At 38.3% G+C, this 144,179-nt stretch overlaps 2 protein-coding genes and 1 long non-coding RNA gene across 3 annotated transcripts; 1 reads left to right on the plus strand and 2 right to left on the minus strand.

Annotated features, from left to right (window-relative positions):
- Nucleotides 1-1,858: 1,858 nt before the first annotated feature.
- LOC120526833 lies at nucleotides 1,859-5,699 on the plus strand. Its single transcript, XR_005633184.1, has 3 exons — nucleotides 1,859-2,111; nucleotides 2,188-2,376; nucleotides 4,594-5,699. It is a non-coding gene; the product is annotated as an uncharacterized LOC120526833 (long non-coding RNA).
- Nucleotides 5,700-9,854: 4,155 nt separating this feature from the next.
- LOC120526620 (meiosis-specific nuclear structural protein 1-like) lies at nucleotides 9,855-11,366 on the minus strand. The gene has a single exon (XM_039749782.1). It carries the CDS (start codon nucleotides 11,364-11,366, stop codon nucleotides 9,855-9,857), a length of 1,512 nt encoding a protein of 503 aa, XP_039605716.1.
- Nucleotides 11,367-26,892: 15,526 nt separating this feature from the next.
- LOC120525670 (glutaminyl-peptide cyclotransferase) lies at nucleotides 26,893-96,898 on the minus strand. Its single transcript, XM_039748170.1, has 7 exons — nucleotides 96,640-96,898; nucleotides 62,694-62,840; nucleotides 55,770-56,051; nucleotides 47,721-47,888; nucleotides 47,353-47,452; nucleotides 46,140-46,256; nucleotides 26,893-31,633 (listed from the first exon to the last, which is right to left on the minus strand). Exons 1-7 carry the CDS (start codon nucleotides 96,790-96,792, stop codon nucleotides 31,488-31,490), a joined length of 1,113 nt encoding a protein of 370 aa, XP_039604104.1. The 5' UTR covers nucleotides 96,793-96,898; the 3' UTR covers nucleotides 26,893-31,487.
- Nucleotides 96,899-144,179: the final 47,281 nt, after the last annotated feature.

The following is a 144,179-nucleotide window of genomic DNA, read 5'->3' on the forward strand; positions in this document are numbered from 1 at the left end:
AGCAATGTAATATTAGAGTTACATCATTGATAAGAACAGCAATGGTTTGATGGTTTAGGAAGCCCTTCCCCCCTTTTAGGAACGGGTCTCTTTGTAATTTTACGACAGGGTTGGGGGAAGTGCCTCAAACAAGTTTGGCTAATATTTCTCTGCAGGACTCCCAGTCAACCCCCACATGAAAGCCAGACTGCCTAACTAGCAAGCACCATGGTAGGTGTGAAGGTGTTCTATTCCCCCATTGGTCTGAAGTATGGCTGTTTGGAACTGGCTTGTAACAGAAGCCATCAACCATGATGCCCTATTGGCTGTAGGGGCTGGACAGAAAAGCATGCTTATACTTTAACTGTAAGGAATACATAAGAACACATTAAATCTCTGCTAGTGTTGGATGTCACCTTTTGTAAAGATGTCTCCTAGATAAGATGAGAAAACAGAGAACGCTTCTAATGGATGACCATGTATAGTCACCACAATAGAAATATCCAAATATGTGTCAGTACTCTAATATGTGCTTGAAATGCTGTATTAGGAAGCAAATTAATGAAAATTTAAACTGTCAGTGGATGAAGCTGATGGTGGCTAGCTCTATAGGTATCACTTTTTTCTAACATAAAACACTTGCACATGTTCTTGTCCCTTTTACTGTAATTCACAAATACGGCACAATGTATGAGGTCACGTTTGTTCAAACAAGGATTTGACAACAGGTGGCACTTCTGCAATAGTTACCAACTATATGTCATACAGTTGTCCTGCTCTGTGAAAACTGCAGTGGGCCGGATTAAACTTTGTTATAATGGGCAGACCCCTCATAATTTAACATGGATGAATGGATTAGTGAGAGGCTCTAAATTGACCTCATGACTCAGGGTGGGTGTGAGAGCTCAAGTGCCCTGTAATGTAGCCAGCATCACATCCATGTTCATATGGCCCGTGTTGTTGGTATAAGCTTCAACTCAAGACAAGATAGCAAGAAATTTGACGGGTGTACCCAACATCCATTCTTATGTGTTATGTTCTAAACATTGCAACTCTCATTCTTGAAGTCATCCTTTAGGAAAATAGCTTAGGCTTTCATTACATATTTTTTCATGTCATCTGTCTATCCATTTTCTAACCTGTTTAATCCAATGAAATTTTGCTGATGATGTAATGTATAGAGTGTCCGAGAATAAGTGTGAAGAAAAGACCAAGAGATGATTTATGTAGGCAAAAGATGTGGTCAGGAGTACGAAGTAGTCAGAACCATAAAGATCCCAAAATAATTAGGCCATCAGAAACCAAAGGGTGAGTGTGATATCCCGTGTAGTGGGAAGTGGCCCCAGCCTACCCTCTGGACATCTGATAGTTTATGAACTGAACAGGATCAGTGGAGAGATGAGACACAAACATTGAAGGGTGAATGATGCAAGTTTATTTACAAGAGTGTTGTACACAATAAAATGCAGTAGTGTCAGGTGGGTTTTGAGACACAGTCCGTCAACACTGACACTTCTTCAGAAATAAATAAAAACAAACAAACAAAAAAGGAAAAAAAAAATAGTGTATTTACAAAAACAGTGCACTCCTACAAAAACTACGCACACACACACTCCAATAGTGAAAGTTGTCTTCTTTTATCCCTGGCTCAAGACGTTCCTCCAGCAGGAAAGAAAAATGCACAAAAACAAGTGTGCATATACAAAAAAAAAACAATTGCACCAAACCCAAAATCAAAAACTATCTCAGCCCCAAATAAGTATATATACCTCCACCAAAAACGATCACTAGGAGATATATAACTCTATATACAAAAGAATATATATAAAAGCCGCCAAAATTACAACTTCTCCTACAAATAGCTCAGCAGTACTTACTCCTACCTCGCTCTTAGGTCCACTGACGACCCCTGTTGGCCGGTGACTCTTTAAATATAACCGGCAAGATTGTCTAGCCAATCTGCCAACACGTCTACCACATGCACCTATCCCGGTAGGCAGTAGCGCGTACACGCCACGCCCCGAGCAACTATGTATTTAAAACCGAATACCTGTGGGTCGCGCGCGCGTATTAACCCTCCGGTACAGCCAACGGCTATGCTGAGCTCAAGCATACCTGTTGCCGACTCTTCAGTAAGTAAACCATTTTTTTTTTAACGTTATGCGATCCCCATCTCTGACTGAATCAAATGCCGGCTTTCTCATTTAGGCGCGCCGCAATTTAAACCGCCTGAACTGGGCAGGCTGCGAGGACACCGGAGTGTAAAAATGAACACGTGCGGTGGAGCCCGTACCGGCCATTATACCGGCTCCAAGTGTGTCCAACACACCCCGCCTCACAGCGCTCACCCGCTAGACGGCCCCGCGATTCTACGACAGCGCCCTCAACACACAAACGGTAAGTGATCTCCTTACAACCATATAAATGCCGCTGCTTCAACTTAAATTTGGTAATGCGCGACAGTGGGACATTCATCATTAGTAGAATTCAAAACAAATGTCAAGAGAATTAGGAAAACATATTCCTAGGCGCTGCTATGAAAATATACTAACTATGATAATACTTGAGAGACATACCCACCAAGGAACAGCAAGCATTGAGACTGTTGCCTAATTGTTAGCATCAAATCCAGTCATGTGACAGATGTGATCATGTGATGCTAAATAAAACATGATGTAAACAAAAGAAACAAGATGGTAATTATGTTAAACATTACAAAAACAAGCCAACATGAAAAACAAACCACAAAAACAGGGTCTTGTGTTTAGAGACTACTTATTACACACATGTTGAAAAAATGTATATTAAAGCTTTGAGCAAAAGTTGTAAAGATATGTCAATCCATGGACCAGCCCTTCTGACAATTAATTTACTTTGAAACCCTAACCCAAATACAAGGTTAAATTCGGGGTTAGGACCAAATGTCAGTTTTTTAGCAACAGTGAGTGCAAAGCAGGAATTAAACCAGTATGTGGTGTTGCCAGTTTGCCAAAAATACATGAATAAAAGATATTTATTTAAAATAGTACATTCTGATAAAAAAGTGGTTAATAATATGCTGACTATTGTTTCCAAGAGCAAAAGTGTGTGAAAAAAATGGGTGCCAGTTATTGTATCACAGCACTAGAGCTCAGTGCTTACTCCTGTGTGTTCACAGCATGCACTCCACAATGACATTTTCCCACTGCAGGAACTTTGCTTTCAGGTACCAATGAGTTCCTATATGATGTATCGTGGTCCCAGATGACTTTTTGTGTTGTGTTCCCACCACACAACAGAAACTGAAAACATAATGCAAAATATCTGACATGCACAGAAGAGTAATGCAATGCAAAGTGAGGTGCATTTGGGAGTTCACAAGAGGTGGTTATTGCTTCAGTACAGTGCATTGAGTGATGCACCAGGAAGGCTTCTATAAACAGTGATGCAGTGAGAAATGCTGTGTGATCAGGAGTTATTTTCAACCCATCTGGAGTTCCTGTTGTGGCGAAAAATTCATCATCAGAAGGCTTTTTACCTAAAAAATAAAGGTTATTAGGACTCGAGATAGACAGAGTTTTAAGGCTTTATTGCAATAAATCACCAACACGGACTCAACCCAATTTGGCTGAATGAGATTGAGCCCTGAACATTACAGCAATTGAAGTTTTTATAACAATTTCTTATTTTTACCTTGTTCGATTAGCTCATTCTGCACCTGGTTTTACTGTCCGTTATTCCTCTTGGTTTCTGTCCGGCTTATTTTGATTGGACTAAGACTGGGTGGATGGCTTCCTCTTACCATCTTTAGGCTTTTCTTATGTCATTTCCGATCTTTTCTGACCTCGCTATAATGAGCTCTTTTGCCCATCTTCTCTGACTCCCTTCTACTCCTGTCCGGCCGAACCTTGAGTTTCCATGGGAACCCTTATCATCTTCTTATCTCCTTATCACTAGCCCCCTTGTGGTATTTCTATTTTTCTATGCTGTTCCCATTTTCTCTAACTGGCCAAGGCTTCAATTCCATATATGGGTTTCTTCCCATCATTTTCTTTCTGAAGCCTTCCAAACTTTTTATAATAGTGACCTGAAACTTAAGCTTTTAATAAAAAAGTAGTATAGTATGTGCTTTCATTTAATCATTGCTTGCAATGCTTGATTTGTCTTAATTTCTACACTAGAGTTAATTTCTAATATATTCTTCTAGTATTTTTGCTAATGCCTGAATTTACTAAGATTTTCTCTTCATGCATTATGTCAGCGTGACCCTGCTTACAGCAAAAGCCTTTTGTTGCCTTTCTGCTGATTTCGTCAACCCAGCTGGTTTTCGATACGCTCCTTTCAGAGTCATCTTCTCTGTGTTATCGCTTCCTAGCCTTGAATCACAGGTGTTCTCAAACTCTTATCCTGTCCAAAGTTGGATTCGGTGTGTCAATTTTTCTGTTTTCTTACTCTGGAAATTTTACTGTAAGCCTAAAAAATAATGCAATATAACTGATTTTTTAGTTAACTATTTGCTAGACCTATCTTTTTTGCTTAATCTTAATATTTTAGAAGCTTTTAATTACTTTTTATGGCTGTATATGTTAATTTGCTATTATCTACGTTAATAAAAATTTTCCTGCTTTGATGCAGCACGTGGTGGAGCATACCAGGGAGCTGGCTATGAAGAGTGATGCAGAGCGAAGTGTGGCACTCCATCTTCAAAGTTAATTCTTCAATGTCCAAACTACTAACAGATTTATAAGATGGCACCAGTACCTGTGGTCAACCAGTTAGCACATTTCATAAGAAAGTTCCCGGAACAATGAAAAGTACATACTCTAAAAATGGTACCAGGAACTACCTAACAGGAACTACAAATGGCCTGAGTTCCTGTAGTGGGAATGCTACTAAAGTTCCCAAATTTGTCCCTGTTTCCTGAAAAAAACGTTCCTGCAGAGGAAAAGCACCAATAGTCAGCTGAACCTAGAGGGAAGTCCTTGTGGGCGTTTTATTTCTTTTTGTTACTTCTGTTATCTCCGAGTCCAGTCCAGAGAAGACATGCTATGTTCATTTGAAATGCTTATTTCTGTTGTGGTCCTGCAAGTTTGTACAAAATCCTTCAAGATGACACTTAAGGAATTCGTGGAACAATAGCCCATTTTGTAAGTTTTTAGAGTCCTTATTGTCGATGTGCAGAGTACAGTGAAATACTTACTTGTGCTGATCAACACGCAACATGTCATGATTAGTGAGTAGTACTCTTATCTCAAAACATTGTCTTCCATTCCTTTAAAATCTCATAACATACACTGTTTAAACACACACTGTATAATCAACTGGTAATAACGGAATCCTATTTCTACATTTCTTCTAAATTCTTTATTTTTCAACTTTCTTTTGTAACTCTGTTTAGCCATTCTTGTAAAACACTTTGAGCTACTTTCATGTTTGAAAATGTGCCATATAAATAAATAAGATTACTTGCCATGCACATGAGCATAGGGAGACAGTTATGGGGATTAAATATAGGGTTACACAGGTGATAGATAGGAGTACTGCAGCACTGCTAACCACTTACTTTCTGACCTTAGTGAGAGCTCATCCATGAGGCAGACAAGACATGAAATCACCAGCCCTCCTGATCACTGTGGGATAAAAGTGAGCCTAGATGGGAGATCAGTGTCATTGTCTGACCACCTCGATTGTCAATCTTTTCACCACCTTATTGCTATTAAACATGACTGAAACCCCAACACTTTGACGTGTCTTTTTTCATTTACTGTACATACTGATTCATTGAGCAAAGCACCCACGTGAAACAGCCTCTCTGTTTGTACCTCTGAGTTTGTCATTGACATTGCAGTTCAGGAAAAAAAAAATCCAAAGTCGACACAGCGAGTATCACAACAGCTGGGTGCATCACAAAGCTCATGGCAGCCTTTACTCAACTGGCCTCGCACTACAAGGTGTGACCAGTTGTGGTTCTACAACTACTCCTGTGTACAAATTACTCAGCTACAAAACAGCAATACATTTAGGCATCAAGTAACGATTTGCACAACTTGAAAAGAAAAGAAAATGACAGTTGAAGTGGATAATGAATAATCGCAGCCTGTTCCATACAGGGCTGCTAGATGAGAGGTTCTTGGGTCAAGTTTCGTCTAATTTAGGCTTGAAGGTTTGGTCACATCTGTGAGATGGGCTAACCTTTTGCCCTCCATGCTGCTTTACGGGGTCATAGATCAAGGAGTATAACATTTTTATGGTTAAATAAGGTTTCTCAGATGGCTCTTCCAGAACATTCTATTCCCCAGTATTTAAATTTTAAATAATTCAATAAACATGAACTGTTCAGAACTGACATAATAGCCTGGTTGCTGTATGTGCCGAGCTATACCTGTATTAGGACTCTTGCTTCCCTGCCATATCTCCAGACACATGCATTCTATATTAATCTGGAAATTCTAAATTGGACTTGTTAGTTTATGTGGTTTCATATGTCAATGTTTGGTTTGCAACCTTGGTGCTGCAGGGAAAGAATTCAGCTTCTGTGACCCAGAATAGGATTAAGTAAGAACAGATGTTTAACACTGCAAATCAAGTCAAGAGACAGCACACAAAAATTATGATCTTCACATTGTTTAAATAAAACAGCCAAACAGCTAGATGTGGGATTGAAAGCCAGGACTGAATATCCCAATGCTGAAAGGCCAATGTCACATTCTACTCATGGGGGTATGTCAGATTAGCCAACCAGAGTCACTGATCACATTGCTGGACCATGTCAGTTTAAACGCTTGGCTCGCAGGCTACCACTGTCCTGCTCGCAATTTTTTTATTTTTTAGCATGGTGCCTGATGGAGCCGAGGCTGTACGAAGGGTTAACAGCTGAAATGAGTTAACGGCACCGTCTGCCTTTTATTTTTTTCCATTCTGTTATGGTATGTAAAACATAAGATATTAGACAGACAGGCTATTCTTCTATTTGTGAGATCCAAAGCCCTTGTGCTGCCTGATGCAGCCAGTGCTGTATGAACGAGTTGAAAGCTGTTCCAAGTTCAGGCACATTCTCAACCCCTTTTTCCCCATTCTGTTTTAATCCAAAAAAAAAAAAAATAGAAATTAGTCAGATAAGCCCCTGTTCTGTATGCAAAGTTCATGCATTGAACATCTGGATAAGCATTCACTGGTTGTCAGCTCTAATGCACACATGGCCTGCCCCCATAGCTAAAAACAACATTAAACCTGTTTGATTTTACCCCTAGCCAGTCGCAGACTAGTTGGTCCCAGTCTTTAGACACATTGCATTAAGGCTGTAGCGGTCTCAAGGATGCTAAAATTCACACCATCCGAAGATATTTATTTTCTATGGGGACCCCTGGAACCCGGCATGTACACACAAAGATACTGATAAAGAGGCTCAAAGAACAGATCCAAAATAAAGATATAAAAGGATATTAAACCATATTTTAAGCAAATAATTAGGAATAAAAACAATATTAATGCGTACACAAAAGCCCTCCCCAGTTCCCCTGACGGTGATTATGAACACTACACAAATGAAGCACTAAGCACTAGACGATAACCAGCACTTATGACACAGTTCAATACAAAATGTATGAATGGCAGAGCGTATGAATTCAGATGCCAAGTGAAAGATTTGTCCTACTGTGTTTCAAGTGTTGTGTGAAGATAAGAAGTTGGGAGCACTCCCTGGACAAAATATGTTCACCAACTCCAATGAAAAAGCATGAACAAGCAGGCAATGAAAAGCACATAAACCCAGAATGAAACTACAGTATAATCTACGGGTGATTGTAGCTGTAATCTAATAGTGAGTGATGTGTAGAAACAAATATACACAGATGATCACGATTCCCTCTTTGTCTTTCTGGCTTGTTTTTAAATGGAGCACTTAAGTACAATTGAAGGCAATTAAAGTAGCGCTGCTACAAGGCGGCCAGCTTTACAGAAGCCCCCAACTCAATACAATTGTGTAAATTAAGGCTATGGCTTCAAATTACTGGAAAGGTTGTGTAATATGACATGGCCTCAAGGCGAATTGTACAGTCCTGGCTTATTAACTTTAACTGGCATAACATCTGCATTAGGTGCTGCTGCTTCACCTCTTATAGTGTCTGGGTTCAGTTCTTGGTCCCTGAATGCATGGTGTTTGCTCATCCTCTCCTCCTGAATGCTAATTATTTCTTTTGTTAGGTTTCTACTGACATTTCCAAGACTCTGTGTTAGGACAAAACTGTCCCATTGTGCCTACATTTACAAGTGTGTCATGGACTGAGTAACTAGCAACCCAAAGCTATCAGAACAGGCCTCCTCTTGTCTAGGAATGAAGAAATGAACAGAAAATTGGTAATGCAGGTAATTTAGGTGAAAAAAACTACAGAGGAAAGTTATGTTCCTGGCAGAAATAATCTTTAAGGGCTATTAATACAGTCATAAATGTCAAGCCGTACAATGTAGCTAGATAGATTCTAAGGCATTGAAAGGAAATGCAAGGAGGTGTGTAGTAGGAGTACTCCCTATTTATATGTACACCGAAACATCCACCAAATGCAGTTTCAAACATATTTAAATTGAGGGCCATAAGGGACTGGATCGTACAACAGCAGTACCAGAAACAAGCTAAATGGCACTTAAATTAACAGGCCTCTGCTTTGTAATTTAGATTTAAACTCTTCAAAATGAAAACTCCTGTTTTGTGTAGAGTGTCCACCACCTTTGTAATATAGTATTCTATTTTATACAAATAATTTATCTATAATAATGAGACTAAATATAATAATGGAGAGAATATCATTTAGAATTATTATTCAGAAAATCATATATAATAATCAGATCAAACATAAAAAATGAATATTATATAAAATAATAGAATATACAGATAATCACATATAATAATACAACAAATATAATAAGTGGACAGACTATCCTAAGAGAATATTATATTATATTACACAGATAATCAAGTATAAAAAATATCATATGGAATATTATTCATAGACGCAGAATATTTCTTTTACTTAACTGCTTAAAGAGGTATTGGAATTATTTAAATAATAAAATTAAAATAACGACATAAATTTTATTCAAATACTTATACAAATATTTGAATTATTCAAAATTTTAAATTACACTAACACTAAACACTATATACATGGACATAAACAAAGGGAATAGTATAAATATATATATATATATATATATATATATATATATATATATATATATATATATATATATTACTTATCTAATTATGCAAACATTGGATGTACTTGAAAATGAAAGAAAATGCTTAATATATTCTAGAATATCAAAAACATGCAAAAGGAGCATAAGTATATACTTAATAAAATGGGAATTGCTCAAAATTAAAAAAAAAATTCCAATGTCCTTTAAAAGGCAGTATAACTGGCACTATCTTAAAACACACTAATATTTCACATTCATGATCAATTAAGCAGTTTTAAAGATGTTGCTATTTAAAATATGTGGTGTGAAAGTAAAAACATTGGCACTAAATAATGACTTGCCTTACCAGAACATAAATGTTCCGCTCAGCACAGTTATCACATCACAACCAGTGCTGCTGCCACATTGAAGTAAAATTCAAGATGTCGTCACTCTTTCTTTATGAAAATGTGTGAAGCCCGAAATTCCAAATACAAGTTTTGCAGCGATTGTTTAAAACTGATGGTAATGATCTGGATTACAAACTGAAAAAAGAGAAGGATTTAATTCATAAAGTCTACATTTTATTACATAAACTTTTGCAATGGGAAATTACTTCCACACACCCTACATATTCCCTAAAACTAAGATGGTGTGTGTGTCTGCTCACACAACTGCAGAACTCATTTAAACATCTAAATCCTTTTTAATGCAAGTAAAGATTATTTGTTGTCTCCAGCCGCATGCAAAATCGTCTCCGGGTCTTTCTTCAGGAAATTCTTCTGAAAATCTTCATCGAAAAGCTCCAGATCTTCCTTTCCTTTGAATATACCGCTAGGAAGGAATCCCAGAAGTTTAGTGGCATGCTGTTTAAGGAGATTGTGTCTTTCTTCCTCAATGATTTGAAGGCGGTCAGCTTCCCACTTGAGTTCATTTTTATACTCCTCTTTTTCTCGCTCTTTGATTGTCAAGAGTCTCTGTCTTCGTTCTTCCAGAATATTCTCAATGATCCTGCGATGCTCTAACTGTTTCATTCGCCGCTTTTGGGCATTCATTTGCTCAATACGGTCCTCTTCTGCAAAATTAGCCATCCACTGCCGTCTGTATTCATCTTCTTCCTCTTTTTCAGCCTGCCTCCTCAATTTCTTAAAATCTATTTGATCACGGAATATCTGCTTCAGCTCGAGCCGCTTGCGAATTCTGTTCTCCATGTCTTGAATTTCTTTCTGCCTTTCAGCCTCATCTTTTTCATGATGGCACAAGTCCAGGATGAACTGCTCTTCTTCTTCACGTTGTTTCTGTTCTGCTTTAAGTTGTTGGGCAATCTGTTGCTGCAAAACTTGCTTTCTTTCGCTTCTTTCGTTCTGTTGGGCCTTTCTGGTCTCTTCTCTGTGTTGCTTTAACTTCATGAATTCTATTATTCGCTTGTTTTCCTCTTCCATTTTTTCAAGTTCTCTACGTCTCCACACTGCTTGTTGTTGAGCAAAATCATCAATATCCTGCCAGGCGGTCTTCATTTTTTCCAATTTTTTGCGCCTCTGCTCTTGATCTTCTGCATAGATCTTTCTAACAATTTCATCAACCATCATCTTCTCTTTCAAAAATTCCTCCAACTGATCTTGCCTCTTCTTCTCATCTTCTTCAAGCTGTACCTCTAGACCTTCCTGATACTTCATCATCTCTTCAAACTGCTTCTTTTCTAGCTGCTTCTTCGCCTTTTCTGTTTCTCTTTCAAACTCGCATTTCATTTTCTTGGCCATTTCAGCTTCATGCTTTAGTTGCTCACATTTTATGGCTTTGGCTTTTGCCATTTGTTCTGCTCTTTCTTTGAACACATAGGCACATTTCAGCTTTAGTTCCAGTTCACGGATCTCTTCACTGTTCTCCCTTGCTTGTTGTCTAATTTTTTCATCTTTTAGAATTTCATTTTCTATTCTTATGTGTTCTTTAGCCATCAGTTCATCTCTTTCAAGTTGTTTTCTTTTGATCTCTTTTTCGTTTTTTTCCATCTCAATGGCATTCTCTAAATTCCTCTCATAGTACTCGTTATTCAGTTTCCTCAGGTGTCGTCTGTTTTCAACACGATCTGCACAAACCATACTGGCTTCCAATATCTTGTCTTCCCTGAGGTAGTGTAAGAGGTTATCCCGATTAAACTGCTGGTTTCTCTCTCTCCGAGTCATATTTTCTTGTAGCCGGCTGGTCACATAATGCTGCTGTTGTAGTGCTGCCATTGTCCTTGGCGATCGAAAGGAAAGAAGATTCTTCCCTAGAGACTCCATTAGGCTGTCAGGATGCTGTCATCTATCAAGATCTGACTGACTGACTTGAATCAAAATGTGATGTGTGCTTATAGTAATTAGACAAAGTCTCACGATAATAGAAGTGGTGTTGTCATAATGTGTGAGCTTTGCTGCAGAGGCAGCCTTAAATGACGGGGTGGAGAAACAAACAGGTCCCAGGCTTGCTTCCGACAATGAAGTAAGGTCATTGATAGGTTTGTTGGTTTACAAGTTTATAGGATCATTATTGTCACATACAGAGTATGCTACAAGTGCTAATCACGTCACATTGTAATTTGATTTGTTAGCAATGTTCTTCTCAGTTTATTTACATACAGCACACTTCACATTAGGTGGGTTTGCAGTGCTTCTTCTCTTATTTATTCTAACAATATTCCCAGTTAACTGCAATCATTCAGAGCAAAGCAGGAACCAATCCAGAACCAACTATGGCCATTTGGTAGTTGCCAATTAATCTACAGGAATGCTCAAAATTAGAGAACAATTTAGGCACACTTGCTTTTTGTGAAATATTGTTAATCTTCACTATTCAAGATCTGAAGGAATATTAGCTGTGGGTATATCACTGTTCTACTAGCATGTTTTACAAAATAATCTAGGCACATTTATTTTGTGGAAAACACAGTGCTCAACATTCGAGAACAGTAAGCAGTGTAGCACAAAAGAAGATTACAATTACATTTTTTGGAGGGCTACAGCTTTCAATTATAAGTAGGAAGTATAGAGGCCCTTGCTTTGAATTACTTCAGCACATCTGTGCACGCAGGACATCACTAGTTTCTCACACTGAACTGGTTTGATCTTGGTCCACTCCTCTTCAAGCTTCTTCCACAGGTCGGTAATTGTAGTGAGTTTCTTAGCCATAATTATGTCACCAAGGATTTGTCTCAATTAGGTTTAGATCTGGACTCTGGGCTGGCCATTTCATAATTTCAATGTTGTTAGCGTCAAAGAACTCCTTTATCTGTTTTGCAGTGTGACAGTGGGTATTGTCTTGCATGAAAATTGCGGGCTGATTGTGAGATGCTCGCAGGGAAGAAACTGCAAGTTGACAAAGGAGGTTCTGATAAACATTTGCAGTCACCATGCCATGTAGCTGTATAGGAGGTCCTGCTGCAGTAAACATCTCCCAACCCATGATGCTTCTTCCTCCAAATTTAAGTGAAAAACACACTTTGGGTTCAGCCTTTCCCCAGGTTGACACCAAATGTAATGCTTCTCATTGGACCCAAAAAAATTAAAAAGTTGCTCTCACCACCAAAGTGGACTCTGGACTAGCTCTCCTCTGTCCACACAACATGCTTCTCGGCAAAAGTTAGTCTAGCCTTTTGATTCTTTCTGCTGATGACAGGCTTGATCAATGCAAACTGGGCTTTCATTCTGAATTGTCTTAAACGGCGAGGCATTGTATGTTGAGACAGATCCTTACCCTGTTCAGCACTGAACTGGCGAGCAACTTTAGCTGCAGTGTTGAACCGATTCCCCATTGAAAGGTAGGGGGCTTGAATGAATTAGTGTCACTGTAAAGCTGCAATATTCTAGAAATCACAGACTTGGAATGAGTGACTTCACCTGCAATGCCTGAAAATGTTATCCCTTTGGTGTTCATCTGGGCAACCTGCTGTCGCAGGGATTCAGTCACCTCAGATTGGTTCGCCATGTTGCAAAGTAATTAGGAGTGCTGTCAGATAAACAGGGCTTTGTCCGATAATTAAGGAAATTAGCTCCAATTGCCAGATCAACACCAATGTTCTCTGATTTTGATCAGAGTTCTTCAAATTTGTCATTTAATTTTTTATATTGTGCTTCAGAATACATTTAAATCATTATTTTTTTTAAAAAAACCTCCCTTCTATTCCAATTAGGATAACTTCAAACAGGTATAAGCAGTGATTTTGAAAATTTGAAAGTTGCATGTTGCTCACTAATTTTGATCACCACTGTACTGTACAGAAGTACTTGGAGAGAACTCACAGTAACAGCAGTCAGGCCAGATATTTAATGAGTCCTACAGTGCAATGAAGTAACAGTGCTAAGTGTTGTTTACCCTTGATATTTTCATTCACAAAGTAATGACACACTGTGAGGAAACGCCTTATAACGTGATATTTTAAACGCTCTTCGTTCCGTTTGTATGTAATTCTTTGTGGGCACCGTTCTTGTAATAAAATAAAAAGGCACTTGTTCACTTACCGGTTTGTTCCGCGGTGCACACTGGGAGCGGCCACATGTTGTTGTGCTTGGGGTTTACACGGAGGCTAGTGTTTTCATTCGAAGGGCCCTCGGGTGGAGATATGTGCCTGCTACCCGTCGTGCTTCAACCCGGTGATCTTCTGATGTGACCGTTACTGAATACTGTATTAAATAACTGGCCTATGACGGACACTGGTTGCGGGTGGATGGTGCAGACTTGTTGCGGGGTGATGTGTTGGGTCGGTTGATTTATGGGTACATGCGTCATGTGCAACCATCCTAGGTATCGTTTAGGCTAGGCGTGTGACCCTGGACAGATAGACTCGGGTCACGTGATAGTTGACCTGGGATAAAAGCTGGACTCTTAACCAGCTAACTGGTTCAGTTCAGTTATTCCGTAATTCCGATTGGCCAGGGCAAAGCAGCTTTCAGCCTCCGAGATTTTTTTTTTTTAGGATAGGGACAGAGGAAGCGAGTTAAGCCTTCTATTTAGTTAAGGGATGATTCTTCGGAGCTCGTTAAAAAGAGTTCGATTTTTTGAAGATTTTTATGGTGCATTGCCATGTGACGAATATAAGTTTATATGAACATATTCTTTTAGTTTGTTTTTTATCATTACTAATTATTGCACAATTTGTGTGCATTTATTGAGATTTGTTTTCAATTAAACTTTGTTTTGCAATAAATACACCTTTTTACTTCTTGTGTCTGCCTCCCTTATTGTCCTCCCACTAACTCTTGATCCCGATTCTTCATGTCCCGGAGTTCCTGCTAGAGCCTATGGTGGGGACATGGATGTTACTTTGTTATTATATATAAGAGTAAGAGCCTGGAGGCACTAAGGAGGGAAATACAACTAGCAAAAATATAAGGCTTCAGACCTGTGATTCATAAATGAAAATCAAGAAGCAATTCTGTCCCATAAGGTGGAGGTGTCATTTAACATGCTGATAGCTGCCACTCAGTGTGATGTCACAAGCATGCTATCAGTGGGGATTTTTCCCCAAGGGTACATCCAAAATCTCAAAAACGGGAAGGAAATGATTAATATTATTCTAACAGATGAAACAGCTTTGTTGGTGTTCTGGATAAGAACATGATGGGCATTGTGACATGGTAGCTGTACAGGTACGGTGGATTCAGAAACCAATCAGATATCTTTGCTTTCTGTACATTTTTTTTTGTTGTAGACTTAATTTCAAATGCCTTTCTTGCCCATCAATCTACACTCAATAACCTATAATGACAAAGTGAAAACACGTTTTCAAAAAGGTTTGCAGATCTGTTAAAAATCCAAAACTGAAATCTCTCATTTATAGAAGTATTCAGATGCTTTGCTGTGGTACTTCAAATTGTGGTCAGGTGCCTCCCATTTGCTTTAATTATTCTTGAAATGTGCCTAGCACTCGATTGGTGTCCACATGTGGAAAACTGAATTGATCGGAAAATATTTAGAAAGACACACACGTGTGTGCATAAGGTCCCACAGTTCACAGGACAAAAGCTAAGCCATGAAACCCAAGAAACCCTATGTAGACCTACACAATCAAGTGGTTGTGATGCATAGATCCATATAAATGCATTTCTTAAGCTTTGAGTGTTCCCAGATGCATAGTGGCCCCAATACTTATGAAATGGAAGAGGTTTGGAGTACTCTTATTTGAGTTGGTAGTCTGGTCAAACAGAGTATCAGAGAAAGAAGGGCCTTGGTCATGAGGTGAACAAGATCACAATGGTCACTCTAGCAGAGCTTCAGATATCCTCTGCTGAGATAGGAGAACAGTTTGGAAGGATGACCATCTCAGCAACACTCCATCATTCAGGCATTTATAGTATAGTGGCTTCCACTTCCATTTGGTGCTTCCCAAGTAAAGTAAGCATTCAAAGAGCATGAGGGAAAAGATTCTCTGGACTGATGAGACAAAAGTTGAACTCTTCAGATAGAACTCTAAGCATCATATCTGGTGAAGAACAGGAATTGTTCATCACCTGCTTAATGTATCGTCCCTATGGTTAAACATGGTGATGGCAGCACCATGCTATGGCAGTGCTTCTCAATGGCAGGGACAGGGAGATTGGTCAGAATTGAGGGAAGGATACAGAGAGGTCCTTGAAATAAACCTTCTCCACACCCTCAGACTGGGATGATGGTTCATTCAGCACCCCAATGACCCAAAGCATGAAGCCATGACAACATTGGAGTGGCTGAGCCAAAGGCCAGACTAAAACCCCATAGAACATCTATGGAGAGACCTGAAGAAGACAGTTTACAGGCACTACCATCTAATCTAATAGAGCTTAAGAAGATCTTCCAGGAAGAGTGGGCTGAACTGCCCAAATCCAGTTGTGCTAAACTTAGAGATACTTACCCCAGAAGAATCAAAGCTGTAATTGATGCCAAATGGACTGAAAGGTACTACAAAGTGCGGAATTAATGGTTGGAATACTTATATGTATATAATTTTAAATCTACCATACAATATAGTGTGCATAAAGTGAAGGTTTCTGAATACTTGGGCTGTACTAATGGATCTTCTGTTGTGTATTAAATGTTGAGATTAACATGAACATTTGATATATACTTTATTAATCCCCTAGAGATATTGTCTTTTTGCATGACCTTTGGATGTCACAATGGAGGTTCAGACATTGTACAGTATCCCTAGAACAATATTTAGACTAAGCGTCTTGCTCAAGGGCCCAAGAATTTGCTAAATGATCAGGGGCCTTGCACCTTTAACATGCTTAAATGTTTAATTCTCCTTCATTTTTTTCAATTAAAACAAAAATTTGGTGAAATGATATTTTTCAATCATATCCTCAGTGTTAAATCAGAAACCCCAAAACATTTGTTTTTTTCCAATACGTACACATAGCAGCATCTTTTGACTAGATACTATTTCTGACAATCAAGGTGAATAGGATAGACAAGTTTGTTGGGCTGAATTGTCTGTTCACAATTGTTCTAATCTTCAAAAGACTTGTAATTGAAAAATAAATACTCAAAAAATCTTAGAATGAATCACATATTTACAAACACAAATGCATTGGCCAAGTGATAACGTCCCATAATAACAGCAGCAGTAATGCAGCACTGATGCTGTAAATTGCATTTTAAACCACTCAAAATAATAAGCATTTCTGATACTTGTTCAACCTCCACTATAAATCTTTCTAGTTTTTGGTAGTGTACCTCAAATTAAACGGTCAAGCAGTGGTTCCCAGGTTCATCCTACAGGATCCTGTGGTTCTAGGTTTTTATTCCAATCAGTTTCTCAATTGGTGTTTCATTGTTACTTTTAATTTATCTCATAGTTTAGTAAGTTGACCTTTTGTATTCTCTTACTAACCACATTACCAGTTGAGGAAAGGTAATTGAAAAAATTAAAACATGTTTGATATCTCTGGAGGCTCTGATCGGGGAGCTCGAGAGACTGAGCAAGAAGCCTGAGTATCTGAGTTTGCGAGTATCCTGGATAAAAAACAAGATCCAGGCCTTTAATGACCTCTTGGGCACAGCCATCAGCAGTGTGTCTGTTTGTAGAGAGAGTGTCAACCTTGTCAAGAGGTTTACTTACCTTGGCAGTGACATTCATGTTTCTGGTGACTCTTCCTATGAAGTCAGTAGATTGATTGGGAGAGCATGGGGGGTCATGAGGTCGCTGGGAAGGGGTGTTTGGCGCTCTCGATATCTATACAAAAGGACGAAGGCCCAAGTCTTTAGAGTCCTGGTGCTTCCTGTTTTCTATATGGTTGTGAGACATGGATGTGTGATCTGAAACAAAGAACGGACTCTGGTACTGTATCTCTTTAGAGAATCCTTGGGTACTGCTGGTTTGACTTTGTGTCAAACAAGCAATTCCACATGGAGTCCCAAATGAGGCACAGTACCTGCAATGTGAGGGAACGTCAGTTATGGCACTGTGGCCTTGTGGCTTGATTCTCTTAGGGTGATCAGGCTTGCAGGATCCTCATTGTTACGTAGGTGGCCAAGGGGATGCCCATGTAACACCTGACTGTGACAGATAGATGGTCATTTCACGGGGGTGGGACTGAAACAAGTGTCTGCCTCAGGGGTTGCCAACCAGGATCCGAAACTGTTTTGTCATGTGGTGGGTGCGGCAATGCACTGTAATGGTGCATGCTCCCCAACTTGACCTGATCTGATATTTCTTGCCCTACATGTATCTTTAGCACCTTTCTTCTTCTCCTCCTGTGTCTGAACCTCTTTTGGCTGGTGCTCCCTCTTTCAAGTGTGCTCCCATAAAACTGGCTTCTCAAACTGTAATTATTTTTTATGTACCTTTTTTCTCCTCCTGTTCACTTTTATACTTCTTGTTTTGGAAGGTGATTCTCAGTGTACCTCCTGTCACTGACTAAGGCACAAAAGAGTTCCAAAAGAATGTCCAAACATGCCCACTAGAGGGCTGTATACCACCAAACCTCAACTAGAATAAGGGCAAGAACAGAATTTTTATAAATAAAAAAAATATTTTTTCATAAAAAGCCCTGTAGGTGTCAGGGAAAAAAAAGACAAACTCTAATGAATTATTAATCCGTTCAAATGAATTAGTAACTTGTTTGAATAAATTACATAATTCATTTGAACTGATTATTTTTATCCCCCCCAACTATCATTTCAGTAACTGTTTATTTTTTATGGTCTGCAGTTTAGTGAACCGGAACCAGAAGAGTACAGCCAGCCAATAGTTTCAGTCTGTTCCGCCCCGTTTAGTGCCATTATTGACTAGATTTTAAACTTACCTTTTCTTCTATTAGCATTTCCACCACTGGCTCCAAAATAGAATTTCTCTGAAAAATTCTATAAATCCATTCTTTTAATTTCTCCTGAATTTGAAACTCATTTCAGGACTCCTGAAAAGACCGCTGTGCCTCCTAGTTCTTCTTCCTGTTCACTGATTGTAACACACACCTTACAGTTCACTAACCTGTATGCCAGGAAAACTGTATGGGGCTCCATAATAAGAAATTGACTGCAAAATGGGAAAAACAATAATAATCTGCTCAAACAAATTAATACAGAACAATGCACAGTACTACATATATGAGTCAGGGGAAAAAAAATAAAAATCCATTCAAACAAGTTATGTAATTCGTTCAAATGAGTTTTGTAATACAAATTACACAATTCATTCAGATGGATTAATAATATGATCAACATATTTTATTTTATTTTTTTTTTGCTTGACTCAGTTGCCAATCTCAGTGAACAAAGTCTCAATACAGAATCCAAAGATGTAATCGAAAGGAACATAGCAGAAGGTCAAAAAATCCATAACTAACAAAACATACTGCAAAACACAACTTAACTCACCAGTACCAGGCACATTCAAAATGAAGAGCCAGGAACTGTGGGAGACCCGCTGGATTTATAGGGCAGAGGGCAGTTCCTGGCAGGTGGCCCCATCTTTTGGGAGGCCATCTACAAAACACATGGGACATAACACAGGCAGCTTACATACATGAACAAACTGAAAATGCACATAATACAATACAATACAATACAATTTATTTTTGTATAGCCCAAAATCACACAAGAAGTGCCGCAATGAGCTTTAACAGGCCCTGCCTCTTGACAGCCCCCCAGCCTTGACTCTCTAAGAAGACAAGGAAAACTCCCAAAAAAACCTTTGTAGGGAAAAAATGGAAGAAACCCTGGGGCAAGGCTATTCAAAGAGAGACCCCTTTCCAGGTAGGATGGGCGTGCAGTGGGTGTCAAAAAGAAGGGGGTCAAAACAATACAATACACAAAACAGAACAAATCCTTAATACAGTATAAAAATAAAAATTTTATAAGTACGGAGCAGAACTTAACAGTAAATGATATCACATAATATGATTTGGATTTGTAATCATAATCAACAAAAGCAGCATTAACATAAATAAAAGAATCAAAAACAGACATAAAACATGAATTTGAACCCCAGACTAAGACATGACACCTCCTGAGCTTGTACTCCTTCTTATGTGCCTTACACTTGCACTTCACCTTTCATTTCAGTCACCAAAGCCAAACTGAACAACCAGATTGCCAGACACACACACACACACACACACACATTAGTGTTTTATTATATAGTGGATTCTAAGAAATTCTGCCACATTTGAATTTTAACCAAAACTTGAAATGTTTACTTTTCAATTTTAATTTTGGTAACACTTTTTAGTTTAAGTACTGCAAAAATGCATCTACTATTATTACTATGTAATAAGACCTTAACATGCATTTCTTTTGGTCTTCATAACACTTATAAAATATCAGTAAGGTGTTCATTCATCTCGGCAATGTGACTAACAAAACTTCACTTTGGAGAGATCTCAGGGGGTTTAACTGAGATAAACTTGTTTTGATTATATATTTAGTATATGATCTGTGAATCCTGCATATTATAAGACATTTTACCATCACGTCAATGTGCTATACGGCAACAGAGATGAATAATCATCCACTGATGTTTTTATAAGTCTCATGAAGACCAAAAAAAGCTGTTTTTAATGTCTTGTTACATAAGCGTAAATAAGTAATAGATCAGTTTTTGTAGTGAAGTGTAAACTTAAGTTTTAATTCACCCTTTTCTATTGAGTTAGCTCCATTGACATCTAATGTTCAAAATGCTGAGTGCTAAATGGGAGCAATAACATCAGAATTCACTAGTCTGCTCATTTGCAAGAAATGTTCCTTGGTGAACACACATGTGAAAATGGCATTCAATGTTCAGTCAATTTGTGTCAAACTGACAGATTTTAGAAAATGTTCCCAGCTAACCACTTCCAATTTGCTTCATACTTTATGGAAATAATGCTGTTGTGCCTAATAACAGTGTCCAGATTGTAGGCTTGTACCTTCCTTAGTTTCTGAGATATGGAGGCTTAAAAAAGGGGATGTGGTCCTAATTTTACTGTAAAAACGAATGCTACTAAACAAAATGGCAGTGTTCCATAAGTCATAACTTTTAAACTGTTGATGCTGGCTGCATGCAGGTTTAGGTGATTGTTCCTTAGTATTAGATGTCTTTAACAGCTAAAACAATCAGTCCACAGTTGCTGTTTCCCATTTTATGGATTGCTGAAAATGTATGGCATCTCGCAACCTAACTTTGCCTTTATTCTGTCCTCAAGACCCAGAATCCCTGTCAACCGTTGTCCCCTTTTCCCTCTTGGAGAGTCATACCCCATCCTCTTGGAAAATCACCAGCTCAGGTCGTACTGCAGCAAGTGTTTGCTTTATCTGCCTATGGAAACACATTGGAAGACATTTAACAAATAGTATGTAAACCTTTCCCATTGAGCACTATTTTGAATCACGACTCTGTGCATCTGAAATTCAAACAACACAACCTATAGTTTAAAAACCTATGCTTCAGAACAACATTGGCCCTCTGTATCTACACACTAAACCATATTTAAACAGGTATTATTTCTGTTATAGGTTTACTTTAGCAACTAGGTACCTGAATTAAAACTTTCTGATTCCTATGGCATTAAAATGAAAAAAAAAATAAAAAAAAAATTCAGGCCTATGTTTCTAAGGTACTGTATATAGCTAGGCTGACCAGATTTCTATGGTTCCAAAATGGGACACAATTCAATAATCCAGAAAATGTGCTAGACGCAAATTAAAACAAGGGCAAGGAGTGGAGGTGGCTCCCATGGAGTTTCAGGCACCATTTAAAGATGCACCTGAAATCAAAGAGTGAGGGATAGATTCCCCTTTCACTTTTTGAATGACTAAAAACATGATGCATAAATTGGGGCACAATGCATAAAAATTGGAACTTCAAAAAAAAAAATTGGAACAGCCAGTCAGCCTAAATATTGCCCCATGTATGACAAAGTCTACCATAAAAAATTCTACCACTGGAAATAGCATAGGTTATTTAATAAATGCACAAAATGATACATTGGTACCCTAAACCAAATTATCGAGAACATCCAGTTCATCTGGTTTGATAAAGAGGAAGTGTCGTAAAGTGGAAAAACACTGCAGACAAGATGTTCTAGGTTATCCACCATTCCTGTATAAGAGGCCACCACTCATTTGTTCCACTCATGCCAAACCATCTACAGGTCAGCAGGATGTCATTGTGGATTTCAGTGGGATCATCCAAAAGCAATGGATCAACCTGATATAAAATCAGGTGTCTGCCTCATGTAAACTGTTCGTGGGAAATATGCTGTTTGTACCTATGACCAACATTGGTGGATGGGCAACATTCATGCAATATCAGAGGAGGAACAAGATGTACAAGGAATATGTATGCATTCTCATGGTCCCTCTGAGGCTTACAGTTAGCCCTTGAGAGAGGGCCCCCTTTGTGAATATCCTAAGGATCATTGATGCACCACTCACATCAATGGACAGGCAGTATGAACTTCCAAACAATGTGGAAGAGGACACTTGCTCAAAGTCTTAATGCAGACACAGTGTAATTTAATTGTAGAACTGTGTTTAGCCAAACAAAAACTATCTTCTTATATAATACACTAATGTGGCTGTCCATTTATCTGTCCTTAATTTTAAATCATCTGTAGCTCACAAACCGTTTGACCTATTGACCGGAAATTTGATACACATATACTACGTGACTTATACTGTACACTTTCAGGGTGATGGTTGACCTCCAAGGTTATTCCTCTTTTTATTCTATTGTAGAATCAACTCTCGGCGGCATTGTACAGGCGCCGTTTTCATTCCCTACCACCTTTGCTGTCACTTCCTCTACCTCTTCATATCTTAAATCATTCTTGAGGCAGATTAAAGACTTAAGTGCCAGCTTAAGTGAAAAATTAAAGAAAATATGCTAAGTAATTGCACCACAAACACTGACTTAATCAGTTTTAACGCAAAAAGATGCTGATGAAACAAGAGAAGAAGCGGACCGCTAGGGTGGAGAAAAGAAGAGCTGCTCAGGAAGCAGCAAGCGCATCAACCTCTGAGCAAACAAATACTACACAGAGAAAGAGGATGAAAACTATGAATGCTCAAGTCAAGTGTATTCACTGCACTTTTTTTGTGCAGTGTGCCGTTACTGGTTTAGACATAAAATACATACATGAATTTATTGATACAAGAAATAGCAACACATACAAATAAATCAAATATGTACAATACAGACACAAAAAAACCATTTGAAAACCAGACAACGGAAGAACCTTGGCTGAAATATAACACCTGGTTTCAGACTTTCATTTTGTGTTCACCTCCTAAATGATGTCTTGCCTTTTAATTGTGATCGTTCAGTTTTGACCCTTTACTTTCCCTGACAATGTTTTGGCTAATAAATAATCTCCTGGTCTTTTGGTTATTTATAATATTCCTTTTATAAATTTGTGTGCAAATATAAATGAGTGTATTATTGTGGATTTCTTTAAGACTTCCCAAGTCTGATACTAGGTTGGTTTATTCTCACACCTTAAAATATCATACATACAATTACACTTACAGATTGGGATCCTGTAGACAGAGTCTCAGATGAAAGCCTAATTGTCAGTCACCCCGCAATATTCTACTTAGAATTCCCTTAGCATTCATGGATAGATATCCTTAAACAGACAATGGCGAATATATCTCACAATATTCTATAAAAGTCTCTACTTAAGAACTTACTTATCAGCACAGACAAACATACAGGAGTCATAACAACACAATTAAAAGTGCATCTCTTTTGGTTATGCCACTTATCAACCAAACAATATGCCCTGCTTATACCACAGTTTGTCTTTTCTTTTGAGGAATGACCCCTTAGCCTTGATAAGCCCATAATGTGGCAACTCCCCATACAGTTGTCTTAATTTTCAATTTATTATTTCTGTCGCTCTAGATATAAAGACAATGTGCAGACATTTAATAGCAATGTGGTATTTATTAAAAAATAATACTAGTAGAAGAAAGTCAGTTAGTCATTGTCCAACCCGCTACATCCTAACACAGGGTAACGAGGGTCTGCTGGAGCCAATCCCAGTCAACACAGGGTGCAAAGCAGGAACAAATCCCAGTCAGGGCGCCAGCCCACTGCAGGGCATACACACACAAAGGACAATTTAGGATTGCCAGTGCATCTAACCTGCATATCTTTGGACCTTGGAAGGAAACCGGAGCACCCAGAGGAAACCCAAACAGGCACGTGGAGAACATGCAAACTCCACACAGGGAGGACCTGGGAAGCAAACCCAGGTCTCCTTACTGTGAGGCAGCAGCGCTACCACTGCGCCACCGTGCCGCCCCCAGTAGAAGAAAGTATAAAAGTAAATGTAGATAGTAAAGTCTGGATATACATAGTCTTAAGAAGAATGTCAAGGATTGGAAGCTGTCCTGGGAAGCTTTTGAGTAACGTTATTCATGTGAGGCTTTTGTTGATGGTCAGATGAAACGTACGTCTTTTGGTCTAATATTCTGACATTGCCTTTGCCCTCTCCTAACTACACTGTTTCTTCTTCTATTTAGTCCCATATTTATTTAAAATTCCACATGGGCTTCGGGGACATGTGATATTACACACACTTGATTGGCTGGCTGTTGATATGATGGATGTCCTCACTCAAACCCCTAGATCTGTTTATGCATGTCTGTTTCCCAAGCAATGAAATAATCAACAAAATTTTTGATCTTTTAAGAACTTCTTCCTTTCTCAAGTTGTAAACCAATTTGGCAATTCCTAGTCCTATAGTGTCTATCTGTTTGCAGGTTATAAAGTAAGCAATACAGCCGAGGAGGCGTTTCCTGGGCTTCTGCTTCATTCAGACAGATGTTTTAAAGTGATTGATTCTTTGATGTCCTTTTACAATTCAGGAAAAGAAAATGCTTTTTTTTTTTCCAAAAATTTTTATTTTGTTAAGCATCTTAGAATTGCCTCTCATGTGCTTTGTCATTGTCTGCACTACTCAAAAAATACAAGAAAAAATTAGGGTACATTCTCTTCAGTGTCTGAAAGTTAAAATAATGTCCTGCTGCCAATAAAATCATATAGGTCCAAAATCAGAAATAAATAAATATTCATAATGAATTATAAGATGACATTTATACATATTTACGCAGGATGCCAAGCAGTTCACTTTAATTGCACTACTTGTCTTCTAGTGTCTACTATATTTAAATACATTCTACACATTTCCAGGGATGTCCACCAATTACTTTTCAGACTAAGGCAGTTTCTGACATTTTATCCCAAATACTGTAGCATGTAAATAATTCCAAGACCCTGGCCTTTTAAAAGAAGATGCTTTGATGTTACTTTCCCATGCAAGTGTCCGGTATTTCAGTTCATCTTGTTGGTTTAAGCAAAAAATTAAATATAAGCATCTTTCATTTCAAATCCAGGACACTATGAGCATTACCATTTATTTTTACTATAAAACCATCTTGTTTTTATTACGGATGTCACCATTTTGTGCAAGGATGTGTATCTAGGTTTCTATGTAACAGGAACCTAAGGTTATGTTTTGTGACATTACTGAAGTGACAACACTTAAACCAGCTCCGCAGCACATTCACTGTTTGAGACTTATTGCTACTATTTACGCTATTTAAAGTGTTAGGTTTTAAATTTGTTGGCTATGAACTTTTGACTGTATCTTGACTTTGATTTTGGTTCATGTTTTGGGTTTGGGTGTTCATTAGGCTTACTTTCTTAGTTTTGACAATGTTTGTTTAATTATTTGAGGTTCACCTTCTGATCCATTTTCAGTTTTTTTCTCCAGGGTCTGCTGTTTTCCTTTTCTTAGAAAAATAAAGGCACTCTACCTGTCTTGTAACACTTCTTATTTATTTTAAACTTTTTTTATCAATCATTTTGTAAAATGGGAGGCACGATGGCGCAGTGGTAGTGCTGCTGCCTCGCAGTTGGGAGATCCGGGTTTGCTTCCTGGGTCTTACCTGCGTGGAATTTGCATGTTATCCCCATGTCTGCGTGGGTTTCCTCCGGGTGCTCCGGTTTCCTCCCACAGTCCAAAGACATGTAAATTGTCCCTAGTGTGTGTGTGCCCTGCGGTGGGCTGGCGCCCTGCCCAGGGTTTGTTCCTGTCTTGCACCCTGTGTTGGCTAGGATTGGCTCCAGCAGACTCCTGTGACCCTATAGTTGGGATATAGCGTCTTGGATAATGGATGGATGGATTTTGTAATATTCTTTTTGATCCCTTTGTTAATGCAATTATTTTTATTAATCACTTATTTCTATTTTTTGTTAATCATTTTGTAATTTTTATTGCTTTGTATTTCTGTTTTAGTTTTCCTATTACCCTCACATCTTCATATTAAGCCCTTGGGTGAGGACTCCTAATTATGTAGATGGGCTTAAGACATACCAGACTACAACAGGATTTGCCCAACCTCCTCAAAGCTTCAGTCGGCTACAGAAGTTCCCTCCTAGCACCTTAGGACTTCCACAGTCAATTACTAAGTTTATTCTCTTTGACAATGACTTTCCTTCTCTCATTTCTCTAAAAATTGTAGCTGAATTGGGCTAAGCTCATGCATGTTGTATCTTGGCGTTTTGTATTGCTTGACATTTTCCTCTCTACCACATTTTGTATCGTTGCCTTTGTCAATTTTGGCATTTTTTGGTATGTTCGCCTTTAGTATTGACTGGTCTTTTGTTTTTGCTATGCATTTTTGCATTTTTCATTTGGAAAGAGTTTAATAGATTTTTGTTAGAAATATTTTTTGATTAACCAATTAAATTAATTTGTTTTTTTTAAACTCATGCTCTTTCTTCAGCTTTAAATCCTAAATCAATACACCTGCTGCATTTTAGAAAGTGCCAGACTTCAGGGTAATTGCTTACTTTGTAATAATGAGCATAATTAAATATTCAGTTTTTTGTCCCAAAATGACTTGGCGTCATCTTTAAAAGTTTGTGGTCAGTTGGCTCCAACTCCATAAATGGAACATATGCAGACCCTGGAAATTCTCAGTGATGCCATAATGACAGTGCAATTACTCATTTCCATCAAACTGCATTGTCATGCAGATTAACAGTCTACAACCAAAACATCTCTGCTCTGTAGAGTTTTTTTCCAGCACTAGCTTTAGTTCTTCGGCTTTTTAAGCACACTTTTTATATTCAAAATATAATAATAAGTATGCGAAACCACAAAGTGCTAGTATGTACTTGTAAACTTTGAACAATAAAACAAAGTACAATGTAGGCAAAGTTGGAAGAAATGTGAGTCATGCTCAGTATGAAGTACTGCAGTGTAAAAAACAAATATAAGAAACAATAATCAGCACCACAATCACTGTAATGACTTAAGAGTGAAAAGGCAGAGATTTTATTTTAAATAGAGATCAAAAGATGAAAAGAGCAAAGGCTAAAGCCATGAATCTTTCCATATGTCATCACAGCCAAATTACTAAACAAAGACATAGTCAAAATACTGTTGCACACAATCTGAAACCAAGATGATATGACTATACAGACACTCTCGAAGAGGTTTCACTCCAATCTCGGATAATCAGGAAGTGCATGACCACCTCTATAGCCTATGCTGTGACATCACGGGTTGTGATTTCATGTTGTCCTGTACAGCAGCATGGCAATCATTGTCACTATCCGATCTGCACCCCCTGATTTGTGCCATTGTGTTTAAATGTGATTCTCTTTTACAACACAGCCCATTCTGTGTCTCTTATTTCATAACTTAAGTTATTGTCTTATTTGTAGCCCCTTTTTTCATACACAAGTACACTAACTTAACTTTTTTGGTAATATATCCAGCATTTTATTCTTTCTTAATTTGTAATTTGATTTGATTAGCTTGTTTGTGTAAGGATAAAAAGGAGCAATAATTTCCAAGTAAGCAAAATGAAAGTGGTCTAGCAATAGCCTTAAGAGAAATGTGCATTTTCGATAATAAAAATTGGTGGTAATAGTTAGGAGTGTATCATACTTAGTACAGCAGTGGAGACACAACATAAAATGAATAAATATTCAGCTAATACACCCCTCAAATGAAAATTCTGCGATTTGTGTATCCACAGCTGGGCCATGCCATAAAGTTTTTCTTTTTTTTGTTTTTTGTGATGAACTATTTATTAAATATTTCAAAAACATTAAATTAAAATTGCACAGAACGTTTAAAATGGAACCCATGCCTGAAAATGCCCCCTCCCCCACCAAAATACCCAATCAGCACCCCCATTCCAAGTCAGGAAGCACTGAACCAACAGCAGCATTAAGGATTAGCAAACATCCAGGATTTTAAAGACTGAACAGGGATAGAGCAGCCGTCAATAGTCTTCTCTGAAGCTTTGTTAATACAAGATACAGAATTCTATATGTGTAACAAACTGTAAAATATAGATGCTCAATTATCAACAGTGTTAAGAAAGTCGTTTAGTGGCAAGTCTCCCTAAACAGATAAGGTTCTGCTGGTAAGAAGTGAGACATAGATAGGACAGATCTAAAAGGATTAGAATTTCAGGCAATAATGAAATATGAACAGATTGGAAAGAAGACAAGGAACAGGAGAACAAATGTTAAAAGTGAAAAAAAAATAGGAGGGCAGAACCTGAACATGTGGAGAAAAGTGCACACTCAATATGCAAAAGTAACAGAGTGGTTCAGGTTTATGACCCATCAGTTAGCACTCTATGAACAAACTTTAACTTAATTTGTTGATAGTAAGGATTTTGGAAATTGCATTTAACATTATGAAATATACTTACCAAGGCAGGAGGAGCAAAGGCACGAGAAAGTTCTCTGAACTAAACTGAAATTAACGGGAGAAGATTATAAGATGAGTTATACAATACAGATTACAGGCCAGAAACTGGATGCTTACAGGGAGAAAGAGATTTTTTTTTTTTTAAGTGCATGGGGATAGGGTGCAAATCCACCTGGGGTGCCGATCATATAGTGAAGCTGTATGTTATCACGAATGTTTGCAACAGATTGAGCAGCACTGTAAAGTGTGAGTTGAAGTATACTTATTGTATGCATGTGTAAAAGTTCATTGCATGCGTGAAGCAAAGCAGCCAGGGGGCTCAGATCAGGTACTGACAAGTACCATACACAAGATAAGTGCAAAATTGCGGTGTCCATTAAAAATAAAATGGCATTGTGATGTTAAATATTTTATCAATTTTAACAATTGCCTTTAGCACAAAAAAAACTTTTAATATCAATACTTCATATTCTAAAACCTTCAAAAAGTCACAAAAAATTAAATATACCTGGCAGACATATCTTTCAGAGAGATGTGACAAAACATGTTAAATGTTAAAACATTTAGTGATTAGAGTAGGTGCACTTGTTCCAAACTGACAGAATTTAAAAGTATGTAATACAGAATTTGCTAAATAGGTGGAAGAGATCTGCATTGATCAGCAGAATCTGCAAATAGTTCACTGAATGTGTTGAATTGGTAGAACACAGGCTAATTTATATATAGGTCAGTTGAAATTGTGAGTATAAAGCTTGTCACAGGCTCAAGGAACCAAGAGCCCCTTGCATAGGTGGAAGAACTCTGATTCCTAAGAGAAATGCCTCTGACTCCTCCAGAGTTGGACATACAGTTGTCAAAAAAATCACTGAAGATCTTATCTTTGACTTTACTGTATGTACATATTACTTTATATATACTAAATTGTATATTAGGAGTGCACTTTAAAGCAAGTTAAACATATCCTTTCATTTGTACCCTATTACTCTTGGCTGTTAATATATCCACTGTGGTTGTTGGGAAGAATATGTACAGGTTCAAAGTTTAAGCTTTAATTCTAAAACATTCCCAATGGAGCATGTGCCCCATGCTGGATACAACCTCCCGACCTGTATCCTTCTCTTTCTATTATTTCTGATTAAACACCCTCTCAGCCACTGAAGCCAAATTTAAGCTCAATGGCCCACAGTAAGCAGTGGTCTTTAAACTCCTGCCAGATATTACTTTTGTGGTCAGCAATGCCCTTTGAATGTAACAGAGCTGTCCTACCAGTTCTCCGTCTGCCTTCTCCAAATACTTCTGTATCCCTGAGCACCAATTTCTAATCACAGAGATAGGCAGTCTTTGTAGTTTCTCCTCTAATGCAGAAAGAACCTAACCTGTCACCTAATAGTTTGTGAAAGGTCCGTCTTTCTGCCAGTCTCCAAGGGTCTCCTTCTCACTTTAATGCCCATATAGCAATTACTTCCCTATTTAGAGAACTGTGTTATTCAGTTACTTGTCAGTGTTTACCCACTTGCAGAACAACAATCTTTTTTTTTGAAATTTCTCTTTTCTTAACTTAAAAAATGTCAGAACATGCTGTATATTAAATGATAAGATACAATGCAATATTATATTAAAAGGAGCCTAAATACTTGTAAATGATTAGTTCTTCAAAAGGAAGCAATTCCATATTTACATAAAAGGCTTCTCCTGCTTTGTGAAAACTTTTCAAAACTACTAGAACAATAAAATCACGACAAAGTATTCAAAAATCCTTATTTCAACCATCAAAAGCTGAGGATAGATTGCTAAGTCATTATTTGAATCTGTTCTGTTGCATCATGGCCTGAAAATGATGTTATAATGAAATGCATATAGCAAATAATGATAAAAATTCTTCTACTAAGACTGCTTTTGGTTTTCTTTTTCCATTTTAAAAATGAGAAAAAGTTATTTTTTACACACAATACACAAATAAGTTAGTTAACTTACATCATAAACATCTCTAACATGCCTGAAACATTTGTCTTTTTATACTTAATTTAACAACAAACAATATCCATGGTTAATTGTGTTCAATGGTAGGTAACAAATTAAAGCACATGTTCTATTTCTTTAAATATAAATGAGTAAGATAAACCAAAAAAGGCAGACTGCGTTTCTACTCACAATACAAACTGGTTCCTCTTTCATGTATTTATATTGTGCAGAAACATCACATACTTACAGATGTCATCCAGGACTATTTCTTATATAAAGACAGATCAGCAGTGTTTCCTAGTAGCAATGGGTCAGGCTCTGTGTACTCCATCCCTGTCTATACATGACAGGATTTTATTCTTAGTTGTCCTCCATTAATAGTTTCCAAAAATAAACACAGTATATCAGCTACCATTGTACAGTACACATATTAACCTCATAGGTACACTGTCTCTTCTTTTCTCCCGAAACATTAACAGCAGTGATCTTCCACTATCTGAGTTTCAGTACAATATTTTAATCACTAATAAAAATTCTACAATTCTTATCATTTTATTGTACTTTAGCCTTAACATTACATTTAGACTATCTCACAAACCTGTATAAATCAATGATTTAACTGGAGATCACTATTTATTATTATTTTTTAGCTTATTCGTTTTAACTAGTGTTACTAAAGACAGTAACTCTGAACCTAAATTTAAAACAGATAAATTATTCTGGGGATACCATGACATATTTAAATCACTTGTCTTAATATATTTTTTAAACATGACACATATTACCATAAAATAGTTATTTGCACAAATAATGTGCTCTTCTATAACAAAAATGATACTTCTTCTACTGGTAAGCAAGTGTCAACCCATACAAATATGTTATTATTTTTCTTTATTATTTTAACTGTCATAAAAAAGTTCTGAATATTAATATATAATGATTGCTTATCCAAAGAAAAATAATCAATTTAGAATCAGGAAGTGAAAAAAAATATATACAGTATAGTGAAGAACAACACACGTTTCACTTTCAATAAGGCAAGAACGAAAACTATTGACACTAAAAAAATGCATGTTTGTATGTATATATACTGCATTTATATATATAAAAACATTTAGGTGAAATTTTAGTTAACTTCTGCCATTTAACCCAACAAAATAATTGTAATTAAAGTGCAGATTTGAAAATACATCAGAGTACTCTCCAAAATCAGCTTCAGGACTTTAGGTATTCAAGCACAAACACTTGCAAAATCTTATTCAGGTTTTCAATGGTGTCTCTGTCCAGATTCTGTTCATTGTCATTAAAAGTGTGCCAAACATCAGGGAATGGAGTTGGTATCAGATGTAGGATCCGCACACCTGTAAGTAAATGGCAGATAAGAATAAAAAAATGTTTGACATTACTAAACTTTTCAAAGCATTTTTAATTAAGTAAGAGCTTAGTGTGATGTAAGGATCAGTTGAAATTAGGCAGGACTTTTATGACAGTAAATAATTGTTGTAATGTGCTTTTTCAGAGGTGTAAACAAATACAAAACAAATGCAAAACTTTTATTTTCTTCCACACATCTTTCTTTTACTGGACGTCTCTGCACTTCCCTTTATGATTTCACAGCAAAAACTGCAATAGTCTCAGGTTGGTTGTCTACTAATTTCCTCACTTGCTCACAGGAAATCTTCCTTTTTTAACCTAATACTTTTTGGAGCTTCCAAGCAGTGAGAATCATCTAGCTTTAATATTGATAATTCTGGTCTGGCCCAATTTTTCCGAAAGCAATCCTTCTCCTAAATAGCCCTATAAGACCTTTATTGATGCATTAACTATATTTGCTCTTAGTTGTTCTTCTCCCTCTGTCCTCCTAGCCTCTTTCCAATTATCTTTCTTCTTCTATTTCTCTCTCTCTCACCATGGTTGGGGTAGGTGTTGTCAACTTTGTCCTTTTCATCTGTATGCTTGGGCAAATGGCATTCTATTGATATAGTGAGGTCAGGTTGGGGAGCATGCACTGGTACAGCATTTTGCTGCACCCACCACATGACAAAACAGCCCGGGATCCTGGTTGGCAACCCCCCAGGCAGGCACTCAGTCCAGTTCCACCCTGCGGAAATGAACCTCTATCTGCTGAAGCTAGGTGTTACGTGGGTGCCCCCATGGCCTGGTCCAGCCACTTGGGTCCTCAACAATGAGGTTCCTGCGAGCCAGATCACCCTTTGGGAATCGCACCACATGACTGTAGTGCCGTAACTGACGCTCCCTTCAAATGCAGGTAATGTGCCTGATTCGGGACTCGATGAGCAACCGCTTGTTCGATACAAAGTCAAACCAGCGGTACCCAAGGATTCTCTGAAGAGACATAGTACCAAAGGAGTCCAGTCTTCGTCTCAGGTCACTGGATAATGTACATGTCTCATAACCATATAGCAAGACTAGAAGCACTAGGACTCTAAAAACTTTGACCTTTGTCCTTTTGCATAGATATTGGTAGCACCACACACCGCTTTCTAGCGACCTCATGACCCCACATGCTCTCCCAATCCGTCTACTGACTTCAAAGGAAGAGTCACCAGAGACTTGAATATCACTGCTGAGGTAAGTAAACCTCTCGACAAGGTCAACAGTCTCTCTGCAGACAGACAGACAGACAGACTGCTGATGGCTGTGTCTAAGAGGTCATTTAAGGCCTGGATTTTGGTTTATATCTAGGACACTCGCAAGCCCAGACACTCAAGACTCCTTGCTCAATCTCTCGAAAGCCCCGATTACAGCATCCATTGACTCCGTCGAAGATTACAGCATTGTCAGCAAAGTCACGACCAGTGAATCTTTCCTCACCAACAGATGCCCCACAGCGGCTGAACCCCATGACCTTGCCCAACACCCAGTCCATGCAAGCACTGAACAGAGTACGAGCAAGAACACACTCCTGACAAACCCCAGAATTAACATCCATTCTACACAGCACTCACAGTACCAGTGTACAGGCTGGCCATGATATCCAGCAACCCTAAGGAAATCCCGCAAAATGCCACAAGACATTCCACAGGGTACCTCGATCAACATAAACACTTTCACAAAAGGTGCAATTTTAATATGACAGTTTCAGTGGTGCAGCGGTGAAGAACGGCTGACTTGTAGTCAAAAGGCCGTAGGATCGATCCTGGACGCCAGGCAAATTTAACATTTTGAGCAGTGAGCTGCTATTATCTATACTAATAAAAGGCAAAGCCCTCACTGACTGACTCACTCACTGACTCATCCCTAATTCTCCAACTTCCCATGTGGGTGGAAGGCTGAAATTTGGCAGGCTCATTCCTTACAGCTTCCTTACAAAAGTTTCATTTCGAAATTCTACACGTAATGGTAATAACTGGAAGCTATTTTTTTCCATTTACTGTAATGGAGTTGAGCTTGAAAGCCGTGGGGGGCGGAGTTTTGTGTGACATCATCACGCCTCCCACGTAATCACGTGAACTGACTGTCAACGCAGTACATACAAAACCAGGAAGAGCTCCAAAAAGCGCTGAAGAAAACATGCATTATATAATTGAGAAGGCAGCGAAACAATAAGAAGCGAGCGAGTGACATATACAACCATATTCATGAACGGTGTAAACCTAAAGTTTAAATTAAGTTCATAGACAGGCTGCCGCTGGCGTTTGTCATGCCCACGGGTAATGTGGGATACAAGTTTAATGAGAGGACGCAGGATATAAACGAGAGTTTTGATCACTTTATAACTAAGTTAAAATTGCAGGTGAAGGGCTGTGCTTATGCAAATTCTGAGAGACTGTGTTTGTGGGGATTGACAGTTAAGGCGGGTGGGGGAGTCACGTCATCATCTCCCCTCCCATTCACCTGATTTCGCTCTGAGGTGAGCTCCGCAGCTAACGCAGTGTTACGGAAGCGAGTTTGTGACGCTGCCACCAAATACTCACAGAAAAATCCACAAGTTAATACACACGCTGTCTCTACAGTTTCTCCACACTGAATCCTCCAGGCACTACTTACAAAAGGTTACATTGACAATCATGTTACGTTATTTTTAAAATGTTTCCTTTTCTTAGCACAAGCACAGCTGAGAAGCTTCGATGCATGTGCTCCATAACGCGTTAAAAAATCACGCATTTAATCACACTTTGCATTACAAACAAAGGGGAACTTCTGTCAATGCATGATTTCCTGGTACACCGATTACATTGATCAGCGCTTCCTGATTCATTTTACCCTCACACCCCCTTGGTTTGAGAAGAAGTATGAAAAACTATGAGGTTAACACAGAAAAACATCACCAATTGAAGCTTTATGAATAATCGATTCACCATCAATAATTGTTTTGGTAAAGCCATACTCAGTGTAATCCTCCTTCCATTTTATAATTTTTCCGCCACTACCCATGATTAAATGAACGGTAAAAAAGTAAGAGCGTTTAGGGTGACTTATTCAGGCAGGCAGGCGACAGCTCAATAGCTCGAATTTGGATATAAGTAGGTTATATTTAGTTGCCAGAAATATCTTTGATAGGAATGGAAGTTGAATTTAGTCTTTAAATTTCTATGGTAAAGAAAAAGTTATGCAATGATGACTAAATTTAACTATATAAAGTCAAAACTTGTATATATAAAGTCATTCCCGAATATATATAAAGTCAAAACTTGATTATATAAAGTCACTGTCGGAATATATAAAGTCAAAACTTAAATATATAAAGTCAGCGTCGGAATATATAAAGTCAGAGCTGGAATATATAAAGTCAAATCTTGAATATATAAAGTCAGCGTCGGAATATATAAAGTAAGCGCTGCAATATATAAAGTCAAAACTTCACTATATAAAGTCGGAATATACAAAGTCAGAGCTGGAATATCCATCCATTTCCCAACCCGCTGAATCTGACCACAGGGTCATGGGAGTCTGCTGGAGCCAATCCCAGCCAACACTGGGCGCAAGGCAGGAACCAATACTGGGCAGGGCACATGCATTACTTTCAAAACATTAACCGAATAGTGTTTTTTTAATTTATTTTTTTGAATATGTTTTTGTTAACTTAGTTCAGTTCAGAGTCGTTTCAATCAATAGATTTTGACTTTCACTTTATATATTCAGGAGTGAGTTTATATACTCCGATGCTGACTTTATATAATCAGGAATGACTTTATATATACCGACGCTGACTTTATAGATTCAAGTTTTGATTTTCTATATTCGGGAATGACTTTATATATTCCAGCGCTGACTTTATATATTCTGACGATGAGTTTATACATTCAAGTTTTGACTTTATATATTCCAGCGCTGACTTTATATATTCAAGTTTTGACTTTATATATTCGGGAATGACTTTATATATTCAAGTTTTGACTTTATATATTCTGACGCCGACTTTTATATATTCACAAAATCAATGTATTTGCCTGTTTGGCACCCCATAGTATATGTGTGTGTGTATATATTGTCACACATGTGCGATTAGGAGGCAGTCAAAGAGCCTAAAGGTGAGTGAAACATCGCGAGATAGAGGGTTGTCACGTGGTACTTACCTGAATCTCTTTTGCCCGACAGAAAACTGGAAGAAAAATAACTCCTCCACTTCCGGATTCCAAAATGGCCGCGACGACGTCACTTCCGGTCCACCATGATGACGTCACTTCCGGCTCCATCAATTCACATCACTTCCGTCCCATCCTGATGACGTTGTTTCCGGTTCCTGTTTTCAACGTCACTTACTGCCAACCATTTCCTGTCCCATAATCCTTCCCTCTATAAAGTCGCCATTTTGTCTCAGGAAAATTGTTCATTGTTTTATTTTTAAGACTTTGAATCGTGCTTTTCTTTGATTGTCTGGACGACAATATATGGGGACGGTCCCCAAAACTTTTTCTTTTTTGTGTAACATTCTTTTAAAGAAGAATCCTTATCACATTGGCGTAGTCGACAAGGATTGTTTTTCGTCGAGTTAAAAGATGTCGGAAGAACAGGACCTTAATACTATTCTGAGCACCATCATGACGGATCTACAAACCCTGAAGCTACAGATTGGTGAAACAAGGACCCAAGTAGCTGAAGCCAACGCCGTGCTGCTGCTGCTACTGCAAGTGCACGGACGGAGGTCGCCGCCACCACCTGTTGCTATAGCACACACTAACAGAGTCAGATGACATGAGACATACTTTTGATTTTCGAGCGTACCGCTAAGCGGAACGCATGGCCGAGGTCGGAATGGGCATACATACTGGCTTCCTACCTGAAGGGAACGGCACAGAGAGCCTATTACGATCTAACTGAGGAGCAGGCAGCTGATTACGATGCTCTAAAAAAGGAGGTCTTCAAACGCTACGGCGTATCTCCGGAACAGCAGGCGAGAGAATGGAGGGAGTGGCAGTTTGATCCCGACAGACCTATAAGAACCCAGGGCTTTGAAGCCTGGGGAAAAGTATGTCGCTGGCTACGGCCCGATATTAATAATTCACACAAAATGGCAGAACTTCTCGCTGTGAAACTTTTGTGCATGCCCTCCTGACCATATCGCCCAGCAAGTCGGAAGCATAATTTTGAGGACATGGATTCCTTGATCCAGATCACAGAGCGCCACTGGGCGGCTTGCAAATCAGGGAAATCAGAACGGTTCTCTCCGAACCCAACAGGCACGTGGGGCAACTCCTGAGCCCACCCGACAAGCTCCCGAGCCTGCTGTCCGTAAACGGGACAGAGGTGCTAGTCTTCCCCACTGTTTCAAGTGTGGGGAGATTGGACATCTGTCCCCAACTGTACCATCGAGCCTATGGATTGCTCATTAGTTAAGGGAGAAAGGTATTGTGCCACTGTGACTAATCCTTTATCTCTTCCATATACAGGTGCAGTTATTATAAATGGCAGGAAGGTAAGAGCAATGTTTGATTCCGGGAGTAACATTTCCATTGTTGCCACCTGTTTCGTTTTACCGCAACAGTGGACTAGGATAAAAACTAGTCTAAAATGTATTCATGGGGATATCAGGTATTATAAAACAGCCAGATGTGTAATATCAGTGAATCATCACCTAACGAGTATGGCCATGGCTGTATTACCGGATCCCCCTTTTCCAGTTATATTGGGTAGAGACTGGAATAATATTACCAGCGGTAATAACGTAACTGTACCTAGAAACATTTGGGCTTAGTAATGGAGAATACTGCTCCGACTGCCTCCACGCCATGTCCCACAGTAGCACGGACCCATACGGGTACCCAATGTGAAGAAATTGATGTCCCATCGACCTCTGCGGAACCAGTGCAGTTAACGAGAAGACGTGGAGACAGAAACCACGCCCCTTAAGGTCGCACAAGACCCTATACAAGATTTAACTGCTCAATTTCTATTAACACCATCGTCTTTTAAAAGGGAACAATGGAGCGATGATTCCTTAAAAAATATTAGGAATGCAGTAGTATCTACCGAGGGTTATACAACCCTGGATCCCATGCCACCGATGCCGTTCTTTGTATTAAAAAACGAATTATTATATAGAGTGGCAGATCACGAGGGAGAAGTGCGAGCGTTGTTGTTAATTCCACGCACTTTTCGGGGAAAGGTGTGTGAATTAGCACACGGTCACCTTCTAGGAGCCCACTTAGGCTCAGAAAAAACGTTAGAGAGAATAAAGCTCGATTCTATTGGCGGGAATTAACGAGGAGTTCCGGCGATTTTGCGCTTCCTGTCCTGAGTGTCAACTTCGCCAGATTCCTAGAAGGACGCGAGCTCCTCTCGTTCCCCTTCCCCTTATTGATATCCCTTTGAGCAGTCGGTATCGATCTCGTGGGACCATTGGAACCCTCGTTAAAAGGTTTTAAATATATTTTGGTGCTAGTAGATTATGCCACTCGTTTCCGGAAGCTGTTCCTTGCGCTCAGCTAATACAAAAACATCGCACGGGAATTAGTAGGGATATTCCCGTGTTGGGATCCCCAAAGAGGTTTTAACGGACCAAGGGACTCCTTTCACTTCGGAGACGTTCAGGAAGTAGCCAAATTACTCGAATAAAACATCTGAAAACGTCTGTCTATCATCCCCAAACTGACGGATTGGTAGAGCGTTTTAATCAAACTTTGAAACAGATGTTACGAAGGTAGTTAACGAGGATGGAAGAAACTGGGATCAGTTGCTTCCTCTCGCTTTGTTTGCTATCGGAAGTCCTCAGACCTCTACTGGTTTCTCTCCTTTGAATTATTATATGGAAGACAACCCAGAGGACTTTTGGATATGTTAAAAGAAGGATGGGAAGAGGAGGTCCTCCCAACTTCAAATATTCTTGAATATATCGCGCAATTACGCGATAGACTAGAGAAAATCAGACCTATTCTAAAAGAAAATTTGGAAAAGGCACAAGCAGCGCAGTCCTGTTATTATAACGAAACACCACCATTCGAGTTTGTCCCGGTGATCGTGTGATGGTACTCGTCCCAACTTCTCATTCAAAGTTGTTAGCACATTGGCAAGGCCCTTATGAAATTAAAGAAAGAAAAGGTCTCGTTGATTATTTGGTTAAACAACCTAATCGGCGACCTACTGAACGAGTATATCATATTAATTTGCTGAAACCATGGAAGGACAGGGAACCTGATCCCTCGTCCAATCAGCCTCGATCTTTTTTAATGTCATGTGCCCATCTTAATTTTGGCCCCGATTTGACATTCAAACAACGACAAGATCTCGAGACGGCTATCTTGTCTGTCCCTAAAGTTGTGGACGAGATACCAGGATGTACTGCGTTGATTGTTCATGATATTATTACTAACGCTGGAGTGATTGTCAGAGAGAGACCTTATAGGCTCCCGGAGGCAAAGAAAGGAAGTAGAGTTGGAAATTAGGCGAATGCTAGAATTAGGGGTTATTGAGGAAAGCCATAGCCCTTGGTCTAGTCCAATTGTCTTAGTTTCTAAACCTGATGGGTCGTGGAGGTTTTGTAATGACTTTCGCCGACTTAATCAGGTCTCTAAATTTGATGCATATCCCATGCCGCGGGTGGATGATTTACTTGATCGGTTGGGGAACGCTCAATTCCTAACTACTCTTGACATGACGAAAGGGTATTGGCAAATTCCCTTAGCGGACTCCGCCAAAGAAAAAAACGCTTTTAGTACGCCCAGTGGACATTGGCAGTACAGGGTCCTTCCTTTTGGCTTGCACGGGCACCAGCTACTTTCCAACGTCTGGTAGACACACTGCTAAGGCCCCACAATTCATATAGCTGCCTACCTAGATGATGTGTCATTTATTCCAGCACGTGGAAGGATCATGTCTGGCAGGTTAAAACAATACTCTCCATGCTAGCGAATGCTGGTCTTCGAATTAATCCGAAGAAATGTTTTTTTGGATTAAAGAAGCCAAATATTTGGGCTACCTAGTAGGAGGGGTGTTGTTAAACCACAATGTTCCAAAATTGATGCCATTCTTAATTGGCCCGTCCGATGAATAAGCGGCAGGTACAAGCATTTTGGGATTGGCAGGTTACTATCGCGTTTTGTACCTCATTTCTCAGAAATTGCTGCGCCTTATCTAATTTAACAAGGAAACGGGCACCTTTAAAAGTGGTATGGGATGTTTCGGTTGAGAAAGCATTCGGTGACTTAAAGTTGGCCCTTACTTCAGCACCTGTTTTAAGATCTCCTGATTTTTCTATTCCTTTCCTCCTCCAGACCGACGCATCGGCCACAGGCTTGGGTGCCGTGCTGAGCCAATGCGTTGATGGTGCTGAACACCCTGTTATGTACCTGAGCGGAAACTGCTGGACCGAGACCAAGTATGCTGCGGGAGCGAGAAGCCTTGGCGATTAAGTGGGCTGTTACGTCTTTGAGCCTTGGCGATTAAGTGGGCTGCTGCTTTACGTGGATGTCTTTGAGGTACTACTAGGTGGTTTTTGAATCTTCAACCTTATAGTTTCAATGTCATTTATCGTAAAGGTTCCTTGCAGGCCAACGCAGATGCTCTCTCTCATGTCCACGACCTCTCGGTGCAGGTCGCCCGACCCGAGCGGTCTGGGCTGAGGGGGGGGTCATGTCACACATGTGCGATTAGGAGGCAGTCAAAGAGCCTAAAGGTGAGTGAAACATCGCGAGATAGAGGGTTGTCACGTGGTACTTACCTGAATCTCTTTTGCCCGACAGAAAACTGGAAGAAAAATAACTCCTCCACTTCCGGATTCCAAAATGGCCGCGACGACGTCACTTCCGGTCCACCATGATGACGTCACTTCCGGCTCCATCAATTCACATCACTTCCGTCCCATCCTGATGACGTTGTTTCCGGTTCCTGTTTTCAACGTCACTTACTGCCAACCATTTCCTGTCCCATAATCCTTCCCTCTATAAAGTCGCCATTTTGTCTCAGGAAAATTGTTCATTGTTTTATTTTTAAGACTTTGAATCGTGCTTTTCTTTGATTGTCTGGACGACAATATATGGGGACGGTCCCCAAAACTTTTTCTTGTTTGTGTAACATTCTTTTAAAGAAGAATCCTTATCACAATATGTACACATGTATGTGTATATATATATATATATGCCAGCAACACTCATGACAATGACAAAACAATTACATTGTTGTTACGTCATGTCATGTTACGTTATTAAAATGTTTCCTTTTCTTTTTACTTCTCCGCTGCCAATATATATATATATATATATATATAGATAGATAGATATAAATAGATAATTTATATATATAGATATGACAACAACACTCATATCAATGACAAAACTATTACATTAACAATCATGTTACGTTATTTTTAAAATTTTTCCTTTTCTTTTTCATAACTTCTTTAACACACTACTTCTCGCTGCTGGTATTCTGCTAGTTGTTAATGTTATGCAATAAAAAATACATTTGATTTGTGTCTGTAACAGCCGGTGTAAATTTATAGTACTTGTAAAAGTTAGCGTTTTTTTTTCTTCATTTTTATTCTCTCAGTCACGATCACAATTCAACAACCACAAATCTGACGTTGTTAGTTTTTATTTGAAACTGGGAATAACTATAGATGTGAGTGGTGTTTTGAGACAATGGAACTGGAAATTCTCTGATCTGGAGGGATAAAGGCTAACACACAAATGCTGGTGAACAGGGCCGGCTCTATGCTCGGGCAAGAGGGGGAACGCCCCCTTAAACAAACGTCCTGCCTCCTTAAATCAAACTTTTAGAAGTTGAGAAAGAAAATAATAGATTACCCACAAACTGAATATGGAAAAGATTTACTACAGTAGCTGAAAAATCCACTGGAAAAGGCACAAATGAGACGATAAGTTTCACATCTTGTTCGCTCTCTCCCTCCATGCTCTTTTTGTGCGCAGGCTCACACAGCACTCGGCAATGATGCCCCACTCACCCTCCCCCCAGCTAAACATCCAATCACTGTTAGTATGCAAATGACCCGGTGTCAGGTTTCTCAGTAGGCAGGTCAGAGCAAAATGAGCTGCGCAACAGCGGGAGGCTTTGAGGAAGCAGAAAATCTCTGTCGTCAAAATCATAGCGACTCGTGAGATAATTAACGACAACTAAAAAATACATCTATATTGGTACAGTCAATGGGGGACTAGTCCATTGTTCTTCTCACAGTTTCAGTCTGGTAGAGAAGTGTTTCTTTCTCGATCCCACAAGCACTACTGTGAGCCTGTCTGCTGCATAGAACCAACTGGAGGACCTGTGTCTGTCAGACCTCCTGATGTAATCACAGCAGTTTTAGTAAAGCTTATTCACTTTCCACCCCAGCAGCTCACAAAAGGGAACATTAATGCTGTGAGATGCATCCTTTTTTTCAAGCTTTTAAAAAGTGTGGTGCTGCTCCTGCCTGTACCAATAGCAGTAGCAATGATGCTGCTGCTTGTACATCAGAGAAAGCAGCTAGCATGTCTACTCCTGTGGCATCAACAGGCACTGCTTCTCCTGTACCTCTGCCAACAATTGCTGCCCCAAAGCAACCCGCTCAGCTACCCAGTGACTTAAATGGCAATACACCGTCCCAGCCAATACTGAATAGTTACCCCAAACGTGTATTTGGTGGTACATCATTAAGATCATTCAATCCTGCCTGGTACCGCACACGGCCATGGCTGGAGTACTCTGTTGTGTAGGACGCATGCTTCTGTTTCCCCTGTCGGAAATATGGCAGCACTGTTAATGAGAGGGATGTAGTTTTTACCTTGTTACCTCTGGTTTTAACAACTGGATCGAGCACTAGATCGAGACAAGGGGCTACAGAGGCATGTGTCCAGCCACAACCATGTGCATGCTTCAACCATCTGGATTGAGCATAAAAGCAGAGAGGCCATGGGGGGACTGTGGATTCAATGTTGGCTGGTAAAACACAACCTGAAAAAAAACATTTCTATGTCAAGAGTATTGGTAGTGCTATAAGGTTTCTCTGTGTAAATGAGTTGGAGCTCAGTGGGACTGCAGAAACCTTGAGACATGATGTAACGGGTAATGATGATGACATTGCTTCAGGTATTTTTCTAAAACTGATGGAATATACCTTAGAGAAGGATGAGAAGCTAGCAAGCATTGCTAAGGGTGTCCCAAAAAATGCAAAATACATATCTAAGGATATCCAAAATGAAATAATCCAAAAACTGGCTGACATGGTGCTTGGAAAGGTCAGGAAAAAATATGAAAGTGTTGATTCTGCAGGGTTTTGTCTCAAAAGTGATGAGACCAGGGATAGGTGCAATGTGGAAAATTTGTCTGTGATAATACGGTTTGTCAGAAATTCCATGCCAGAGGAGCATCTCATTGGGTTGCTTGACTTGCAACAACTTGATGCAGAGTACATCACCTCTGAGATACTGTTACACCTTTCTGATGCTGGCTACAGTCCTGACAGTATACTGAGCCAGTGTTATGATGGGGCTTCTGTGATGAGTGGGGTTAGAGGTGGTGTACAAGCTCTGCTCCAAAAGAGGCTTTACAGATATGTCCCATACATCCACTGCTATAACCACCAACTGCACTTAGTGGTTGTGCATGCAATGCAGAGTGAGCCGTGTGCAAAAAGATTTTTTAGCCTATCTAGTTCACTCTACAACTTTTTCACCACCAATATGTGCTCAATAAGCATGATGCACCTTGTCTAAAAAGAACAAATCCTTAGTATCCTATTTGAGATGACAGAGGATGATAATGCTGCAGTTGATCTGTGCACCGAGGCATCAGGCCTGCTATGCCAAATTAAGAGGCATCATTTCTTTGAAATTGGGAAGTTCCTAGAGTGGGTGCTTGGTGTCTTGAAACCAGCAAATGCTATTCTACAGTCTCAGTCAGTTGATCTGTGCAGTTCTTCTGAGGTTGTTAATGCAGCACTGGACTCCTTAAAAAACATCCGTGAGGATGACTGTTGGGGAGTGTCATCTCCTGCTGAGGATGAGTCACATCCAACAAAGAGAAGGAGAACAATGAGCAAACACCTGGGTCAAAGTGTTGTGCTCTCAACTTTGGGCCATACAGAGTCTGGAGACCCTACCATTTCCCCCCATCAGTCTCTGAAAAGATCCATGCTCAACATCCTTGACAGGGCCATTTCAGAAATGTAAACTAGATTTTCACACAAGATTATTGACCTGATGAGAGCCATATCTAGTCTTGCACCCAAATCTATCACATTTCTAGATCCCACCCTGTTGTACCCTTTGGCTGTGATGGTTTGCACTGTAGCAGATGTTGTAAGTCTGAAAAATGAAGTTCTTGTGGCAAAACAGATGCTGCTCAAAAAATGTTCAAAGGAAACAGACCTGTCCACTATGTGTAAACACCTGCAGGAGTACAAGGAAGCCTTTCCTGAGTTGCATAAATTGTATGTAACAGCCCTGGTAAAAGGTGTGTCTTCAGCATCATGTGAGAGTTCCTTCTCCACTTTGTCACAGGTCCTAACCCCCTATCGTCGCACCATGTTACATAAAAGAAAGAGGAATTTGGTGATCTTGGCTCATGAGAAGTCCATAACAAACTTGGATATGGATGAATTTGTAACAGTTTTTGCAAAGGGTAACAGGAGACTGTTGTTGTAGAGTGGATTGAGGAGAAAGAAGAGTGGAGCTATTCAGTTGCAAACAGAGAGTTCAGTTGCTTGCAAAACAAACAAGCTTAAAACAAGACAAAAAAAGAAGAAGAAAGTTAAAATGTTCTGTTCTAAATCTGTTGTGTTCTACAAATTACTTTGAGAATTATAGGAAAAGACACGGTGAATTTTTTTTTTAATTACTATGCCTACCTTTTTTAGTTTTGTAAATATTGGCTATATTGAGAGGTCTTATTTTATTCTTACTTTATTTTGCAAATTTATTTGAGAATTAGGCCATCCAATTAAGATACATTTTATGTTGTTGGTTGTAAAGATCTGGATGAATATTTTATTTTATTCTTTTTTTTATTTTATTTTTCAAGACTTGGTGAATTGATTTTTTTTTTTATAACTTGGCCTACCCATTTTAGTTTTGTTAATATTGGCAACAGTGAGAAGCGTTATTGTTGAGTTCGAATATATTTGATATAGGCCATCCAATTAAGGTAAATGTCACGTTTTTAGTTGTTATAATCTGATGAGGAATATTTTATTTTTTGTTGTTTTATTTTTCAGTTTTCCTCCTGAGGGATCGCCACCTTATCGTGGTCAGGGGGTTTGCGTGCCTCGGTGACCCTAAGAGCTACACCAGCAGAAGCTTAGCCTTCAGGTGGGACACCCAAGTCGGACAGGTCTTAGGGTAGAGGCCTGACAAAATGCAATCCAATTACATGACAAAAACAGTTATCCAGAGCACCCCCAGCCCCACTGCTTTCCCGCCTCTGTTGCCACCATGTGCCTCATTCACATTTCTGTCTGCCCCCTCATATATGCCTGTCTAGAACCAGTCCAGTTGGTGAATCTGCCTTCTTCATATCTTATTGTCACTTGAATTTTTTCTATTCAGTTTTATTGAGTGTTCCTGCTCAAGCTGAATTAGTATGCACCAAACTGTAAATTTGCACGTCACCCAGGATCGATCCCATGGCCTCTTGATTACAAGTCAGCAGGTCTTACCGCTGCACCACGGAAGCTGTTGTATTGCACTTGCACCTTTGGAGATAGTGTTTATTCGATATTTGGATTTCAGCCTTCATACATTATAGAGTTCATGTCTACATTTTGTCATTTATTACAAAACATGAAAAACATTTCTGTTTTAACAATGTGTTTGCATAGGTTGTTGTAGAAACAGAACACACATGAAATGCATGTGTTCCAAATAACAATCTATTATTTCTCTGTACAACCCTAGGTACCTGACTCCCAGATAATCAAGGCTTGAGCTTGGATAACTTTGTGCCTGTTCTGCAGCAGTGGGGGGATGGGATGGAAAAGTAGGCTGTTTGTCTTGATCGGCACATTTACAAGACAATAGATGCTGACGGAGAGGTGCGAAGGGATTTTAGGCTACGAGTTTTTTCATAGGCTTTGGTAATTCTAGTGTTAAAAGCATTAACCATGTAAGATCGGCCCTTACACACTTCTACTCTAACTTCCTACTGTCTCTTATTAACTTACAGTAATACTATACCATTGTCTATGACTATGGCAATGAAAGAAAATTATATTCTATTCAAATTAAGCAAACAATAATATGAGTTTAACTTAAAAGCATTAATTTTCTAAGATCAGCTACTACACACACCATTTCTACTCTCACTTCTACTGTAACACTGACAAGCATTTCAAAGGCAAATATTTTTTCCTGAGTCATTATCTAAAATGTTACCATTTTAATAAAATCTATTTTGTCTACATATAGGAATCAAATAATATGGCTAAATGGTAAATCTGGTACATCCTCTTTTGGATGTAATTTTTCTAGTGTTTCTTACCTCTATCCAAAAATGGTATATGATCATCGTCAATAACTCCAGAACGAAGACTTGACAAGAAATATTGACTGGCTGAAGGATGATTCTTCAAAGTACCTATGCTGTGCAAACGCCTCTCTGTTGATGCAAAAAAAGTTCAGAAACAAAACTGTCAAAGCTATCAAACTTAATCACCTGGCACCTCAAGCTTTTCATCTTCAACCATTACACTTGTGTTATGCTGATGTTACTTTTTTCTGTAATGCTTGCAATTTACCTTAATTTATAAACTATATTTATAAATATATATTGCTTACTCTGTAATGCTTTATTTATAATAATTTATAGTTGGAACACAATATGAAATATTTCAAGCATTTAAGTTGAATTTAAATGTGACCAACACAGCTTGTGAGAGTGGGGTAAGCTAAATGGACTAAATATTAATATGATATTCTTTAAAAGATTCTTGTAAACTCATTAGTAACAATTTATTAAGCATTTCAAATTTATTTTGGCAAACAGAATTTAAAGAGAATATCTGGGGAAAATACCGATAGTTATAGAAAGCCCAAAGAATTAAAGTCTCTGAGATGAGTTGAATTTTTTTTTTTTTAAACATACAATCAATTAATATAAAATATAAAACTAGCAGTTTAACACATGATAACTTTGGCAGATAACTTTTAAAATTTAGAATGCACACTGTTAAATTAGGACACTCTTTAAAAATAATTTAACTTTGAAAATTATTAGAGGGGCGGCACGGTGGCGCTGTTGCCTCGCAGTTAGGAGACCCGGGTTCGCTTCCCGGGTCCTCCCTGCGTGGAGTTTGCATGTTCTCCCCGTGTCTGCGTGGGTTTCCTCCGGGCGCTCCGGTTTCCTCCCACAATCCAAAGACATGCAGGTTAGGTGGATTGGCGATTCTAAATTGGCCCTAGTGTGGGTGTGTTTGTATGTGTCCTGCGGTGGGTTGGCACCCTGCCCTGGATTGGTTCCTGCCTTGTGCCCTGTGTTGGCTGGGATTGGCTCCAGCAGACCCCCGTGACCCTGTATTCGGATTCAGCGGGTTAGAAAATGGATGGATGGATGAAATTATTAGTTTAGACATGTGCTGAAGAAAATATTTTTGTCATATTTTTAAACTGTTAAGGTCACTTTGCGGAGATTTCTTGCTTTAGTGTTTATTTTAAGAAAACAAAAATAACTCCCTCATACAAATGTTTATACTTACCAATGTTTTGTAGTCTACTGAACCATCTTCTAGTGTTTAAAAAGTGGTTTGCAAATTGTGGACTGGATCCACCAATCAAATCCAAGAGCACAAAGAGATCCTAACAAAATTAAACAAATGGCTTCTGTATCTTATAAAAAAGAAAATGATGTAGTCAACTAAATTATTTGTTTGGTTAAAAAACAAAAATTTAAAACTAGTAATACACTCTCTTTACAACAATGCCATAATTTAACACAGAGTTTCATAATTACTTCTAAAAAAAAGTTCAAAAAATAATTACATGTATTTTCCTTTTTCAACAAAGAAACATGCTTTAGCAATATCCTAACATGGGAAGGAGACCTGCATTAAAAATATTTGCTCACAATTCCATGCAGCTGGTTGGTGTCACTTGCTTCCTCAGGGTGAGGAGTGGCTTCCATTTTTTGAGCCAAATGCCGTGAACCATATAAAGAGTCTGCAGAAGTCCACTGGTAAAAGGCTTCCTCACCATCAAAGAATATCAGCTGAAGAGTAAGATCTGGAATGTCTTTCTGTAAAAGCAACATAATGAATAAAAATGAAACACACAGTCCCTGTGACAATTGAAAATTCTAATCAACAAACATTTAATAAAGCTGGACCTTGAAATCCAAGAATGTAGTATTTCTTGTTTTTAAATCATTTACATTAACTTTTGTAATTTTTTTTATATTTTTCAACATTTTCAGGTGACACCATTTTGTTTTTTTTGGTTGTTTATGGTCACTATGCCTTACCTATATAAGATGTCAGCACCCAGCTTCTAGCATTAATAATTTTAGGTTTTTAAACAAAAATATTGCACATAATTTTAGTTAGGGAAATAAATACAAACTAGTACACGTAACCTTTGCAATTTTATTTTAGCTATGATTGAACTTCTTCAATCTGAAATTTCTTTTACTTTTAGTATTTTGACTCTGCCATTTTTATTAGCCATTTCTTTCAACTCTTAGTCAATTACCTTTTCTCTCTATCTCTCTGGCCATATTTCTTGTACATATACCCACAGAAAAATACACATTTTGCTAAAATATTTGTAAAGATTCTTGGCTAAAAATTATGTTGATATTTGAATTAAGAAAAAATAAACATCCAATGAAATGGAAAAAAATCATTGGTAACAAAGCAGTGTTAATTCTGTTGAATAAAACTATGATGAAAAATACTCGTCAATGACATTTTTTCTGTGACGAAAACAGAACAAAAACTAACTAAAAGTTAATTAATGATGAAAACTAAGACAAATACTTTTAACGTCATTATTGACAAAAACTAAAGACGAAAATATTAGACACTGACAACTGGACCATTAGCGATGTGAAGATTTTTGCACATTTCTGTTACACATGACGTGGCCTGTAATGCAGTGGTTCAGATTTGTATGCACGCTTCTAATTGGCTAACATTATTTTGGGCACCATCAAGAAATCATTACGTCAACCAGAATCCTGCTCCACATTGCTCCACTATGTTGGCCAACATGAACTGTGAAATAAGTGGTCAGACATATGGACCAACTTTCAGTATGCAATGTGGGAAAATGTGCTTATTAATGAAAAAAAAAAGTCAACACAGACACACACAAGATATTGTTATTGCCAGTTTTAGCCCTTAATGAGTTAGTTAAGATACAGATTCATGCAGCTTTGACAGCGCAATCAGATGCGCTGAGCCTCAGATATGAGTTGTAACTGTTTAACTTTTAGTACCAAGGCATTTGTTACAGCAGGTGAAATAACAGGGGGATTAATTACTTTTAATACAGTGTCCTACACAGTTCCGATAAAGGAACGGAAGCTTCATAATCGTTCCTTGATTGTAAACATCTACAAGTTCGTCCGTGCATCCATTTTGTAATTCATGGATACAGTTCAGGGTTTTAGGTGAAACTACCTCACACTCATCCACATACACATATGGACACAGTGGCAGTGACGACAACAGTCATAGCAATTCAAAATCGGGGCAAGTTTTAAATGAAGTGGATGCTTGGCTTGTCACAATCACTGATAAAATGAGCTGTTCCATTTGTTAATACTAATATACAATGTGTTTAGGATTTCAGTGCTTGAAATGCATCTCCCAGTTAATACAATATGTACAGTACAGCAAATCAGCACTGGCTTCACTGCTGAATACAAATATTCAAACACCAAATTTGTGTTATTTGTTTGGTTTTAGAGGGCAAACTAATATTTATTAGCATTACTCCTAAAATGTGAAACATGTAATAAAAGTACTTATGTTGTATTTATTTTTTGGTATAATCTTACAGCAGCATAACTAAGGCATATTGAAGGCCAAAAACTGCGATGACAGACGAGAGCTGCCATTATGTTTTGAAGTAAATCCTTTCTACTCCTACTCTTCATTTTATGTTCAACAATCACTGCATGTTGTTTGGCTCATTAGTGTGCATGTCAGTATAAGAGTTTAGAGGTACAGTATATTCTGTGCATGCCCAAATGTGAAATAACATATCTGCTTTAGACTGTTTGACTAATTTACTTTTACTTTTAGTCGACTAAAACCAATTTACTTTTTCACGACTAATTTTGATATAATTTTTATTGAATACAACTAGAATAAAACTAACAATGATTAAATGATTAAACTGTGACAAAACTAAAATGCACTGTAGTCAGAAGACTAAGACTAAATCAAAATGTATAAGTCAATATTAACACTGTAACAACGAATTAGTTTATAAAAAATCTCTGCCACAATCCCTAACAGAAGCAGAGATCATTACCACACTGATAATCATTCATACATCTGCTATAAGTTGTTTGTAAGCTTATCCAGCTTACTGCCTATGAGTATCATGCTCTTAATACATTTTACTATTGAACTATAAATACACATATGTACTGATTCTTTTAGGAGAAATTTACAACTATCAATAATTTTTTTTACCTGATTGAAGTCCTTTATTGTATCCCACCCAAACAAGTAAAACAAACTTGTGACTTATCTCTTAAGTGTTCATTTCTTTGGATGTTTTAACAATATTTATTATTCAATCCATCTATTGCCGTTTGTTATGCTGAATCTAGAGCAAAAATATTAGAGGGATATTCCTACTTTTCCTATAGTAAACAATAAAAAATCTCAGCTTTGAACTTATGTATAAGTGAGACCTTACAGCTATTGAAGGATGTGGAAGTAGTTTGTGGAAAATGCATCATCAGGATTTTCTCTCTTTTTAAATCTGTCCTTTCCCCTGCAAAACATCAAAAAATTCTCAAACAACATAAATTGCTTTGTAATAGCCTCTCTGCTGGAGGGCTTACTGCCATCAGTATGACATGTTGTCAAATATAACAGTGAGTGACATTTTGTCTGGCATGAATATGGTTATCTTAAAGACTTGCAATAGTAGACCACTCTGAAATGATCCACAATTTTACAAGAGCCTAACACAATTTAATAAACATAGAAAAAAACCTAGATGATTGAAGTTTGATATTTTCTGTGGAAACCCATTAATAAATATCAAAAACAACATAATGGATAAGGTGACCAAAACAATTACTAATTTGGACAATTAACATATTCCTTCAGTATTAATATTCACCTATATTCGTGTCCTTCAAGCAATTAGGGGCTGACAGTTAATAATACTGCTCCATCCTTACATTTTCTTACTCATCAATACCATTCACAGTAACTGGGGGCAGTTATTTTTATTACTATTTTTTGGGTGTAATGATTTGTAACACTTTCATAGCTTATGCACTCAGACGCATGAATAATGAAAGGCATGTGTGACCTTCCTTTAAAATGTTTATTTTATTTAATAATAAGGTGCTGCGGTGGGTTGGCAGGATTGCCCAGGATTGGTTCCTGCCTTGTGCCCTGTGTTGGCTGGGATTGGCTCCAGCAGACCCCCGTGACCCTGTGTTCGGATTCAGCGGGTTGGGAAATGGATGGATGGATGAATAATAAGGTGAGTTTTACATTTGATATATAGTTCTTCTATATTAAGCCTAGATTTTCCATAACACTCCACATAAAGACACATTTTGCACTTAAATACTAGATTTGTGTGATATTTAACTCTTTGTTAAGAGTTATATTATTTAACTCTTTGGTTTTAAGAATGATCAGTCCTGCCAATAGTTCCAGGCACTTAGGGTTCTGCAAGTACTGTCATCTAATCATTTTGTGCAAAACATTTTTAAGCATTACTTCTTCATGGGTCTCAACACTTGATTGAGTAATAAAAGGAGGGGTATAGATGGTGTTGAGTTAAACCATTGAGAATGATTGTCATCAGGCAAGATACACAGACAAAACACTCAGAGACTCAAGGAAATTTGTAGGGATTTGTTCCAATTACTGGCTGTCTATTACTGGCGCCTGAAATCATCTACATTGGAATTGAGATGAAGAAAAGAAGTCCACCTTTCAGAAAGAAGGAGCTCTGGACAACGGTGTCCTGAAAGAGGCATGTCCTAGGGATGGGATAAAAAAGTATTGGGACTTTGTAAAATGTATTCTGTGCTTATACCTATTACAGGAAAAAAATCTGGAGATCCGGCAGGGAGTGACCAAGCACCTTTAAATGAGGATGACTTTAAAAGACGCCTGAGCGCCAATGACCCAAATCAGCTGTTTGCTGAAGAGGAATACGTGACCTGCACTGGGGAATTGTGGGACAGAGAAGTTCGACAGCAGCCCGTAGTCTGCCAGGGACAAAATCCAATGGACTCGGACTCCCAGAAGGGGAAGGCGAGCAATGGTCACTGCAAATTAAGGTAAGGAGGATCGGTGGTGACTGAATGGTCTGCCAATAAATTGAAACAGGCAGATCACAGCTGGCAAAAAAAAAAAATCCCAGAAACTCCAATTCCCATGAGCTCATGTGAGACCCAATAGCTCATGTATGGGAAAACAGCATGATTGTCAGCTCATGGCTGGGGAACAGGCCTTATAAATGACGATCCCATCAATGGCCAAACGAAACAATGATTTGGATGTGCAGGAGCTGGAGAGGTTGCTCTAGCCTGTACAGGCTTTTTCACAGATTATCAGCAACATAAAGAAGATACAGTATTTGAGGAGCTGGGGACTGTGGCTGAGGTGCCTTTGCAACAGGCAGAAGAGTATCAGAGATGACTTGGCCTTGGCCTCCCTAACAAGGTGAATTCTGCGGCACAGGTGAGTGTCACTAGTACCGTACAAGAAACAGGAACGCAGATTGAAGGAGCCATGTGATTAATTAGCCTCAAGCCCTACAATTAACATGGGTGTAATGACTGATTGCCCTGTAGAGAGGTCAGACAAGTCAAAATGGTTGCATAGCACCAACTTCTGGGCTGTTCAGACCCTTGCTACACTAGCACCTCAGATTAAAAAGGAGATCGCAGTGAAAAGCAAGCATCTCTTGATATTGCAACGCGTGAGCCCATGTGCTAATGTGCATCAGAGGGTGGTGTAATGTGGGGGTGGGAGGCGAAGCAGATGTTTACATCCTGCCTCCAAACCAGCAGGGCACACACGTCAGGAGGGAGGCGGTTGTGCAATGAATACCATCAGCCAGGTCATGTGTTGAGAAGATACCCTTTTGGAACCAAGGTAGACTCTAGGAGACGGCAACAATGCAGCATCTCCCCGTCAATGTCTTGTTTGTGTTTTTCCAGGGCAAAACCATGGACCAGCAAATGCAGACAGTCCCTCCAGGAGAACGATAGCCCTCGCAGGAGATGACACTTCGCCCCACAGTGTTTAGCCAAGGGAGCGGAAATGTAAGAGATGCCTGGCAGCCCAAACCAGGCGGGACGGCAAAGAAATGGAAGGACGGGGGAAGGCAGCTTCTTCAGGGCATTGTCTCCCTGAAAAAGCTAGATGGCAGCTCCCCTGGATTGCAACGGTGCCCCGGATTTCCCACAGGGCGCCATGGAAGCCGCCAGAGGGTACTGTGAAAATGGAGGAACCGTTGGCATGAGGTTTACGCTTGACCCGGAAGTGCTTGCAGATCACATGGGGGGAAAAGTAGAAGTAATTCCAGGCTGGCCAATATAAAATGACTTCCCAGCCTCACAAGGATGAGGCAGAGTTGGGAGGTGAAGGACGAAGCTTGCAGGGAGGAGGAGGAGACAAAGACCAAAAAAGAATGAAAGAAGAGTCATTGTGCTGTTCTTGTGGCTGTAGTGGTGGGAAACGCTTTGTGAAGAGTTTTCCTCACAATAAAAAGGCTCTTTTTGTGTTCTAACATGTGCCCTGTTTCTGTTGTATCCACACAAGATATACAAGCCTTGATCAGAAATAACTTTTCTTTATCAATGTGTACTATTCTGACTCCTCTGGACATGGAAACTAGTGTAAAATTTAAAATTTGTTACTCACCATTTTAAAACAAATGTTATGTTATTGTTCAGGCTATAAATTATAGTGTAATGGCTAGCTACTTCAACACACAAATTAAATGGGTGTTCAAAATAGGATACTACATTGGGTTAATTAAATAAGGAAAATGTAATATAATAGGTATTTTAAATTACATCAATCTACCAATTTTCAAACCCAATTAATCTAGTCTATATTCATGGGGATTTTAAATCATGTTAAATATAATAACTGTAGTTTAATTATTAGAGCATTTTTTGAATTTGTAATGGAAAAGTAAACATTTTCCTAGACATGTGAAGAATATATTTGTATTTCTGATTGACCACTGTCTGCTGTAAGCAGGTTTCTAAGAAACAACTCACAACAGGTTACCTTGTAACATTATCTATTCATTGACAGTGATCAATGGTTGCTAAGAGACCTTTGCAACTCTAACATTTTCATTGATATTTTGGCAAGACTATAGTCAATTCAAGTACCATGATACTACTTCCTCTGGAAAATCCTATGAATCAACCTGCGTTTACTTTGGAGGTACTAATTGTAATCTTTAGAAGCTATAACCTGTGACTGGAAATTAATCAAGGTGCCCACATGTCACTTAATGAATATCTTGTATGCCTAAATGTATCTGAATTCTTTACACAGCTCTTGAGGCAACTCAGGCCTGAGTTGTCTCGAAAGCTTGCATATTGTAATCATTTTAGTTAGCCAAGAAAAGGTGTCATTTTGCATGACTTCTCACTACATTCATAATGGATATCACGGTACAACACCCTAGTACTACTTACAGAGCTCTTTAATGGATTGCATCATGAGTAAAACCTTATTATAATCCATTGACAATCCCACTTTTTAAATGTTAGAAAAACATGAAAGGGACACAAAAGGCTAGCTGACTGTACCACACAAAGTGAACACTAATAAATTACACTGGTGCTCTGTATTAAACAAGTCACATAGAAGGAAGATCAACAGGAGTAATTAAACTAGAATATAATTGACTATGATACTACTATATGCTTGTGTTGCTACAGTATTAATTACAGTAAATTGATACAGTATATCAATCCCAGAGATACATTTCCTATTTTGTTCTGTGCACTAAATTTTCATAATTTCCGTTCACCAATCCTTTATTGAACCTTCTTAATATTCTTCAGGGTCATGGAGACTGGAGTCTATCCCTCTCTTTGCTGTCAGTCTCAGCCTATGAATTTGGACTTGTACAAGCAGCAAATAAAAGAGGAAGAGAGCTTGCACAAATGTAAGCTAAACACTTCTGTCAACTGAACCTTTAGTTTAGTAAAATTTACTTGTATTAAAGTTTCTGGATTTGGCAGCTCATGCTACACAAATATTTATTAAGTATCCAATTGTAGTAAAACTGCCATATTCATCGATTATAAAGTGTTACTAAAATGCTCCCATTGCCCATTTCCTCTCAGTGTCCTTCTATGGCACCTAGTACCATTCCTATTTTGAACAAAAAACTCTTGCTGGCTATGGACCAGTATGTCAGGACACTTAATAATTTTTGGCATTAACTTTGATGGGTGCAGTATCACACTATCAAATAAATAAGTACAACACAAATATTGCATGAGATGGGGTGGCTGGGTATTTTGGGCTGATGGACCAGACATTGATTTTTTTCATTCTAAAGAACCATAGATCCATCTAAGGTTTACTTTCTTCAGCAGTCATTGTTTTCCAATGCCAACTGGGCATATTTTATGTTAACTACATCATTTCGTACCTTGATTTTAGTTAAATTTCTAAATTGTGCTTTTAATAAAATGGCACTTCCAAAATTTCTCTTTAGGAGCAGTTGAGATAAGCTATTAAATATTGATATTAATATTCCTGCTCTTTTCATCAGATATGTTAATGTTGCATGATATTAAATTCTATACTTTCTGTGCTTTGTGCCAGCAGTCAGAAAAGAACACTGTGTAAGAATAAACAGCATAAAGTAAGTTTGAGGCACTTTTCAAAACACTTCCACATAAATATTTCCAAGCTTTCATACTTACCTTCAATGTCTTAAGCTCACTATCAAAAGCACGTGCCAGTTCCAACATCATAGCACATGGCACAGCTGAATCTGTGGCTCCTACAAATTCTCTGCCATGCCACTGTGGAGGAAAGTACTTGGAGTCATAGTGGCAGGCGAGTACAAGACGCCGTCGGGCTGATGGATTCAAAGTGCTGATTATGTTTGAAAATGTTTTAAGCCCATATGGTGTATAATCCTGGAATCTGTCCTCTTCTGTGGTCCACCCTGCACCCAGTGAACTCAAAGAATTTAAAATATGCTGGAAAAGAAACAGTTAAAGAAAAAACAAACAAATAATCAATTAAAAATATGGTGAAAGTAAGAATATCCAAATGTGGCAAAATAAAATCTATAAAATATGAAAATAAATGAACACCACTATAAGTCATACAAGTTTATCCTAGCATTTCCTGAATAATTTATCACAAAGTGTTATATCAAAAATGGACAGGGTATTGTTATGGAAAAATCCCATTAAACTGGAAAGCTTGAAAACATTTTTAAAAATATATGTGATTCACAGGCCACGGAAATACTTTGAATAGCATTATTTGACATGAATAAATTCCTTCTTAGAATGGTTGTACACAAATAAGCTTGCTATTTTGTGTGATTTACAGTATCTGTAGCAAAACATATCTCTCTATTATAAAAAAAATCCTTTGGAATGAATGACTAATAGGCGATATGTGATCTTCACATTAAGATCACGAAAGACAAATAAAAGAGCTGGGAGGCAAAAGAGAATGGGCAAAAAAGACCCCCAAAAAAACAGTAGTGTAAAGGGAAGCAGCACACACAGATACAGGTGTCTCAGTACACATCACTGAATGTACAAGAATCTGTGGACCCGCAACAGTTAAAGCAATGACAAGTTTAATTTCAAAGAAAACACAATTCGGTCAGGTGTATATTTATGATGCTGAAGAAGCGATCACAACACGAGCAGCAGAGACACAAAGTAGGAAAAAGGACAGTGCGACAGCAGCCCCCCCCAGTGCGTGAGCAGCATTATACGTCCTGCAAGAAAGAATTTAACCACGCCCAGGGCCGTGAATAAAGGACAAGTATTGTTTTTACAATGTCACACGAGACCAGGCAGTGAGCCATCATTTAAAACAAGTCCACAGACATCTAACCTAGCAGTTGTTGGATTGCATCTGTCAGACAAGCATCATGTGCTCCCAGCTCTTAAAACAACGACGAAACAAGCAAAACGTGCAGCTCGCCAGCAGCAAGAAGTCAGCAGATGATGCAACGGCATATCCTTAGCATGCGTTCAGCCGCCAGTCCTCTTCACAACGCGAGCAGCATTATACGTTTGGCGAGGAAAAAATGTAACCACGCATGGGGCCGAAAAGTATTGTTTTTACAAAAGTTTTTAAAGTAAAAGTGAAAATAATGCATATGTAACAATTCCCAAGAAAATAACAATCTCTTTAAATTGTACATTGCCTGCCTAAGGTAAAGTCATCCCTGATGGAGGATTGCAGGAATCATGGGAAAGAGGGGTACTTTCATCGGATTAGCGTTATTTCAGATGTGGAATGGCTAAATGGTAGAGACAGCTTGATGAATGAGGTCTCCAGAACTCTAAACAAATCCAAATCATGTTATGTGATATCATCTAAAGTGAAATTCTACTCTGTACTTCTAGAATTTTTATACTATACTGTGAATTTATTCTGTTCTATGTATTGTACTGTATTGTATTGACCCCCTTCTTTTTGACACTCACTGCATGCCCAACCTACCTGGAAAGGGGACTCTCTTTGAACTGCGTTTCCCAAGGTTTCTTCGATTTTTTCCCTACAATGGTTTTTTTTTGGAGTTTTATCTGGTCTTCTTAGAGGGTCAAGGCTGGGGGACTGTCAGGATGCAGGGCCTGCAGTGTTCTCCCTAGCGTCTTTTAGCCGGGCGCTCCGCCCGACTAATTTAGTTGAGCGCCTGGCTGTTATCTGTGACATTGTGAGATGACAGCCGCAGATCTGCAGGCACAGGTAGATTTAATGATCTGCAGTGATGGCAACGGATGAGTGGGCGGGTGGGCAAATACTGCTAAAGCTAATAGCGGGTGTCGAGGCGGAGCAGAGTTCACAAACAAAGAGTATGGGGAGGTGGGGTTTCGAGAGCGGGCTGTACATGGTAATAGCGGGGGTGTAGCAGCTTAATACAGTTGCAAGGAGTATGGAGAGGTGGGCGGGCGAGAGGGGTCTGTACATGCTAATAGCGGGAGCGAAGTGGCAGTTCACAAGTAAAGAGGATGTGGAGTTGGGCGGGCAAGAGGAGGTCTGATAAAATAAAAAAAAAGTCTAGTGAAACCAGCCTGTCAGATATCAGAAAAAAGGCGTCAGAAAGTGATATCTCTGTTCTCAGCGTCAGTGCAGTCTGTATAGTGCGGCTGAGCGTACATCAGCTCTCTTCTTGTAAAGTACATAGCAAACCAATATATGCACATACAGTTGTTTAAGCATTAGGTGTGTTCTATGTGCAAAAATCCTTGTAGCACTCACTGTGGTTCCTGTTTAAAGTGACCCCATCTGCCGTTCTTATTTTTGCTCATATTTGGACCTGCGTCCATATTGCAAAAAGTGTGCAGAAACCCTTGCAGCACACACTGTGTCCTGAGCAAACGTTTGCTGAGGGTTTTGTACGGAAGCGTATTAGGGCCACAGTGAAGGAAATAAATACGGACAAAGTGAAGAAAAAAACTATGTCGAGATGTTGACTTTATTCTCGACATTTCCACTTTAATCTTGACGCTTATGATGAGAATAAAGTCGACATGTTGCTACATAACTTATGACGGGGGTTAGAGAAAATCTAGTAAATTAAACATTCATTTTAAGATGAAGTTTAGTTTACGATGTTCTACTTTAATGACAAACTACAAGAATAAAGTCAACATGTCGAATTTAATCTCGAGATAAACAGCGAGAATAAAGTAGAAATGTCGAGAATAAAGTGGAAATGTCAACTTTATTCTTGACATAAACATTGAGATTAAAGAGGAAATGTCAACTTTATTCTCGACATAAGTGTCGAGATTAAAGTGGAAATGTCGAGAATGCGTACCTGCCATAGTGCAACTGTGAATTGAATATCCAACAGGCTCTTCCTTTCCCACTCAAAAGTCTTATTCATAGGTACTTTAAATTTTTTTTAAATGTTTTACCAACATGAGCAAAAGAAGTGTTCAGAAAACAACACTGCTGAATTATTTCAGAAAAGAGACGTCACAAACTAATGAAGGTGCGGTGTCAACTCTTCATGTGGCAATTTCAGACAAAGACATTGCAGAGGCTGGTCCATCAGGGGTCTCTTCAGCACACACTGTACCAATTGATAAATCTAAGAACCGCTTATCCGGCATAAACAAACAATGGTTTAAAGATTTTGATTGGCTAATGTTCAAAGAAAATGTTATGTAGTGCTCATTGTGCATGAAATACTCAAACAATGTTGGAGGTGTTACTCTGGATAAACGTGCCATACACAATAATTCGAAAAGAAAGCTTGGTGGACCATGAAAAAAGTAAAACACACATTGAGTCTTCTGCTGACCTTTTAATCGGTCAAATTGAAAGATCTGTATCTGTGTTAAATAACTTACAGAGAGATGCCTTTGTGGGAGCTTTAAGATCCATGCATTGTTTAGCAAAAAATGAGTTGGCACATATAACATTGTTTGGAAAGCTGTTGGAACACTGTAAAGAAATAGGTTGTTCCTTTTTACATCTCAATGTTGGTAAAAATGCACATTACACCTCTGAAAGAATAATGCAAGAGCTGCTGGATGTCTTAGCATCAGAAATAAAAACATACTGAAAAATATACACACAAAAAAGTTTTTCAGTATTCTGTGTGATGAAACCACAGATATCTCAGATGTAAAATAATTAATTATTTACATTAAATATGTTTGGCAGGTGACTAAAGAGGTCAGAGTTAGTTTTGTATCAACCCGCAATGTGATGGATGGAAAAAGCGGAGACTATAACTAACACACTGAGTGAGACTATGGACACTCTAGGCTTGAAAACTGCTAATCTGGTTGGACTAGGGTCAGATTGAGTGGCTGTTATGATTGGGAAACAGAAAGTTGTGGCAAAACTGCTTAGAAATAAAACATCTGGACTCTTGGTCAACTGCCACTGTGTAAAACCACCGATTGGCCCTTACAAGTGCCCAAGCAGCAGCTGCTGTACCTTATTTAACAAAACTGAACATCTTAAGGCTATAGTAGCTATTCTATTTCTTCCAAAATTCTTCAGTTAGGATGGCTGGTTTAACGGAAATTCAAAATATTCTGAGCATTCCCCAGATTAAGCTGAAAATGGCCAGTGACACTAGATGGCTGTCTGATAACTTTGCAGTACAGTCACTACAACAGTGTATGAGTGATCTCCTTGGAGGGCCCAGATCCTGGGAACTCTGATTATGGGAAAGCTTCAGACAACTGGGCCTCTAGGAAGAAAAGAAGAATAAATATTTAAGTGAAGACACCTTCTGCATATGCAAGTTGGCTTTGAAGAATATTTTTAAATTTTTCTTCATTAGGTTCCCTATACTTTTTTTCAATGTTTTTATTTTTCTTCCCGACAGCGACAATACTTGTGCCTCTTGGTTTATGTCATAAAAATTGTTATTTAAAATTTTTGTTAAAAAATATTCTTTCACAAGTGTCAAACCTTAAAAAAGGAAGTCATATTGAGCTTTGGATAATTGTTAATAATAATTAACTAATAAAAATAGTGCACATTTAATTTTCCACACCGCCAAATTTTCCTGTCCCGCCCCACCCGGCTACTTTTTCTTGCCACCCGGCAAATATTTCTGGGGAGAACACTGGCCTATTAAAGCCTATTGCGGCACTTCTTGTGTGATTTTTGGCTATAGAAAAAATAAATTGTATTGTATATCCGGTAAACCAAACACGGGGTGGGCAAGCGAAGCAAGCAGGGGGCAGTAGTCTGATATAAAGAAAAACACCTTAAATGGGGCCACAGAAAAGGAAATACCCCCACTAACACATAAAGCATATACACAAAAATGCCATTTTGCATTTAAAGGCTAAAATAAGATGAAATCATGAAGCAAATGGTTGGTATTGACATAAGCAGCCTTGAATGCAGGTATAGTTTTTATATATTAAAATTTTATTTAGTTATACAATGACTTAAATATGAACATTTATATTTATTTATAATTTTGTCAGTCTAATTATAAAGAGAACAGTCTAATGCACATAATTTAAGTTCACAATGGGTTTGTAAATCTGAAAATTGAAAGGTTCACAGTGTAAATATTCATCAGCAAAAGATAACCACACCCCGGGACCATGTGCAGGATTAAGCGGGCTTGACAATGATAGGCTATGTTAAGCTTTAGTATATTTAATGGTTTTATTATATATTCACAAAACAAATACTGGAAAGTACTTTTACAGTTTTTTGTTTTCTAACAATCTTCCTAAAAGGCAGAGAAGATACATATGAGAAAAATCCCTAAAAAAAAAACCTGCGAATAAAAAAAGTAAAATTATAGTACTATTGCATATTCAATGATCAAATATTTCTGGCAAATAAACTCTACTAAAATGTAAAAATAATACAATATACTACTAACTTTGCCTTTGGTATGTCTATGGTCAGAGTTTAGAAAAGGCTTACAGGGGTAGTAGAGAGGGGCCCGACCTGTAGAAGGCCCCAAAATTAGGGTTAATTTGCTGTTTTTGACAGCAAATTTGTTTGCTGAATAGTACCTTAAAATCTGCCACGTGGCTTAGGCAAACTTTTCATCCCAATGCTTCATGATTCTTTACAAAGGTACTGTGACATGTGTCTTGCTTTTCTGGGTAATTCTAATGTTATTTTTAGAAAACCAATGTTATTTTTACATTCCTTGAAGTGCAGAACCGATAAGTGGATAGATAAGTACTGAAAATTTATTGTGGAAAGGCTAAAAAAATTAAGACTGCTAATTTTTAACAATAATGCTGATCCCTTGCTTCATAGGCTTTTAGTAGTGATAGGAGCTTGGGAGACACGAGAAAGAGATTTAGGAATCAGAGTACTGTGCTATACTATTGTGATTATGTTTTCCGGAGTTGTTTGTTGTGGTTAGCACTGCTGCAGGTCACATTCTTGGCCATGATAATTGATTTAACATAGTTAGCAGACAATTCCCTGGATGCTTTCCTTTCGTCAAACTCATAAGCCTCTTCCCAAACACAGATGTTGCTTTCAGGCTGCACCTGACATTGCCTGCCAGTACAAGTGGTGAGTAATCTTTCTTCAAACTGAGGCTAGTCGTAAATAGGCTTAGATCTACAATGGAAAGACCTGATCTGATAAAGGACTTTGCTGCAAAGAGATCCAGAAAAGTACATTTTTGGAAAGCAAGCACTTATCTGAGTTAATTTACAGAATAGCCTATGCAGTGTTGTAGGCATTTACAGTGGGGTTCTATAGTTAATTTTCAAAGCTTGGTTTGTGATGGTTACTGGTCGTCTGAGCAGCGATGGCTTATTAAAGATACTAGCTTTGATTCAGCATATTTTGTTTCTCATAATTGCTGACAGTAAATACATATTTTTTCTGTTTTTCAGATTTTTGATGTTCATTTTAAAACTAAGACTCTTTAATGGTCATTTATTTTACTCTGTGTGACAGTGAAACCTTAGAATTGATGTAGATAGGCCCCACCCTCCTTAATCCGGCCCTGGGTATATCTAAAAATAAACACTGCTCCTTAATGACCTACGCAACTGGTTATTTTACAATTGTGTTCTTCAAAGGAAATGCTTTTATCATATTGCAGATTAATAAGGCTTGATGTTATTCAGGTTTCAACCAATACTTTCTAACAGAGTATATTTTTAGAGAAAAAAGATACAGACCTGTCTCACAGCATGACTGCCCATGGAGCCTGGGTACCTTGGTACCAAGATGGGTTGCAGGTCCTTCTGCCACATTCGGGAAATGTCTGTCAATGTAACAGTATGTCGTAGGTCTCTTGTACTTAGAGGTCTTGCTTTATGGTACAACTATAAAACAAATATACATATGAAAATTAAGTCTATACCAAGAAATAGCCAAAATGCAATTACATTCATTTCTGTGAGGTTATTTAACTAGGCTCAATGTATTTAGAAAATTCATGTGAATTCACATCCAAAAATAGTACTCAATTTTCATATGATTTTTTGCACTTAAGACAAAAAATCTTTAATCTGCAACCAAAATAAAAGTCAGAACAGAATCAAATGACATCTGCAAGACTGAAATGTTCTTCTTTGCAAATATATAACATTAATTTGTATATATTTACATTTACATCGTTTGAAGTACTTTAGCACATTACATTTTTAAATAGGGCAACACGGTGGGGTATCTCACAGTTCCAGCTGAATCGGTCCGACTTCTAACTAAATTGCTGTCTGACGGAACTTTGTTTTTTTATAAATGTTAAAGCAGCTGAACACGTGCAAGTTAAGTAATTGGTAACTCTAAACTGCTCTATTGGGTTATTATGAAAGAGGTCAAGCTCCATTTCTGCCTTGCTCACACTATTGCCATGGTAGACTGCAGTAGCATTGCAAACATAAATTAATTTGATTTGTATCAGGAGGTAAGGTAAATGAGTTAATATTTTAATAATGGCAATCATTTACTTTCAATGTAGCCCCCCTATCACATCTGTAAGTTTCAATTTGTAATTGCAATTAATGTGCATAATTAATCACATTAAAATAGGAGTTCAGAAACAGATTTGAGGATATGTAACACAGGTGGTTGCAGTCAGTTAAAATATAAAAGTCTTGTTACACGAGAAAGCTGAGGTTCATTATGTTAGGATTTTATCTGAAATAGAATTGTTAAACTATTAGGCTCTCATTTTGCATATTCCAAATTGAATTTTTATGGACTTTAATCATGATATAGCTTTCCTTCATGCCATTTTTGCATGACTTAAATTTGATGAAAGGATATTTTCTCTCAATTATCCATGGTTCAATATAAGGTATATCCAGAACTAACAGTAGTTCTTATGTACTTGTGGATTTCACAGTGTTATTCATCTCTAAAAACACCCAAAATAGCTTTCAGGAAACAAAAGTGAAAGAGACATCAAAGAGCAACACAAAGAAATAAAGTGTACTTAAGTGGATATTTACTACCTCAGAAATGAGAAAGGCTATGTCCTACAAGGTACCTTCAATGATCTATTATTAATTGGTGGTAGCTGCATCAGGTGAAAGAACTCCAAAAAGGCATATCATAGTGGTGCTCTAATTAATTAGCTGCCAATCAAAATGGGCTGATTTTCACCCCAAATGACTCAGTCAGTGACTGGTAAATTAGCTGATAGCAAAAGATTTTTTTTGGTATCTGCTTTTCTAGTTTTACATTAATTTAGTCGTACAGCTCCTTTACACAAAGTATTATGGTAGCTGAGGAAATGCATGTATTGTTTTGCAGCCAGAACATCCTGTAAACAGAGAGTAGCCAGGCAAACTTTAGAAGTGAGAGAGGACCAAAATCTATACTAATAAAAGGCAAAGCCCTCACTGACTGACTGACTGACTGACTTACTCACTCATCACTAATTCTCCAACTTCCCATGTAGTAGAAAGCTGAAATTTGGCAGGCTTATTCCTTACAGCTTACTTACAAAAGTTAAGCCGGTTTCATTTTGAAATTCTACACGTAACGGTCATAACGGTCCACAACGTCCGCCATGTTAAACTTTCTTATTTATGGCCCCATCTTCACAAAATTTGGTAGGCGGCTTCCCTGTGCTAACCGAAACCGATGTACTTACTTATTTCGATGGTATGACACCACTGTCGGCCGCCATATTGAACTTTCCAACGTCACCAATTTTCAAACTTCCTGTGTAGGTAGAAGGCTAACCCCATCTTCACGAAATTTGGTAGGTGGCTTCCCTTCGCTAACCAAAACCGATGTACATACTTATTTCGGTGGTATGACGCCACTGTCAGCCACCATATTGAATTTTCCAGACGTCACTAATTCTCCAACTTCCCGTGTAGGTAGAAGGCTGAAATTTGGCAGGCCCATTCCTTACAGCTTACTTACAAAAGTTAAGCAGGTTTCATTTCGAAATTCTACGCGTAACGGTCATAACGGTCAACAACGTCCGCCATATTGAACTTTCTTATTCATGGCCCCATCTTCACGAAATTTTGTAGGTGGCTTCCCTTCGCTAACTGAAACCAATGTACATACTTATTTCGGTGGTATGATGCCACTGTCAGCCGCCATATTGAACTTTCCAACGTCACTAATTCTCCAACTTCCCGTGTAGGTAGAAGGCTGAAATTTGGTACTTATTTCGGTGGTATGATGCCACTGTCGGCCGCCATATGGAACTTTTAACGGAAACCGATGTACGTACTTATTTCGTTGGTATGACACCACTGTTGGCCGCCATATTAAACTTTTCAACGTCACTAATTCTCCAACTTCCCGTGTAGGTAGAAGGCTGAAATTTGGCAGGCTCATTCCTTACAGCTTACTTACAACAGTTAAGCAGGTTTCATTTCAAAATTCTACGAGTAACGGTCAACAACGTCCGCAATGTTGAACTTACTTATTTATGGCCCCATCTTCTCGAAATTTGGTAGGCGGCTTCCCTGCACTAACCAAAACCAATGTACGTACTTATTTCGGTGGTATGATACCACTGTCGGCCTTATTGAACTTTTCAACAGTCTTTGTTACTTATGGGCCCATCTTCAAGAAATTTGGTACACGGGTTCCCAACGCTAACTGAATCCTACTTACGTACATATATACGTTATGAATAAAGCGCTATATAAAGCGCCCAACCCGGCACAGATTCACACTGAGGCACGTGTAAATTGAATAGAAATCTTTTTATTTTTTCTTCACCCGTGGGCGCACGTCTTCCCCGTGTCCCACAGGCCCAACACAGTCCCAAACACTTAAACAGTTCAAATACTCTTCCCCTGTGGGGCACGTCTTCCCTGTGAACCCCACAGGTATAACACAGTCCCAAAGCACCTTACTTTACACACAGCAATCCTTCCACTGGCACCACCACTTCTCCTCTCAGGCAACCTCGTCCTCTTCCTCCCGATTCTGGCTCAGAGTGGTGGTTGCTGGCTCCTTTATGGCCCTTCCGGGAGTGCTCCTGTTGCTTGTTCACCTGTTCCCAATTGCACTCCCGTGTGGGCCTGATGATTAAACCAGCTGGGCTTAATTATCTGTCTCGTTCCCTGGCGGCCATCCTGGGTCCCCACAGGGTTGGGGAGAACTCCATTTCCCATGAAACCCTGCGGGAAACTGAGGCATCATCAACCAGGGAGGCTGCCACCAAGCGTCCCGGGGGAGGCACTGAGAAGTCCATGGCTGCTCCCCCGGACCATATACAGCAGGGTTGTCCCGACCGGGCATGGGACCCGGCTGTCCATTACAATGTCCATAGCCTGCACCTCGGTCACTGTGTGAGGTGGCGTTGGGTCCCCCATCCCAACGCCTCCCACGTTGTTGGCCGCCTGCCTATATAAGACCTTCCTTCGCTCCGGTCTCTACATTCCCTTCCTTGCTTCGCCACGGGATTCATGTCTTCCTACTGATAACTACAGCCTTTTTGTTTAATCCACGGCTTCTCCGCTGTTTTATTGTTTGTTTATTACAATTATAGTTATTGTATAGGTATTTTACACTTACTTTACATTGTTCAGCTACCCATTTCCTTTTTCATTCCAACCCCCATTACCATGTCTATCGAGATGATCACTATCAATCAAAGAACTGTCACTTACCGAGTGGTTTCCATGCCTGGAGATGGCACCTACCTTATCCATTCTCTTTGTTACATATTGCACGGCCATATCAGGCTCACTCTTGATATCCGGAGGAACATTGTGTCTTATGTATTGAATGACTGGGACAGGTTCAAGGTGTGGACTGATGACGGTACAGGAGATAATTATACTACACAGGAGCACTAGAAGAGTGAAATTCTTAAGCCCTTCACCTATGGTTCTGCATGTGAGTTGATGGCTGCCGCTGAATTGTTTGGTTGTTGCTTTCAAGTGTACCGAAATGGCCAAATATTTTACACCTTTCGACAACCGCCAATGTCTCTTAAACATCTTAGATTCACAGGTGACAATTTCAGTAGTGGACACTTTGATGTTTATGAATGTTTAAACTCTCAAAAGCTGGATGTGAAGTTATCGATGAAACTGGTTGTATACTTACAACGCTTGACAGATGCCGAATGTCACTTCAACACAAGTCCTGCAAACACTGTCGTAATTGAAACAAACCATGAAACTCAAACCGATTATGACAGCAGCAATCCAAGCTGTGAGATTTGAAACAAGATTACTGTTCACATGGCCAACTGTAAGTTGCATGCTTAAGAGTAAGCTCAGCGCACAGCTTGGTCATGTTACAACCGGAGGGCTGAACTGAGAACGTGGTATACAAAGAGATCCTTAACAAATAATTATTGGCATATTTTCCCTCAGTTTAAAAAGGTTAAATTTTCTTCTTAATAAAAATTTTAATGCAGTACTTTGCCGCTGCGAAGCGCGGGTATTTTGTTAGTAAGGAATAAACTGAGAAGAAGAAATTTGAGGAGTTATTCAGTGCATGGAGAGGAACAAGAGATGTTGCCCAGCTGAATTTGGAGCAGAAGAAAATAAATTAAATAAGCTGCTTTAATGAGTTCAGAATGTTTATTTTTGTCCTTTAAAACAGACACTTCTTTTCTGTGTCTGGATGGTTACCAAACTTGTGTTTAATACATCGCTCACATGTTTAATTAGAAAAAAATAAATGAAGAATTTGCTCTCATTTCTTAATAAATAATAGGATTGTCAGTGTAAGAGCCAAATTTGTGTATTTCGTTTTGTTAATAAAAAACCAACCGGTAAAACTAGTGGTCTACAATTTAATTGTAAAGGTTAATGAGGTTAATGATAAAGGTTAATGTAAAGGTTAATGAGGGACATACTGTAAGGCTTCCTGTGTGGTAGCACTTTGAGTAGTGAGAAAAGTACTATATAAATATAATGAATTATTATTATTATTGTTATGATGATTATTATTATACACTTCTGGTTATTCAGGAACTTAGTGTAAAATCTTGATCAACCAATTCTAGCAACATGAAATTAGTGATTGATAGTGGTCCTAAAAACACCAGATTTATGCATCATTATTATTTCAGATAGAAACTAGATGCTAACTAGATGAAATAACAGTTAATGACTTATCCCAATCAAGTAAAGTGCTTTGATTACAATGTCTACTGTAGAAATGAAAGGCAAGTTAGTCCCTGAAAAAGAAAGAAAAAAGTTAGCTGCCTACAAAGATAGGTTGCTGTTTCCAACACATACCCAGATTTGCTTATCTTCTAATATTATTGTAAATTTTACTTGATGCTTATAAAGTGCTGTGAGATGGTGTTCACAATGGAACTGTTCTAGAAAAATAAAAATTGTTATATTTTATGTTTTTTATTCATTTATATAACTGTTGTAAATCGTTCATTTAATTGTTTTTAAATGATTCCTTATACAAATCATTTTTCTTGTATTTTACCAGGAACTCAAAAAGTATTCTTCACACACCCCACATACAGATGTGAGCCATCATATGTTAATTAAGACCTGTTTATTTCAAAGATACTTTGTAAAGCTGAAAAAAGTAAAATGGACTCTTTAAAAAGCATTTTAGGTTACTTAAGGATAATAAAGATAATTATACTATTTCATATACTGTTATATTACACATTATAAACATTGAATAAGGAGGAACTCTTAACTATTTTGAATGATGTATAATTATTACAGCTGTAGAACTCTGCATCTGAGGCATTGCTTTACTCCTCTTTGAAACATTTTATCTGGCTCAAGAGAAAATAAGACAAGGGTATAATACCTGAAACGATATATTTTATTGATTTAAAAATTACATTCTCTTCTGGAATTTTATACCAAAAGACAGTGCTTATAGTCAAAGACTTCAAATTCACAGCTGCTGAAATTGAAAATCAAAACGGTTTCAGGTTTTTCAGATGTACTACCACTTGCTTATCAAAAGTAATTTGATTTTTTTTAAGTTTATGAATGCTGGAGGAACATTCACAGCATAAACTGTAGATTATCACTGTGGATTAATGTTTAATTATTACTGACATGCTTATTTTATTCCATGGAAAATACAATTTCTAATTTGTATTCCTGTTCATGTTGTTTATGTCTAAATTGCCACTAGCTATATAGCAAAATCCAATAATTTCAATGTATAAACTTTTCTTTATTATATGCATATTAAAATAGCCATGTTCACACATTATAAAAGGACCAAAAGCAGGTCAAGTTTTAAAATTAAACAGCATTACATAAGTATTAAAATATCCACATACATGGTGTGCATTAAATAACACAGGGAGATCAAGTTATAAAATTAACTGGCTAGCACTGCATTTTTCCAATTTCTATTTATTCAAAACAAATGTACCCCATAAAGTAACATCTGAATTCATTATGTGTTACAAAAAATATTTGCAATGTTAGTATTTTATTTCATAATTTAAAAGTACCTGCTTTTGATGAATTTGCCTCAAAGCTAACAAATTTGAACTAAATTAAAAAAAAAGTTGCACAAAAAATATTTGTTTGTGCACAGAGCCTGCCAAAAATATGTGAGAACTTTGTATCTGGAATCTGTTTAAGAAATCTTTGTACAAACCTATAGTGTAGTTTCTTGACCATTGACAGTCAGTCATTTTCCAACCTGCTATATCCCAACACTGCTGGAGCCAATCCCAGCCAGCATTGGGTGCAAGGCATGAACAAATCCCAGGCAGGGCGCCAGCCCACCACAGGGCACACACAGACACACACTAGGGACAATTTAGGATTGCCAATGCACCTAACCTGCATGTCTTTGGACTGTGGGAGGAAACCCACGCAGACCCGGGTAGAACATGCAAACTCCACGCAGGGAGGACCTGGGAAGCAAACCCAGGTCTCCTTACTGCGAGGCAGCAACACTACCAATGCGCCACCATGCTGCCTCTTGAGCATTGTTTTCCTTTATAAAACCTGTTTTGTGAGCATTTAAAGAAAATTCATTGACTTAATTCACCCTGTTAACTTAGCTTTTTGGTGTTGTTATGATGCCTGCAGTCTATGCTTACACAGTTGTCAGTACAATAACTATCTTAAACTAGTGCAATGAGTGCTAAATGTCTTGGTACCATTTGTCAGAACAGAGGAGGGAAAAAAGAGGCTGTGCATAATTCATTCCTTGTTAATAAACACAATTCAAACAATAATGAGTAGCCATAGTAGTTCTACCAGACAGATTATTTAGTGAGTTAATATAAAAAGATAATTTTAGTCACTTTTCTGATTTAAGAAACAGCTAAAAAGATAAAAGAGAAAAATGAAGCTCTAGCAAAGGCTATATTTTGTTACATTTATGTCTGCAGGTAAAATTATTTCATTTTAATCATATATTACTAAGCAGGGACAGTCAGGTCCACAAATATTTGGACAGTGACACAGTTTTCAGAATTTTGGCACTGTACACCACCACAATGGATACAAAACAAATCAATCATTATGTGACTGAAGTATAAACTTTCAGCTTTAATTCAAGGGGTTTAACGAAAATATTGTATGAGCTTTTTAGAAAAAGGCAGACATTTTTATACATGGTCCCCATATTTTCAGGGGCTCAAAAACATATGGACATTTGACTGACAAGCAGCCCCACAGCCAGGTTGGGAACAGTTTCCTCATTATTGCATTATCCATCAAGCAGGTAAAAGGTCTGGAGTTGATTCCAAGTATGGAATTTGCATTTGGAAGCTGTCACTGTGAACTCTCAATATGGAGTCAAAATACTTGTGGACCTGGCTATACATGTATTTTTAAAACATAAATGTAACAGGATGCCTGGTCAGCAAAATTATGTTTAAAAATGTATCATACTGTGAACCCAAAATCAAGGTATGCTTCATATTATAGATATCTGTGTATTGTTACAGCGGAACTAAATACAGAGCAAATACAGTTTAATAAGAACACAGTTAAGAGTGATAAACTCGGTTAATAAAGCTAATGTAAACCAACAGATAAGATTTTGCCTTTAAAAGGAGAAAATGAAGTCAATAGATCTAATAACTTCAGTGTGGTACAGTGGTACCTTGGTATACGTCTGCTTTGGAATATGTCCAACTGGGTATACGTCTTGTTTGAACGCTAAAAATTTTGCTTGGTATACGACCTTTGTTTGGAATACAACTCGTGTGCTAGAACACCACGCGCTACCCTTGTTTACCCCTCTTAAGACAAAGCAACGACTGCACACGAGCGTCAGTACACCAATTGCTAGCATTCAGTGAACAACCTGCGTGCTGCCCTTGTTTACCTCTTTCGAGACAAAGCCAAGACTGCCCACGAGCGTCAGTACGCCAGTGGCTAGCATTCAATGAACAACCTGCGCTATAACTCATATGTGAATATTCACATGATTTTGTGTTTTTTTTCGTGTAAATTTGAATTGATTGTTGAAAAGTATGAAGGTGGCATGCATATCTGGGACTTGGCTGCTGCATACTGTATGCCGAGAACGACGGTATCTACTATTGTGAAAAACAAAGATGTTATTAAAAAGTAAAGTGAGGTTAAATTTTCATTTATTTCATTTGATTGCTTTTGTATTTATGAATTTAAATATTAATCAGTGTTTCAATTATTTTATACAACCCCATCAATGTATAATGTGCCAAAAACAATAGGATTTTTTTCATGTGAACGGATTAATCATTTTTCCTTTATTTCTTATGGGAAAAATTTGTTTGCTATACGTCCTGTTTGGTATAAGTCAAAGGATCTGGAACGGATTAAGGATGTACAGTGATCCCTCGCTATATCACGCTTCGACTTTTGCGGCTACACTCTATCGCGGATTTTAAATGTAAGTATAACTAAATATATATCACAGATTTTACGCTGGTTCACGGATTTCTGCGGACAATGGGCCTTTTAATTTATGGTACATGCTTCCTCAGTTTGTTTGCCCAGTTGATTTCATAGAAGGGACGCTATTGGTGGATGGCTTAGAAGCTACCCAATCAGAGCATGTATTATGTATTAAATAAAACTCCTCAATGATATGCGATGTGCTTCCCGAGCGGTGCTTGATTGTTTGCTTTTCTCGGTATTTCTCACTCTCTCTGACGTTCTCTGCTCCTGATGGAGTGAGCAGAGGGTCTGTTTGCACAGAGGCTGTTTGCCTAGAAGATACGGACGCTATTCTAAAAATGCTGAAAGACTACCTTCACATTGCTCCCTTCTGTTGCGGCTGCTTTATCACGGTGCGCATACTTAAAAGACCAACAGCACGTACTGATTTTTTGATTGTTTGCTTTTCACTCGCGCTGCGCGCTCTCTCTCTCTGACGTTCTCTGCTCCCGACGGCGCTCCTTTGAAGAGAAGATATGTTTGCATTCTTTTAATTGTGAGGAAGAACTGTCATCTCTGTCTTGTCATGGAGCACAGTTTAAACTTTTGACTAAAGGGTGTTATTTCATGTCTAGAAGGCTCTAATAATGTTAACAGTGTGGGAGAGTTTATAAGGGCTTAAAATATATAAAAATAACCATACAAACATATAGTTTCTACTTCGCGGATTTTCACCTTTTGGAACGCAACCCCTGCGATCGAGGAGGGATTACTGTATACCGAGGTAACACTGTAATTCCAAATCTGAATGCAACAGAAGTAAAGACTATCAACAATGGAAATTACAATGAAGCAAGAAAAAGTATGTGAATCCTTTGGAAATAACATTTCTGTTATCTGTGTCTACCATATGTAAAACATTGAACCAACATGGTGTCCATGGCAGGAAAACAAGAAGAAAGCTAATGCTCTCCAAAAAGACCGTCACTATATTCCTGAAGTTTTCCAAAGACCACCCTGGCACTCCACAGTGCTATTGCAAAAATGTTTTGTGGATTAATGAAATAAAGTTTGAATTGTTCAGGAAGAATGCAAAGTAGTACATATGGTGTAAAAAGGGTACCACATACCAACATGAAATCATCATCCGAGTGGTGAAGTACAGTGGAGGGAGCATCGTGTTTAGTGGCAGCTTTACTGCCTTGGGGCCTGGACAGCTTGCCATCATTGAAAAAAAAAATCCAAGTTTATCAGGGTATCCTACATTATACTGTAATGGCGAGGTGGTTGTCAGCAGAAGCTCAATAGAAGTTGCGAGATGCAGCATTACAATGACACTAAAAGTCAATGAAAACCTACTACAGAATGGCTTCAGTAAAAAAATACCACCTTTTGGAATGGCTCAGTCACAACTCAAATCTTAACCCAACATACATGATGTGGAATGACTTTAAATCCTATGGACGAACTGCAGCAGTCTTATATGGAAGAATGCTGGCAGATTATTATGTTATTTTTTTCAGACTGTTCAGTATAACATTAGTTAGTAACAGCACAGCAGTGAGACACCATGAAGCTAGGTTGAAATATTTCCATCAGGTTATTCAAAATCAAGTAAAAGTAAGTTGAGATTCAATGACACGTTAATGGATTTGAAAAAAAAAACTGATTACTAACATTTTTAATTTTAGTACTTTATTTTATTCTAAGTAATTTAATTTTTAATGTGAAAATGTAACATTACTCGCTTGCATACTTAATGTTTTTGCATTAACAGTTAAAGTAGAAATCAGTTATTATCCCCTCAAACCCTAGGGGCCTCAAGTATAAAAGGTGCATACATACAAAAATGTTGCGTACGCCTGTTTCCACGCTCACATCGCGATGTATAAAAACTAAACTTGGCATAAAGCCACGTACATTTTCACACCTGCTCAATCCCTGGCGTACGCAAGTTCTCCGCTCTGTTTTATAAATGGGAGGCATCCAGGTTCAAAGCAGTGCTATTGTTCCAGTGTGGTTTCCCTTTCTTTTTTAGATCCGCATCCCTGACGTGGATTTATCAACCAAACAACCAAACCAAATTTTGTTTATTAGTTTAAGACATCTGATTGTAATTAACCTGTAACAATATAATGGTCCACGGAATGGTCAAACTATTCCAAATACCATAGCTACTTTAGTGTTATTACTCGCAGTGCACCACTCTGAGTATTTATCCCACTGTATCTGAGTGTGGAATCACAGCTCTACAGCAGCTGATTGGAAAGAGGCACAATCTATTCGAACTGCTCCCATACACTATAAACTAACTATAAACACACTCAATCAGTCCATCAAGTGCTCCTGGTAGAACTGTTTGTACTTATAAGTACAATTACCTCACGGTAAACTTGTGATACAGTCATAATATTGAACAAACTGGCCCACTTCATAAAGCATGTATTTACATATGATGACGACTGACTTCTAAGTTGATTTAGATAGATTTCGAAGCACTATCTTCTTGGAGCTCTTGATATACAGTGGTGTGAAAAACTATTTGCCCTCTTCCTGATTTCTTATTCTTTTGCATGTTTGTCACACAAAATGTTCCCGATCATCAAACACATTTAACCATTAGTCAAATATAGCACAAGTAAACACAAAATGCAGTTTTTAAATGATAGTTTTTATTATTTAGGGAGAAAAAAAAATCCAAACCTACATGGCCCTGTGTGAAAAAGTAATTGCCCCCTGAACCTAATAACTGGTTGGGCCACCCTTAGCAGCAATAACTGCAATCAAGCGTTTGCGATAACTTGCAATGAGTCTTTTACAGCGCTCTGGAGGAATTTTGGCCCACTCATCTTTGCAGAATTGTTGTAATTCAGCTTTATTTGAGGGTTTTCTAGCATGAACCGCCTTTTTAAGGTCATGCCATAGCATCTCAATTGGATTCAGGTCAGGACTTTGACTAGGCCACTCCAAAGTCTTCATTTTGTTTTTCTTCAGCCATTCAGAGGTGGATTTGCTGGTGTGTTTTGGGTCATTGTCCTGTTGCAGCACCCAAGATCGCTTCAGCTTGAGTTGACGAACAGATGGCCAGACATTCTCCTTCAGGATTTTTTGGTAGACAGTAGAATTCATGGTTCCATCTATCACAGCAAGCCTTCCAGGTCCTGAAGCAGCAAAACAACCCCAGACCATCACACTACCACCACCATATTTTATTGTTGGTATGATGTTCTTTTTCTGAAATGCTGTGTTCCTTTTACCCCAGATGTAACGAGACATTTGCCTTCCAAAAAGTTCAACTTTTGTCTCATCAGTCCACAAGGTATTTTCCCAAAAGTCTTGGCAATCATTGAGATGTTTCTTAGCAAAATTGAGACGAGCCCTAATGTTCTTTTGCTTAACAGTGGTTTGCGTCTTGGAAATCTGCCATGCAGGCCGTTTTGCCCAGTCTCTTTCTTATGGTGGAGTCGTGAACACTGACCTTAATTGAGGCAAGTGAGGCCTGCAGTTCTTTAGACGTTGTCCTGGGGTCTTTTGTGACCTCTCGGATGAGTCGTCTCTGTGCTCTTCGGGTAATTTTGGTCGGCCGGCCACTCCTGGGAAGGTTCACCACTGTTCCATGTTTTTGCCATTTGTGGATAATGGCTCTCACTGTGGTTCGCTGGAGTCCCAAAGCTTTAGAAATGGCTTTATAACCTTTACCAGACTGATAGATCTCAATTACTTCTGTTCTCATTTGTTCCGGAATTTCTTTGGATCTTGGCATGATGTCTAGCTTTTGAGGTGCTTTTGGTCTACTTCTCTGTGTCAGGCAGCTCTTATTTAAGTGATTTCTTGATTGAAACAAGTGTGGCAGTAATCAGGCCTGGGGGTGGCTACGGAAATTGAACTCAGGTGTGATACACCACAGTTAGGTTATTTTTAACAAGGGGCAATTACTTTTCACACAGGGCCATGTAGGTTTGGATTTTTTTCTCCCTAAATAATAAAAACCATCCTTTAAAAACTGCATTTTGTGTTTACTTGTATTATATTTGACTAATGGTTAAATGTGTTTGATGATCAGAAACATTTTGTGTGACAAACATGCAAAAGAATAAGAAATCAGAAAGGGGGCAAATAGTTTTTCACACCACTGTAATTTTTAAGATGAAATGCAGAAAAGTATGTTTATTACATTATACAGATACAATTTTAACATCACTTAAATAATATATATTATTAATGATTAAACATGTGAGGACACAGTGGACAGTGATAGCGATGAGCTGGCGCCCCGTTCAGGGATTGTACCAGCCTCAAGCTGTATGCTTGCTGTGACTGGCATGAACCTGGATGGATAAAATAATTAAACATGTACTACGAAGATATTTCAATTTTTCCTAAAAGTTATGAAGAATCGGAGTTCTCAGCTTACAGATGGCTTTACATCTATTACAGAGCTGATTGTGTGGCAATTAGTTACTTGGAGAAAGAAAAGTAAGGAAAAGAATTAGGCACGTTTGAAAGAGACAGTAATGCTGCAATAAATTATTTAATCGAAGGTCGCGCATGGCGCAACAAGCATCTTGCGGAAGGCTGGATCAATCTCTGGACAGGGCGCCAGTTCATCATTATCACTGCGCCACCGTGTTCCCATGTTTAATACATGCTTTAATTCCTATCATCATGAAAACGATATCAAGTGTACATCTTAATATTTAAACTGTTCAGCGAGCTGTGATTTAATGAATGTAATGTATCCTGTGTCCTGTTGGAGGAAAAGAAAGCCCATTTAAGAAGCACGTAGTGATTCACACACATAGAGAACACAGAAGAACATATACAGAACAAAGCATTTAACATGCTACTTTAGTTAAGATGGGATTTGAGAAACTAGTAAATTAAATGCTTTTAAGATGAAGTTTATGACGTTCTACAGTACTTTAATGACAAAATAAGCTATGTGATTAAAGTGAAATTTTGACATTAAAGTTTACATTTCGAGCTTTTTTTCCCCACTGTGCCCTTATTTTTTTCTTTTCTCTGTACCCTAATAAGCTTCCATATGACACTCAGATGGTGGGCTATGATTCGCATTTCCACGGCGACTTTGATATCCGACAACTTCTTTTTTTATTTTGGGCACTGTGCGACTTTGTGAACTTCAGCTTTCGAGTTTCTTCAACACTTTATGTCACTCGATCAACTTCCTTTTGTTGTTTATACCATTGTTTAAACCAACAAATAGTACATTTTTCCTTTCCTCCACTTGGTATTCGGTGAAATTCTTCCATTTTCCCTTGTGCTTTTGCCATTGTCTTTTGACAGAACGCTGAACTTAAGGGCTATTTATATTGATTTGCATATTAAGAGGCAATTCTGCTCTGATGTACTATTTTTCATTTATCATTAAGTAAATTTTCTTATTCTGTAATTTCTATTTTATAATTTATTGAATGCTTGCTTTGTAAAGAGCATCATGATAATGTGTGCTCTTTAAGGGTGGAAAATAAAATAACATTAATCAATTCCTTAATAATTAAAATAAATTTAGACCCACCTCCATTTCTCAAGACATCATGAAAGGTTTCCTTACATTTCTCATCAGCATACACTTTTAAATTAATCCCAACTGAAACACAGAACCTCATGTGATATAGATCAAGCAGTGATCACATGATAATTGTACATTACCTTAACTAGCACACTGCTTCACTTCTTAATTATAGTTGACACAAGAATAAAGTCATACAGATTTATCTAAGCTAAGCTAAACTAAATATCATGCTACACGCCTGAGCAGTGCCTAATAATTAACTTCACTAACTTTTTTCCTTTCCTGTTGCAGAACAATTTAAATGTTATAATTTGTAGGACACAGGGAAGAGCATTTCATGAATTCTTTGCTCATACATACCAAGATTTATTGGTATGTAACTGCTGCAGCTATCATTAAATGCAGAACAGTAGACCTAAATGCAAAATATCACTAGTAATGTCTGGATTTGCACCTATCTATGTGTACTGACATGCTGACTCTTATTAAATGTAATATTACAATTTTTCATTTGTAAACAAATTCAAATAGTGCTTATAATTGCTTGCTAATGGTTTAAATGCATCTTTATTTTAAAGACTGCAAGGCCACAATGTTTGCACGATGAATGACCAGAGAGCTTTATGAAAGCTGATTCTTTCATGTAAACAGCCTGAATGCTCACGTGTTATCCAATGTCAGCAACTTTAATAAATAGCCTCTAGTATTAACGGAAAAGAACTGAAAAAAGCCTCCCTTCATTCTGACATGTTCAAAAACACACCTCCTCATGTGTACTATATTATTCAATTAAATTCCTAATGGTGGGAGTGATGGGATTCCAATATAGTGTCAAAGGCAAGTTTATCTTTAAATCCTAATTTATGATTAAATGCCCATATTTGTGCATAAACCATATAACCATTTCAACAAAAAAAACACTCGCAATTGATCTGGCTATTCATAGTGATTTATTTCCTGTGGAACACTGCCAGTCATTACAAATAGTTAAGGTGGAGTGGTGGCTCTGAGCTGGTATCCCAAAGGGTTGCCAGTTCGAATCCCCGTCACTGCCAAAAGAGATCCTACTCTGCTGGGCCCTTGAGCAAGGCACCTAACCTTCAGTTGCTCCAGGGGCACTGTACAATGGCAGACCCTGTGCTCTGGCCCCAAGGGATATGTGAAAACTAACAAATTCCTAATATGTGAAATTGTATAAGGTGAAATAAAAAAAAATATATACAATTTTATTTTGTTTTTAGGGCCTAAAGCATTACCACTGCTGCTCTGATTAAGTTACTCGTGCTGGCCTTCGAACCAAACCTCAGACAGGTTGGATGAAAATAATCACTAGTAACAGATTCCACTGTGAGCTAATCCGCAATGAATTACATTAAACGTATACTGTAGAATATGTATTATCAGAATATATAAAAAAGACTGAAAAACAAATACATAGTAAATTAAATAAAGTGAAAAAGAAAATAAATAAGAAGCATTAGCCAAATCTTCAACGGTTAATGACCATTAAGAAATAAATGCATATGTAAATAATATTGTAGTCTGTTAAAAATATAAAATATTTTTCTGAATTTCAATACTAATCAGCCTAACACTTTTGAAATAAAACAAAAAATAATACTTTGGTCAAGGTTATTGGAACTTAGAGCCTCAAAAGAAACTGGTATGCCAGAAACTGGACAGGATACTCTCATATAGTATGCTCATAACAGGACAATTTAGGAGGTAAAACTACCCATTTTGTTTGGGTACTAGTCTTGTATGAAAAATAAGACCTATGATTATCAAAGAAACCATTTAAATAACCAGTAAATGATTAGTACAAATAACCAAAAATTGTAGTCAGAGAACAGGTAAGGGGGCCAGAATATGAAGAAGTCAAAAAAAGTGCTTGACAGAAACAAAGTATTAAATAACATTTGAACTGAAAATAAACAGGCATGAGTTCATTACCCTTTCTAAGAAGACTCTCCCTATATAATTCAGGTGTTTTTTAGTTGAGAATTACCCATACATTCATGCCACCATCTTAAATACTAACAGAGTGATGACACAAGTCACAGTGATACTACTGTTTGGAAACGTAACAGACACAGTGTGAATGTAACATGCTGTAAACACTACAATCAACTTTACAAATACATACACAAGTGTAACATAAATAAGAATGGAGTGAGAGAAACTCAATATTGAGGATGGCCAACTGTTTTTAAGCAGGCTGTCTGGCAGCATTTGTGACTTCCTGTTAAAAAAGAAAACAGTGAGAAATCTTGCTTAGCCACACACACAATCCAGGGACTTCCTAATTGCGCCAGCATTGCAAGAGAGGTTTGACATATGTTACAGCTAATGTTATCAACATACTGAACCATGTACAGCACCATCACAGAGACAAATACAAGTTACCACCAGCAAAGAAAGAACTACCTAAAGGTCAACCATCTCTGGCAAATATATTTGTACTCATAGCTCTGCTTCCATAGTCCAGTGCAAGGGCCAGATATAACAAGTTGTATTGGTATCTTTATTGCGAAGGACATGAAACTGCTTCTGTCATTGAGAAGAAGGGATTTCAGCTGCTCATGAACACGTTAATTACAGTATTACATCATGCTCATACTTTAATAGCACTGTACAAAGGCCCAGTACAATGAAACTAAGAAGAGTGTGAGGGAAATCCTGAAAGAAGCAGAGCTGCCGTATCCTAGCTAATAAATGTCACTTAATGGTTTACACTAAAATAAATCTATGTGGTAGTAGTGAAGTAAAGGCATTTACTGTTTGTTTGTCCTTCTCCACTTTAAGCCCATCTGGAAGTACACCAAACACCACAGTTAACAACACCAATGCTGTCTGATAGAAGTCCAGAATGGTGTTAATTTATTACACCCAAAACATGTGGCCCAGTGAGGCTAGAGCCAGACTGCAATGTTCACAGGTTGGATCTTGCTTTGGAAACATTTTGGACAATTTTAAACAAGACAGATGTACTCGATAAAAGATTTTAATTTTATAATTGTGCATTTTGCACATATCGAACTAGAGTGAATTCTGTGCATGGCTACTTTCTACTCCTTTTCTGAAATGTTAAGTAAGAGGTCATTTTCCCACTGTACTCTGGGATCTTTGTAAGAAAAGGCCTTTAAAATGTTTTGATATATTATGGAAATGCTGTCTGAATCTTCAAGACTGATAAATATTTCATCTGGATAGGTGGGAGGTGAAGAAAATTGGGCAGATTTCAAGTTTCTAATTTAGAAAAAATTGTGTTAATGGGAAACTAAATTTGGAGTGTATTTGTTCGTAGGATGCAAAGAGAGTATCTACAGATCTCTAAATTATTTAATCCCGGACCTTTTCCAAACATTAAATACTGAGCAAGTTTGAGAGGCTGGAAAAAGGTGGTTATCATGTAGAGGTGCCAGGGATAAAAGCTTCTCTATCTTGAAGTGCTTCCTACATTGGTTCCATATTCTGAGTGAATGAAGGACAATTGGTTTGTTAGTATATTGATGATCACTTGTATTTACTGGGGTACAAAGCAAGGAATATGAAGAAGTACTGCAAGATTTTATTTCTATTTGTGCCAATGTCCAGGTTTTTATAGCTTGTATATTTGCTCCCCAGTAATAAAACTCAAAGTTTGGTAGAGCCATGCCATCTTCTGCTTTAGGTTGCTGTAGGGTCACCCTTTGGGTGCTTTTGAATTCCAAATAAATGAAGTTATGATTGAATCTAATTTCTTAAAAATGATGTATTCATGTATATGGGGATGTTCTGAAATAGAAACAGAAGGTTAGGAAGGATATTCATCTTGACAGTGTTAATTCTCCCTGATACTGTATATGTTGAAATTCTGCTAGTAATGTTAGGGCTGCAGGCACTGAATTTTGTGGATCTGATATATATATATATATATATATATATATATATATATATATATATATATATATATATATATATATATATATATATATATATATGCGGGGCGGGACCCCTTCTGCTCATGTTCTGAGGGAGCAGCTATGGGCTCCTCAGTACCTCCCCCGGGACGCTTGGTGGCAGCCTCATTGGTTGATGATGGTGCCTCATTATCCCGCAAGGTTCCATGGGAGATGGAGTTCTCCACAACCCTGTGGGGATCTGGGGTGGCCGCCAGGGGGCGTGGCATGGATCGCTGAGCCCAGCTGGTCTAATCTTCGGCCCCACCCGGGAATGCAATTGGAAACAGGTGTGCAAGCACCGGGAGCACTTCCAGGAGGGCCATAAATGGAACCAGCAACCACTACTCAGGGCCAGAATCGGGAGGAAGAGGACGAGGTTGCCAGGAAGGAGTGGTGGTGCCAAAGGAAGTGTGTGGTCTGTTTGGGACTGTGTTGTGGCTGCAGGGTTCACGTGGAAGATGTGCCCTCCAGCTGAAGAAGAAAAACAAAAGTTTTGTGTTCCTTTTACATGTGCCTCTGTGTGAGTCTGTGCCGGGTTGGGCACTATACAGCTTCCACTTCATAATATATATATATATAGTACCATATCATCTACATATAGTGATATTTTCTGTTCAAGTCCTTCTTTGATAATCCCCTTTATCTGAACTAATGCTGTAAGTACAAAATTATGCACGTATGTTCTTGCCAAACCCAGGTTTGTGCATATCAAATGCGTTTTTTCTATCCAAAGATAATAAGAATCTCTGGGATGTTAGACTTTATGGGTATATCTATACTAATAAAAGGCAAAGCCCTCACTGACTCACTCACTCACTCACTGACTCATCACTAATTCTCCAACTTCCCGTGTAGGTAGAAGGCTGAAATTTGGCAGGCTCATTCCTTACAGCTTACTTACAAAAGTTGGGCAGGTTTCATTTCGAAATTCTACCGGTAATGGTCATAACTGGAACCTATTTTTTCGTCCATATACTATAATAGACTTCTGCTCGATGCCCGTAATTTAGTGCCTGCCCATATAAGGCTGTCCGTCAGCGGCAATCCAATAGAAACACTGCCGCTAAATATTCACGGGTGAAGGACTGTGCTTATGCAGAGGAAGATGACATGGTCAGGGTGGTGTTTTGGCACAAACTCGGCGAAACTGCGAGAGAAACTTTTAAGTGCCAGGTCTTAGCTAACATTAAATACAGCCGTGGACATCGCACGAGATGGCACCAGCACAGCTGGGAACCTTCGATGCATGTACAACGAGCAGCTCACGTGAAATGACGCAGTGCACAGACAAAAAGCAACAGTTCCAAAGAGTGCTGAACAAAAACTGAATTACACAATTGAGAAGGCAGCAAAAAAATATGAAGCGTGTCATACATACAAGCATATTCATAAGTGCAGCTACTGCGGAAACAAAGCACACGGTGGAAAAAGTCAATGTCCTGCTAAAGGAAGACAGTGTAAAAAAACCCGTGCATGCAGTGTGTCACGTCTCAGATAAAGAGGAAGACGAGCTGTTTATTGATGCAGTAAGAAACAAATCAATGAATGAAACCTGTTATCTTTACAACGATTGACAAACACGGAATGTAACTTGAACACAACACATCCTACAAATACGAACCTGATTGAAAGAAATAATGATAATCAAATCCTTGATGACAGCAACACTCATAACATTCACAAAACAATTTCTGTATATTAACAATCATGTTATGTTATTTTTAAAATGTTCCCTTTTCTTTTTCATAACTTCTTTAACACACTACTTCTCTGCTGCTGCGCTGGGTATATATATATATATATATATATATATATCCATCCATCCATCCATCCATTCTCTTCCGCTTATCCGAGGTCGGGTCGCGGGGCAGCAGCAAGCAGAGGCCCAGACTTCCCTCTCCCCGCCACTTCTTCCAGCTCTTCCGGGAGAATCCCAAAGGCGTTCCCAGGCCAGCCGGGAGACATAGTCCCTCCAGCGTGTCCTGGGTCTTCCCCGGGCCTCCTCCCGGTTGGGCGTGCCGGAACACCTCACCAGGGAGGCGTCCAGGAGGCATCCTGATCAGATGCCCGAGCCACCTCATCTGACTCCTCTCGATGCGGAGGAGCAGCGGCTCTACTCTGAGCCCCTCCCGGATGACTGAGCTTCTCACCCTATCTTTAAGGGAAAGCCCAGACACCCTGCGGAGGAAACTCATTTCAGCCGCTTGTATTCGCGATCTCTTCTTTCGGTCACTACCCATAGCTCATGACCATAGGTGAGGGTAGGAGGTAGATCGACTGGTAAATTGAGAGCTTTGCCTTACGGCTCAGCTCCTTTTTCACCACGACAGACCGATGCAGAGCCCACATCACTGCGGATGCCGCACCGATCCGCCTGTCGATCTCACGCTCCATTCTTCCCTCACTCGTGAACAAGACCCGAGATACTTGAACTCCTCCACTTGGGGCAGGATCTCTCCCCAACCCTGAGAGGGCACTCCACCCTTTTCCGCTGAGGACCATGCTCGGATTTGGAGGTGCTGATTCTCATCCCAGCCGCTTCACACTCAGCTGCGAACCGATCCAGAGAGAGCTGAAGATCACGGCCTGATGAAGCAAACAGGACAACATCATCTGCAAAAGCAGTGACCCAATCCTGAGTCCACCAAACCGACCCCTTCAACACCCTGGCTGCGCCTAGAAATTCTGTCCATAAAAGTTATGAACAGAATCGGTGACAAAGGGCAGCCCTGGCGGAGTCCAACTCTCACTGGAAGCGGGCTCGACTTACTGCCGCAATGCGGACCAAGCTCTGACACGGTTGTACAGAGACCGAACAGCTCTTATCAGGGGTCCGGTACCCCATACTCCCGAGCACCCCCACAGGATTCCCGAGGGACACGGTCGAATGCCTTTTCCAAGTCCACAAAACACATGTAGACCGGTCGGGCAAACTCCCATGCACCCTCCAGGACTCTGCTAAGGGTGAAGAGCTGGTCCACTGTTCCGCGACCAGGACTAAAACCACACTGTTCCTCCTGAATCCGAGGTTCACTATCCGACGGACCCTCCTCTCCAGAACCCCGAATAGACTTTTCCAGGGAGGCTGAGGAGTGTGATCCCTCTATAGTTGGAACACACCCTCCGGTCCCCTTTTAAAGAGGGGACCACCACCCCGGTCTGCCAATCCAGAGGCACTGTCCCGATGTCCATGCGATGTTGCAGAGGCGTGTCAACCAAGACAGTCCTACAACATCCAGAGCCTTAAGGAACTCGGTATCTCATCCACCCCGGGCCCTGCCACCAAGGAGTTTTTGACCACCTCGGTGACTTCAGTCCCAGAGATGGGAGAGCCCACCTCAGAGTCCCCAGGCTCTGCTTCCTCATTGGAAGGCATGTTAGTGGGATTGAGGAGGTCTTGAAGTACTCCTCCCACCGACCCACAACGTCCGAGTCGAGGTCAGCAGCGCACCATCCCCACTATATACGGTGTTGACACTGCACTGCTTCCCTCCTGAGGCGCGGACGGTGGACCAGAATCTCCTCGAAGCCGTCCAAAGTCGTTCTCCATGGCCTCTCAAACTCCTCCCATGCCCGAGTTTTGCCTCAGCAACAACCGAAGCAGCGTTCGCTTGGCCTGCGGTACCTATCAGCTGCCTCCAGAGACCCACAGGACAAAAAAGTCCTATAGGACTCCTTCTTCAGCTTGACGGCATCCCTCACCGCCGGTGTCCACCAACGGGTTCGGGAATTGTCGCCACGACAGGCACCGACCACCTTGCGGCCACAGCTCCGTCAGCCGCCTCAACAATAGAGGCACGGAACATGGCCCATTCGGACTCAATGTCCCCCACCTCCCTCGGGGCGTGGTTGAAGTTCTGCCGGAGGTGGGAGTTGAAGCTACTTCTGACAGGGACTCTGCCAGCCGTTCCCAGCAGACCCTCACAACACGCTTTGGGCCTACCAGGTCTGACCGCATCTTCCCCACCATCGAAGCCAACTCACCACCAGGTGGTGATCAGTTGACAGCTCCCCCTCTCTTCGCCCGAGTGTCCAAGACATATGGCCGCAAGTCCGGCGACACGACCACAAAGTCGATCATCGACCTGAGGCCTAGGGTGTCCTGGTGCCAAGTGCACATATGAACACCCTTATGCTTGAACATGGTGTTCGTTATGGACAATCCGTGACGAGCACAGAAGTCCAATAACAAAACACCGCCGGGTTCAGATCGGGGGGGCCATTCCTCCCAATCACGCCCTTCCAGGTCTCACTGTCATTGCCCACGTGAGCATTGAAGTCTCCCAGCAAAACGAGGGAATCCCCAGAAGGTATGCCCTCTAGCAACCCCTCCAGAGACTCCAAAAAGGGTGGATACTCCAAACTGCTGTTCGCGCATACGCACAAACAACAGTCAGGACCCTTCCCCACCCGAAGGCGGAGGGAGGCCACCCTCTCGCCCACCGGGTAAACCCCAATGCACAGGCTCCAGTCGGGGCAATAAGTATGCCCACACCTGCTCGGCGCTCTCACCGGGGCAACTCCAGAGTGGTAGAGAGTCCAGCCCCTCTCAAGGAGATTGGTTCCAGAGTCCAAGCTGTGCGTATATATATATATATATATATATATATATATATATATATATATATATATATATATATATATATATATATATATATATATATATATATATATATATGTATATATATACCCCGATCTACATACTATCAAAAAGACAAACCACATGATGTGGCGCAATGGTAGAGGCTTTGCCTCTAGCGCCGACGTCCAAGGTTCGATTCCTGAGAGGTGATGCACTGAGTATGTACACCTGATGACCCCAAAATTAGGGCGAAACACGTGTAAAACTATTTCAGTGTATATATATATATATACACACACATACATATATATCAGCGCTTCCTGCTTCATTTTACCCTCACATCCCCTTGGTTTGAGACGTATGAAAAAATATGCAGTTAACGAAGAAAGACAAATTACCAATTGAAGCTTTATGAATAATGGATACTTTATTCGCCATCAATGATTGTTTTGGTAAAGCCATACTCAGTGTAATCATTAGATGAACAGTAAAAAAGTAAGAGCGAGGGGAGGGCGACGTATTGAGGCACGCAGGTGAAACCACAATAGCATGCGGATACTGCATTGCAAACTTCCTGCTTGTGGATTTGTTGAGCTCAGATCTTATTAGCCTTCTCTCCGTGTTCACAGTAATAATGTCGCGATTTAAAAATGAGTTGTTCTGTTTCTTTTGTTGTCAAGAGGTCTTCTCCTATAAAGTGTCTCGTGTTCTTGATCTATTCTGGTAATTTCAGTGATTAACTCTGATGCCTTCTTGGTTTCTGATTTATTTTTGTGACAGACTTATGAAATAATCTGTCCTCTTAAATATATCTTCAGAGTTTCCCAGAATATTCCTGCAGAGACCTCTGAGTATGCATTTGTCTCTAAAAAAAATCAATTGTTAGTGTTTATTCTTGCTGTGGACACTATTGTGGCCATTACCATAATTTTAATAAAAAAAGCACTTGCAAAGGTACATGTAATGTTCAGAATCATTAAACTAAGTTTAAATATATTTGAATTAGGGTTGGGAATTGATTAAAAAAATGTACTGATTAATCGCATAAATGTAATTAATTGCGATTATTCACATCTAACATTAAAACATGTAATTATAAAATTAATACATAAATCATGAAGTAAATACATGCTGAATCACAAGTTTAATATAGAATCACAAAGGAATAAAAAAAATTAATGGCATAGTTTAAATTTAAACCATGACCATAAACTTGAACTTTCAACAAAAATATTACTTGAGCAAGTACAACCTGAATTTGAATGTCTTCCTATAAAGGCAAGTTGAAAGGAATGCAAAACGAAAATGAGGCCAATGTATTAACTATCAAATTGGCATACCATATGAGACACACACATGTCAAAGTAAAAATTAAATGATCAAAAGTACTTTTGACTTTGAATGCATTGCTGAAGACTGATTAAATTTAAAGAATATGCATCTCTTAAGCGAACATACAATAAAACTTGCGTTAAAACTCCGCTATTACTATCCTCAATTGTTCATCACCATCAACAACTTACATTGTGTAAATAAGAGTGTAATGCCCCTGGGTCCTGACCTGACAGAGACATTCTTCTCAGGTGGAAGAAAACTGTCTGAGGAGGATAGGACTACCTGGAGAAGCCGACATAAAGCAGTTCTGTGATCACCTTAACTTTAATCACACTCAGACTCACCTAAACCCTCTATACTGTCTTCCGCTTCAATGTTACGGCCAAGAAGCATGCCGCTATTTCACTATAACTGCCATCTAATCACTCGTTCACTCCGTGCTGTTCATGCACACCGCTGATATAAGATAATCTGAAAACAGCACAACAAAAACTGTGTTACAAGACTTCTTAAATAATATGAGTTATGTTAAACTGAAAGGACTGATAAGTCTTAAAGTTTCTGCAAATGTGAAAAAAGGAGGATAGATTTGGACAACTAAAGTACCAGGACGTTGTGACATTCACAAATTGAATACATGTGACTCATTCATTGAATATTACTCATTAGTAAGTTTTTAAACCTGCTAATTATCCAAATATAAATTTTACAATTGCAAGTGTTACAAGCTTAACAAAAATTCTCTTACAAAAGATTGAGTTTAAAAGCATGTGGTAAGCAAAACAACTTTAAAGCATTTGTTTAAATTAATATAACCTGAATTATCTTGGAATTAATTAATTCAGCAGTTCAGATGCAATAACATTTGAATATTTTTTGTTAGTAACGATTCAAATGAGTAGTTTTCATTTACTGGACAGAGAAAAAAATTAGAGTGTGCACAAAGTAAGATAAATCATGTAGCTATCATTCTTTATAAACCCTATGCTGAAATCCCCCCAAAATTATAACCCCTCTTTGTTGTTCCACTGAGGTAATGTCCATGTCTATCACACACTAAAATTCAAGACTTGCATTACATTTTGATATTTATGAGAGCAAATACTAATTAACTTAAAATGATAGTTAGGTAACTACTTGTTGGGTATACCAGTATTTTAAACCTCTTGTTATTGTTAGAAGTTATATATTTTATGTTCTACTAGCCACAGTACCTGTCAAAGACAGGTAATAGAATAAATAAAAAATATTTGCTATCACTTGCCCTACGTGTTCTTCAGCACTGTTCCTCTGTAACTGCAAATGCAAATGTCACTTAACCAGTGCTCTCTCTCGAGTGCATTCCCTATTTGTAGGCAACTATATCAGCATGCCTTATACGCCTTTACTCCTCCTTGTGTGTCTCACACTTGCACTTCCTCTTTTGTTGTGTATTCAAAGCCAAACTGACCAAACACAGTAAAACCTAACTGACCAATCACATTGCTCAAGAGGACAGGAGACACAGACTTTAGTGTTTTATTATATAGTCGATAGATTACAGATAAAAGGCACAATATTGTTCACTTTTAATAATAAGCAGTTGAATGGGATTTTTGTTTTTGGTGTGGTGTTAAACATTGTAAAATTTCATTTAAGTATTAGTATCAAATACAACAATTCTGGTACTGTGACATCCCCTAGGTATATCTTCTATTACAAGCTGAGGAAAACATATTATTACTTCTGAATAACTGATTTCTGCAGTTTACAGTATAAACACCCCTACAATTCTGAACTGAATAAGTGGATAAATAAAATGGATGCATGAATGAATGGAAGGACATTGTAGAAATGCTAAAATTAAATACTCTGGCTTTAGTCCCAGAAAGCAATGTTAGACTGCTTGCTTCAACTGTCAACTTTAAACTGGCCATATACACGAGGGTGTGTGTATGCTCTGTAATTGACCTATGCCATGTGCAGGACTGTGTTTAGACCTAGACCCCAAAACTACCCTGAATCAGATTAATTAAGCTCTAAAACATATGGATAGACCTAACAGAGAAATTAGAAAGAAGTTAACAAATTAACTGAGTGTGCAATTGCAGGCAAGATCTAGTTACTAATTAAGAATTTACAAAACATAACTAGAATAAAACCATGGGTCACAACAGTCATCCAAAATAGAGCAAGCAAACAACCAAGCATTAAAACATTCTTTCCAAAATAACTATACCAGCGTACATACATTTCAAATGTTTTGCATAAATCTGAGGAAATAAAATGAAGAACAGCAACATACACAAAGCCTAGTTCATTTAATTATATATGAAAATCGCAGGCAGTCTTGGAGATTCCTCTCCCCATACCACATGACATTAACCAGCCTTCTGCTCATTTTTCTCTGTTATATATCTCTATTGAGCCATTGTTATCTTGCAATTAAAGGAAGTCTATTTTCCTGTGGCATATAATTCCAAGTGAAGGACTGACTTGTCAAGTCATTAATCATTTGAATGTGAAAAAAGTCAAAACTGAAATAAAGGAGTTTAATGATTCAAAGTCAGAAGATCTGTGTTTAATTTGTCCATTGTGACTAAAAATTTACACAGAAAGGAAACCAAAATCCAGGAAATTAGTAAAACTTAAATAATTTATACTTAAAATATTACACAAGTGTTTGTTTTGTGTACTGTTAGTACAGTCGTCAACAGTGAAACCACAATGACAAAAAAACCACAATGAGTCAAAGGTCTCTAATTTGCTCAACTCTGGATCCAGCTAAAAACAAGTTAACCAGCTGTTTAGTGTAAGATATATCACTGATTTTACAGCGGTCTACTGGTGAAATTTCTGATGCTACTCATATAGTATCCTCTAAAAACTGAAATATTCTTTTACAAAATTAACTACATTTAAGTCACTTTTGAAAGGATATTCTACAATTCTCCTAAGAAACTCCTACAACTCCACAATCTTACATGAAATCCATTTTACCACACACAGCAGTGATTTCCTGGGTTTCAGCGTTTATTTGTCAACAGGGTGTGCAAAGTTCTTAGACATTACTCAATTAAGATTTTATTAGTCATTTAAGAAAACAAGTTGTTGTGTATAATTTTGAAAGATTACATCACTTCACTACTTAAAATGTGACACAATAGTCACTTTACACAAATAAAGGTGTTTAAAACTACATCATGTTAGTATGCTTAACAGTACTGTTAACTAGCTGACATGGCCCCTGATTAGCTTTTCATGGAGACAATGAAGGTATCTGCCTCAATGTAGGTACAACATGTGTATACTGTTTTTCCTGGAGTAACATTAAATCATTTGTCAGAATTTAGTGTTTTTCCAAAGGGAAAGTAGTATTTACAAAAAACTCTCCATTCGATTTATATTACTAGCCTACCTTTTATTACTGCATTTTCTGTTAAGTCAGCTCTGTTAAAAATAAAAACATAAGCATTTAGTGGCAGCATGCTGGCAGTGTTTACCTGTCCATAATCTCCGTAACATAGGGTCTTTAACCAATATGTGTACTTTTTAAATGGGGCCTTTATTTATTTTTCTGTAGTACTTATTTTAGCTACTATTGATACTATTGTCATCAGCATTAATATCAGTAACACTAGCACATCAGTGCTTCTTCTGCATTTTTTCAGTCATTTTTTGCATAGTTAACACTGTGGTTAAGGATAAGTTCTTTTGTGTCTTTAGCTGCTGAAGTTACTTTTCTCCAACAAGAACAAGAAATATATTCAATAATGTCACTCTCAGGCAGAATTACAACGTAAGAATTTGATTGGTTTCAACTACACTTTTGATGAATTCTATGAAAAAAGACTTACATGTCTTATAGACATTATTTAGTCTCTAGATTAATTATTTGCAATAATAAATTCTAAGAAAATAGTGCAATGTTCAGTGGTAATACTTTTGAGGGGAAAAACACAATAAAGACTGGCCAGCAAGCAAACAATTATCATTATTAATTACAAATCAAATGAATGCAGAAAGTTTCTGAGGGTAATTTTCTGCCACAACATAAAAGACATACTGAGGGGAATGCACATTTATTTATGATATTAAATCCAAGTACTGTATGCACATAAGTTGCCAATGATGCTAACTTGACATCATCCTTCTTGGTAGTATGCTCAAGCACTATGTTTTTGTATTTTAAGACAGATCATTGAGAACAATGCATTAATAAAACAGTTTCATTAACGTTTATCATATTCATGTATAAATTAGGAAATATCCTTGTCCTGCAGCTCACATATAAATGCATTTTTCAGGAGAATAGGCACTGAGAATGAATCATGTGTTCATTTTCTGAGTTACCAGTTCAACACATTTTTGCTCAACATGACACTGTTTGAATAAAGTAATTTTAAAATATTGTCATTTGTTACCTCATCTTTGAAAGGATGGATCCCCATTCAGGAAAACAGCTTAACATTTAAAATGTCATAGTTTTCATACAACACAAATAACAAAACAGGACTGTAAAGACATTCGATAAATAATAATTAAATAACAACAATTTCTGCTTCAAAGTGATAGGGAAGATTTTTGTCCAAAACAAGACAAGCCAGGTATTTCTGTAATACACAATTCAATCAGAGGTGCATTTGCCTAGATAATCCACTGACTTACTTGGAAGCAACACAGAAAAAGTACAATTTTAAAAGGCCTATGTACATACAGTATAAACATAAACAGATCCATACATATGGATATCCTCTATTACTAGCATTGTTATACATATTTCAAAAGAATGTGCAGTTCATAACTGTCTTGTTATCTCTCTATTATAATAAAAAAATCTTGGGTTGAGACGTGATTTTCCCTGAGACACTTTAATGTCCCGCAAGACAAGGAAGTGAGACAAAAGTACAGCTGCTGTACAGGCTTTTAGATGTTCAATGCGCTGCATGCCATGCAGATTACGCAGCATGGCACAGGCAGCAGCAAGCCAGCCGATCGAGCATGGAGGAGGTAAAAAAAATGCATTTGCTTCCCACAGTATCACCGTTTAAGAGGGGGTTACGGAGGAGAGACCGCATCTCCTTAGCGTGCTTTCAGCCCCCAACAATGCAAGAGAGACAGACGCGAAGTGGCTCTGGAGGAGGAGTGGAAATAACTCATTCACTACAGCTTTATTACTGGCAAATATCAAGAAATAAAAAATGTATGAAAAAGAATGAAATGAAAATAATCTCTTTAAATTGTATATCTGGTTAAACAAACCTGGGGGTGGGTGAGCGAAGACAGCAGGAGGCAGAGCCCCCTAGTTTATTATTAAAAAATTATAAATTCGATTTTTTTTTATTTCCCCATGGGAGTAATAAAGTTTATCTATCACACCATGTACCAGTAATTAATATTGCATATTCTTCCTTCCTTCTCCTTCATTTGATGTCGTTAAGAAATTACATTTTTCTTTATTTTCATTTAAAAATGCGTAGTAGCAATCAAATGCTACCCTAAACTTAAAAAAACAGCTCTCCGGTGTGCTGCCATGGCAACAAGCCAAAGAGAATAGACTACGGAAACATAGTAAACATATTTAATTGATATAAACCACTTTATGCCATAAAAACAATGTGAATTTTAACTTTTTATTTGTTTACAAATAACATTTTTGCCAATGCCACTCACATAATATTAATATGTAATTAATTTAAGGTAATCTGTGGGTATGAAACTTTTCATCAAACTTTAATTCTGAACAAATGTAATTAATGTTAAACCATTTTTTTCTTCCTTACAAAAATATACTGTAATTAAAGATTTCTTGACTGGCTAGTAAAAATATGTATTATCAGAATTAAATGATAATGTATGTGGTAAGCTATTTAAAGGGTGCACTTTTAAGGAAGCTTTTATTATAACTACTATAAAAATTTCTATTGGAACTAGAATAAAGTAAAATAGATATTATTATGCATCATTCTGTCATGAAAATACCCACATTTAAAGAATTGTTCTTTTAATCATCAAAAAATGCATAATTAAACTATAATAAAGGTATACCACTTATAATTAATGTCACAGTAATTTATCTTGAAAACCACAAGTTTAAGGATTTAGGCATGCCTAGCAAGTAATAACTGACAATGACACCAAAAACACTACAAACTGCTAGAGAAGCAATATGTTCAATTTGATAAATATTTACCGCTGTTTATAGGAAGCGTGTTGTCTATGATTGTGCATAAAACAGTTCTGCTAAATCATTTCTTACCTTACAATAAGACTGCTTCACACTGAATGCTTCATAACAGGTAAAATGGAGTAGTTCAGTTAATACTAATGTATAGTATTTAATTCACTCTTTCATTTTCCACACTTGTGTATAAATCAATACTGGGTTCCTAGGGCTAGGGCTTAACCAAGTTGATATTTACATCTCAAATTAGATTTCTTATTAACAACAGTGAGAATGCAGAAATACCCTGTCATGCTAGTTGCAACTGTAGGAAACACGTTTCAATTAAAATAACAGAAGTGCTATTGTTGCAACAAAACATTAAGACAGAGAAGATAAAACAAGGAACTATTTAGAAAAAATCATACTTAAACTAATAACTTAAAATTATTCAGAATTTCAAAAATATAAACTATGACATTTACAGAACTGGCATGAGCATAAATAAGTGAAAAGCATCTTAGGAAAAATTACTGAGCATAACTCTCATATATATCGTGCAACACTTTTCTACAGAAAACACTGATATTCTTACACTAAAAGCACTGCATGAAAGTCTTACTGAAGTTATTAATAAACTGTGGGAAGAAAAAAGTATTTGAAAAGATGTTATTTTCCTAATTCCATCTGCCCATTCATTTTCTGATCTCTTTTATCTATCACATGGTTATACTGAGCCAGAGGCCATCTTGGAAAGACTAGGATGGCACTCATTCACAAGGCATGCTCACTCACACCAACCCACTAAAGAGTCACCATTTAATTTAACTCGTCTTCGAGACAGAGGAGGAAACTGAAGTACCCCAAAGAAAAATCCATGCAATCTGAATCTTGAAGCAACAGTTCTAGAACACTGTGCTATTGCTAGCCATCTTCATAATAAAAAATAAACATTGTTTAAATATCCATTACTTCTTCACTTAACAAATAAAGCAGCCAATCATGATGAATTTCTATAAACATAAATAGTAACACTGACTTTAATGTAATTGCCTGCTCAAGTCCAAGCTTTTTCGTCTAACCACAACAAACTTATTTTGGACGACACCAAAACTAACTATGACGAAGCTGTGAATATATGTTCTTTTGCATTCTTTCACTGGATGAGTTATTCTTGTACATTGGCAAATGGGTGATGTTTTTTTTCCGATGTTTATAAAAGGGTGTAAATCTGTTATTCCCAAACAGACAGAACTAGTTTCATTAAATGAAAAAAGCTGCTTTGAGCAGAGTACAATGAATGTAAATCATTAAAACACATGGCGTTGTCTTCCTTCTCCTAGCAGTGAATCATTAAGTATGCAATTTTAGTAATTTAATAACAGTAATAGGTTAGATTCATTCCATTCCACTGTATACAAGCTAAGTAACTCCCAGTTCAGGATTCATTTTCTATCATTAGGCAGGCAAAAAACCCCTATTACTGTCACAATGGACATCAAACTCACAAAGAGAATACAAAAATCAATTTAAATGCACATGAATATGAGTATTCCATTAGTACTCGACAATCCAACTTATTACACATTATATGTATTTCTACAAAATGTAAAACAGAACTGTATAAAGTTAACTGTAAATGTGACAGAGTAGATGCTCACTTACAAAAGTAGTCTCAGATCATTACAGCATTTAAAAGTATGTCTTTTTTCTACATCTGGTTTAAATTAGATAGAAATTGCTGGCATTGCTTGACTACTTAACAAAGATTTGGTATTTCCTAGTTTATTCAAAGATAACTCCTGCGCTGCGTTTGTGTACTTTCTTCCCATGTCTATACATACTTGAACCATATATTCTGCTCTTTCTCTCACATTGCAAAGGTGTGTGACTGAGTGTATCCTGTGAATGACTGTCACCCTTTTCAGTGTTGGACCCTCCCTTGCATTCAGTATTGTTGGGGAAGATTCTGCCCCTCTTCTTCCCTGACTCTGAAGTGGATGAGTAGTAATTGAGTGTGACTGGATGGATGCTTTTCTGTTCAGCCACACTGTAAAACTGAGAAACCAACTGCATGCCAGAAGAGACAGGCTTAAGGAATTACATTTAATTTCTCAAATGATGTGCAAAGATGTCTGTGTGAGTATATAATTCTGATTTTCAAAATTCTCAAATACAGTAACAAAACAGATCCAGTAAAACTGCTTTATCTAAATAGTGAATGATTTGGGGTAAACAAGCAAGAAATGTATTTAACAAGAAGCCAGATATTTCTTCTTCAAACAAATGGTTGTAGATATCTGGAACGAATTACTCACACAGTTGCAACTGAAAGCTTGATAACTTTAAAAACTATCTGGATTAAATGTTGGGACTATTTGGCAATTAGCTTATTAATAAAATGACGATTAAAGCGCCCTAATCTTGTCTATTTTTTATAATCTAATGTCAACATTCCAATCAACAATAACACGGGATTACATGCAACCTTCTACTGTTGGCGATAAAAAATCTGGATCTGTAATAATTAAAAAAGAACCGTTCATTCAAGGTATATTTAAAGGTGTATTAATATTCTACTTACTTACTGGGTAGTGGCAAATTGCCTTTGCGATTACAAAGCTTATTTTACACTCCTTCCAAAATAAAACCCTGTGATAAATCGCAATCTCAGTTAACACGACTCGAAGGACGACTGGAAAACGGAAAGCTGCGGGGGTGACACGCACACGCGAAACAGAAGACACCTCAGAGGTGGCAATGAAACACACCACGCGCTCGGCTAATGTGCAACGGGAATTGAATTTGAATCATTGAAAAACATTCCGTGAGTTTAATAATAGCCTACAATTAGTTTTTCTTGAAAATTTGAAAAGCATTAGGTTTATAAGAAAGAAATAAAGAAAGAAAAAGGCTTTAGAGGACTCGTTATTGTCAAAGAAGCCAGATCTCGAATAATCATGAAACATTACTTCTGTTTTAAAACAAAATTCCAGTGCGTGTAATATGTTTACAGTTAATAACGCCGTCGCCTCACTTCTCGCCTCGAACTACAAGCTAAAGATACCACGAAACCACATAGTACACTTGAAGCAAGAGGCAAGACTTGCCTCGTATTTTTATTAAGATGTATCTATTTCGTAAAAAGCAGCAGTTACTTTAATATTCACTGAGCTTTGACGTCAATAAGGTGAAAATCTGCCGAATAAGATACAGTACGTATGTAAAGGACGCGAACTTCTAAAATGCTCGATAAGTAAAGTTGGCATGCAGAGTTTTTCACGATATTACTACTAGCGAGAGAGAGGAAAAAAGTGCAGTACCTTGAGTTTAGTCCACGGTATGCCGGTAGTTTGTCCGTCGGTGGGACACACATTGACAATGAGACAGAGCCCCGCCGCCAGTAGCATCCACAAAGCAGCCATCTCACACATCTGAGCTCTCGGTTCCTTCTGCAGCCGACAGCCCCTATGCATCTCCTTCTTACGTCACTCATTCAAATAGAAACACACATACATACGCACACACAGGCGGGCGCGCGCCTGTGCAGATACTGCAGTGGATGCTTACGAAACATTTGTTAAGTCTAATCAAATTCCATAACTACATGAATTGCTGCCCGTCGTATCCTAGCAACCGATGAGATGCACTTTCTTCAGGCAAATAGAGAGAAATGTGTATCTGATGCAATATAGCAACAATATACTTAAGCATTACAGCTAGACAGGAACCAGTCCTAGTAGGAAGGCCAGTCCAGCACTGCAATGAACATGATCTACTTATCTGTAGACTGTACTGTAGGAGGGAACCATGGAAACCCTGGGAAGAAAAATCAGGAGGGAGCTAGGAGAATGTAGGTATACCCAATGGTCAGTGACAGAGCCGGGTTTTGCTATACGCTGAGCTAACGGAAAAGGAGAAAGAGAGCACAGATCAGAATATGAGTGGTTGATATTATATTGTCAAAAGTACTGGCAAGAAATCATTCAGCTTTCTGTTTTAACGTGTAAAACGATCTGTAAATACTTTACAGTAGCCTTGAGGGTCGATGTGAAATTTGTGGTTGCGTGTTTGCCTACCAAGTTAATTAGATGACTACTAGCTTTTTTGTTTACTCCAACCAGTTTCAGGCTAGATATTAAGCAAAAAAATGAAAATGACAAAATGTAGTGTTACTGTAGCAGTTTCAGAGAAATCTTCTTAGATGTTAACATACATAATGCTGTAATATTGCTATAAGGACCATAATCAAGATTATTCATCCATCCATCCCGCCCACCCATCTTCCTAATCCACATATTTAAGGGAAGGTCATAGGGCAACAGGAGCCTATCCAAGCAATCCTAATATGTGCAAGGCAGAAACAATCCCTGGATGGAGTGCCAGTCCGTCAATGAAAATACAAACACACACATGCACACACATGCACAAACACAACCATTATGACCAATTTGGCAATGGCAATTCATCTAAACTGAGCTAGCATGTTCTCCCTCTGACTGCAGGGGTTTCCTCGAGGTGCTCCAGATTCCTCTCACTGTCCAAAGATTATTCATGTATGTGGAAAATATAAACATAGTCTCTATTCACTTTAGTTCATTTCAGTGTTATTGTAGATACAAAAACATGATATACTAATATAAGTAAAGCAGGGGCCAGTGTTCAACAGCCTACATTGATAAAACACTTGAGTTCTTCATTTCTTGGGCATTTAAAATACTGTCTTATTAAGAAACTCTGGGGGCACACACTGCCTGTAAGATGTACACAGTAAATGATGTTCACACTTTACTGATGTTATAATTCCAAAATACCTAAATTGCGTAATATACTTTTTTTTTTAAAAGGAAATCCCTCATTCTGCTCTTTTCTTTGTTAAATATTATGTTTGAGGAGATGCTGATGAACGAGAAATATATGAAAGAATATAAATATGATTTCTAGATATGAAAGTACAGTGTTCACTGAGTCTTCTGTATCCCATTAACTCATATATTCATTAATTTTTGACTATTTATTTCAGTGCAGAGTTACAGGGAGCTGGAGTCTTTCCTGGCAGCAGTGGGCACATGGTAAAAGACAACTCTGAATCTTTCAACACCATCACAAGGCAATTTCTCCCACATATACCTCCATTTATTCATAGAAAACCAAAAGTATTTTTAAATACTGTATTGAATGGCATTTTACCTTAAACTTGAAAAAAATGCTTTTTATTATTATGGTGACAAAAGGTATTCAAAATAATTGTTCGTCATAGTATATATTGCTGTGATAGCACTGCTACCTTGCAACAGGAAAACCAGGGTTCATGTCACTGGATGCTTCCTGCGTAGACTTTGCATGTTCTCCACCTTGTCGTGTGCAGGGTTCCTCTGGGTGCTATGGTTTCCTCAAATAGTCCAAAGACATACAGGGTGGTCCAGATCTAATTATGCAATTTTCATTACGCTATAACTTATTAAGTTTATTACATAGAGAATTCACAAAAAATTATTTTTGTTGCTGATAGATGGCAGCACCTGCCCTGCATTCCAAAATGGCGGGGAGACGGTTGTCAGTCAAACAGCAATTCTTTTGCCTTCTATTGTTTTCCTGCATTGCATTGAAAGTTGCATAATTAGATCTGGACCACCCTATACATGCAAGATGGACTAGTGATACTAAATTGGCCACTTTGTGTGTCGGTATGTTCACTTTGTGAAGGACTGCTTCAGATGGATGTATTACAACATTCCAGTCTCTTGCCACTCAATCTTGACATATCCTGCATATAAATGGAAAGGCCATTAAAGCAGAGAGTAGGTTGTTAAATTTCAGCTTATCCTGGAATGTCAAACCACCACATGTCAAGGATAAAAAAGTTTAACTTGTTTCACTGTAATTGCTTACCAGATCAGCATGGTTTACATGTTCTCTTTGTATCTGTGTGGATTTTTCTATGAACACAGTTTTTCTTCCATAAAACATACACACTGTGGATCCCAAAAGTTGTTTTGCTTCCTTTGCATTTATTATTATTATTTTTTGTCTTTCTAAAATACTCAGTTTTAGCATTGGTTTGATTAATTGCTTTGTAATTGTCACTTATATTGTTAAGTGTTTTAGATTTATAATTTATTTAGCATTTTAATTCAGTAATTAGTTCTTGTTATTTTCTTTTTGAAATTAAAAAATATAGATTTTATAGCCTCTTAAAATTTTAAATAATTTTGTGATTTTGCTACTTTTGTATTTGTGTTTGGCGTTTTTCTCTGTATTTCGCAGTACTATTTTTTGTTTGTTTGTTTGTTTTGACATTGGGATTTTGTTTTTATAGATGTATTGTATGGGGCCATTACTGACATGTTCACTGAGTACAGTGAAGTTCTGTCTTGCTTGTGGTAATCAACATACATCAAGTCAGTATAACAACCTTACTTCAAAACTTCTCTCATCCTTACAAGAGAAATTTGTAATAACTTAGCAGCAACAAATTATTTACAAAATGTGGTAATGCATTCTATTACTTCTGTCCCTTCAATAGTGGCACTAACAGGAAAAAGGCTGAATTAGCCACCCTAAAATCCACAGGTATAATCAGTACAGTCTGAATTTGAGTCCACCATAAGTCAAGATTTCACCTCAGACTGGGCATAATACCCTTGTAGAATCCAAAAGATATGATCTCATATCTAGGTTGACATCCGTGGCAGAGCGACGGGTGCTGAGCAGGCTCCTGTCAATCATGGAGAATCCACTGCATCCACTGAACAGTATCATCTCCAGGCAAAGGAGCAGCTTCAGCGACAGACTGCTGTCACTATCCTGCTCCACTGACAGACTGAGGAGATCGTTCCTCCCTCACACTATGCGAGTCTTCAATTCCACCCGGCGGGGTAAATGTTAACATTATTCAAAGTTATTGTCTGTTTTACCTGCATTTTTATCACTCTTTAATTTAATATTGTTTTTTATCAGTATGCTGCTGCTGGAGTATGTGGATTTCCTCTTGAGATTAATAAAGAATCTATCTATCTATCTATCTATCTATCTATCTATCTATCTATCTATCTATCTATCTATCTATCTATCTATCTATCTATCTATCTATCTATCTACAAACTGTCAACGCATTTGGGGTTTGCAACATTATTATCTCACAATTAGTGCTAAAAAGCTGCTTCCTTCACACAGTCAAGTTCTGTAAATTAATAACCAGCAGCTCTGGCTGGCTTCACTTAATCCAAAGTTCTGTTTTTGTTCTGTCTAGAGTGAATTCAACTTCATGTGTCCATCATAAATCAAACTACTCCCACTCTGAATCTCTTTAAGTCCCCTGCAGCTCCTCAGCTGCAGGCCCTAGGTCAAGTTTATTTTTTTAATGTTCACCTCTACTCAGCATTTCAGATCCCTTGTACATTTGTAGGCTCCACCAACCACACCTAGGCCCCACTACTGAGTCCTTTAAGGTCTGTTTTCTGTTTCTTTTTTTCCTTCTGTTCGAATAGTTCTGAAGTCTCCAGTATTATTCAAGGTTTGGAAAATCCTTGTTTTTCTTTGAAGTTCTAAAGTTAAGGGGAGAAGCTAAAATTACATAAATTCACCTTAATATAACTCATTACTATTCAGCTTGATACTGTATTGCAAACTGGTTTGTTACATAATTCCCAGGCGACCATGCATGCTATTCATATCTCTAAAAATAAAAATGTTTTGATTCATTATGTACAAGTGGACTGTGTGGAAGTTATCCAATTTTACTTTCCTTTACAGACTTTTGTTCAATATCCTTGGATCATTGTTAAAGGCCTCTCTTTCCATGGTCTTTGTCCATAGGCCTGTCTGTATCTTCAGTGCATGTATCATAATTTTGGCAATAAAGCAGTTCTTGATTTAAAAATCTTCTTTACTTTTGTTTTGCATTTAAGTATGTTACAAGTACTAATTTATGTGTTTATTTTATATTGTTTTATTCAATGTTAACCTGACCTTTTGATTAAATAGAAAACCAATCTTTAAAGTCCAAAAAACATAAACCCAAAGTGCCACATCAAGTCATAAAGCACATATTCTATTCCCTTTCTAGTTCCTGGGGTGTTTTTCACACTTGCCTGATTTGAAGCAGTGCTAATCTCCAATTGGCCTTTGGCAATTTTAATTTTTCCAAAAGATCTGGTCAGTTTCCTCTACACGACTAATCTTGTGATAACTATTTTCCTGGATTATGACTCATTGATCTACTTTTGCACGTGTGTTTTGGTTACATTGTGGCCTGAATTCTTGGTTAAAAGCCACAAAAAGGCAACACTGTGCAAACAGTTTATGTAGCAGAAATTGTTTGACCAACCTTGCAGAGTCTCTTCATTTCTTGATCTATTGTGTGAAGAATAACTAAATTCCTGAAAAAGTGCTGAGGAACAGAAAAAAGTATAGGTATAGTTTATCATCCAAATCTCTAACTATATGGTATATCCTAGTATCCATTATTGTATATTATGAGGACTGATTCTTTTTCGTATAGCACACTTTGGCTCAGAACTCTACAATGCAGCTGTTTAATGTAAATGTGCATAATTTGAGTTGTCAAGGCAAATGATCTAATAAAACTAATAGCCTCTATAATGCAATATAATTTTACTTTGCATAAACATATGCACTGTATAGATCGTGTGGCCTGAAGAGGGCACACAGCTCCCCAAACCCAACATAGACAGATGCAGGACACAAGTTCTGCATGTACGTTTTTAATTTTTTTCTTGTGGGAAACTTAACTCAATCCTGTTTTTTCTCCAGATATTCATAGTTTCTCTGTTATATTTACTACTTTTAAAATTTCTCATTTCTATTTATGTAAGCATTGGCTATTCCATATTTAAAAATATGGAAGCAAATGTGCTATGCATTTGCATTTGTTACTTGTTACTAATTACAATGTAAGCTAAATGCAAATATCAAGTCTAGCACTGGTATTTTCATTGAGGTTCATCCCTGAGAATTACATGTTTCTTCTAAAGATAATGTGCTATGGTATTTTGTAGTCATTATCCCAAATACCATGACAGTTATTTATTTATCAATGCTTGGGGCAACAAGTGCAATAATCAACACTGAAGTATTTTCCATTATTAAGTTATTTTCTAGAAAACATTTTTACCAACTGTTTTTATTTCTATACTGTATTTAATTTGGATCATGCAACAGGTACTTGATTAATTTCATATTCAAACAAAACACTTTAACATTTTTCCCTCAGGGTTTAATAAAACATATCAAATCCAATCAAAAACTGTTTTCTCATTTTGATCAATGGCAATGCTTAAATCCAATCTATGTACTCATTTTAATTTATATTTTTATACCAGTTATACTCTGTAACAGTAGGCAGCAGTAGCTGACACCCGCATCTCTGTAAGTAAATAGCCAGCAATGTAGTAAGTAACAGAAACAGCAATTCTTTAGTGGTAAACAAAGGGCAACGGCTGACTTCAAAATGGTAAAGAGAAGTCTTTGCCACACATAGACAGCCAGCTAGAATTAAGACACCATTTAGTGGCTATATGAACAGACAAGACAATAAGAAATTAACTAGCAGCGGATATTCAGCGAGCTTTTCTAGATTGAATGGTTCTTAGCGGCCAGAAAAGTAGAGTAGTTAAGAGTACGGTAGAGTAAGGGTGCATTAATATGACAGAATACAAGAGGTGCGAGCGGGGAGTTTTTAAGTAAGGAATAAGAGGAACACAAATTTAGGAGAACATACAGAGAAAAGTAAAGTGAACCTCACAAAAGGACAAACAGCAGGCAGTCAAGGGGGAGAATACTACAGGAGCTTAAGGGTTCAGAAGGTGTAAAATAACTGTACCAGTTCTGTAATCAAATTGTTTTGGCTTAATTTTTTTTTTACTTTTACCATTATGTTAAATAATATACTGTAATGTTAACAAAAAAAACCTTTAAAAACAAGCAGTTTTAGTAATACAAGGTCAAATTTTAATAATGACACCAGTGCCATGCAAGTCCTGTTGGATGTTGGACTTTTTAGAGGATGATTTGAAGGAACCACTCTTCTATGAGGGCTACATCTGCAGGAGATGCCAGCTGAACCAGCACCTTGAACTCAGGGTCACTGAACTTGAGGAGGAGTTGGCTAGCCTCTGTTGTAGTAGAGACTTAAGGTGGTGCAGGAGGAAACTCCAGACCAGACAGATAGAGATAAATGGGTCATGGTCACAAGGTCCAAGGTAAATGGTGCATATTATCTGGAGGCATCAACCCCAAAATTGGAAGTGTCAAACAGTTTTCAGGTTCTTGCTGAGCTGGATGGTGTCTCTGAAGATTATAAGGTAAGGAGGCACGAAGATCCCCTGTTGTCCACCTCAATATCAGTTCCTAGAAAGAAAGAGGTAGTAATAGTTGGGGACTCTATCATTAGGGGATTGAAGCACAGGTTTGCTCCAGAGACAGAGAGTATTGCATGCTGTGTTGCCATACAGATGCACATGTGGGAGATCTCCCTGGAAGGATTGTTAGGCTCTTGCCCAGAATGGGAGTGGATCCAGTGGTTATTGTCCACATTGGAACAAATAACATACATAAGGGTAGTCTATCAGTTCTGTGATCCAAAATTAAAGAATTAGGTATAGGCTGAGGAGCAGAACTGACAATGTAGTCTTCTACAAAGTTCGCCTATGCCATGTGTCAGTCCACGTAAAACTGAGGAGTTTAGAGGGCTCAACTTGTGGCTCAAAGGTAGAAGGGTATAGGTTTATGGGGCATTGGTTCTTCGTTGGAGCAGATGGGACATGTTCCACCGTTGGGGGGCTTATGAGTAGTTTAGTCAAGGATTGTTTAAACTAGGGTATGGGGGCCAGAGAGTTTAGGACAGGCCAGGTTTAAAATGTACTTGAAGAAATAAACAGCAGTGTAAAAATAAAAATCCTAATGTGAGTAACACATTAAAAATAACTTGCCTTAATGCTAGAAGTATCAAAAATAAAACAAGTGAGTTGGAGTTTTATGTAGTGGAGCATAGTTATGATATTATATTGTAGCAATAATAGAAACCTGGCTAAATAACAAAGATGGGGAGGAGTATAACATAGAAGGATGCACATTTTTAGAAAGGATAGGCAGAAGAGAAAAGGAGCTGGGTTTGCTGTTTATGCCAGACAGAATTTAAATGCAAGTCTTCTTCAGTTGGACGATGAGCCAGTCTTAGTGAGGACATGTGGCTTTGTCTGGAAAGCACAAGGAAAATAAACCTTATTTTAGGAGTGTGTTATAGACGGACCAATGCAGACAGTAATTTCAATGCATATCTTTTTATTAGATAGATAGATAGATAGATAGATAGATAGATAGATAGATAGATAGATAGATAGATAGATAGATAGATAGATACTTTATTAATCCTAAGGGGAAATTCACAAGAACTGAGTTACACCACTTTGTATTGACATAGAGAGCGACACCTCCTCCTTTCTTCTTCCCGCTGGTATTTGTGTCTCTGTCCACTCTAACTGTGTTAAAACCGGGTAGCTCCACGTTAGCATCTGGGATGGTAGTTGTTAGCCAAGTTTCACTATAACACAGCAAGCTGCATTCTCTGTAGGTTCTGTCATTTAGTAGTGAGTTCACATTTCCCAGGATCACAGAAGGCACCAAAGGTTTATAGCTCCACTTTCTTGCAAGCCGCTTGGCTTTTATTTTAGTGCCGGCTCGGCTTCTCTGATATCGTCTTTTTACCTCGTCAGGTAAATAGGGAACCACACTGGCACGGGCATTTCTTCTCAGCACTTGAAGTTGACAACTTGAATAGGCAAGTCTCGGCGTGTAAAAATCCATGTCAAGTAGTAAACGCAGTAAAAAGTGTCCAGGGAGCGATTCTACATAAAAGAAAGTGGTAGAAGTGATCAGTGAAATAGAGAATAATAGAGAAAAAAGGTAAAAAGATAAAGTCATACATGGAGCTGCTGGAATGGCTGCCACTCTCGTCGGCGTCACAGAAGCTTGACAAGTTTATATGGGGTTGTAGTCATGGGAGACTTTAACTACCTGAATAATAACTGTGATAACCTTTCAAATAGCAGAACACAAAAGTAGAAGTTTTCAGAAGTAATTAGTGACTGTTTTTTAACAAAGTATCTCAAAGGACCAGCACGATGTGTGAAGACAACCTGGATTTAGTATTTTGTAATAATCAGGATAGAACTAAGGGTGTAGAGGTGGTTGAACCCCTAGGGCAAAGTGATCATAATATAATACAATTCACAGTGTTTTGAAAGAGTGCAGATGCATGGACTAAAACTGTTAAGATTAACTTTTATAGGGCAATTTTTGTATGATGTAGCAAAGTCTAAGGAAGATAGACTGGGATAAGCTTTTAAGTTTGGAGAAAGTTGAGGAGCAGTGGCACTAAAAAATGTTTTAAACTAGTGCCATATAATGCAGGCAGATACATACCAAAATTTGGAATTAGTAGGAAATAAAAAAAAAATCAACAATGGGTTAATAAAGAGTTGAAAAAGAAGCTACAATGGAAAAAATAGCTGTATAAGGCGTACAAGACTAATAACACCAATGTTATTAGCATCATAGGGCATATGAGAACACCTATTAACACCATAGGGTGTATGAGAATACAAGTGCAACCATTAAGAAGTATATTAGGGAAGCTAAAAGGCAGTTTGAGAGGAATATAGCAAATAAGGCCAAAGATGACCCAAAGAGATTCTTTCAGTATTTTAATAGTAAAATAACAGTCAAGGTGAAGTGCACCAAGAATAGTAAAAGAAAATTAAAAAATACAGACAATGAAATAGCAGATGCTCTAAATTTGCTTTTTTCTGAGGTCTTCACATGTGAGGAAATAGATAATCTCCCGGCGGTGAAAAGGACTAGTAAAGAAGTACTGAGTGATTTGAAAATGTAAGAGGGAAAAGGACTGCTTAGATTAAATATTCTGAAATTAAGCAAATTACCAAGACCAGATAATATTTACCCTTCTTAAGTTCTTAAGGAGTTTAGCGAGTACATATATAAATCCTTGACGCATATTTTCAGGAAGTCTCTGTGCACTGGGGAAAGGACTGGAAAATTACAAATATGATCCCATTATATAAAAAGGGTGACCAGGCAGATCCAGGCAACTATAGGCCACTAAACTTATTGTGCACATCTTATTACAGGTAAATTAATGAAAGAAATTATTAAGGATAAGATTGAGCAACACATGGCAAGAATAGGAGTTTTCTGAATAGTTGGCTTGGGTTCAGAAGAGGGAGGTCATGTTTTACCAACATGCTGGAATTCTATATGGAAGTAACAAAAGGATATAATTAAAGTAGAGCATATGATATTATTTATCTTGATTTTCAGTAATCATTTGATGAGGTGCCGTACGAGAGGTTGATCATCAAACTAAAAAAGTGGGAGTTCAGGGTGACATTTGTAGATGGATACAAAATTGGCTCAGACACAGAAAGCAGAGGTATATGGTGTGAGGGACCTTATCAGAATTGGCTAATGTGAAGAGTGGTGTTCCACAGGGGTTGGTGCTAGGGGTGCTGCTATTTTTAATATATATAAATGATGTAGAAAGGAATATAAGTAACAAGATGTTTAAGTTTAAGTTGATACCAAGATAGGTGGATTGGCAGATAATCTAGAATCCATTGAATTATTGAGAGGGACTTGAGCAGCATACAGACTTGGGCAGATTTGTGGCCATTTGTGGAAATTTAATGAAAGTAAATGTAAAGTACCACATAAAGAAAGAAAAATCTTTATCTACTGCCAGACAGTGCTAAGAAGCCATTAAGAAGACTAACAGAATGTTAGGTTATATACTGTAGTACTATATATAGAGTACAAGTCAAAGTAGGTTATGCTCTGGAGTGCTATCTGCAGTTTTGGTCTACAGACTACAAAAAGGACATAGCATGCTAGAATAAGTCTAGAGAAGAGTGACTAGGCTGATTCCAGGGCTACAGGTGTTGAATTATGAGGAAAGATTAAAACAGCTGAGCCTTTACAGTTTGAGCAAAAGAAGAGTAAGAGGAGGAATGATTGAAGTGTTTAAAATTATGAAGGGAATTAGTACAGTGGATCGAGACTGATATTTTAAAATGAGTTCCACAAGAATGATTGGACACAGCTGAAAACCTGTCAAGGGTAAATTTCGCACAAACATTAGGAAGTTTTTCTTTACACAAGGAACCATAGACACATGGAATAAGTTGCCAAGTAGTGTGGTAGACAGTAGGACTTTAGGGACTTTCAAAACTAGGCTTGAGGTTATTTTGGGAGAATTAAGTGGATAGGAATGTCGATCTTTGTTGGGCTGAATGGCCTGTTGTTGTCTAGATTGTTCTAATGTTCCAATGTTCTAATGTTAAGACCATCACAACATGTAGACGAGGATGGGACAAGGATGCCGCATTTTTAATACCTGGCATGACAGTAGTAGTGTATGATCTCAAAATATTGTGAAGCACCCCTTCTCACAACTTGAACATCAATCAGTTATGAAAGAAAAATATCAAGAGGATGATTCAGTTAAATTCATATTTAGATTATTTGTTACATTTTAGTAGCAGACTATTTCAAACCTTGCCCAGGGCTCGTAAGGGATGAGTTTAGAAGCTCAGGTTCAAAAGGGGAGATCGCCTAGCAACAAACCAACCACCGTTCACTAATGTTGGAGTTGATTATTTTGGCCCCTTCCTAGTCAAAAGAGGAAGAAGTCTAGTCAAGAGATACAGAGTAATCTTCACATGTCTAACAACCAGAGCTGCGCACATAGAGATTGCACATAGCTTAGACACTGATTCTTGTATCCAAGCCATACTCCGATTTACAGATAGAAGAGGACAAGTTAAAATCATGCGCTCAGACAATGGAACAAATTTTGTTGGAGCAGAAAGAGAGCTACGAGAGGCTATTAAAAAATTGGAACACAAAAAAATCAGTGACGTTATGATGCATGAACAAATCAAATGGATTTTTAATCCACCATCAGCCTCTCACCAAGGTGGAGTGTGGGAAAGACAAATCAGAAGCATAAGAAAGATTTTAAATTCAACACTAAACCAACAAACACTCGATGATGAAAACCTTCCTACAATGATGTGTAGAGTAGAATCAATACTCAATAACAGACCCCTTACGAAGACATCAGATGACCCAAATGATTTGGAACCACTCACACCCAATCACTTGTTATTATTGAAGACAAAACCTGAAATACCACCTAAACACATTTCAGAAAATGAACCATACCCAAGAAGACGCTGGAAACAAATTCAATACATGGCTGATTTGTTTTGGAAAAGATGGACAAAAGAATATTTGCCAATACTTCAAGAACGTCAAAAATGGCTTGCACCAAGAAGAAATTTTGAACCAGGGGACATTGTTCTAATTGTAGATAAAGCTACACCTCGCAATTTCTTGGTAATGGGTCGAGTCATCAAGACAATGCCAGATGCCAAAGGTGCAGTCAGAAGAGTTTGTGTGCAGACCAAAACCAGCACACTGGACAGACCCGTGAATAAACTGTGCCTGCTTCAAGAAACAGTCAATGTTTGAAATATGAAATTTTTAAAATGTTTGTTTGCAGTGCTATTGCTAATGATTTGAAAAGAATAGTTAATATAAAAGTAATTGGCTCATATTGAAGTAAAGTAAAATAATTGTCTCCGCTCCTGCATAGCCAATTAGGGGCTGGAAATGTAAGAGCCAATCTTAGAAAGTTAAAGTTTTGAGTTAAACTCATATTGATGTTTGCTTAATTTGAATAGAATATTAATGTCTTTCATAGTGATAGCTTATGGTGTAGTCTTTTCCCCCTATAGTTAACAAGAGATAGAACCTTCTTACTATAACTGAATAACAGTGTGATAAGAAGCTCAGTTTGTTTGGAACAAGTCCCAGTAAAGAGGGACTTGAAAGACCCATTTTAAGCTTAGAAATGGGATAAGCATACAGTTTTTTGTCCGTCTTGAAATGGTTCAGAAATGTTAAGTAAATAGTAACGATTTGAGATGTAACAACATTAAGCTTAGAATTGAACTTTTCTTACATTAATTTGTCCTTTTTTGCTATTTCAATTTTCCTTTTTTGTGTGTAAACTGTTTTACTTTAAAACTTAACCTAACTTCAAAAAACGAAGATATTTTGTCTGTGGAATCATTTCTGCGCGTCAGGCTTTTGTTGAATCCCATTTTTTGAGCTGAAGCTGCAGAACTTTGGTAATTTTTGAAAAACGCAGCTACAGTTTTCGAAAACTGTAGCTGCGTTTTTCAAAAATTACCAAAGTTCTGCAGCTTCAGCTCAAAAAAGTTAAGCAAAGTTAACTCAAAGATGACTTCAAACCTTGAATCAAATCTTCCACACAAACACCCTAAGGCAAGAATGCTGCACTAAACACTATGATGGCTCTTTGTCATCTAATTATGGAGGTTTTTCTAGACTAAACAGAATTTTTCAGAGTATGACTAATATACAGGACTAAATAAGGGATTCCTGGCTGGTGCTGACTTTGTTGATCATGCTACCAAACAATCTACCTTTATGCTCTCTGTTCTTTTATCTGGTTTTATAGTGTATCCTTCTTTAGGTGCAAGCTCCAGTAGAGTAATCAAGAATAATTGCTACAGTACTGCATATACTGTACAACTGCTGGCTGTAGTAATTAAAGTAATATACTGTATACTGTTACTGCAAATATATATCTCACATGTCTCAAATAAGCAGAATCATGTGACCAACATTAAAGCTATATTCTTGTTTGTCTCAATAATGTATTAGAATGCAGTGAAAGCATCATCTCTGCACGTAACAACAATCCTAACTACCCAGGACACAAAAAAATCTACTTTAGCACTTTTTTGTCAGTGTGAAAGTTGATGTTTGATCTCAGGTGAGGAATATGTTGTGGTGGTCCTTGTATGGCATACACTATTATATCAGTATTTTATTCTGAAATCTTCAGATTTTCCTTGATACAAGAATGCAGCATATACAGTAATAAACCTAAGCATACTAACCTCAAGAGAACATTTGCATAGCTTTAAATGCATTATTTTTAATATGTACAGTATTTGCTAAGGTAGTTTAAGTTTAAATGACTTATAGTTACTTTGAAATTTAGTTTGAAGCTATCTATGATTGTGGTAACGTATTTTAATAATTTAGTTTATTGACCAAATTCTGCTTTTAAAAAAATTCTTTCTTTCTGAAAGCTCAACCTTAGTCCTGCCCAGTCTAATTTGAATCTTACGTCCTTAGGGACGTTTTTTGCTGAAAAGCTTTATTATTTTTTTTTGTCAAATCTTAGTGCTGTCCTCTTTTACGATATATCTATTATATAAAAAAATCCTGGGACGAGACAAGACTTTTTAGCCTGGGATGAGACATGATATTTTCAGAGAGATACTTTCAAGTCCCGCAAGATGAGACTCAGTGCCAAGAGATTTAACAACGCCCGGGGCCAGAAATAAAAGACAAAGAGTAGATGACAAAGTATAACGTCGTAAAGAGGTTCCAAAACATTGGCACGATACATATGCAGAACAGGTTAGAGATAATGAAAGTACTAAAATTCACAAGTCTCAAAAAATGATAGTAAATGATCGCATTAGTGCAAACAAACGGAAATTATTATTCATCTAATTCGTGTTGCCATCAGGTAAAAGTGATGTTTCTTCCCAATGAAGAGGCGTATCTGCCAGAATTAAAAAAAATGTTGTTTGGTGAAAGTGAAATCCACTTATGTGAGTGGCAGAGACGCAAAGTGGCTGGCATGTAGCACAGGCTGGGGAGTTGGCGAGCCAGCTGCTGGCTTGCTGCTGATGCTGTGCCATGTGATCTGCATTTCGTGCGGCGCTTCAAGTGTTAAAAAGCCTGTACAGCAGCTGTCCTTTTGTCTCACTGCCTTGTCTTTCTTCTCCCCCAGACATCCTCAAACACTATTTGATCTATTTTCTCTGTTCCCTTATTTCACCGAGCAATATTTTTCATTTGTTTGTGCTAATGCGATCTTTACTCTCATTTTTTTGAGACTTTCAAATTTTCCTACTTCATTATCTCTAACCTGCTCTGCATGCGTATCCTCCATGCCCTTGAGACTGTGCAGGGAGACACAGAAAACCTTCTGGCAATGACACGTATTGATGTGCCATCCTGGAGAAGTTGGACTACCTGTGCAACCTCTGTAGGGTCCAGGTATCGCCTCATGCTACCAGTAGTGACACTGACTGTAGCCAAATGCAAAACTAGTGAAGAAACAGTCAGAAAAGATGAGGAGGGAAAAATGTCAGTGGCCACCACCTGTTAAACCATTCCTGTTTTGGGGGTCATCTCATTGTTGCCCTTCTAGTGCATCTGTTGTTAATTTCATTAACACCACAGCAGCTGAAACTGATTAACAACCCCCTCTGCTACTTAACTGACCAAATTAATATCCCATAAGTTTCATTGACTTTATGCTACACTCTGATTAAAAAGTGTTCCCTTTAATTCTTTTGAGCAGTATATATATATATATGTATACAGTACAGGCCAAAAATTTGGACACACCTCCTCATTCAATGTGTTTTCTTTATTTACATGACCATTTACATTGGTAGATTCTCACTGAAGGCATCAAAACTATGAATGAACACATGTGGAGTTATGTACTTAACAAAAAAAGGTGAAATAACTGAAAACATGTTTTATATTCTAGTTTCTTCAAAATAGCCACCCTTTGCTCTGATTACTGCTTTGCACACTCTTGGCATTCTCTCGATGAGCTTCAACAGGTAGTCACCTGAAATGGTTTTCACTTCACAGGTGTGCCTTATCAGGGTTATTTAGTGGAATTTCTTGCTTTATCAAAGGTGGTTGGGACCAGCAGTTGTGTTGTGCAGAAGTCAGGTTAGTTGGACGATCATTTATTTTTCAACAGGACAATGACCCCAAACACACCTCCTGGCTGTGTAAGGGCTATTTGACCAAGAAGGAGAGTGATGGAGTGCTGTAAATGGTCATGAAAATAAAGAAAACACACTGAATGAGGAGGTGTGTCCAAACTTTTGGCCTGTACTATATATATATATATATATATATATATATATATATATATATATATATATATATATATATATATATATATATATATATATATATAACTAATACAGTATATATTATATCAAGTGAGGGTCACAAATGTAAATGTAAATGAAATCTGCAGTCTTATGATTTACAGCCCTGTTTCTTAGCTATTACGCCATACTGCCTAACAAAATTATGTTAATTAAAAACTGAAAACATATAAGAGATATTGTAGTTCACAAAAAAAAAACATCTCCCAATGTGTCGTGTCTTTGATAGATTGTGGGTAGAAGTCGAATGGAGGACGATGTATAGTGTGCAAGTAGAGAAGGCTGGAATGGAATGGAGGTGAGTGGAAAGAAGACTTGGCAGGTGAGTGGTAAAAATAAAATTGAATTGGTTTAGAACTTATGCTACATGTTTAAGTAAACTGCAATAAGATGCACATTTAAGTAGATTACAAAAGGTATTTAAGGATGGTTATGTATACAATTCAGAATTAAAAACATTCTGAGAAGGAAATGTCTGATTATTTCTATTATCTAGTGAAAAATCAAGCAAAATTACACCTTTTATTGGATAACTAAAAAGATTACAATATGCAAGCTTTTGAGGCAACTCAGGCCCCTTCTTCAGGCAAGATTACTTTAGTTTACTAATACCTTCCACAATTCTCGACATTTTCATGCAAAATCCTAGATAATAAATCTCACATTTTTTTGTGATGAAAAAGTAAAAATCATATACAGTACCTGAAGGAAATAGTTTATATGATATTTACTTTTATATTCTGGATGGCCAGTCTTTCTCATGGGAGACTGCTGTGAATGAAAAAAGATATACTGGATGGGGCAAAGTAGAGAGGCATTATGCAATTTTCATTTAATTTTCCATCCTAATTCTACAATTCATGGCCACAAATATAATGAATATATATGAATATAGTTTGTTAAATTAAAAATTACAAGTACAGTCTGTTCTGCCTTGCTACCTCCTTGACCCACAGCAAAGCAGAGGGTAAAATAATAGTATTTCAGTGGATATTTCATGCAATATAACTAACAATTGTTTATATTTCAACAAAAGCTAAAATTGGATGTGTCTATTCAGAGATGGCAAAAAAAAAAAAAAACAATTACATATTTTTGTTGTCAGTATTTATTCAACCAGAAAATTAATCAAAATGCAGAAACTGAATAAACCTCAGCTACCTCCATATTTGTAGGTGGCAAGCCACATTTGTCTTGGAAAGGACCATGATTGTCAGCTATAAACCAACTAATAAGACCAAGAGGACATCAACAGAGATATAACCTTTTAGATCCACAAATGTGATACCCTCCATGTCTCAAGTGCCTTCTGAAATACTGTCTGTGTGAATCAGAGTCCAAACCCCTATGAGCAGTCTCAGCAACTCTTGCTCCAAAAATATAGAAAAACAGCCTAAAGCAGTGGCTGTGGTACTCCACTTTCTTGTGGCACCTTCACTAAGATACCTTAGGGTAAACATATAATACTTTTCAAGTCTTTTAAATAAATGTAGACAGAATTGTTAAATTCTTAAGATCTTTCAGAACTCTGATGAAGGACCAAGAGTTATTCTTCTGTTTCATATCTGTGTTGCTTCTCCTGCATCTGAGATTCAACTATCGGATGAAGCCTCTGTTTCTGTACCAAATTACAGGTTATCCGTTAGAGGCTGAGCTGTGTGATCATTCTATAAATGTACAGCACTATCTTGTATTCCTTTTTAAAAATATTTTCCTCCACCACAGTTTGCCAGTCTCAGGGCACTGCCTCCACCTTTCATGAAATCCTGAAGGCTTGTGTGTTCTAATGACCCTTAAGCCCACTTGTTCCTGATACAGTTACTTATGGCCAATTGGTGCTTTGGGGCATAGAACAATTCAATTATATGTTGTACATGATGGTTCTAAGTAAATCTAGTTGATCCCAAAACAAAGGACAGACCTGGGAGTGACATTTCTGATGGCAAGACCATCCACATAGATCAGTCAGGCTTAGCCTGAAAAAGTACTTTGTAGCCACCAAATGGTTTCAGCAGTCAAAAGGGAAAGGTGAGGGTTGGATGCAATGCTAGTGAAATGACTAACAAACGTCTTGGGATACTAGACCCTAGCAATGTAAACTGGCTTTTGGACTCCTCTCTAGGCACAGCATTATCTTCTGGAACTTGACTTTTCAAGGGAGAAGTTGGTCTCCTCTGCCAGAGCTGTCCCTCAGAAAATGACATAGATTAGTGAAATATTCACTAACTCACAGCTGGATGCCACATGGCTTGAGTTCCTACTGGTGGACAAGAGTTTCTGAAAGGAAAAGCATGAGTCTGGTTTCAGTTTCTGGAATTTGTCTAAATGTCTTTGAAATGATAAAGATGAAAGGTCTCTCCAAATTTAGCAATATCCATCCATCCATTGTCTAACCCGCTGAATCCAAATAGAGTCACGGGGGTCTGCTGGAGCCAATCCCAGCCAACACAGGGCACAAGGCAGGAACCAATCCTGGGCAGGGTGCCAACCCACCGCAGGACACACACAAACACACCCACACACCAAGCACACACTAGGGCCAATTTAGAATCACCAATCCACCTAACCTGCATGTCTTTGGATTGTGGGAGGAAACCGAGCACCCGGAGGAAACCCACGCAGACACGGGAGAACATGCAAACTCCACGCAGGGAGGACCCGGGGTCTCCTAACTGCGAGGCAGCAGCGCTACCACTGCGCCACCGTGCCGCCCTATTTAGCAATATATTCTTTACTATTACTTTATCCATTAATTTGTCATGTACCTATTTTTATAGATTTATATTGTAAATAGTAATAAGTTACTGCAAAACTGAATTCACAATGTAACTTGGGAAAAAATAGTGAAACAAATAGCATTTCATTTCCAGTAAAATTTGTGCCTGTTGTGACTTGGGAGTCCCAAAAACACAAGTACCAAAATCACTTTCAATAATTACGAGCTAGAGGAAGGAAAAACACACTTAAAACCACAACTAGACACCAAAAAGGGCCTTACAAAATCGTTATAAAGTGAAAAGTTTATTTTAACCAAGGCTGTGCAAACGCAAAAGCTCAGAAGAGTACAAAGGAATTGCCAGAAGGCAATGTAATTCAGCAACGTCCCAAACCAGAATTGTAAAATCATTGTCAAGACAGAGCAGAGGTTCAAAAATCAACAAACACAGTTCCAGTACAGATTTCAAAAACATTGTTGAAAACCAGAGCACATGGTCAAAAATCTGGGACATCACAAAGCAAGGCAAAAGGCATAAAAAACACATGAAACATTCCACTCCCTAGCACGTTTGAAATTAACCGCCTGGAACTATGGAAGGCCCTGCCATAAATGGGCAGGTGGCAACACCCCTTGGGGAACCACCCACAAAACACATGGAACTTAGGGAACCTAGGCCTTTCTAACATAACAATAAACACAAAGAAAAATGTACATGATAAATAAAAGAAGCATAAATAAAAATAAATGATGCAAAATTAGACCAAACAAACCACAAACACGACTTAGAACCCCAGCCAGGGGAGAACTGCTTGCTGAAACATGACTGTGCCATTGACAGAAAGGTGTTTAGTCATGTCTGGATGCATTAATCCCACATACATCTGCATATAATTTCTGTAGTAGTATGTGTATAAAGATCTCTAGCTAAAAAAAGAAGTACCAGATTCATCAGTCCCTTTTAAGTACCAAACAATCTTGGTAATTGTAATCCCAGAGAGGCATCTGGGACAGAATTGGGTGACAAATGACAAATTTCATAAATATACAGTAATCCCTCATGAAAGTTAAACCTCTGTACTACAGACATTGTAGGTCGGTGACCTTGCCTAGACTGGGATTGAGAGGTATTGACCTCTTTTAGTGAAATTGTTAAATGGTTGAAGGAACACTTTAAGGAACTCCTCAACCCAGTGGACATTCTCCCCCTTCCAACCAAGTGGTAGCATTGTACACATCGGGTTTGGGGGGATTCCATCGCTGTTTTCCAATGACAATATGGAGGTTCAAAGCGGAAATTTGACTGGAGGTGTTCAAAGCACTGTACCTTCTTCAGATAACTTGGTTAATGCATATATTCAGTGTTGGATGGAAAGCTGATAAAGCACCCACTAAATGGCAGACTGGTGTGGTGGCCCCCATATTCAAAAATGATGACCAGAAGGTGTTTTCCAGCTACAGGGGAATCACACTTCTCAGCCTCCTTTATAAGGCATACTAGGGGGCTTTGCCCCTGTTCGATTAGCTCGCCAAACCCCCGCCTACGCTACGCACCTGCCACTCTGCGTCTCTTTTGCTTGTGTATGTGGATTTCACTTTCACCAAACAACAAATCTTTTAATTCGTCAATGGGAAGAAACACTACTTTTCCCTGATGGCAGCACGATCTACAAGTCTCCGACTTAAAGTTTAAATCCGAGCAATATATTCAATCTCTTTCACTGTTCCGTAATGTCACCAAGTAATAATTTCCGTTTGTTTGCGCTAATGCGATCTTTACTATAATTTTTTCGAGACTTTCGAATTTTAGTACTTTCATTATTTCTAACCTGCCCTGCATGTGTATCACGGCAATGTTTTGAACCTCATTACAGCATTCTTCTATGTAATCTACTCTTTGTCTTTTATTTCCGGACCCGGGCGTGGTTAAATCTCTTGCCACAAAGTCTCATCTTGCAGGACTTGAAAGTATGAGCCGGCTGGGATGAGGATCAGCACCTCCAAGTCTGAGGTCATGGTTAACACTTGTAAAAGAATTGGTTGCTCTCACCAGGTGAGAGGGAAACAACAGCCCTTTGTATAGGAGTTCAAGTAAAAAGGAGCTAGCTATGTGATTGACAGGCGGATAAGAGCGGCAGCAGCTGTTCTGCGTAAGCTGTACCAGTCTGGGCTGGCACCACCATTAAGGTGAATTAGGCATTTTCTTAGGGTGCAGATCATGAGGCGGTGGGGTAGGAGGACCCAGCTGTACAGGTTAGCTGCCAAACAGTCAGTTGGTGCACTAATAAGCTTGGCCTACGGCACAAAATAACCCAGCAGTGGCACTGAAGACAAACTTCTCAGTTTACCAATTGATCAATAACCATGTCTTCACCTTTTGAAGCTGTGAGTAATATTCAAAAGAATGAGATTGTGAGTATAAGCTGATGATAATGAGGTTTTTTGACATGGTGGTTGGGCTGACACTCCTTGATTGGGTGGAAAGAATAGCAATTAGGAAGAGCCGCAGAGTAGAGATTGAGAGAAGCCAGCTGAAGGCATGTTGTAAGGAATCCTCCTAGGTAGCTCCCAATAGATTTGCTATGGGCATATCCAACTGGGCGGCGACCCTGCTGCAGACCTAGGATCACAGACCTAGGATATGCTAGAGTGTTTGTATCTCTTGGCTGGCTTGGGAATGTCTAGAAATTTTCCAGGAAGACCAGAAATCTGTAGCTGGGGACAAGGAAGTCTGGGCTGACTTGCTCAGCCTGATGCTGCCACAACCCCTTTTAGGAAAAGCATTTGAGCAGATAAAATGAGATGAGATTCTTTTTTCTTTTTTGACTGGCCTGTGTTATTGTTATTTCTTCATTTTCTTTAAATAAAAAAAGGAAACTAATGACTGACAATTAAGCATTTATCATATGACTAACTTCCTCATCTTTCTCCTATAAACATATTTCTCAATTTACTGTACAAAGTATATAAGATGATCATTATATGATTTAAGAATAATGCTGTCAGAAATGGTTGCTGCCCCAACTGTGATATGCATCAGAATAAGTTTAAACGAATGAATGCTTTCTCCCCTCTCATGGTACATAAAAATTGTTTTGTTTCTGCCACCATGTGGATTAACTCAGTAATTTCAACTAAAGATATTGGCAGCTACAACATTCAGTTTATTCACTTAAAGTGGAATACAGAAATTCTATGAAATACACACATAGATTTATAGTTGGCTTATATTTTATCTATGCCTTACTGAATGTGTGTTTTTTGTTGATTGAAAAGATATATTAACCAGGTCTTTTCTTACTTTTAAAAAGTAAAAAATAAGTAACTGGTCATAACAAAATGGATCATTGAAAAAAAGTATTATAAGATAAACTCTCAATGTTTTTGCTGTTTTGTTGCTTTTGTTGTACTGTATTGGTGCCTGCACCATTTAACTAACACTTTCATTTCAGCAGTAAGACTGCTTGTAAGGGACTATCAGGATTTTGCAATTTTGCAGTCCTGTCCCACCCCTCTCTGCCAAAGGGTTCAAGCTCATTGAAAATTATATACAGACCTTCTGTGCATAGCCATCTTTATGTGAGGCCATTTTCTGTAAATGTTGGGACTCTAACCGAGCCATTCCTGAATAACGAAGACCCTTTTTGTAGCCATTTCATGCCTGAGCTAGTGTCATGCTTTGAAATATTATCATGTTGAAAGATTATTTTTTTTAATTCATAATGTATCAAGTTTTTTATCTACACATCTTACACATCAGACTATTCAGTTTTGCCCACAGAATGATGCTGTCACCAGCAATTTTGACAATAAGCACTGTGCTTGTTGAATGGTTGGCTGGGTTGACTATACTTGAAAAATAATTAAAATAAATTAAAAACAAAAGGTAATAGTGTGTGTCATATAAAATGAAGTGATAAATTTTAATACACTTTTGTTTATATGGTACCGGAGTGGTAACATAATGTCAGTTGGTCAGACATTAAAGTACAAATTTTTCTGGACTTTGAACATGTGACAATATTACTGCTACTACTACTACTACTACTACTACTACTATTTTCTGTTCAGTACTGTTCTAAAAATAGGAGGGTTAACTTTGTCAAAGTGACAGCCTTGCCATGGTCCAACATGTGCCAACTCAAGTATTGTATAGTGACTCAAGGCCTGGACCTTTAACCAAAATGTTGCTGGCAAAAAAGTAAAAGAAACCCCATTCAAACTGGCTTTGACAGACTTTCTTTCCCTATCTACCTCCCTAATCTTTATATATAATTCACTAAGGGCACGCAAGACAATGAGCGCAAGCAAGACAGAGAGCCACGCCAGCCAACTCACAGAGCCCCGCACGGCAACTCTAAGACCATGGGATACGCTCGACAGAGCCCCACCCACAAACTCAAACCCTCCTACCGCGTCATGGGATATGCATGACGGAGCCACGCACGCCAACTGTAACTGTCCTCCTCCGTCCAGCGTCGCTCTCGAGGCATGTGTACTGCCTGCTCACGTGCCCGCACGCAACATCTCACCAAACACAGCCTCAGTCGCTTTCGTCTGTGCAAAAGTCCACATGCACCTCTGAGCCACGTTGACTTTTCACCACACACAAGACAGAGAGCCACGGCCACCAACTCAGAGAGCCCCGCCCGCCAACTCTAACAGAGCCCCGCCCATGGGTTAATGGCACTAGACTTTCTGTTACCAGTATTCACCGCAATGTACTGGAGTGTAAGAATATCACATCTGCTACCTCACAAACTGTCCTTATTCCCCAGATTTCCCTGACCCCATCAGATTCTAATTTGCCTTTTAATTTTACACGCAGACAATTTCCTGTTAGATTGGTGTTTGCAATGACTATTAATAAGGCACAAGGACAAACTTTCAAAAAAATATGCCTGTATCTGCCAAAACCAGTTTTCACTCACAGACAATTGTATGTTGCTCTCTCCAGAGTTCCATCTCATTCACTGACAGTTGTATCCTCATTTGGACAACTGTGTCTTTCAGGAAGTGTTCACTCATCAATAAATAATTATATGCAGCATATGCTACGCTGCGGGTTGGCTATATAATCATAATTATAAGCAGCAATTGGGTGAATTAGTTTGTGGGAATAAAGGGTGATGGCCAGAGCCTCCAGACACACAATAAATGGGAACCCAGGCAAGTTTAGCTTATAGTTTTGTATCAGAATTAATCATTGAAATGGGAGAATAGCTGGAACAATGTTCTGGGTCCTTGCTCTGTTATACAAGTAAGCTAATTAGATCTGAATTAGTTGTAGGATTCAATTTAGATACAAACATGGATAAGTTTAACATTTGTAGATAAGGAAGAGCCATCTGCTTTCAAAATTCTGCAGTTATCTTAGAGGTCAAACTGTCAGGGCTTGGTGAGCACCCTAAATATATTGAATCAAGGTCCTTTAGCTCATCATTCAAATTGAGGGATCTAGCATGACTCATTTTCAGCAGACAGTTCAGGAAATGAAAGGTTCTTCAAAAAAATGAAAATCCGGCAGAGGATGGGTTAGAGATTCAAAAAAAAGTTCAGAATAGAACTCTTAGAAACAGTTATTAATTTATTTGGAATTGGTGGTGTAAGAGCCCAATTTATTTTAATGGCTGCAATGGACACACACTAATCATACCTGCACAATTTCAATGCCAGTAATTTAGCAGGTTTTGCAAAGGGTACATAACACTGTGTGTGAGTGTGATGAATCTCAAATTCAGATCTGTGAAGCAGCAATGAGTTTAAATCAGATCTGACCGTATAAATCTTCAGTTCCTAATCAGAGTCTACCACATGGGGGCGTTAATCTGCCATAGATGAGAGATGCTGTTCAAATTAATTTATTTTTAGGCAGCTTAAGGAAACTTAAAAAGGGATCATTGTTTTGTTATGTAATTTAATGTAAAAGTTAATGGTCAATACAAAGACACAGAATACCAGCTTTTCTTGTCAAAATATCCACCCTTAACAGGTAAAGACATATGAGAATAGCCTCTTTTCATTTATTCTGTAAATATTTCTCTGCTGCTTTGATTCTATTGAGAAGAACACATACAAATGATCTAGGTTTGGGGGCATGCAACTGTTTTAAAAGTAGTGTTGCTATGTAGTAAAAGGGATTTGAAGCCTTGTTTGCTAAAACCATCTTCAAAATGTAAATCGCCATGCCTTCATTTGACTTTTTTTCAAGTGAAGTATCATAATTTATATTCAGTACAAACTCCAATTAAGTGTATTTAACCAATACAGACCAATAAATATGTTTAGGTGACTCAATAGACAATAGATGGCATTGATTCTTTTTGATAATTTAATATTAATTATATTATAGGTTGCAAATAAAATGGTACTTAAGTCAAAAAGTCCTATTGGTCTTTCATGAAGATAACCACATCCTATCAAATGATGGTGTCATTTTCATTGTTACAACATATAATCTGTATTTGCTAGACACGGAGGAATGGATTTAGTCTCTTAATACTGATTGATGGTAAATGGCCCTAAAAAAATTGTTGGCATCTGTTTTTGGCAGCCACTCGGATGTTCAGCAGCAACACATACTACCAAATGCTTATCCTTTGTCCCTTCCTGCATGCCACCCAGCTCCACCTCATCTAGGGTCAGAGTCAACCCTGCACTATTCCCTCAGGTCTTTGCAAGCTGACCACTCCAGGGTCCAAATCCGAGGCTAAATAAAGAGTAAACTCTGAATGGCTACTACTGATTTATTTTGATAACAAAATCAAGGAAAAAATTCAGATTTAAACACCCACCTTAGAAATAAGTAATGGTAGTAGATTCTCAATAAATGTCAATTCTTGATCTCTTTTAAGGTAAACTACAGGAAGCAAGGCTTTTGCATAGCAGAATGAAATGTGCAATTGTAGGAATGTGCTATGTTTATATTAGTGTTGAAAGGAGGGGCCCTGGAGGAAGCAATATGTCCTGCTTACTTAGAGAGTGTCTGAGAAGTAATTACTCAATCGGGCATGTGTAAACTGTGGTGGAAAAGTTACTGAGGTGTTGGCATGCAATCCCTGCCTGTTAAATAAAGAATGGAGCACAGGGGTGTGGGGATATCTGCAGTAAATAGCCGGAATTCTGGCAATTCCCAAGAATGTCCCTAAACCTGCAAGTAGATCAAGGAATTACCCTAAAATAACCAATGAGTGGGGTTTAAAAGCTACTGTAAGAATTTCATTTAGTACAGAGTCATAAGGTATGTTATGTGTAAGCAATAGCAGGACATTGTCCTTGAAAGAGAGAGAAACAAAGACAGAAGGTAAAGTAGGTATTTCTGTCTTTTAGCATGGTACATGTATGTTCAAAAGGGAGTATGCCATCCCACAAGAATTCATTTACTTTGTGCAGTACATTAGTTCTTTCTTTCTTTCTTTCTTTCTTTCTTTGTTTCTTTCTTTGTTTCTTTCTTTGTTTCTTTCTTTCTTTCTTTCTTTCTTTCTTTCTTTCTTTCTTTCTTTCTTTCTTTCTTTCTTTCTTTCTTTCTTTCTTCCTCCCCATTATGATTTGTTTAACAAACACTTTATTTTAATTGGTTGACCCGCTTGGTATTATTGTGTGGCTCAGAAATGCTAACTGCTTAATATATGTTAGAGTATGTCTCTTGAGGGCACCCAACAAACCAAGACATCAGACAATGAAATTTACTTATTTATTCTGACATGTATAGAGTACAGTGAAATTCTTACTTACTTGTCTGACCAACATGTGGCATGATAAACTTTGCTTCACTCGCCCACTCCCTCCCCTCCCCCACGCTATGCACCAGCCACTTCGCATCTCTGCCACTCTCGTTGTGTAGGAGGCTGAACGCGCACTAAGGAGATGCAGTTGGCTCAGCTGCTGGCTCTCGGTTGCTGCTGACGAGTTGCGTATTCTGCTTGTCGCACTGTGCGTCGATCATTTAAAAGCCTGTACAGCACTTGTCCTTCAGTCTCTGCTGTGCTGCGTGATGTGCTATTCATGTGGCGCTTCGAATGTTTTAAAGCCTGTACAGCAGTTGTTCTTCTGTCTCACTGCCTTGTCTGCCAGGATGTTAAATTGTCTCTGAGAAAATCATGTATCGTCTCCTTCCAAGCCTTCCAAGATTTTTTTTTTATAATAGAGAGTCATAACTTCATCTTACCTAATGTAGTCCTTTCTCCTGTTAAATACTCTCATGTCCTGAAATTATCTTGAAAAAAACCTGAGATAAACTTAAGTATAGTTAGCATATTCTGTTCCTGTTCCCATGCTGCATAATACTTTGTGACATTTCATTAGAGTCTGTTCAGACAATCTCAGTTTTTTAATTCTTTCAGAATGAGCTCTCCCTCCCTAATTTGCAGAGGCAGGCTGTTTCCCTCATGTCTGGACAAGCCAATTCCACCTTTGTGGGCTTATGGCCGTTAACAAATACCTCAAACCACCTTTGTCTCATCAGATTTAATTTTGTTGAAACAAGGAATTGACATAATGTCCCAGATTCTGTACATACAATGTATAATTATCCGGATGAGTGGTAATGTAGATGACTTAACTAAGATAATTAATAAAAAAATGAAGTGCTTTATTCATAATAATAATAAACATCTGGAGTCAAAATGTACTTTGTATACCAAGAACCGAATTTTAATAAATTAAAGTCGAAATTTCTATTAACCTAAACTGTACAGTAATTGAGTTTCCTCTCAAGAACATTAACCTTTAAATCTTACATCAACTGTAAATAGGCACATACCCAAAACACACGTTCTGCTTTTTCCATTAAATACTACACTTTACTCAAAAATTAGTTCATCACATAAATGATAAACTTTAAAATACAACTTTCACAGGTAACTGTATCCATTCCAAATGATCAATGCTGAAAACGATAAATCTTAAATCAATAAACGTAACTAGAAGCAAAATGTAAGTCGTCATTTTCAAAATTTCTAATAACAAGCCCACCAAATGTGGGGCTACAAAGCATAATAAATATAAGCCTTTAGCAAAACTTGATTTGATTGCTTCCCTTTTTTATTTCAATAACCTCACCCATCGCATTAATGAACTTATAACTGATAAAACACATCTGAAAATCAGCATTTCTGGGAATAAGCAGCCCATGAATGTAACATTTTAAATTACTTTAAAAACCTGAGAGGACATAGCCCATGCAAAAAAAACAGCCAGAAGAGCCAAGAGACAAGAAATACATGGAAGGAAGTTCCCTGGGAAGAACCAAAGCCAAAACTTTAAACTTATAATGAAACAAAATGGGGCGGCATGGTGGTGCAGTGGTAGCGCTGCTGCCTCGCATTTAGGAGACCCGGGTTCGCTTCCCAGGTCCTCCCTGCGTGGAGTTTGCATGTTCTCCCAGTGTCTGTGTGGGTTTCCTCCGGGCACTCCGGTTTCCTCCCACAGTCCAGGTTAAGTGGATTGGTGATTCTAAATTGGCCCTAGTGTGTGCTTGGTGTGTAGGTGGGTTGGCACCCTGCCTGGGATTGGTTCCTGCCTTGTGCCCTGTGTTGGCTGGGATTGGCTCCAGCAGACCCCTGTGACCTGTGTTCGGATTCAGTGGGTTGGAAAATGGATGGATGGATGAAACAAAATGCCTAGTATGAGTATCATTTAAGTAGTCTCATAGATTCCTGAGTGTCAGGAGTGATTTGTGACTGATGGGTATCAGCAAAAGTGAAAGGGAAGGTCTACAGGACGGCAGTGAGACCAGCTATGTTATATGGGTTGGAGACGGTGGCACTGACCAGAAAGCAAGAGACAGAGCTGGAGGTAGCAGAGTTAAAGATGATAATATTTGCATTGGTTGTGACGAAGATGGACAGGATTTAAAATGAGTACATTAGAGGGTCAGCTCAGGTTGGATGGTTGGGAGACAAAGTCAAAGAGACGAGATTGCATTGGTTTGGACATGTGCAGATTAGAGATGCTGGGTATATTAGGAGAAAGTTGCTAAGGATAGAGCTGCCAGGCAAGAGGAAAAGAGGAAGGCCTAAGAGAAGGTTTATGGATGTGCTGGGAGAGGACATGCAGGTGAGGGGTGTAACATAACAAGATGCAGAGGACAGAAAGATATGGAAGAAGATAATCTGCTGTGGCGACCCCTAATGGGAGCAGCAGAAAGAAGAAGAAGAAGAAGAACTGGCCTTGAGCAGACTTTCAGGAGTTTTATCTCATACAGGGACCATAAGGAGCCTCTTGAACCCGCAACAGTCACATTTAGCAGCAGCAGTACGATGAGCCAAGGTGGTGAAGACTGAAGAACAGAAGGTGAATCAGCAAGTGGGTAAAGTGCCAGACTCATTTTAAAAAACCCACAGACTAAAGACTGAAGAGAATGTTTTAAGATTTGAACTTTTTGATGGACTATTAATGTCCTATTTTTAGAAGTGGAGCTTGAGGTTTTTTCTAAGAAAGGTGCTTTTATTAAGTTTTAGTGCTTTTATTGGGTTTTAGTGCAGTGTAGGGCCACATCTCAGACCTTACCCACCAGCTACACTGGCTTGGGTGGAGAATGAAGCCTTACAATGCAACTGGAGGCCTTGTGGAGGGAGGTGTGTGATAAGTGGTCTTTGGCACTGTGCAGATTTTAAACAAATAATCAGATCCTGGTAATGTGCTGGCTCCAATCGGGCGTGGGTGTGTGCGAGTGTGTTCTGCTCTGGGCATGGTTGAGGTACCTGGCTGATTGCACACATGTGCAAATGCAAGAGTCAGTCAGGTGCCTTATTTGTGCCACAGAGGGAGTGGCTTGTCACACCTGTGCCCTATGAGGCAGGCGGCAGGGAGGAGAAGCTCTTGGGGGAGCGTGTGGCTGATGCTCAGGGGCTGAAGAGGACCACTCCAGCTGAGTAGCTGGAGTGACCCGGAACTTGCTACTGTGTGAGTCTGGGGAGAGGCAGCAGGAGATGAACAGAGCAAGGCTCGGCTTGGATTGGTGAGAGGATTTGCTCTGCTTGTCGGTTGTGCAGCTCCTCAGCTGCAAGGTCCCATGCAGAGTAAACTGAGGAGACATCAGTTTTAGAGGAATGCACCAGGTCTCGTGAATTTTAAAGGATGGATTCCTGCCTTTGAATTTTTAACCTCTTTTTAAAGGCTTATGTATTTATGGATTCAGTTTTAACCTCCACACATCTTCACTGTTTTAATGGATTATTTATTTATCGAAGAGTAATTTGAAGCACTGCGCTATTTATTGGAAGACTGTTTGGATTTTTGATGATTTTTAATAAAAGCACTTATTAGCTTTCTACCAACTCTATGCTAAATGTGTGTGTCCAAATTTCCCAGGGTCATCTTGATTATGACTATCGACAGTGGTGGTTTAAAGAGGCTCCCAAATGGTATAGGGAGCATAGAGCCAACCTGCACCATTCCACCACTGCACCTATTTCAACGTCTGCAGTTATTTCCAGTACAGTCTACCTTACAATGTAAGCTAACAAAATTTTAGATTTTCTCCATATTTAAATGTTGATTGGTGAAACTCGCCAAGTAGTTTTTTTTTACTGTGAATTTGCTGGATTCACTGGTAACCTTGTTATCCTAATTGTTTTCCTGAAATTATGGTAGGTGACCAACTTAGGTGAACTTTTTATTTAGCTCACCCATGATGCATGATGCAAGCTGGTTGAGGCCTAACTCCCCCTAGCCCCACACTCCCCCACCACTTTTCCACATGTCCATAAAAGAGCTGTGAGTAGCAGCAGAAACCACAGATGAAACAGCAATGGTGGTGATAATCTGACTGTTGAAATGACCCAGTAAGACACATTGTGGCAGTAGCAGCAGTAACTGCCAATGGATAGAATACATAATGATGCGATGAGTGACTACCTGGAGTGCATCAGGACACTCAGGTCTATGTGCACTGATGTCCCCATTGAGTACTGACACCCAAGGCTGGATCTAAGTCATGAGCTTGCTCAATATGAACTGTAAGTGCTGTGGTGTCTGGCTTCCAGCTTACTGTCTGAACAGGCTTTCATTGCTTCAGGTCATGGGCAGTCTGACATTTATAAAATTGAATGAGCTCTGGAGATATGCAACCCCTTACTGCTGATTCCAGGGACTAGATGGGCACTTTGTCTGAACTGCTCTATTGGTCTCTCTCTGGTTTTCTCAAACTCTTTTGTGCACTTGGCTTGTTGGGACCACGTCTTATTAAAAAATACATTCATGCTTCCTGCTCCTGTTGTCTGCAATAAATGTTGCTGTTCTGATATTAAATTCTATCACCGTTATCTCAGATGTATCAATAGGGCCAAGGCTCAGTGAGTTTAATCCTTCCTGCTTCAGTTGTCACTGTTTGCAAAAATATATTACTGTTCTGATATTTAATTCTATTCATTTTATCTCAGGAAGGCACTCACAGTTGTGCAGTATTTAGCAGTGCTGCTTCACAACTCATATCCCATTTTTGCCCAAAGTAATCGGTCTAAAACAGTTGGCAGACACTTCTCTAGCCCACAAGGACACATAAATGAAAAATATAATTAATTTAAAACAGTGGACAGTTCAGTTTGTCCTTCCCCATTGACTGCAATGCATTTTGCAGAGTTTGGTGAAATTACCACACCTTTTAGTGATTGCAACGAAAAGTGATTCAAATTCAGCATGGTTCGCTCATCACTAATAAATAACTAGAAAAAAATAAAAACTGTTGCACCTATCAACCTGAATATCAGAATACAACGTGATATTGACATAATGTTTACTTCAAAAAATAAATAGTAAAGATAGTGTAACAAATCAACACCAATTTCAGGTGTTTATATTGACCACAATAATTACTGATAATTTATACATATTTAAGCATTTTGAAAAAGAACACTTTTTTTACATTGGCCACTCAATAGCTTTTCAACAGCCGATCATATCAAAGATCCGTGCCCTCTTTTCTGAATGCTTATTTTATGATGAACAAAAAGGGCCATATTAAAGTTTGTCTGGGAAAATAATATGTGAGCAATAACCCATTTGTGATGAAATCTGTGTATTTTAATATGACAGTAGTGAGAGGGGAGGGACACTTTGTGGAGATCCGCCAGGAGCGATGCATACGGAGGAGTAGGCAATGTGTGCTGCTTGACCCTCATTTATCTCTCAGCGATCAAGTTTTATGTTATGACTGTGGAACATTCTACACACACTATATAACATTTCAATATTATTGCTAAACTGCTGAGATAATTATTACTGTTGTACAAGTTATTCTTTGCTGCAAAATGACTATTTCTCTAAACCTTAAACTTAATTGTACAGTAAATTTTTTCAATCTTGATTTCTTTGAAAAAAATTTGAACAGTACCTAAATGTAAATTACATTTAATTGATACTGTAGGAAAGGACTCAACAGAAGATTTTACGATACAATACAATACAACTGATTCTACTGTGCAATAATATGTGATTAGGTACATTAACGTGCTAGCCACTTCGCGGATCTGCCACTCACGTATGGGGAAGCGGATGTACAATACATTGGGACGTATCGCTAATTTTAAGCCGAAATATTATGTGAGTGTTATTCATTTATTCGAATTTGTGTGTTTCATATTACATGATCATCCTGTTTCACCATCAGGGGAAAGCAAAGGAAAGAGTAAAGGATGGGAATGAGTCGAATTATTAGACAGAAACAAGAAATTGTGCTTTGCTTTTGAATAAACACGAATATCAACTCTGTCTTTGATATCTCTGTCTTTCAAAACTATTATTGCTGACAATTCGTCACATGTTGGTTTATTATAAATGTGACCGTGATCTTTCAGATTTATATAGAAATCTAAGAAAACTTCTTTGTTTGTGTTTTGCAGATACATTTTGTGTAAAGTGCGATACTTTTGGATGTATGAATTTGTATCCATTATTGGCTGTAGAATTTCTAATACGTTCGATCATTTAACTCTTTTGATTCTATGTTGCATCGCTTCGCCATGATCATAAATATAAACCTGACCGGACTGTGGTTTCTTCAAAATTCAACTGTAGTAGCTTTAATTGTTGTGGGACCACAGATTCTCATAGCATATGGTCCAGAATCGTGTAAATCTACGTTTTGAGCATTGAATGATAAGAAAGCAAACCGATTATTTTAGATTCGGATATTTTGCCTGTAGTGTTTGTGGATTTCACTTTCACCAAATAACAAATCTTTTAATTCTCACGGATACATCTCTTCTTTGGGAAGAAACACTGATGGCAAACCTAATTAGACAATTTACAAGTCTCCGACTTAAACTTTAAAGCTGAATAATATCTACATACTTCTATCATATCACCTATGTCCATATATTCAATCTCTTTTCATTGTTCTTTTTTTCACAGAGTAATCATTTCCATTTGTTAGAGCTAATGCGATCTTTACTCGCAGTTTTTTGAGACTTTCGAATTTTAGTACTTTCATAATCTCTAACCTGCTCTGTATGTGTATCACGCCAACGTTTTTGAACCTCTTTATGACGTTCTACTTTGTCTTCTATTTATCTTTTATTTCCAACCCTGCTTGGGCCTGCTAGGTTTTCAGTTCCTCTTGGTCCAGGCTGATTATTACTTTCCTTTCCGTCTTTTCCAAATTTGTACTTAGATTATTATTGTTCTTTTTTAATTTCTTTTCTCTCTCTTTTTCTCTCTTTTCAACACGCTGCCCTTTCTTCTTCGCATAGTTGTTGACATGTCATCTAGAATGTATAAAATTATTGTCCAGAAAAGGACTATAATGAAGGAAAATAATAGATTGTATGTCTAAAAACATTGTCCAGAAAAGCTTCTTTAAAGGATGATTTTTTGCATTTATATAGTGATTTTCTCACTACTCAAAGCGCTCAGCAATTGCAGGTTAAGGGCCTTGCTCAAGGGCCCAACAGAGCAGAGTCCCTATTGGCATTTACAGGATTCGAATGAGAGGTGAGTGGACCGTGGGCGTGTTTGAAAATGGTTGAGAGGAGTGCAAGACTTGACAAAATCTCTTGGCAATAGTCTCATCTTGTGGGACTTAAAAAAATCTCTTGTCAAAAGTCTCGTCTCAAGATTTTCTTTTTTAATAAAGAGATTTATTATGTACACAAATAAATACAATTAAAATGAACTGGAAAATGAAACAAGTGAACAACATAAGTAATATTTAATATAAAACTAAGCACATTGGGTCACATGAAGTAAAGAATCTGCATTGACAGACAAATTGGTACAGGGGTAAGGTAATGTCTCTGCTCATATTGACCTTGCTGGATTTTTTTAGATCTGTTTTGTGCATGCGTTTGTGTGTTGCTTTCTTTCTTGTCATCATCAAGCATGTACTGCACTCTGGTAGTGCAAACAAGCTGTCAGCTATCTTTACTTATAAATTTCTTTGAGTGAGTGTATATTTAAATAAATTACGTATCTCAAAAACCAAATCATTGTAAATCGAAAGGCCCGGTCCAAAGACTGAACAGAACAGGACTGAAAAAAGCCTAGTTAAATTAAACAACTTCTATGGCAGATATCATTGGACATAGGCCAATTTACTAAAGATATGGAGTTAGGTACTGGACCAGACTAGACCAGAGTGAATTTCCTGGAGCCTGTAACAAGGTAAACATGATCAGTGATGAATCCTAAATCCACGGGCCCCTGGGCTAGAAACTACAGCCCCTATCTTTAGCAGGAACTAGTCTACTCCCAAGTTAAATAAAAGTCCATTATTCATTAAAATCCAGATACATTTGTATTTGCTAGACATCACATACAATGTTATAGCTTTGTTACACTATACAGTAAGTAGATTAGCATGCTTTTCATGAAGTGCTTACAATAGACAACAGTCTATACATGCTATAAGTAATAAAGCACAAATACAGTAAAACTCCTTGATAGCATGCCCCACAACAGCATTTCCTTTTCCACATGTGATAACAAAAATCAAAGGCATTAGTTGAACCGAGTCTGTCCTCGGTAAAACTAAACAAAAGCTGCTCCATTGGATTTTACTGATTTTACAGAAACACTCTGGTGCTGACACTCACAAGGTGCACTCTAAACATCCATCACAGTGCCAGTGTTGTAGACCTCCAAATAATATATTTTTGGATGGTGTGGAAATCAAGAATAAGAAATTTAATACCCCAATTATCTGTGCCTCTATATCTGAGATGGAACTACTACTTTTCTTATAATTCATAAAAGCTTTTCCTTGAAAACTGTACCAAGCTTATAAGTACTACAGTAAACTTTTAACCTCAACTGTACCTAGCGAGCAGTCATGATGGTGATGACAATGGGAATGTTGGCGTAACTCACTCACCTCTCCCCAACTGCTCACTTCAGCTATTGTCAGTGTGTTGCCAACATTGACTGTGCAAACATCCTTTGCTGTCTTGTATACTTAGATTTTCATGTTTAAACATTTCAAAGCGCTGCAAACCTGCATTTTCTGTTCAGAGATAAGCGCTTTGAAGCGTGAGCTAAATGGAGATATCCATCCTTCGGCCATGAAGAGGCTGTCTCTGACTGCTGTGAGCAGTGTATTTCCCTGGTGATGTCAGCTGATCTCTCCCTGTATAAGACCCCATCTTCTCTTCTCAGCATCGCTACTACACTCCACCCATCCACAGTACAAATCCCACCCTTATTGCCAATTGAATTGCTGTTGAAACACACCACAAAAAAATCTCAGTTTCTCAGATTTGTGCTGTGGTGAACAACTGGTGCTGAGCTATAAACCACCCTTCTCTGGCTCAGAGTTGTGCACTTTGCAGCATAAAGCTAAATGAGCTAAATAAACACTTTAATTCATCAAATGCACAGAGCCCATCTCTGTCCATTATAAGTAGTTCTCTTCCCTGATTTGTCAGCTGGTCTCTCTCTTTTTTTGATAACTTCCTACCTTCTCTGCGCAGTGTCCCCACTACAGAGGTCATCTGTTTTATTTGAGTTTTTATTTATCTGGGGTAGCATTGTTCCACATCACCTCAGATAATCAGGGTTCTACTATAGTATTAACTACAGTGTATATGTATATACTGTATATATATATATATATATATATATATATATATATATATATATATATATATTGTGGGACATGGCCAATACCCCCAGGATACTAGATGGAGGCCTTCCGTTCAACATGGAGGTTCCCCGAATTCCAGGAGGGCCTCATGGACATTGGAGTTTTACTGCACAGACCTGATGGATACCATGGGGACCACAAGGGGACACTGCAGGTATGTCCAGGGATTGCTATGTGCATTATAACCCAGAAGTACGTCCTAGTCACAGGGACAGAAGAAATGACGTACTTCCGGGATGAAGAAAAGGAGTTTTCACCTGACCCGGAAGTGTTAAGAATCACATAGACTGAGGGACAGAAACACTTGCATCTGGGAGTAGTAGGATTGTGTATTGTTTAATAATTGTGATTTATATGAGTATTGTGGAGTGTAGGGTGCTTGGTGCACATTATTATAATAATAAAGTCGATTCTTGGTCTTTTATCAGGTGTCTGGCGTCTGATCCAAGGGTTCAAGGGAGTGATAGCGCCCTCTGTCTGAGACCAATGAAAAACAGTTCAGAAATCAATACTAATATAATATATTAAACAAGTAATAAACACAAGCAATTACAGACCAAAGTACTGCTGTGACTTGGCCAATGTGCCATAAAATGATAGATCCTCCTTTGAATTTCACTGGCTGCAGCTTTTGCCCCTTCAATCTCCATGTCGACTTCTGCTCTCTGAGAATGTTTCACTTGTAAAATCCAGCTGTAAGGGTAGAATATTCAGAACTAAATGTCAGTGATTTACCGGACTTATGACTCTTTCTCTTATTTGCTTTAGGCTTGTTACTGTTCTCCTTGAGAAAATTAGTCTTCTTTTTATTGTATCCATGTTTGAATTTTCTGGAACCTAACCTCATTTACTAAAGCCACTATAATTTGTGTCACAACAGAAACTTCATTGTGAATTGCTTTTCTAAATTCACATAGTTCAGACTGCCTGATAAAGAATTAACCTATCCTATGTCACATTAACACATTATGTGAAGTTCAGCAAATGCATGCAGTTCAGTGACAAAAGAATACAGCAATAAAATGTATTCCTGATTCCACCTCAGGCTCTTTTATAAGATGCAGCTTTCTGTAACTGTCATCTATACATTTTGCTCTATTGCTATGCATTTCTAGTTAGGGCTATGCTACTCAAGCCTAGCTTCAGTTGTTGCTCCTCTTCAATGAATGTATTGACATAATTTTTCTCCAATACTGGACGTTGCTTGAATCTTTACATTTTTTGTCTCCATTCTTGAGGCTAGGTGATATTTCAAAGCTCTAGTGGCTGCATGCAAACCTCAGCACTTGCCCTTGTTTAATTGTGTGCCTTGTCTTAGCCCTCCAGTTATTTTTTGCTCAGTACCCATTTTTATTTGCTATCTTCACTTCACTTTTACAAAGAGGCTTCGCTAATTAATGTTACTATAATATTCACAATTTATATTACAGCTTGCAGTGTTTGCAAAATAAATGATGCCTGAGTTCAAGTTTTATGAATAAGTGCACCATTAGTGCTTGCACAGTATATTAATTTAGTCAATTTCATTATCCTATTTTAACCATAATGTAATTCCAGCTCTGCATTTTCCATATTTCTTTCATTAATTAACTATTTTTTTGATTCCCACACCACATATATACATACATAGACACTTGATCTTTAAACAGCTTTCAGCATATACCACAGAAACAAGCATGCAGGTATAGTTCAATTAAAATGCAGTTGTAGTCAAGTTAACAATCTAAGAAATGTTAAGAAAAGGTTGTTGTCCTTACTAATCATGGTGATGGTAAGGGTCTGATTAGAAATAAGAATTTCATTGTGCTCGGAACATGTGTCATAAGTGACCCTGTAATAATAACAATAATAATAATAATACATTTTATTTATATAGCACCTTTCTAATGCTCAAGCTATGCATAGTTCCTATGAACAAAAACATTGAATCTAAACATCAGTTTAGTTTGCTTCTTTCAGAATGGGGCTATACCATGGCATTTACATTTTAAATGGCTGCCTGGAACATATCACTATTGTAAGATCAAAAGGAGGCAAAAGTCTCAACCATTGAAACTAGGAAACACTAAGAAGGTCCCCACCACCCCAACCTCAAGCATTAAGACTTGAGGTCACAGGTAGCCTAGACCAATAGTTGTGCTGGGGCTTGTCTTACCTTTGAGCATTCATATTACACATACAGGCAGCACAGTGGAGCAGTGGTAGCGGTGCTGCCTCGCAGTAAGGAGGCCTGGGCTCGCTTCCCGGGTCCTCCCTGCGTGGAGTTTACATGTTCTCACCGTGTCTGCATGGGTTTCCTCCGGGTGTTCTGCTTTTCTCCCACAGTCCAAAAACATGCAGGTTAGGTGAATTGGCAACCCTAAATTGTCCCTGGTGTGTGGGTGTGTGCCCTGCGGTGGGCTGGCACCCTGCCCGGGGTTTATTTCCCGCCTTGTGCCCTGTGTTGGCTGGGATTGGCTCCAGCAGACCCCCGAGACCCTGTGTTAGGATATAGCGGGTTGGATAATGGATGGATGGATGGATGGATGGATGGATTACACACACATCAAATCTAACATCCCAGTTCAGACCAACCTGCTTGTGCATGTCAATGCTGCCATGAATGCATGACATGTAATCTTTGCTGGTTTTGAACTAACCTAATTTACAATGTTCTCTAAAAGTGGAGTAACTATGTGGAGCTACTTATCATTTTAACTGTTCCTGTCATTTTATATTACAGTTTAAACAAACATATTATGTTTGCTTGATAGAATATTGTGCTCCAGTATAACTTCTCAGTTTTAATAATGTATAAACTTTTATATTGAACATTTATTTAAAAGCACTATCAATTTACTGTGTAGTTTAACTGATATATCCAAATGAATTTTCAAACATTTGTGCACAATATCACCACTTGGTGGCAGTATTAGTCCACTATTAAGCCCCTTTAAATGTTTCATCTACAAATATTAAGTTTGTTTATTAAAGAAAAACATCTTCAATATAATTTTCATACTGCAAATAGTTGAAACCTATTTTTTTTTATTTTTACAACATGGCAAAGATGACATTAAGTATAATTACATTACACCATGCTGCAGTCTGAATGACTCATTCCTTGGGCAATATTTTGATAATATTATTATAGTGAAGTGAAAAGGAATAACAAAAAAATTTTTTTACAGATTTTTTTCCAGCAAGTCATTTTAGTTTTATTTATTTAATTCACATGGTTTACTTAAGAAACATTTTTAGAACCACTGGTCTGGAAAGTTGTACATGAAAGGTTTAACAGTCTAGTAACTACAGAATTTAACAACAGTAGGCACACTGGATATTCTAATGTAAATGGCCTGGAACATGAAGTGAGACAGGAAGATTTTGGTAAATTATGGCTATTTTTAATTAAAAATTAGTCATTCTGATCTTTTGTTATTTATTAAACACTCCTTTCTATGCATCAGTTAAAATGACCATAAATTTGAAACTAGGTGACCTTAGAATGAGTCAGTACTCCTGTTGATGAAGGTAGCATGTTGAAATCAACTGGTGTTCCTACAGGGGGTGTTTCTGCAGCCATGTTTTATAATAATTGGATTTTGTGTTTGAGTGTGCCTTATACAGACATCCCTTCCAGACTTGGTGACTCCAGATTGCCTAATACTGGCTGCAGGAAAAGAATCTGAATTCTTATGACCTTGACATTAAAAATGGGCGCTTGTCCATCTTGTGTAGATTTTCACTATTAAAGAAAGCCAATCTGATATACAGTGATGTGAAAAAGTATATCCCATGGAAAATTTTAATGTTTCCAACATATATGAACAAAATTGGACTGAAAAACACAAGAGAAAATTGCCTTTTCATTCATGTATTCAACAAAAATACCAATAGATGCAGTGGTCTACAGAGAACACCCTTGGCCTCCAAAGCTGGTATTGCCTCCTTTACCAGAAATTATTTTTTGAAGGCCTGTTATATAAGTCTCTGACATCAACTCTGTGGACTTTGTGACAAATCCTACATGCAAAATTCTTTCAGTTGCAAGATATTTTCTTGTATGTACTTGCAGTATCAAATCCCCCACACATTTCAATGGGATTCAAATCGGGGCTTTGACTAGGCTAGTCCATAACCCTCCATTTTTTTTTCCCATATCTCGGTGGGTTTACTAGTGTGCTTCGGATCATTATCATGTTGAAAGGTCCATTTCCAGTTCAACTTGAACTTTCGGACAGAGGGCCTCACATTTTCCTCAAGCACACTTGATGTAGAATCCACAGTTGACTCAATGACAGCAAGCTTCCCAGACCCCAAGGCAGCCCCTAAATCATAACATTTCCACCACTATGCTTCAGAGTTGGTATGAGGTTCTTCTCCTTGAATGCTGTCTTTGGTCTGCACCAACCATGTTTACTGTTACTGTGGTGAAACCACTTTATCTTTAATTCATTTTTCTAGAGCACATTGTTCCAGAAGGCCTGATCTTGGCCTAGATGTTCAATGGCAAACTGTAGTCTCGTTCTAATGTTCTTTTTGAACAGCAAAGGTTTTTTGCAAGTAGGTCAAATTTGTGCAATCTCTTTCTGATTGTAGATGTATTCACTTGTCTTCAACTTTTGCAAGAGTTACCTTGCAGATTGAGATTTTTGGAGACTTCTTTTAGTTCCAAATGGTCAGCTCTTTGGTTGAATTTGCTGGACCAGCAGCCAGATCTGGATAAATTGTAGTTGTTTAAAATCTAGGCTAGTTGTAGATGATGTTCCATACAGTGAGGCTATTCATTTCAAAACATATAATGATCTTTTGAAATCCCTTGCCAGACTCCTACTAGACATTTACAGCTTTTTTTGTGAGAGCCTTAGAGAGCTCTTTTGATCCTGGCACGATGACACAACACACATGAAGAGCAAAGAGAACAGCAGCCCCTGGATATTGGTGATTTAAATAAGAGAGGTTCCACCAGCATATACCCTAAGGAGGTTCTAATCGTTGGCCCCTAATTAGGAACACTTGATTCTAATTTTATGGATTTGAAGTGGTGATAAACATAGGGAATGGACATACAGTATTTTTCCCATTGTGACAACACTGCATTTTTTTAAATAACATTATGAGAATGAATATATCATGTCAATTATAAGTGTCATTTACTCAAGTACGTCACCTTTACCTGTAGGCACTGTTTGCATAAAGATCTAATGTTTGCCTATTCAGATATGTTGAAAATTGTTAATATGACTGTAAAAGTAAATTAAATACCCGGTGGATTGGAAAAATCACATTTACTTACCATAACTGGAAATAGTGTGCTAATGACAACAAACAGACCTTAAATAAAACCAGTTACTATTCAATTGTTATTCATAATACTGTGTAATACAGTGATATCCATAATGCAGAATTTTAGATGATCTCATAAAATAGCTACAGCAATATTACATAAGTTTTTAATTCAGTCTATAATAGGTTTGAACCAAAACATTTCTGAAAAACATTATTAATGAGCATTCTAGGGAGGGCCGATTATGTAACTTGCACATTTTCTAATAGCTGATATAAATGAAAACATATTGACTCTTAAATGACATTGATCTACAATTCAGCAATATAACATACCATTTTCAAACCTGATTAATCCAACTATGGGAAATAACCTTTCCCAGAAGCACTGAATACAAGGTAGGGTCCCAGTTTGTCACAGGAAATTTTGCACTATATTTTAACTTTAAACATGTTATAGTTTTGAATATCAAGATAATAAAAGCCTGCGGTGGGCTGGAGCCCTGTCTGGAGTTTGTTTCCTGCCTTGCTCCCTATGTTGGCTGGGATTGTCTCTAGCAGACCCCCATGACCCTGTAGTTAGGATATAGCGGGTTAGATAATGGATGGAAGATAATAAAAGAAATAAAATGGTTAATAAATTGTTTCTGTTTTTAAGTACAAACTGCTACAGTGTTGCAAGGTTAGAGCACCAAGGTCTGGAAAACTTGTCCTTCTTTGTAAATGGGGTTGTCAATATTCCATCCATTCATTCATTTACAATGCAGCTGGGGCTTATCTTAGTTAGTAGAACTGGGTGCAGGCATTGGCCATCCATCACATGACACTCTCATTCAGACTAAGCCAATTTACTGCCAATCAACCTAATGTGTATGTCTTGTCGATGTGACAGAAAAAACTAGTGTATGCAGAGAAAACCCATGCAGACACTGAAAATGGACAAGTATTGTATAGTAAAGGGTTCAATCCCACTCTCCTGGAGCCATGTGTTATTCTAACCAGTGCAACACACTTTCTCCAACTTTTACAGTTACTTTTAATTCATACTTGGTGTTATTTTATGTCCTGATTCCATAAACTCTTACTGTTACTGGTTTTGTTGTCCTGGTAAAGTTTGATTTGAGGGCCATTTTCCAGTGCCCATGTGAAAGCGTTGCAGAACTGAAATGTATGAGTCATGTCAACTGGAGACAGTTTTTGGATGGCCTGACTTATTTTGTACTTATCTACTAGCACAGTTGACTTTAGCTACATAAACTATTAAGCAGGGTCACCTTCCTAGAAAAGCAGAATGTCTGGATTCTGTAGACTAAACAGGCTGCCTTTTTGGCTACTGTCCATTTAGATAATGGTGTGTATCTTAGCATCATGTGAATCTAAACCTCACAGACCTTCTTTTCTTAACTCTCACTTCTCTTGTCTTCATAATGACCTTATCATGTTTAGTAACTTTGATTTCTGAAGAATCCTGGCACTCTGACCAAGACTGTCAATCTTTTCACTTTACTCCACCTTGCTCTGACAGCTACCGTTTCTATGGCAGGCTTAATGTTAATAAACCATGGAAGAATGTCACTAACAGCTTCTCTGCGCTGTGGCTTTTCTCACTTAATCTTTCTTGGATAAGAGTTTTCTATTTTTCCTTTCCAACAAAGATAACATTCTTATCCTTGGTGACTTCAAAGTACATGTCAACTGCCCCTCTTCTGCACCAATATTTGACGTTCTTTCTTGCCTTGGAGTTTTCGGCCTTACTCTTTTGATTCATCCCTTTCTTCCAGCTACTGGCAAGGCTTCTCGTCTCTCAGGACATTGTCCACTACAAATATTTCCTTTTCTGATCCTCCTCTATCGGTTCATATTCCAGCTGTGTATATATTTTTTTGCTATCTCCCTATGCTTTCTGTTTCATTTGCCTTTAATTTTTCATCTAACTCACCTTACTGATGATATTGTCCAGCTGCAGAATGGCTGAAGTCCACATTAAATTACTTTCAAATAATCCAATCTAGTGTATTGAAAATTATAAATGTCCTCCTAAATAGACAATCTTAATATTATACTGAAAATTGAGCTAATTTTGCTTGTATTTCTGAATTCTTCAGTATAATATTATGGGCTTTACACACATTCTAGGGATAATAAGTATTTCAATAAATGTCAATTCTCAATTATGAAGTGCAATCACAGGTAGCACGGCATAGTCCACAGGCAAGGTTAATTTGATACAACCATTCATTATTGAACTCTCTTAATCCAGTTTTAAGGTTGTATTGGATCCCAGCAGCAAAAGACACAACTTAAGAGCCAATGCTAGATGTGTGAGGAACATCCTGACCATCTATTGGGTCACCTTAGAGCTTGGATGTGGGAAGAAGTCACAGTACGTGGATCAACTCACACAGAAATGGTGAGAGAATACAGTACAAATTCCATTCAAAAGTGTCTGTTGGTTTCCAAACAGTCTCCTGAAATTGCAAAGCTGTAGCCATCATGGTGTACTGACCGCAAGTTAAAAAGATTACAATAGAATATTAAAACATTGGAACAATCTAGACGAGAACAGGCCATTCCGCCCAACAATGCTTGCCAGTCCTTGCTACTTAATTCTTCTAAAATAGCATCAAATTTAGTTTTAAAAGTCTCTAAAGTCCTACTGTCTACCACACTACTTGGTAGCTTATTACATGTGTTTATGGTTCGTTGTATGAATTAAAACTTCCTAATGCTTGTGCAAATTTTACATTTAACAAGTTCCCAACTGTGTCCTTCATGAACTTATTTTTAAATAACAACCCTGATCCACAGTACCAATTCCTTTCATAATTTAAAACATTTCAGCTATGTCTCCTCTTAATCTCCTTTTGCTTAAACTGAAAAGGCTCAGGTCTTTTAATCTTTCCTCATAATTCATCTCCTGCAGTTCCATAATCAGCCTAGTTGCTCTTCTCTGGACTTTTTCTAGCACTGCTGTGTCCTTTTCGTAGCCTGGAGACCAAAGTTGTATGCAGTATTCCAGAGGCGGTCTAACCAGTGTATTATAAAGCCTGAGCAAAACCTCCTTTCATTTGTACTCTACATATTGTGCTATATAACCTAACATTCTATCTATTCTGTTAGCCTTCTTAATGGTTTATGAATCAAATATCTCTCTATTATAAAAAAAATCCTGGAAAGGAAAAGCAGGGTGACAATACGTGATGTTTTTGGAAGACACTTAAAAGACCCGCGAGACACAAACAATATCAAATAACACTCAATCGTGTAAAGGCACGTAGCACACACAAATCTTGTGCTCTCAGCACATATAAAGTGTTGTGATATATGGCTGGCCAGTCATCCCGGCCAATACCCCCAGGCCACCAGATGGAGCCATCCCTGCAGCATGGAGGTGCCCCGAATGGCAGCAGGGAATTATGGACAATGGAGTTTTTATCCACAGCCCTGCTGATTACCACAGGGGCCACTAGAAGGCGCTGCAGGGAAGAACAACGATTGTTTTCCCTACAAGAAGAAAAGGAGTTTTTTATCTGACCGGAAGTGTTACCAGTCACATGGACAAAGAGAGAAACACTTCTGGGTCAAGGACTATAAAAAGGACTGTGGGAGATCCCAGGGTTGAGCTGAGTCGGGAGGAAGGGTGGCAATGCGTCTGGGAGTAGGAGGATTGATTTGTGTATTGATTTATTGGTTATTGTTTATGAGTATTGTGGAGTTTAGGGTGCTTTGTGCACATTATTGCTTTAATAAAGTCAATTATTGGACTTTTACCTGGTGTCTGACGTCTGGTCTGAGGGTTCAAGGGGACAACAGTGCCCCCTATCTGTCACAGCGTATAAGGACAATGCGTTCTAGGGGCCGGAAATAAGTAAGTAAGTAAGTATTGTTTTTACAACGTCATGCGAGACAAGGCAGTGAGACATTATTTAAAACAAGTCCACCTTTTTGAAATGCTGTTGGCAGACATGCTTCATGTGCTCCCAGCTCTTAAAACAATGACAAGAGACAAGCAAAACACACAGCTCGCAAGCTGCAAAAAGCCTGCAGATGATCAGACTGCTTCTCCTTAGCATGCGTTCAGCCAAACTAACCCTCGCAACCCCCCTTCACAACGCGAGCGACAGAGTTACGAAGTGGCAAAAGGACAGCTGCTGTACAGGCTTTGAAATGATCGGGCAGCGAGACAAGCAGAACAAGCAGCTCGCCAGCAGCAGTAAGACAGCAGATGATCCGACGGATTGTCCTTAGCGTGCTTTCAGCCGCACCCCTTTCACAACGTGAGCAGTGTTATACATCCAAAAGGGGAAACTTAAATAGTTTTTTATAAATAAAACTAGACATTAAGCCCGTTACAATAACGGGCGCTAGAACAGTAGTGCATAAACATTAGTAGGAAAAGTCTATATTAAATGGCAAGGGACCTTGTATGTGGCTGTAATATGTGTCACTGTATTGTGTGCCTTTAATTTTCTCTCTCAGTAATACTGGTTTGTATTTTCGTAAAATGCCTGTAATTTTGTCAGACAGTAATACAGTGGAACCAAAGTAATTTCCCCCATAGGATTGTATGTAAATACAATTAATCCGTTCCAGATCATATGAACTGTATGTAAATATATATATTTTTTAAGATTTTAAGCACAAATATAGTTAATTATACCATTGAATGCACATAGTAATAGTAAACTAAATGTAAAAACATTGAATAACACTGAGAAAACCTTGAACAACAGAGAAAACTAACACTGCAAGAGTTCGCGCTATAGCCTTACGACCCGCTCGCTAAAAACACCTTTTTTAATGAGTTTTAAGCACAGGGAAAAAAATGAACATTTTTAAAAACTCCGTAATCTAATAAACAACCAAGAAAAGTAACATTGCACCAATGCACGTGTGCGCCTGTGTGTGTGTCTATCTGACTCTGTCCCGTGTGTGTGTGTGCGTGCGTGCGTGCAGGCGAGCGTGCGTGCGTGCGTGTCTGTCTCTGTGGCGGGCCTGCATGTGTGTGAGTGTGTGTGAGCTTGTCTGTCTCTGTTGCGGGCCTGCCTGCCTGCATGCATGTGTGTGTGTATATGTGTGTGCGTGCGTGTGTGCGTGTGTCTGTCTCTCGGGCGGGCCTGCGTGTCTGTCTGTCTGTCTGTCTCTCGTGCGCCTGCACCTGTGTGTGTGTCTCTCTCTCTCTCTGTCTCTCTCTCTCTCGCTGCACACACAGGGAATGCACAGGAAGAGACTGAACACATGCCGTGTGGCCCCGCGCATGCGCACTTCACCAGAAGACACACACACACGGACACCTGGGCGCACACAGGGGTTTTATTAAAGAGGATGATAGGAGGAACATCACAACAAAATAAATTGTAAAGAGAGGTTTAAAGGGAGTATAACAAAATTAGAAAATGCATTGCTGTTTCTAAATGATTAGAATCAACTATTATTCCTATGAACTCAGCTCTGTTCACACATTTCCAGCCACTATGTCTCTTTCTGCCCTAGGAGAGATCATTTAAGACTTGAAATCATCAACCTGCGCTTTGGACATTATGCCACCCCACCTTCTGCGGGAGATTTTTGATACCTGCGGCCCAAGCATTTTATAAATATTAAAGTTGCTGTTTAGTTTCAAATATTGTGTCATCTAGCTTTAAAACAGAAATTGTTCATTCTCTCCTTAAAAAACCTTATCTTGAAACTATACTTTAAAAAAAATTCTGTCCCATCTCTAAGTTGCCTTTTTTGGCTAAAATCCTAGAAAAGGCAGTTCTTTCTCAACTCTTGTCTTTGTTAAACAAATACCAGATCTTTGATAAATTTCATTCTGGTTTCAGAGCCTTTCACAGTACAGAATCTGCTCCTTTGAAGGTGACAAATGATCTGTGGTGTACAGTTAATGGAGGCGACTGTCCCTGTCTTACTTTGCTTGAGATATGTATTGCTTTTGATATGATTGACCATACTATTGGGCAGCATGGTGGCGCAGTGGTAACGCTGCTGCCTCACAGTAAGGAGACCTGGGTTCCCGGGTCCTCCCTGCGTGGAGTTTGCATGTTGTCTGCGTGGGTTTCCTCCGGGCGCTCCGGTTTCCTCTTACGGTCCAAAGACATGCAGGTTAGGTGGATTGGCGATTCTCAATTGGCCTGGGTGTGTTTGTGTGCGTCCTGCGGTGGGTTGGCACCCTGCCTGGGATTGGTTCCTGCCTTGTGCCCTGTGTTGGCTGGGATTGGCTCCAGCAGACCCCCATGACACTGTGTTCAGATTCAGTGGGTTGGAAGATGGATGGATGACCATACTATTATGTTAAATCATTTGGAGTGTTTGGTAGGCGTTAAGGGGGCAGCTCTAGCCTGGTTCAAATCTTATTTTATTAACAGTTCTAATTTTATCTTTATCAACATTTTACACCTTTTTGCCACTATCTCTAATTGAGTTCCCCAGTGGGTCCATTTTGGCCCAAACACTCTTTGCCCTATACATAGGATCAGTTATTCTGTATCATAATATTGCATTTCATTGTTCTGCTGATGACACACAGCAATATCTAACCCTGAAGCCAAGTAAAAGGGTTCAGGCTAATGTTTAAAGTGCTTCGTTTTGGTTTTAAAGCACTTTATAATATGGTTTCTCTATATATTTCAGATCTCCTCATCCAATATTCTTTCTCCAGGGCACTGAGATCAT

Source organism: Polypterus senegalus, chromosome 3 (assembly GCF_016835505.1).
Source record: "Polypterus senegalus isolate Bchr_013 chromosome 3, ASM1683550v1, whole genome shotgun sequence".
Lineage (NCBI taxonomy): Eukaryota > Metazoa > Chordata > Cladistia > Polypteriformes > Polypteridae > Polypterus > Polypterus senegalus.

What these genes read in the sequence shown, in the direction of transcription:
- LOC120526620 (XM_039749782.1), bottom strand. Translation starts at nt 11,366, where the DNA reads ATGGCAGCACTACAACAGCAGCATTATGTGACCAGCCGGCTACAAGAA.
- LOC120525670 (XM_039748170.1), bottom strand. Translation starts at nt 96,792, where the DNA reads ATGCATAGGGGCTGTCGGCTGCAGAAGGAACCGAGAGCTCAGATGTGT. An exon ending in TACCGTGGACTAAACTCAAG is followed by an intron (nt 62,841 to 96,639) that starts GTACTGCACTTT and finishes TTTGTTTTATAG; the next exon opens with TTGTACCATAAAGCAAGACC. An exon ending in GCAGTCATGCTGTGAGACAG is followed by an intron (nt 56,052 to 62,693) that starts GTCTGTATCTTT and finishes TTTCTTTTCCAG; the next exon opens with CATATTTTAAATTCTTTGAG.